General features: G+C 30.9%; 2 protein-coding genes and 1 pseudogene across 3 annotated transcripts; all 3 read left to right on the top strand.

Moving 5' to 3' along the window:
• The first annotated feature begins 287 nt into the window (after window positions 1-287).
• Window positions 288-2,671, top strand: LOC121113877 (dnaJ homolog subfamily B member 4-like; annotated as a pseudogene).
• A 9,866-nt stretch (window positions 2,672-12,537) lies between these two features.
• Window positions 12,538-14,553, top strand: LOC121132171 (uncharacterized). The gene is made up of 3 exons (XM_040727576.2): window positions 12,538-12,704; window positions 12,756-13,329; window positions 13,394-14,553. Exons 1-3 carry the CDS (start codon window positions 12,636-12,638, stop codon window positions 13,840-13,842), a joined length of 1,092 nt encoding a protein of 363 aa, XP_040583510.1. The 5' UTR covers window positions 12,538-12,635; the 3' UTR covers window positions 13,843-14,553.
• A 40,113-nt stretch (window positions 14,554-54,666) lies between these two features.
• LOC121132429 (uncharacterized) lies at window positions 54,667-126,688 on the top strand. Of its 2 annotated transcripts, XR_005869333.2 has the most exons (8): window positions 54,998-55,398; window positions 117,658-117,855; window positions 117,924-118,202; window positions 122,293-122,480; window positions 122,547-122,878; window positions 122,942-123,177; window positions 123,701-123,981; window positions 125,100-126,688. XR_005869333.2 is itself a non-coding variant. In XM_040727826.2 (7 exons), the coding sequence occupies exons 1-7, from the start codon at window positions 55,347-55,349 to the stop codon at window positions 125,180-125,182; spliced, it is 1,368 nt and encodes a 455-aa protein (XP_040583760.1). In that variant the 5' UTR covers window positions 54,667-55,346; the 3' UTR covers window positions 125,183-126,688. The 2 variants fall into 2 exon arrangements, 1 of the variants encoding a protein (XP_040583760.1); XM_040727826.2 differs by lacking the exon at window positions 123,701-123,981 and having other exon boundaries at window positions 54,667-55,398.
• Window positions 126,689-140,131: the final 13,443 nt, after the last annotated feature.

Here is a 140,131-nt window from a genome sequence, read left to right as displayed (position 1 = left end):
ACTGAAGGCTCTTATAAATGAAATATTTTTTCTTGGAGTAAGAGACGAAGCAGAGTTGACTTAAGAATATAAGAATTACAATCAAGGAGCAATGGATAGAGGATGAAAACTCTTTCTGTTCCTCACTTGGGCTTTCAGTGGATCATTCTGTCATTATTTGGAACTCATTAATTCTTATATCAGTATAATATTATTATGTAGATTTATGTATTTTTAAGTTTATAAGCAATTATTCACGATGTTAGAAGTAACTATCACAGGCCTTTATGGGAAGGGGCATCTACACAATGAACGATCCTTCCATTAAAGAAAGAATGAGATCCACCGAGTAAGGCACACAGAGATGAGATTCATTTGCCAGAACAGGAAGAGAGGATCAGAAAGATAGGATATCTAAATGGAAAATATGAACTCCTAGGGAAAATGAATAGATGGAGGTCCAATTTAATTCAATCCAGGTGGAGGGAGAACTTTTTTAAAGCATTTGACTTAAAGAAATTAGTTATATTCAATATTGCAATAATGTAAGTGGCAAACTATAATCTTTTTTAGAGGGAGATGTTATGCAATAATTTTTAATCAATAATGATGAAAAAAAGGAGAAAAACGAAACATAGGAACCTTGTTCCTTTTCTAATCTCAAAACAGTAATTAATTTGATAAAACATCCCATCTTTACTCATTGATATCTTATAAATTTCATAATTCTTGAGCAATTTCAGTGTATATGAAGATTTGAATTAAATATAAACGCTGGTATGTTTAACAGAATTTTGTTCGTTTTTATTTGAGAGCCATATAAAGACTAAAAAGTCATCCCAACATATTAATTTTTTTTTCTAAACACTTATTATCAATTTTAAAATTTAAGGAATATGATATATTGATATTGTTGACTTATTGATTATTGTTGACGAACTGATTTTGGGCCTTTTCCTGTTTCTTTTTTGATGGAGGTTGCAAATACCTAAATGGTATGACGTGCTATGATCCTGATACTTTTTTCTCTTCCATACACTTACATTTGTACATAATTTGACCTACATACATACTCTCCTTATTTTTCCAGTGTAACCATACTCTAGTCTAGAGGTTCCCAAATTTTTTTGATTTCGACCATTAAAATAGGTGGCTAGACAATATACAACCCGTACACCTCTCATTGAGGGATGAATATAATATTTGGAGTGTATTTTATGTAAATATATTACTTAAAGGTCATAAAACTCCAATAAAGTTCAATCATAGGCCAATAATTTAAGTTATTCGACAATATTGATCAAAAATAAAAATAAAATCAATCTACACATATTGAGAAAAATAAGAAATACACGAAAAATAATATAAAATCAGCGATATATGTACTTCTATGAATAATTTATATACTATTAATTCTCTTTTTTGAGGTAAATAAAGTCAAAATCGAGACTCAAAAACAAATAACAAGACAGGCTGTGGATGTGCAAATATATTCATAAACGAATCAAGTACTTTATTTGACGGATATGCACTGTGACTGAGCAAAAAGGTCTATTGTGCGCTGTATGTTGGACACAGCAACTCAAAGATCATACTCCACACTATTTATTTTGGATGTAAGTTAACATGGAAAAGTTCTTCTCATATAAATAAGTTGACCCACACTGAGTAAAGTGGAGCATTTGAATTTATAAATTTATAATAATGAAGGCAGGGACTACTATCAAGTATTGGGAGTCCCTTGTAGTTCAAGTGATGAGGAGCTAAAAAAGCGTATCGTCAATTGGCAGTGAAGTTCCATCCACACAGGAACAAGTCACCAGGGACTGAAGAGCGATTTAAGGAAATTGCGAAGGCCTAAGTAGTCCTCCCAAAACCCAAAAAATGGCGTATTTACGACCAGTATGGTGTAAAATCCAACAGTGGCTATCAATGCATTGGTCATTGCTACTTTTTTTTGCCTAATTTTTCGGAATGCACGATCTATTCAGTAATATTATTGGCTCTGGCGTCTATGGAGTCTCTTTGGAAGATATGGATATCGAAATTTCTAGACTTTGCTGACGTCACAGCCGTCTTCTGTAATAGGAGCCAACGATTGAGAGACCTATTCCTATTTCACTCGAAGAAATTGCCTCTGGAACACAGAAAAAGGTAAAAATTTCTTGCTTCGTTTCTCACAGGACGGATCCTATTGCATGTAGAACAAGGTCGTCGCAATCAACCTAAAACCTTGCCGGAAAGCCGAAACCAAATTCACATTTGGAGGGGAAGGGGGACAATTACCCTGGGAAGATCCTGCCAGACATTACTTTTATCATCCAAGATGCCCCTCACCCTGGTTTCACAAGAGACAGTCAAAATATCATTTAAAATCTAAATTAACACTCTGAGCCCCACTCGATGGATCTATCATTCAAATTCCAACTCTATCAGGACAAAAAAAACAATAATAGGAATTAATTTAATGAATACCATAATTAAACCTGGACATACTCAGAGTTGTAGTGGCTACGGACTTCCTAATGTCAAAGATAAATCCAAAAAAGAAGATCTAGGTGAGCAATTTGATAATGTTTTTCCAAACAGATTAGAAAAGGATTCCCGGGACAATTTACTAATTTTAATAAATAGGGAATTTTTTTATATTATTTTTAATGACAAACATGCAAAGGAAAATAAAATAAAATAATGAAAATCCAAGAAAATAAATATTTATTTTATAAAATGAATAATTTATTTACTTAAATCCATTTTGAGTTTAATATTTTAATGAATCGTAGGAATTCGGGATATGATATTTTATATGAAGAAATTAAACTAGGTAAAACTAATTCCAGAATTAATTGTTTCATTTTTGTTTTGATACAATAATACGAAATTTTTAATGCGTAAGCTTATGTTAATCATATAAAATACTATATTTAGTTGTGATTAATAATAAACCAAACATTAATTAAAAATTTTTTTTTTTTTCTTTGTTGTTAAATTTATGTGTATTTTTTTTTATGATCCAAGAATATAAAGAAATATGAATAAATTATGCTTATTGAGTTTTTAATGTAGGTCAATTTAGTTTTATAAATAAAAGATGATAAAAACTTTAATTATAGTGTCATACTAAAAAATATATTTGGAAATTTCATACATTAATTTTCTAATAGTTCATAAGATATAATTTGTAAATTTAAACCTAACATGCTAAATATTTAATTAATATGAAAATATCTAATCACGTCTAATGGCGTGAAATTCATTTCAACTAATTAATCAATTTGAGCAATAACCATCATCTTTGGCAAGCAACCATAAAGATTAATTAAAACTGGATAACAGTATAACATCCATAAAAGTATATCAGAATATATTAAATTATTATATGTTCTGACTTTATAATGCATGTTTAAGTAATAATATTACTTAAGCAGGTTAGTAAATTTTATTTTAAAAACTAGCAATATAACATGAAATATAAACTAATCATGTCCATCCGTCAGATATAGACAGAGGGGTGGGAGAATTCATATTCTACAATAGGCAGCATTCATACCTGTTTGTACAAAACTTAAATATTCGATGAAAAGATAATAATTAATAAATCAAATAATTGAACTCAGAGAGTTAAGTATATATTTTAATTGTAATATAATTCAAGCTTGATATAGTACATAAAATGATATTATATAAAAAAGTAAACATTTAAAATTCCATAGGAGTAGTTACAAATATTAGTTCATATCCCTTTGATACATTATAGGAATTCTATTATTCTTAAAAATTTCTCTAAAGATAAAGATAAAAATAAGGTATCATAATCTTGGGATAGAGGAGGATCAGACGACGATATACATAAGGTCTTTGCAGTTCGGAATATGGATTATTTTAGTCAAAAGCATATAACAAAAGCCATTAGCCATATTAAATAACTCTGAAAAACTTGGAAACAAATTTTGGACCAGATAATAGATACTCTCTGTGCAAGGCACATCCATATTCTATATATATATATTTTAATCGTCATTCATTATAATCAAATATCAATAGTATACAGTTATAAAGAAAATGTAAAAAAAGAAGAATGATTATTACAAACAACAACATTAAAGTTAGTTGAAATAAATAGAATATACATACAATAAATCGTTATATATAATAAAGCCATGGCTTTACGTTTGTTCAAGTCCTTGCAAAAGTTTGTGGCTTATAGACTCTGAAACCAGCAGATGTACAGCTATAACTTAGTATAGGATGTATATTAAAAGCAGATACAAGATTTTACCAGATTACCAAGATTAGAGGTTGTGTTGATTTTTAAACTTGTTCCGAAAGACATTCATGTCGTTATCTGTATTGTATCACGCAACTTTTACTCCAAAAAGAAACCGAAAAAAGGCCCAAAATCATCTGGTAGTTAGCTAAATAAGTTACTAAATACTAACCGTTATTTATATCTTATATACTCACAAACTGTCAATGTTATATGATCTCTTCATCACTTTTAAAATATATTACATATTATTAAAATCTACAGAGTATTTTATTAGATACTGTATTATAATATTGCTTAGTAATATTTGCTTAAAAGTGTAGTTATAATAAGTTATTATATTATTTCTATGAAGAAATAGCCAAAATTTCTTCATAGAAATAATAAAATGGCCAATATATACATATATATTATAAACGATGAGGGATCAACAAGAAATTGTATTCCTGTTCCTTTGGAAACGGATCATATGTATAGAATAACTAAATAGTTTGTGTATTTATGGAAAAGAATAAATTATGATATAGCCATGAAGTATCAAGGGAGAAGAGGGATCGACAGCTAACACCAAAATACATCGGTTATTTTGGTGTTAGCGAGATAATGCCGTGTATTATGTTTATACATGAATATAAAGGACGGGTGGAAATATTAAAAGTCAAAGAAACCTCAGAAGCTCGCCTTTTTCTTTGAATAGGACAAATATGTTAACTCTTTGGTAGTCCTTCATAAATACATTGAATGATGACATAACTTAATAGTTGTATTTGAATTTTTAAACAAGGAGTGAGCTACAAGTCTTACATTGGAATATTTTGGATTCAGAAAATTAATGTAAATATTTATAAACAATATAACTGACTATAAGTATCCGTATAATTCTTCTAAATTCACATTATACTAAATTTTATATTAGTATTTTTTATTAAAAAATAATGATGCAATCTACATATAAAGAAGCTTCTTTTCGCCGATTTCCTAGCAAAAATGGAGGGCTTTCAGGAAATGAAAATCTATAGCTCAAAAAAGTATGCTTATTAAGTCTATTTTGATACTTCTCTTAATTTTGTAATAAACAGAATTATACTCAAATATAGAATCGAATTGTACTTAAAAAATTATTTTTTTTCAAATTATAAATTAAGGACATCTTTAAAGGACCAATAAATGGGACTGAATTTACATCCCAAATTAAGGACCGACAGAACCAAAATAAAGAATTTTGTTTTGCAAGAGGAAAATTGGTAAAATATAAAAACATTACACGCAACACGTTTTAGATGTATTAGTTTTCTCTTCAACTATTTCTCATTGTAATTCAAATTATTAATATTTGTTTCTCATAACAACTGGAATAGATCTTAGAGTAAATTAAGTCACCTTCAAAAAATGAGAATCAGTATCGTGAATCGTTTTCACGATAATGGAGAAAGAGGTCACTTTAATAAAAAATTGGTCATTTTCAAAACTTTGAGGTCCTTGAGTTACCTCTAAATTTTGCTCAAACTTTGCTAATTGTATTTTTTAATATAAGGAATAGTTTTTAACCCGGCGGCTACCCGGTCATTTCAACAAAATGAAAAATATTAAACACACTATTTATTACATTATTTATTTCCATTGATAGCAATATTGTTAGTATTATAATTATGTAAATGCTGATCTGTATATATATATGTTTAGTGTTTTATGATTGAAGCAGTCCGTGTATGTATTTGTCCATGTTTGTTTTGTTCTATGTGCTCCCCTCAATGGCCGGGGATTCAAGATATAAAATGTATCTTTTGAAGGAGCGGATGGGATTGATTTTCCGAATCGGTGAGTCTGAAAGGAAGTGAAGCGTGTCTCGAATGGAGCGTACATTGGGATGGGATAGAGATCAAATGCAAATTTCTGTTTTTTAACGTGTTTTTAATTAACGAGTTTCAACTGCTCCTGCACCTAATCAATGAAATATAGTTTCAACTTATTTTATAATACTGGATAGAAGTCAGATAATTTTTTTGTAGTATTGGTAGCATTTTGGTCCTTTGAGAAGTTCTTCTCCTCTGAGTAAAAGATAAGGATATTTGGTGAGGGGGTGTTACGTAAGTTTTCCTCCAAAAAAGGAACTAAAAAGATCCTCAAAACAATTAGTAGTAATCCAAAAAAGTCAGACTATTGTCGTCATGTTATTTATACATAGTTTTTAAAATGAAGTAAGTATAGGTATTTTATAATGTTAAAATTCTATATAGTATTTTATTCGATTCTAAAGGGAGATTCAAAACAAGCGGTTTTTGGATTGTAGAAATAAAACACATAAGATATTATGTTTTAGTCAAAACTTTATTATGAACCAAAAAAGCAATCCTTTACAATTATTTCTAGAAAATAATCCCTTTCATATGTTGGCCGCAATTGGCTTTTAAATGGTCCATTCTTTCGCGCCAATTTTCGATGACAAGTTCGAGCATTGTGCCCGGAATCTCACGAATAACTCGCTCAATATTTGCTTCCAATGCTTCAATCGTCGCTGGTTTATCCACATAGACTTTTGCTTTTACGTAGCCCCAAAGAAAAAAGTCCAAAGGTGTGATATCACACGATCTTGGTGGCCAATTCACCGGGCCAAAACGTGAAATTAATAGCTCACCAAAATGATGTCCCAATAAGTCCATTGTTACGCGCGGTGTGTGGCAAGTGGCACCGTCTTGTTGGAACCAAATATCGTGGAGACCATCTACTTCAATTTGAGGTACCAAAAAAACTGTTAACATCGTGTGATAACTTTCGCCGTTGACGATAACGTATTGGCCGCAATATTTTTTACGCTACAAGCTGTACGTGGCCTACCAGATGACGGGACATCCCAGCAAGTTGCTGCCCCTTCAAATTTTTCGATTATTCTGCGAATTGTGGATTCTGAAAGGAGATTATGTGTACCATAAGTTGGGTGTAATTTGCGAAAAACTTCTTTCACAGTACAATTGAACAATTTGTACACGTTGTTGTGGCGTATATCTTTCCATGAAGAATTGAAAAACAATACTGAGTAAAAATGACGTATGAATTTGACAGAACTCGCGCGCACCTGTCAAAAAATCCCTACTGGAAAAAACCGCTCGTTTTGAATATTACAAAGTGGATTTTCCTTTGTATATTTTATTAAATGTGAAGGTATACATTGATAAATACATCTTAAAAATGGTTTTGAAATCTTTTAACATTAGGCTTGGAAAATGTTCATATAATTTATTGCTATGTTCCTCACTAAGGGTTTAAAAAACTTTAAATCTTATAAATAGCCAAAAATAGCAAAAAAGTATTTTTTTTTATGGCTACAATGAAAATAGAAATAAAATAAGGCCATATTTGGAATCAATAGATTAAAATTTACTAAGTTCATTATATGGTGTTCTAACATTTTTATTTTATAAAATTCTTATATCGCTCAGTAGTGGTATTTAATATTATATTTGATGAAACAATTCTATAACATTGGCTATATAGTTTTGCCCAAAACATGTAGTAATTTGACATATAAACCAAATATTTTACCAATAAATTATTGAAGAAAAATCAGACGTGATTTTTTGAAAGTAGTTTATATCATTTAGTAAAAATAAAAGAACATGACTAGACATAAACACATTTGTGTAATCGCTTGAATGGGTTCAAGTCCGCCCTGAACTTTAATAACGACTCCCGATTTCTACTTGAACTTCAAGACAGAGACCTACTTGAACTTCCAAACTAAGACCCGAGTCTAACGGTAATTTCAATTCCGAGTTCCGAATCAAGTAACTCAAACACTTATATCATCTTGATGAAGACTACGACAAAAGATAAAAAACTCTCTCATATTCGGCAAAGTGATCCATATACAAAAGTATATGAACAATAGAAACGTAAGTAATTTCGTTTTGATTTTCATAAAAACGGAAGATAAAAAACTTGAAAATAAACTTTTTCCTTTCCATTATATATATGTATTTACAACTTATACATTATAAAATTAATTAATAAGTCTATACATTTCCCAATTTGCCATTACGAAAAGGATTGCATTAAGTAGATCCTCCTTTTTTAATGATCTCTGCTCACATAAAATGAATTTCATTGTAGTGAAGAATCGTTCAACACTCACTTGTGATGATGGCCTTGACACCAAAGTTACAAAAGGGAACGAACGTCTGAGGAATACATTGACGTTTCTTTGTTTATTAGGTCAAAGGCTGTCTTTCCTTGGAGTCGAGGTCCATTCTCGACATTGATGATTGCATCATTCAATACTATTTTTCTTGTGCTGGGATTAAATTTTCTTGGAACGTTTCGCGAGCATATTTAATTCTTCTCCACGTCATCCTCTTCTTGCTTGTCACTTATACTGAGTCTAATTCCACCTAACAGCCTATTTCCTCGTTAATGTGAACCATTCATAATGCTGTTTCCATGATAATGTCTCTGTCCAACATTTTATGAGATTATTCCAAGATTTTACCCATTCACTCTTTTTTCGTTCATTTTGTAAAAACTTTCTGTTCGCCGTTCATTCGTTCATTTTTGAATTTTTATCTATTAATTTAATATTTATCATGTATAAAAAGTCCAAGCTAAAAAAATACTCATTAATATATGAAGCCATTTTTGTTTTGTAATACATAAAAATGAGACTCAAGGGCGTAGCTTACTAAAAGCAGAACAGGCAATCCCAGGTTTCCAAAAATGATACTCTAAATTGTTATAGAATGGTTTCCAATTTCTTCAAATTGTTTTTTTTTTACATCCTGAAAATAGAGGCAGTATTTTTATTCAAGGCAATCTCCAATTGATTTTCAACAAACTCCCTCCTTTATAAAATAGCTGATCCGACTTATTTTTTTCTGAGTTACCTTCTTAAATGGAAATGTAGACCCAATATAGGCAAATGCTAAGTGTGCCGTTTATTCAAGGGTGTCATAATGTGTGCAAATAAAAAAAAAGGTGACCCCGAACCTAACCCAACTTTTTGCCCGAGCTTAATTTTTCATCATTATATTTGGGCCAAGTTGCACCCATAAAACTAGGATCTAGTCGTTCTTTAATTAGCAGGCCCAGTCGGATTTCATTTTTTTTTCTGGCTGAATTTTTGTGGAGAGGCCTGTGATTGGTTTTTAATTGATTTTGCTGATTTTTTCAAAAGATTCTAAATTCCCATGTCAAGAGGACTCACCTAGAACAATTTTGTCTTTTACGTGTTTGCCTTGTACGTATTCTACTTATGACACTTTCGCCTTGTGACGTTTTCGCCTTGAGGCGTTTTCGTCATGTACTGTTTTTTCTTGCGACGTTTTCCCCTTCAAAACTTTTTTGCCTTGATTAATAATAGAGGGATTTTTATTTTTTCTTGGTTATACATGTGTTTTGAATTAATACCGTTTTATTCCAGCTTTAAGAAATTAGAAACATAAATGAAATCAAGCAAGTATACATGCATTTGTGAATAGGATATATTTATATTATATTTCAACATACTTCATTAACATTAATCAGTTATCAAAATCATAAATTTTGCTGTGCTTGCTTCGATCCTTCACGTGTGCTTCCCTTCCTGTCTCGGAGTAAATTATCTTACCCTACAAATCCATCGGGCTCTTGTATTTACTATCTACCAACCACTAAAAAGGATGCTTTATATATCAAGGGTCTTGAAACTATGCTTTTTTTCCATTCGTTATGACCCAAATTGTCACATAGAATCACAAAATATCCATAAGATATAAACACACAAGACTACAAGATAATTTACTTCGAGGCACAGGAAGGGAAGAACACGTGAATGGTCGAAGCGAGCACAGCCAAACCTATGATTGGGATAACTGATAAGTTAATGAAGTATGCCGATACATAATATAATATATCATATTCACAAATACATGTAGACTTTCATGGACGAGGTCCCCATCTTGATCTATAACTTCAGTACAATCCTTGATGTAAGTAGAGATTTCAATATCTCTTTATGGCATTTTGATTAAGAAAGGACGGCATATGAATTCTAATGATTCTTTGAAAATGAACGTAGCAGTAGCATACCGTGATTCCTTCCCAATACTTTGGAACCTACGTATTATTTATATATAATTAATTAAGGTTTGAAGAATTTTTATTGTCTACCTTGTTTACATTTTTGTTTCTAATTTCTCAAAGATGGAATACAACGGTAAAAATTCAAAACAAATATATAACTGGAAGAAGTACTGTTCCCTCTGTTATTATCGGAAACAGGCTACCTACCCCGAACAACTACTCCCCGTCCAACTGTTGCAAATGCATGTAAAGCTGATGTTGATCTCGTATTTTAAGTATTCTCTTTTAATGTAGAATACAATTCTATTTTAACCCTTTATCAGAGTATTACTTTCTTTCCTCCCGTCCCCTTCTTCTTGTTCATTCCTCTCTTAAGTTCTCACGGTGCGACCCGAGCTCTTGGCCCCTCATCAATCTGGCGACGATATTAATTATATTATTGTATTGTTATACACAACACCAAGTACTCCTTGTCCTTTAATCCCCAACCAACTACACCCTTGATCCTTTATCCCTTCCATCCTTTGCTATTTTTATTATTGACAAGCACAGATAGTAAATAATAGAGGCCCAAAGTAATAAATGAATGTTATGCTTGTTTGGAGCGGTTGTTGAGCAATAAAACTTTCAAGTTCGAATCGGAAAGTAATTATGAGTTCTATAAATCATCAAAATTTTAATACTAAAATAAATAAAAATTTCAATTGAAATAGTTACTTTATCTTGATTGGTTAACCATAGGTATGATGTATAAGATACAATGAATATTTATAATAATGCCTAATCTAATTTCCTTAATCCCACGACAAAAAGTTGGTAAAACATTGAGTTTTAGTAGGTTTATTATAAGATGAATTTAGGAATTGACTATATTGAACGAGTATACACATGGTGTTATAATAAATGTCTGAGAATGATTTTCCGATAACTCCTTAAATACGGTGAAATAGAGTCATGCCTATCCAAAATAAATAGGTTAAGTATATCTAATTTTTAATTTATGTGTTTCAACATCACAAAAATCAAATAGAATCATCCGAAATCTTCTCAAGTAATATGAACACATATTTGTAATAGAAATATTCAAAATACTGACTCAGATGCATATAATTATTATATCGTATTTGATGAGGTATATTAATTAATAATAAAACGTATCACTAATATTTACGTCATTAACTTAAATCAAGGACTCCTTAGTTAAATTAAGAATTACATTTGTACGGCTGTTCAAAAGGTTGAATGTTTGGTCGTATAGTTGCTATTCATTATAATAGGGGGGTGCTGGTGGTAGATGGTATAGGGGCTGAAAGGCTTGGGGGTAAAAGGAGATAATTGATCGGGGGTTAGATGACAGGGGATAGTTGGTCGGAGTAAGAGCCCTACAACCATTACTATCCAAGGCAAAAAAGTCTTAAGGTGAAAACGTCACAAGACGAAAGTGTGAGACGGCGAAAGCGTCCAAAGGTGAATACGTACAAGGCAAAAATGTTCAATGCGAATCCTCCTAGAACCTGGTTCGTTCTAGATATTAGTAGAACTCATTGGCAGTTCTGCTATTTAAAAAAATATATATTACAGAACTTTTGTATCAAAGCGATCTTTCAACCTATTTTATTGGTATGAATAAATAAGGACATTTTATTTTGTGATAGCAGCAGAAGTGGAATTTAAAATTTGTACAAAGGTGGGGGATCCAATTTTGTGTATCTGCTGTGCTAGATATTTTTATATTTCAAATCTTGAAGGGGGCTGAACAACCCTTCCCATCAAACACTGCTTAGATTTCTTTGATGAGTGTAATTTTTGTCACAATTTTGATATGAAAATCTGTATTCATCAATTTATTTAACAATTCGTTTAAAAATACTTCTTTTCAGTTTCCATTTATGATGATTTCCTATGTAGGTCCCTCATAATACTGGATATTGAGATTAACCTATCAAAATCTTGGAATACTAGAGAAACAAACATTGAGTTCATAAAAAGTTAATAGTCAGTAAAATAATATGGACTTTTCGGCATAATGTCCTTGATGAGAAAGAAAAACTTTTAAGTAGTCATGGAGTATTTTAAAGCCTTAACTTAGTAAAATTCCTCGAATGTACCTGCATTTTGCACTGTTAAAAAATATATAAAATCTTTAATCAAAGTAAAAAGTTATAAAGTTAATTGTTAAATACATTTTACGTCGGTGTTTTGTAAAAGAAACACACTTAACAAAAAAACAATGTACTACTGTAATAAAATGTAACTTAGTTTGAATGAATTTTTATTACCTTCCAAAAAAATATTTATTTAATACTTCAATTTTACTTTTGTTCATGAGTATAAACAAATGATTTGTAACATGAAGGCAAACATCTGGATCTTGCTCATAACTCTAACCAAAATCTCATTGCAAATGGTAAATAAAGCTACATAATTCATTCAATAATTATTTCAACTTTCTCTCCAGGACATCCCACTTAGCTACAAGTCAAGTGCAACTCTTCTCTTTCTCAAGGAAAACTCTACAACTAAAATTTACAATCCAGATGTAAAGAGCTTCAACTGCCATCTTCAAATATTTTGCCCTTATAGTTCATGTATCACCTCACGGATATCGAGTAATGGAATTACATATCATGAGTTTTATGAAGGAACTGGGGACTCGGACCTGTTTATTCGTCATAATATAACAGAAGTATTCATTCAATCGTCTGTGAATCCTTGTGTTCTTCATTATAATTGTCACAAAAGTGGTAAGTCTAGGGAGAATGAAAAAGGAATACCCTCAGATTCAAATGTGAATCCTTATTGGGATCAAGGAAACTCTCTTCGATCCAGTCAACTGAGATTGAATTCAAAGCTAGCTGCCTGTGAGACAAATACTGGGAAACGATGTGTATCTGGTGTCTACAAAGTGGAGTCAAATTCAATGATGTATTTTCATACTCAAAATTGCTTTCCGGGTCTAAGTGCTCAAGGTCGTAATTTGAATCCATATTCGACTCAAAAAGAGTACTATTGCCCAACAGAATTGCATCACGGTAAGTAAAGTTGTGGATGGGACAAAGTTAAAGAATATGATTCCGGACTTTTTATTTTATACAGATAATACTCTCTATAGATCAATGCCCAAGTTTTGGAAGTCATTAGCAAAATGTACAGATCCGAATCCTGCATGTTACTCTGACTATCCCTTAGAAATTCTAGAAGGGATTTCCTTAAAAAAAACCTGTAACACTAAAAGCGGGATCGCTTGCTTTGATAAACCCTGGATGGATCAAAATGGGTATTGGCATTTGGGTTGCACTTTCATGCTTCGTTACAATAAGTGGAAATGCCCTTCAAGGGTTGGAAATACGGGAATTGCTCTACAACTGGAAGAATGTCTATTAAGTGAGCCTGAATGTTTAAATAGTGATCATCATATGATTCCAAAGGGATTTATGGATGATCAATGGATGAAAAACCATGGATGCGGATTTATCCAAAGGATTTCCATCCGACTACTTCTAAGGAATAAATTAATGTACTTTGCATTAACTTGTCAGAATTGATTCCCTTTCATATGAGTCATTACTCATTAGATTATTTGAAGATATAAATTAATGTGATCATGGGTTATTTTAGCCATCTATCATAAGTCAAATTATATTCCTATATAATTTTTAGGACAATTTTCAACAAAAAAAAATGTATAATAAATATAAAAACGGAACATTTATGTATTTAACTCTTGAAACCTCTCTTCATCTCTTTTCAATTTCCTTTCTTGAAGTTATTAATTAAATTTGATTGAGAGGTGTGATTTGGTACATAGTTATATTATTGTTAATAATTCGATGATGTCAAAACACTCGAAGGATGAAGGAGAGGGCGGAGGGATCCCTTTCATGTCCACCTTTACATAGGAGTATCATCATTACCTATCATAATTTTATTCAATATTCAACCTACATTTATTACTTTTTCTACATTAATTAAGACACTTTTATTAAGACGAAAAAGATGAAATTACTTCTCCAAATATTTCCTTGGAATTACATCATTAAAAAGGATATCTTATTTCCTTTCTACTTATAGACTCTATTAATGTTTTAACTCGTTAAAAAAATTGTTAAATGCTAAAAGTTTTTATTTGAGCATAAGCTCTATTCAATATAATATGAATATTAAAGATTTAAATTTTCGTTTATAAGTTAATGAGGCTGTCAATTATCAAACAGTGTTGTAAAATTGATTTGGGGAAAAAATATGAATGTATTGAATCCAATGTTAAAAAACAATTCATCAAGACAATTAATTATCTGTACAGAGTGTAATAAAATGTCGATCTCATCAATTCCTGACTCTTTTCTCTCAATTCATAAGCATTTTCATAATTTTGTGAAGAAGTTAGTATTTATTAATAACAAATATACTAAGAAACCGGCCTCCATCATGGTTTTTTTTTTTTTTTTTTTTTAATATTGATGTATGATACGAAACTACTATGAAATATAAACTTTGAAATACTCATTTTAACGGATTCTAAAGGTAGCCAAGATGTTGTTGGCTTCAGAAGCAATCATTAGGGTCGTATATGAAATACATTAACTAGGAATTAAACAGCAAAAATAAACAAATATATTAGTCATCAATAGAAACATCACTACACGTAGTAAATAAATCCTTTAAATTATTTTAAAATTTGGATATTTTGAACATTTTTCCAGAATTTAGAAAAATAATAAGGTAAATAATGATGTTAATGAAAAAAATATATATAAGTGGAGGGAAAAAGTAATTTTGTATTTTTCGCTTTATTTGAATCCTTTATAAGAAGTGTTACAATCATCTGATTCAAGCCAAGTATGTCCCTTTCTGTTTGATAACTTGTTGCCAACAAGAAATCTTGTAATGCCGTTCTCGTAGAAGCCCTTGCTCCTATTAGCAAAAACCTCGTACAACCAAGTTACTTGGGCCTTTATTGAAACTAAATTTGTTCCCCAAGGCTCATTGGGCATGGTCAGATACAGGTGATAGTCCTTTAGTACCAAATTCGTAATGTAGGTTGGATGCATATGAACTTCCCATCCGAGCTCCCGTAGCTTCTCGCACGTCATCAAAGAAACACGATTTCTCTCATATTTGAGTTGTTGTTTTTTTTTGTTTTTTTTTAATCCAGCCTTCAGCAAATGGTTCAAAACGGTTTTCTGATTGATTTTCAGATCCTGGATGATGCCACGACTGGTCTATCTCGACATGTTCTATGATTTTATCAACATTTTTGACGACAGGCCTGACAGTGTGTGGTACATCATTCACCTCCAATACACCAGAAAGAAGTCATCCAAACCACTATTGTGCAACACGAACCCAAAAATATCTGCCCCGTATATACCGAAAAGTTTTTCGTCGCTTTTGACGAACTTTCCCCTTACAGGTAGTAAAAAATGTAAAATATGGAAAATTTCTTCCTTTGAGACCTCCATACTCAACTCACGATAATTAATGACTGAACCGGCGAAGCACAATACTAAGTTTGAAATATACAGTCACTCCTTTAGAGAGCCTTAATTTATGATCCAATGTGACCAATAATGAATAGGATATACTTAATTAAAAACAGGCTATGAAATACAAAATTACTTCTTCCCCAAGCTATTATCAATAATTGAAAGAAAAAAACCCAGTTAAAACAGCACTGATGGAAAATATTTCATTAAATAATATTGAGCTTAACTTTAATATACTAAAAAATATTTATAATGGGGTATTCAATTTTATATGTTTCTTTGATTAGTGCTTTTTTACGAAAACTATGAGCAAATCTGCGTTCTTCCTTGATACTATATAATTACTATTATTCCAACCTCCATTTGCTGAGTAGTGTCTGCAGTAAATAAAGATTATTTATTTTCCGAATAAAATAATTAATTTTCGGTGGATTCGGTTTTTCCAAATGTCATCATAGAACTTGCATGCAAATAAAACTTGATATTATATACGTATAATATTTCTGATAGTGCAGAGACCACCCAACTCTAATACATATTTTAAGGAATTCAACATGTGAAATTTCTCGTTATTTGAAGGATAAGTCTATTCTGTCTTTTTTTTGTCGGCCTTTATCTATTTCGTTCTCCATGAGATTCGAGGGAAACTTATGTCACCATAATATATTCCTTCATTTTTTGTTGACATGGGTGACCAGTTTTAGATACGAGGGTTATAATTTATAAACAATCTGACATTCTCACAAAAATTAAAGTTTTTCTAAATTTTAAGAGTGAAACAACTCTTAAAAATAATATATTCACTTATCAACTCATATTACATTCAACTAATGGGAGTATGTATATCAAACTATAAGAAAAGAATGTTATGACGACTAGTGTATGGTACCCAGATAAATATTTTATCTTGTGTCATCCATGATTACAATAATATCTTAAAAACTTTTTTTAAGTATTCATTGATGGTTACTACTTCTTCCATTCGAATTACTGTCGTGTTTGTTTCTTTTCTTTAATCAAATGTATCTGGTTCGAACACATTACATAAGTGAAATTATTATTTATATTAAATAAAAGAGGTAAGTCTTCACCCGGCGAGCTTTATCCTGTACGAATTTTCCAAGTTCGAGTAATCCCAGTACAAACTTTTCATATACAAATTTTCCGTATGCAAGCTCTCCTGACATCGATATGAATTACTATCAATCATTGATTTCGTAGTTAATCAAAGGAATGAAAACATGGGGATTCATTTATAACTTTTTAACAGATTAAGGAACCTACACGTTCATTTTTCATTATATTTTATGAGTAAGAAGCAGTAGGTCCAAAAGAGCCACCTCCAAATAAAGGAATTTTTGATTCTTAATAGAAAATTTAATAAAGTAATTTCCATCAATTTTTTCTGCATTAAATTAAAAAATATCAAAAAATGTTATTTTTTTTTAATAATTTTAGAAATTTTTTCCAAAAAAAATTATTTTTGAGAACAGCTCTGGATTTTTTTATCCCAAAAAATTTAACTTTTCTCGAATAGCTATAGATTTCTGAAATTTTTCTCCGAAAATTTAATTTTAGAATTTTTTTTTAAATTTTATATTTATGATTTTATTTTAGAATTTTTTGAATAGCTCAAATATTTTCCTAAAAATTAATTTTTTATGAATAGCTGTGGATTTTTGAAATTTTTTTCCAAAAAAAAAAATAATTTTAAAATTTTATTTTCAAAAAATTGTAATTTTTGATATATTTTTTTTTAAATTCCAACATCCAAGCCTCCTAAAATATATCAAATATAAACGTCACATACTGCATTTTGATATATAGTTAATAGTTATCTTTATATTTTATCTTATACAATTATGGGTGTAAAAATGTTCTCTTTAAATAGAAATGACATCACCAATCATTACATAACAACAATGTATTGAATCAGATATAAAGAAATAAAACTTTTCTAGATTCTTTAATCGTAAGCCTACTCCTTCATCATTATGAATGGTTTATTTACGTATGTAGGTATTATTTTTTTTAGCCAAGATGGATTGGAATCAAATGAAATTTGTGAGACATGTGATGGAAGTATTTGCATTCTAAATAGTGGCAGTACTTGGCTAGTCCGACTACTTTAGCTCGTTATTAAACCTCATCTAAAGTCAGATAAATTTTATATAACATACTTCACTTTTTTTTTCTTTTTGAATATAAGTTGCACTAAAGGCCACCGAGATTTTATTCATTTTTACAAACTAGCGTTTAATATTATTTGGACTCTTAACAAGTACTGTTAATATATGTGCGGCGATAACATAAAGCAAGCTGGGATACTTTTTCTCAATACTGCGAAAGTATGATAAACATATCCGTTGATATGAGTACTATAATTTATATTAATTTAAAAAATTGATAAAGTCCTTAGGAGCCAAGGTTTTTAAGGTTAACTGAACCAGATAAAAATCGGTTATTTGGTAACACTGATCATAAAAGATACTGAGACGTCATCACGTAAAAATTATTTTTAAAGAAGAGGGTATAAAAGTATTCACGTTGCGAGAATAACGAAAAGTAGATAGAGATTAGCTGGTTAAGAACTAGCCTCACCAACGAAAATTTGATTTAAAGTTCAAATACCGTACGATCAAATTAGCTGAACTTGTATAAAATATCTTCATGTAAAAATTAAAACAAATATCCATAATATTAATAACTTTTTGGACGGCTTCTCAGTGGTTTAATATTGTATTTGACTCTTAAAAAAATCCTCTTTGGATTTTCATCGAAGTAAAAAACTTATATTGCGTTTCTCTCTGTTTCATAAAAAAAAATCCCAGTTTGAATTTAAGTTATCGCAGCACATATACAAGTTGTGATATACATCAGAGAGCAATGCTATACAGTGCTTCGTGTATAGTATACTCCCTTTTTTTCTAATGTAAAGGTATATGATATACATCAAGGAGCATAATATATTGGACTCAAAAATTAGAACCCTCTTCGAGGCCGCCTAGCCTCAGTTCTAAAATCCTGACATTTTTTACAGTACGCCATTTAAAAGAACTGACGACAAAAAGGTACAATTTGATGTTTGTTTTGTTTTTTCTGCGATCAAAAATGTCGGAGCAACAAGGAAAACGGCAGAGAATGTGAGATCTCCTCCGCTGACAATTCGATCTCCGACATGAAGATATTCAAAGTGGACGCTGAATAGGAGAAAGGATCATTTTAGGCTTAATCAAGAGTTGATGTCAAGGTAACCTTCCGGACCAAGTATTCAGCTCAGGTCAAGGCGTCTGACGGCCTTCCTACTTCTTCAAGGCAACGAGAAAGTCAGCACGGAAGTCTACTACTAGGTTCTTGAGTACCATGTATTTCCATGATTGTAGAGGGCGTTCCCCGGAGGCAACCTGATGGGGTCCCAACTATATTTCTGGATTCTCCTGCATAATTATCCGTCTTACTACACCCACAAGGTCGACTTCACCATCAACTGCTAAAGTTAGATAAGCTCATTATTAAATAATGTTTAGAATGTCAATTTAATTCAACAATTTTATTAACAATTATGTAGTTTTCAGAGTCGGAACTGAGCGGAACTAACTTGACTTAAAGATTGAATCATTTATGAAGGATGATGAAATATCTTTGTTCGAAAAAATTAAGGATAAAATTGATAGGACATGTTTGCCTGAACATACTCATGAAATCTACGAGGGAGACTTTGTGATATTTTTTTCCCATTTCGAGATGGAGAAGAAATCAATTTTTTTAGATTATTTTCTTCTTGGTTACAGAAATGGGAATTATCAAGAAATGAGTGAGGTTGGATAGGATTTAACCCTGAAACATTTTACGCTTCATATCAGACATCGATTCGACTAAATGAACTTTCGGAAAATCTTTTGCATGAAAAAAATACACAATTTTGTTCTTCTGAGGAAAATTAACTCTCGTCCCATCAAGAGGATATTTGTATTTGTACAATTAGGAGAAGGCAATTATTTTATGAGTAGTTGTCAATTTTTGGAAGCGGGGAAAAAAGTTGGCATATCCTTGTAACTGAAATCACAAATTAAGTCATTTAAAAATCCGAAGACAAATTTTACCATCAAAAGGATCAAAATATAATATCTAAAGAAGTATAATTAAATATTATCATTGATCCCTTCAGACTGTTTTTTGGATTTACAATCTTGTGCTGGACATGAAGGAATAATATATATTCTCAGTGGATATTGCACCTATTCTCTCCTTAAAAACTTGAAAAAGGATTTTTATTCAACATTAATGGAGTGTTGAATTTGAAGATTATGGACCTGAACAAGAAGAATATAAAAAGTTTTTTAACAGCATCAATAAAGGTGGACTCTGTAAGCCCAGTGATGTAATGTACATACTTATTATGTAGTCATATATAGGTTTTATTGACATATGTTCTTGGAAGTGAAGAAACATTCAATTCTTTACTATATTTGCCGGACACAAAATCTGTGTTTTTAGAGGTTGATAAAGCATTGTTTTTTTCTTCCCAAGATATGGTTTTGCTAAGTATCTAAGGTATGCTGTCATCATAGCCATTCCATTGGAACTTTTTTTTACTCGAGCATGTTCCATTTTTCCAATCTTTTTGCAAAGAACTTTGTTGCAGAGTGTAATAATAAAATCTACGAAAACTGAAGAAGGAAATCTCAATCCGTATCCTCTTCAAAAAAAAACTTATGGCTCAGTTTTGATATTTATTTAGTTTTTTATATGTAATTAATTATATTTGTATTATAAATAGTTATTATAATTACTTTGTGTATTGATTAATATTTATATAGGTAACTAATAATAAATATATTTATTTAAATATTCCACAATGATTATTTATTTCATTTAATAGTGATTTCAGTGATATTATTATATTATGCTGCTGCTGATCTAATAAAACGTTAGCTACTCTTTTTGTCCAAAATTCCTTGATTTGTTGCAAAGTTGTATTTGTAAGTCCTTGCTGTACTCAGAGTACAATGGAGATACTCTTACCTATGATGTCTTTGTTTATTTCCTTTTCCCCTACCTCTCTTGTCATCTTCAAATTGTCAGGGTTACCATGTTAATTTTAGGTTTCTTTTTTTGAACATCCCATTCTACACTGGATTTTCGTCACTTATTACTTACATCTTTGCGAATTTGTGTTCTGACTTTTTATCTACTAAATGTGTGTATAACTTTGTTGAGCAGTAAGCATGTCCCATGTTTATTATTATAATAATAAAGTAGAGGAAAGGTTCGATGGTGCAATATACAAATGGCTGCCCTAAAGTTTAAACTATTAATAAACTCGACATCTTTGACATCAAAATTACCGGGAAATAAACAATAAAACCAGGGTTGCTCGTTATTGATGTAGTATTGGCTACACTATCAGTAACCATAAACATTATTCACATTTTTAGCCGCCAGGGTTGTACTTTCTACTATAAAAACTATAAAACATGGAGGTTTTTCTATTTCTTGTTGCCTTATTTGACGACCGTTTAAACAATACTGAGTCAAACAGTCACAAAATTCTCTTGAAAGTTTTTCTAAGTATGAAATCTTATCTTTATAACACCATCTAGCATAAACCGATCGCACTTATACAACGCAAAATATGCATTACTAAAGCCATCTATTGGAGAAATAATTGATTGTTTTTACCATATCTACCGTATGGGGGAAAAAATAAGTAAGAATTGATCCTTTTTTCGGTTTTTGTGCAAGATTATCTTCGTGGATAGCTTAATTTCGGCTCATTTTATCTTTCCCTTTTTTAAAGGTTGAGAGGTGACCAGAGGATTTATCAAACTTAATCAATAAATAATACTGGTGTTTGGATCACTGATAAAGACCATGAATAATATCATTAAAGAAAGAATCACAGCTGGCAAAACAAATCAAAAAAGAATATTTTGTTTTTGTTACCCTTGTGTTTTTGTATCTATTGATGGTTAACCAACCACATTTTATGACGTCATAATCATTATCCCTCCCCTCTAAATAGTAGTTGTATATCAATCCACAATATCCTTCAGAACCACACTTCACACTCACATGCAACCTGCAAATCAATAAACTCAATTAAAAGGAATCATAAAAAAGTTTTGTATATGTAATAAGGATAACTAATTTTTGGAGTATGAAGAAGTATTTTTTTCCTTTCGTTTTCCAAGTCTTTACTTTTATTATATAATGCAACCTTTCTACCAAAAAGAAACAGGAAAAAAGTCCCAAGATCAGTTGGGAGTATGCAGAGGTAAGCATTCCATTAATTCTCTAATTAATGGACTAAAAAAAATTCAGCAGATTAGCAGTTTGACAAATTGGAATAGTAAAACTCTAGGAAGGTTAATCCGATATTTATTTCTTACTTACTTTGAAATCTACTGGTTTTTGAAGAATTGCTATTTGAGCCTATAGTTTCAGTAACGGATTGAATTTGTTCGTAATAGGCTCAGCAAAATACAATTTTCAAATGGATATATTTATAAGCCTGTTACCTTGGTCATGTCACACTGTTAAAACCACTTCCACAAGGTCAAGAGAGAGAAAAAATCTCAAGGAGATAGTCACCCGACCAAAACAATATGATTCCGATCCTTTACCACATGGGTATCTAGGATTATTCATCATTCCTCCCTTGTTGAAAAACTCTGACAGATTGCTTGATAATCTGTGGGTCATTTCAGATACATTTGTATTAAAATAATTTAATTCGTTGGTTAACGTCAGCGGAACCATGAAAATGCAAAATAAGCAGAACAGCCAAGAAGATTAGGGGATTAGTGTTTAGTGGACTAACGAAAAATTTGCCAGTACCCACAGAACTACCTTTTATGCAATTCTTCATTCCAAATATGAAATTATTACTAAATTATTGTCGAGAATTGTTCACAGCTTAACATATTTGCTGATTCAAATTCAAACAATCTCCGATCAGAACACTAATAGGGGGGGGGGAGGAAGTAGAAAAATCGACGGTTAACAACCAAATACATTGTATATTTTTATGTATATTAGATATTTAATTTATGTGCTATACAATTAAATTAGAGATTAGACAGGGTTCATAAGGAAGTCAATCACTCAAGGGGGTGGTCTAGTATTCAAGGGTTTCAGATCTGGAAAGCTAGAAACCACATGTGTATTCATTTTCATATATCATTGAGGTCTAAGCTTGTTCTTGTATATTATAATTTTTGACTTGAAATGAGCTAAAAAAAGTCTCAAGTTTCGAACTGGACTCGATTAAAATATTCATACATTGTACTTGTAGTATACGGGCTTGGCGTTTACCCCATCTCTGACTCTACGTGACACATTATGAAATAGAGTCTTCAAAGAATGGATAATAATAATTCATTAATTCACAGTAAATAGAAATTATCTCATTAATATTTATTATAATAAATCTTGAAAAATAAACTCACTGTTAAAATGAATCGAATATTTTCTTTGTTGAAGCTATTATTATTATTTTTCTTTTATGTGCAGGTGAAAGAAAAGACAAAGTAATAACAAAACATGGAGAAAACATCTGGAGGTACTTGAACATATGTAAAGACGAAAAATAACAATTGATGTCGACTCAGAGGAAGCAAAATTACTTATTTCCTGCAAATAAACTCTATCCAACAAAATTTAAACTTATTTTTTTAATTCCTGAATTGTAATGGTTACTATTTATTATTTGCTTTTATTTCAACAACATAACAAGGAAAAATTTGTTTTTGTGGTCTATAAATTGATTTATACATTATAAAATCAAAAAAGAACATTTCTCAGTTTAAAAAAAAATGTCTTGAACATTTGGTAGCTATAGGATAAAAACTGTAATCTGTTTATTATCACAAGGATTGAGATATCACAACATTCTTCCTATTCAGCTTATTCTGAACCGTATTTAAAAAGAATGTTTTCATCACTCTTATTAGAGTGGTTTATAACAATTCTATAAATTTCCTATCTAATTAATCTTTTATTTATTAGGAGAAGACCGTAGTCCCGTACAGTTTAGTCTAGCCCCGCCCTAGTCCTCCATATCAGTCCGCATACTGATAAAGTTCGGTCTCTGTTGACGTCACTAAACTTTATTTCTTCTTTATTTTAATAGTTTCCATAAACACAGTCCGAAGGACAGAGACTCTTTAGGAACGGTCCGAAGACTAGACTGGACCGAATAAATAAGAAATGATACAACACAAATCATGTATAACACATATATATAATTACATTGTCTCTCCTCAACAATTATGAAATGTCCAGATTAGTGTTGTCACGATATATGTATTTTTGTACCGGTTCCGCAAAAAATATAGGTATCGGTATTTCGATACTTATCCGACAGTCTGTAACAATATATAAGGATCAACACAACACTACTGATTGGTCGTCTGCCTATTAACATCAGAGTAAATTTAGTAATATCAAATTTCGATAATAAAGAATTGATTTAATACAAAATTTATATACTATTATGGGACTAAAGACACATTTTTTTCAATCCCTCGCCCCCGTTTCTTATTTTCCTATTTTCATAGCCTCTCAAATCCTCCTAGGCGTAGCTTCCCAGTAAAAATAAACACAGTAAACACTAATAGTTTTCGAACCTGGAGAGTATAACTATTCAAATTACAAAAATGCAGATTTTATATGTGTCCAAGACACCCAAATTTGTCCCTAACCTTTCAATGTATACAAATAAATAACGAAGGGTAAAGCAGGTTTAAGGCTATGATTTTTTTAAGGTCACGGCTTTAAATATATACCATACATATACATACATAAGAATACATTAGTATTTTTTTTTAAAAGCAATCCCCACAAATCCACTTAGATATTTCGTCCCTCTTTCGGTATTATAACTCAATAATTTTTATACTTTTGTGGAAAACAAACAAATCTTATATATTGACTTCGAACTACCCCACGACATATATATAATGGGAAATTATTCATATCGAGGAAATTCCTGACTTTACATTATTACATTTGAACTTGTATGTAAAATAAAATATGAACTTAACCCAGTAAACTTGTGTTGCCATATTACCACCTACATATATATGTATGTATATGCAGCTCGAATGCAACGCAATGTCGGATATGCACTCGCATGTTTGATTACATTTTTACAGCTATATATATGCTTTATTTAGCTTTGGGTAGATTTTTATATGTCCAATTATTTTTTATATGAGCTATATTCAATTAATAGCTTATTTGGTGAGTCAACTTAAATAGAATCTGAAACAAAAATCAAGAAAAACAGAAAATACCAATTAATTAATTATCAGATGGTTTGAGGCTTATACCCTAGACAAGTAACCCAGGTCAATCCTCACGACATTTTTGATGTTCCTTTTGCTCATGTTGCGGTTCTCGGCGAGCCTAGCAATTGTCGTGTTTAGATGAGTGGCAATTGATCGGGTCAAGCCAGCTAAGAATCTTTTAGTTCGGATTTTATCAGATCTTGTTGAATGCTTTTTCATTCATTTTCTTCCCATCAAAGGCCTTAATCACGTCATAAACTGTTAATTTGGATATTTGATGAATTAAATTATTCCCTGTGCTGAGTGTACTGCGCATGACCTTTGATGATAGAAATTATCCTGACTTTTTCTATGCATGGACGACTAGATCATAAGAAAACTATAAATAATTCGACAGCTAACATATTTAATTTGTCGAAATTCTTAAAACTTTTATCACATAACCTCTACAAGTTTCATAATTAATATTGAAAGTTATTTCAGATTTAACTTGTCCACTCAGTATATTTGAGTCAATTATAGACTTTCCTCAATTTTTAGAATAATCGTTCTAGCTTGCTTTTTATAGACGCGTGAATTATTGTGTAAACTCCATTTTGGGGAAGTGATTAAATAGAATTTTTTAACTGATATCACAATTTATATCATAAATGAACCTAACGACATCTTGGGTAACATATTTAATATTTTATTAAATAAAAATGCAAAAATTATTGACGGCCACATATAATGTTTTTAAGTAACAGCATTTGAATTCAGTCATATAGTTACTATAATTACATATAATTTTTTGCCTAGAGTTTTAACAATAGCAAGTGAATTTCAATAAAGTAATTTACAAAAACTCGGTGTTGAAATCTTTCCACGGTACGTTCAAATTATTTAACTCTTGTGAGCTATTAATTCTAAAGCATGATCTATCTAGTTAATATTATACCAGAGGTGTCCACAGGGCTAGAGGGGCTGTAGTACGTCCCCCCCAAAAAAAAAAAAAAAATAAGGGAATTTTTGCTTTTTTCCATAAAAAATAATTTTTGAAATCTTTTTCCAAAATTTAATTTTGTGTGAATAGCTCTGGGGTTTCGAAATTTTTTTCCGAAAAAATATAATATTTGAAATTTTTTTTCGAAAAATTTAATTTTTCTGAATAGCTGTGAATTTTCGATTTTTATTCAAAAAATTGTTTTTCCCAATTTATATGCAAAAAAGTAATTTTCTGTGAATAACTGGATTTTTGAAATTTGTATCCAAAAATTTAATTTTCCGTGAATAGTTATGAATTTTTGATTTTTTTTTCTAAAAATTTAATACTTTAAATTTAATATTTGAAATTTCGTTCCAAAAAATTTAATTTTTTGTAAATAATTATGGATTTTGAATTTATTGTTTTTAAATTTTATTTTTCGTTTCTTTTTAAAAAATTTCTAAGCCCCCACACACAAAAAAAAAATCCTGCGAACTCATTTATTAATAGATATGAGAACCCAAGAGTCATAAATTAAAATATTTTTCTTGTAAAAATTTTATGAGTTGATATTTTAAAGAAATAATATATTTTTATTATTTTATTTTTCGGAATGGATGATTTAATAAAATAAAATATTATATTAGGAAAATAATTTATTCACAATTATTTAACGATACTTAATAATTTTAAACATATTTGGTTTACATTGTATTTAAAACAACCAACCGATGAGGGATGATGTTTCTTCTCAACAAATTTATGTATTCTTCTGACTCCTCATAAACCATGTAGTTGATTTATTAGGCCATAAACCTTTGCATTTTGTTTTTGTATACGTAATATGAAGAAGTTCAATAACTTGAATATGTAGTTATATAATAATATCTACAAACTCCTGATAACAGGGACTAATAAAATTGGCAATAAATCTTTTCTGGATATGCATATTTAAACGGGCTGAGTCTTTTGTTTGTTAATGCAATAAAAAACAACTGGCCATGGTCATATTTGTTCGAGTAGCTATAAATTGTTTTTGGTCATTTTGACGCAAATATTTTCGTCTTTAGTAATTTTGTCTTTGGAAGTTTTTATGTTTTTATATATTGTTTTTTTAAGGACCAAAAATACAAGACTATAGCTATAGAGAATAATTCAAAAGCTTAAATTTAGCATTAATAAATGGGAAATAAATGAAATTTACTCGTTTCAGACCAAAATTTTGGACGTAGTTTTTATGTTTTATTACGGGACGCTACTTTTTCTTGTATATTTTTTTATTCAAAAGAGCTAACATCTTGAAATTTGGTATCCATCTATTTTGAAGTTTGATGATTCCAAAAATGAAGTCAAAAGTAGAATATTTATATTATGAACACAGCAATATTATTACTTATATAAATATGTTTATTTATAAATATATATATGATTTTTGGGGGCGGAGGAGGGATTTAGAAACACTTGGAATTTTTAAATCCCTAAAAGGTATCGACGCCATTGTGATAACAGCAGCATTAAGAGCAAAAGGACGGCGGCACTTCCAAGTCTAAAAAAAGAATGAACAAACTATTTTAAAGTTATGTCCAACTTTATAAACAAGTGATATGGACTCATATATATATTTTTTTAATTTGTTAACTTTTAGTCAATATTATTAATTAGTGTAGTTCAGTTTTCTTTTGTCAGACTATCATAAAATAAGTTTAAGATTTAAAAAACATAAGTAAATTGAGCAATTGTTTGGAGAAAAGTCACATAACTTTGAGATACCGCCCTGGAAGCTGTGATAATAAGCCAACATAACTTTTAGCACAGTCATAGTCCTACAGTAGCTTCATATTCAAAATAGTTGTACAATTTTTTTTTGTTCTTGATCAAGTACTTGCTAGTGTATTTCAGATTTTTTTTAATTCAAAATTGATGTCATAAGAAATTTAAATATTCTACTTTTTACTTCCTTTTGGGAATTATCACACTTCAAAATATTTTAGTATCAAATTTAAAGAGATTAGCTCTTTTTGATAAATCAAATGTGAGAGGCTCGGGTGATATGGCCTGATATATTTGACATGGAATTACTCCATAACAAATCCTCACTATAACTCTCCGTCATTCATGAGCTAAACACACACACTTTATACTTGAATAATTCTCTCCTCAAGAATTTAAGTATTTTAATAGCAGACTTAGAAATTAAATAGACTGTTGCAACTACAAAGAGTCATGTACTCGTTTTAGCATACATATTTTTTCAACTCTAAGTATTGTTTATTTTTGCTCTTAATTAAAATAGCTTCAAACTTTATAAAGAAAAATATTATATGACACTTACCCGATTTCCAATATTTTTTATATTTAACTCTTCTCTGGAAAAATACTTTTTATAGCTTTACAAGCACACTCGAAAACATTGCAAAAAAGGAAGAAAGTACTTTATTGGAAGAATGTATGGTTAACAACATACATTTGTGCAAATATTTGTACTTGGATTATTTTATTAATTGTGTAACCTTTTTTAACAGTGCATTTACAGTGTGTGAAGTTTTCATGGAAGAATCAGTCTTTTCTATCTTTCAAATCTTGAAACTCCATTGTTGGCACATTCTCAAATGGAACAAAAAAAATAAGCTATAAAATAGCTAAAGGTCAAAAAATTACAATATTGGAGGGAAAATGGTTTTTCTATACATATTATTACTAGTGGTAATAACTAGGATTGTCCGGAGTTATTAGGGGTTGAAGAACAGACAAAGTTTGTTTGAATAATATGAAAGAGAACGGCAACAGAATTCATTCGTTTTTCATGAGCACACTCATACATAGTTACTCAATACTTTGATTTTCTCTCCTCAAAGAGGGAAAAATAATAATAATGGCTGGACAAACAAAAAATAATATGATGCGATGAGCTAAGGAGTACTTTAGTCTCTAGAGTGCACCTTGACTAATCTTTAGCTACACATGTTCGTTGCTAAACCTCATTTAATGTTACATTAATTATTTTTTATTTTATATAATTTACTTTTTTTTCTTTTTTAATATGAAGGAATACCGAACATTATGCTTAAAGAAGGTATGCGCCTATAGAAAAAACTAAGTATGCTGATTAGAAAAGGAAAAAAAAAATGATGTGTGTGCTCTTTGATTCATTATTTAGTACACATCTACCTCTAAAAGAAGAATTCTCGCCTATCTTGCTTGTAAATTGATTTAAAGATGTATAAAATTGTATATATATATATATATGAATTTAAATGTTATTGCAATATCTTTCCTGCACAAATGCTATTTTAAATGTAGAACAGTATTCTCTTTATGGTAGTAATTCAGTTTCTACCTCCAAAATCATATAACAGGGAACTGATATTAGCATAGGCCTTACTTCCGCCTTCTACTCGCTCCCTTACAAAAAAAAACAAAAACATCTCTAATTATGCAACATGCCTGTGAGACTTCAGTAATAGGATATGTGAGTGTGTATGGGATTTGTTCTAGGTATTTTAAGTTTATGACAATAGCCAATTAAAAATCAAGCAAATTTTAACAGTAAAAATGGATGTTACATGTCCGTATTCAATGTTTTACTACCTTTTTGTTGAGAGGGTAAAAATTATTGAGACATGACAAATAATTTTTTGTAAGTCTTGATTTTCAATTTAGTTTTCCCTTTTAAAATTATTCTGCGGTACAACAGAGACTAGTTCCTCACGGCACTGTAGTGCTCTCTGAAGAAAAACATTATTAACTTACAAACATTGATTAATCATCAGGCGTATAAAATATTAATAAAAAAATTGTTAAATTAAGTGAAACAATATCGATAATAATTTGCAAACTTTGATCGAGTACCCTTTATTGAATCCTCAACGCACTTCTTAAAGCCTAAACCTCACACTTCAACGTATAAAATAGGGGCATGCACAATTTTTTTTAAATCAAAACGTAAAAAAAATAAGTTGGTCAATTTAAGTTTTTGAAAATTATAAAAGAATCTAATCTAAAAAAACATTTATTTACATAATTTAAAAAAAAAGAGAGAGAGAGTGACAGTAATTAAGTCTGCTGATAAGTGATCGGGAATTGGCACCACGGACTTAGAGAACTAAATTCAGTCAGCACAGGAGCATCTGGACAACACCATCTACTACAAAAAGATTAATGAAAAAGAACTGAGAAACATTCAGTCAATGATCTCTCAAAGCGTAAAGGAAATTAGAGTCACTAATTGTATTTTCAAAGAAGATATCAAGACTTTGTATCCAAAAGAAAATAACCAATGCAGTTTTTAACTTTTCTATAAGGTTCAACAAGCAGTAAAGACAAAATCTCCACCTATAATACCAATTTTTAGTGGGTACAACATAAGAGAAGGAGGATTTTTATATTAGAAGTAACGCACTAAGTAGTATGTTTTTCTTAAAGTCGAAACGTGTGATTCATTTGAAAACTAACTCCATGAAATAAGATTACGTACACGTTTTATAAAAAAATTACTGCTTTGATTATATGTATATATAATTAACCATAAATCTAATTCAATCTTCCGTAAAATTGTTTGAGTTTTCATTCAGTTTCCCTTTACAATGGTACATAAATTTCTTAATTCATAAGGAAGATATAATTTATTTTTAAAGAAAATGATTTAAGACATGTTTTTACTCGGATTTGACGAATAAATTGATTCGATTAGGTGAATATTCTAAGCAGTTCGATCAAGGGCAGTTTTACTGTGAGTGGGGCTTGAGGCAAATAGATAGAACCAGACTCTTTTAGTTACATGAAGGAATACACAATCTGACAATTAAATAGTTTAATTTAAAAAAAAGGAAACTGGGATACAGTATTTGACATAGTTCCTTATGATTTCCTATTTAGTCCTGCTCTCTTTGTGTTGAATTTCCAAATCCTTCTCTCCTGTATTTGGGGTCACTTTTTCAATCATTGGTACTTCCATATAATGCATCTTGTGGGCACCGATGAAATGTTGTCTAGCAGTTTCTTCTCCTTTATCGATGTTATCTAAACATTCTCTCACTCTGTCTTTTAATCTTCTTCCAGTTGGGTCTACATATTGGGCTCCAAAGTAGGGGATATAGTTGTAAATTTCAAAAATCCGCAGCTATTCACAAAAAATTCCAAAATCCACCGTTGTTCAGATAAAATTTATTTTTTTGGAAAAGTTTCTAAAATCCACAACTATTCACAAAAAGTGATTATTTTCTTTATTTTTTTACCTTTAGTGTTATATTTCTGCTATAAATCCGAAGAAGAAGAAAATAGGAAGTTAGTGACGAAATAGAGAAGGAATAAGATTTATATGACCGAAGGAGGTAATGTAAAGTAAAGTTAAAGTGAAGGTAAAGTTCGAAATTATAATATAAAAACATAGAAAGGTGGGCAATATGTCGTGCGGCAATTATCAGAAGCCAAAATATTTCTGGTGAAATTGCCGAAAATACTGTACTTTGTTGTTAGCTATCGATGTTTCTACTTCTTTTCCCCCATATCAATGTTCTAAACGTTGGTTGTTTGAATTAAAACTATCTTTAGTTCAACTGTGAATGATTCCCAACAATTTTTGAACAATAATTCCATAGTTGGGGAGAATTGGCTAACTACCAAATGTTTTCGGGCCATATTTTCTGTTTCTTTTTGGAATAAAGATTGTGAGATATAATATACCGTCCTGTCGGAAAGTCTTGGAACATAATGAACGTTGAACAATTAATTACACCTAGCGACTTTCAATGAAATTCTAGATATTTTTTTTTAAATTTGAACATGTTTATAATTCATTCGAGAAGATTATAAATGAATTTGAACACCTTCAGCCTCAATCACGCTCTCCATGCGATCCTAGAACGCTTTGCACACGTTGACCACGTAGTGCTTCAACCTTGATCGCCACTCTTTCTCAACCAATTGTCTTAGGGACTCAATACTGCTGTCTACAAGCTTTGTTTTCAACTTCCCACCAGATGCAGTATTTGAGAGGATTCATGCCAAGGCTCTTCCCTTAATCTTAATGATAAAAGGATTGAAAATGTCATTGTGTATGCAACTTTCGAGATGCCCGACATTAAATAATGCTGATGTCATATGAAAATTCTATATTTTTCAAAAAAAAATCCTCCCCCCCCCTAATGAATTAAGAATCAGTGACAGTTATAAGATATTTTTTTACAAAATACCACCTACTATTTCTTTCATGAATTAGGAAAACAATTATGGAGCAATCATTAGAAAACAATGTTTTCTTAGAGCCACCCCAAACCCCTTTTCCTGCAAAGGAAAATCACCCAAATTAGTGGATATGATATTTTGATAAACACACAGCATCTATTGGCTCGTTCCCTCTCCCTTTCTCACTTCTTGGACGGATCTATATGTATGATTACCCATTTCCTGTAGGGATAAATATGGGCCAATTTGAACATAACATATAAAAATACATAGATGGATATTCAAATAACAAAACAAAAATTAGACGGATGTGACTCCCATTCCAGAAATTGTTTGATGTAATTAATCTCATTATTTTCCCTTTTAATATCATATTTGAACCCTCATTTTGTAAGTGGCTTAATTACCTTCCACGAAATGGTAAAAATGATATTCATTAGTTCACAATTTAGGAACCAATGTTGTATGGGTACATACAACATTGGTAATGTAACAAACGGCAAAAAAATAGACTGTTCCACATACTATAAACTCAATTATTTGATTTCCTGAGTTCCATACATGAAGATGATTGATCTTGCAAAAATGTCATAAATTCTTGTGTCATTTTCCCAATAAAATAAAAGTTTTTCCCAGTAGTGGGTAACGTATTTTCATACTCGCGAGTAATTTGTAGCTATATAGCTTAGTTCATACGCCCTGGAATGTACTTGGATGGAGGGCTCAAATTATATAATGGTGAGCTGCTAGTCACCTAACCTTACATTTGTGTCACCTTCTATATTAATCAAGCAAAGTTTGTACTGAATATATAAAAACGAATCAACAAGTACACTTCAGTTAGTGTTCTATGATGTATATAATAAACATATTTTGATTTAAGAAATAAGAAGTAGACGTATTAACCAAGGTTAATAGAGATACAAGGTTACGCCATCATATAATCCGGCTTGCTATAATTTTTAATTTGATGTATCGTAACGAGTGCTGGGCAAGACAGACAGATGTTGAGGTCATAGAACATAACTGCATTATTTTAATAGTAACAGTAAAGGTGGAGACGATATATGGCTACTCTTACTAACAGTTATACTCTTTGACGTCACTATTAAAAAGCGTGGTGGAAATCAAAAATCAGTTGGAAAATCGTTATAGGTACACCTTGCATGCCTATTAACTTTGGTATTATTTTGTACTCTGCAGCAACATATGGTGTTGTTGCATTGAAAATACCAAGGATGGGTAGTGATTTCTGGGACAATGCTATTGACATTGTTAAATATAAATTGTCAGATTCAACTAGATATAGAACTACTGTAAAGGCAATAGCCTGGAGGTAATAACGCTTTGATCGAGGGGGACCAATGGATTGACTTTTATGTTTTATTTTATGCAGTGTGTGAATGTTTTTATGAATATTTGATTGCCCGAATGTTTAACTGTTTTTAGGTGTAGATCTTTGCTAGGAGTACTCATTTTAAGTTATAAATCCGTATCTCCCTCTTCAAAAGACTAGAGTGTCTTCACCTCAACAAAATCACAATTGAGGACGACTTTATGGAGCAGTTCCCCTTGCTCTTTTCTTCCGTTGATTCTCACACACCTGTTCTGCACTCAGTGAAACACCATAGTTTTTTTTACTTGGGCTCAGAGACCTCAGTGGACCCTAATTGGCTTTTCTGAAGAAAGAAGTGGGCAAGGTTCTGGAGCTTGGAGTTCTGTGAGTGTCCTTATCCTCCTTCTCATCGGCAATGCACATCGTACAGAAGCCAAGTGGAGGATTCCGCCTCTATGGGGACTTTTGTCGCTGAATTTCAAGTCTGAGCTGGATCGCTCTCCCCTTCCAATATGAGGGACTTTTCTCAAGGCTTGGGGATCCAAAGTGTTCAATCAGCTAGATTTATGCAAGGCATGCTATCAGTTCCCTGTAGAGGATCAAGACTCTCACAAGACGGCAATCATTAATCTAGTTGGCCTCTTCGAGTACACTCGCATGCCTTTTGGGCTCAAAAATACAGGAAAGTCCAACGTTCATGGATTCCTTATTCAGAAATGTACCAGGAGTTTTTGTTTATTTAGACGATATCCATATCGCATCCTAGTCCAGAGAGGAACATCGAGATTTAATCTTTAATGTGCTGTCGAAGCTCCAAGCAGCAGGTCCCCGTCTCTCAAGAGATAAATGTAAATAGGCAGTACACTCTTTAGATATCCTGGGCCACCACGTCTCAGCAGAGGGAATTAAAACTCTTTCATATAGAGTAAAGGCTAGTTCCATCTTAGCTCCTCCCAAGTTCGTAAGAACTTTTGGCCTTTCTGGGGATATTTCAATATTATGCAACGTTCATACCAGGCCTCTCTAACTATACGGAAACCATGCATCCCTTACTGCAAAAGCATGCCGAGTTTGAATAGGAAGAAAAGCTGCAGGAAGCCGTTCAAAAAACTAAAAAGGCTCTGAACGTACTCTCTTGGCTCTCGAAAGTACAGACCCCCTTTGGCACGTACAAAAGACGCGTCGTTGATTGGGATGGGAGCTCCTTTTGAGCAATGGACAGGAAGTACATGGACACCATTGGCTTTTTGGTCCAAATCGTTGGCTCCTGCTCAGCAAGACAGTTTAGATGTTTCTCCTTTAGATCTGAGTTTCATTGTCAGATTAAACACAAATCGGGAAAAGAGAAGGTCGTGGCTAACACCTTGTCGATACCGATAACTTCAGTCGGATCTGAAATGTTTGCCCTTCTTGAAGAGGTGTTAAAGGACCATTTTTCATACAACCCACGTAGTTTGGATTTTATAGCAAGGTTTTTGTCACTAGGAAGTTTGGAAGTGGTGTTCTGGTCGGTTTTGGGACGGATAGAAATTTCAGCTCTATACTGTCATCAAACAAGTTGCGTAAAAAAATATTTTATTTAGCTCACATTTGCGTGACCTAATTTGACCTAATTTGAGAGAAACGGTCAAAAAATAGATACCCAGGATTATCTATTTTGTCAGAAGAACAAAGCAGTCACTCTCCCAAGGCCGTCTGGTCCTACTCCGTTTTCTTCTGATCCTCTAAGATTTCATAGAACTCTTAAGGTAGCCTTGGCTGCAAGGATGGACCAGGAGGGTGAGTCGTTGTTTAAGGCGCTTCCGTTTGTGCTCATGGGGATTAGGGCATCCATCCTATCTTTACAAGGAGCCTCACCAATGCACCATTTGTTGGGATCAGCTCCCCGCTCACGGATGTCATTGGCTGATTCCTGTGATGCTCCGAAGGACAGAAACCTTTTCAACAAAGTTAGAAATATGAAACATATTCTGCCAAGAATTATTTATCAACCTTCAAGCCGAGTCCAGACTTCTCTAGATGCACTCAAAAAGGCGAGTCACGTGTTTATTAAAAACAGGCCGATCAAGCCAGCTTTATCTCATACGTACCTTGGTCCATTCAAAGTATTGTCTAAATTCGACGGGAGTTTCAAAATATACCTGGGTCATCGGTGCGACATTGTATCAGTCGACCTTTTGTAGTCTACCTTTTGTGTTCAAGACATTCTCCCTGCTTTTAAAAACTTATTTCAGATCCTCCATTATTCATTTTACACTTTTATTTCAATTTTCTCATGTTATGTTTTTATTTGAATGCTATCATTTATCATTCTTTTTTTATTTACATGTTCTCATATATTTATGTTTTTAATTGATTGGTTGATTTAAACTAGGCGTAGAATCTAGGGGGAGCACTAAATGACCTCTTAGAGCTCTTCTTGTTTATACAAATAATATTTCTCATAGAAGGAATATTAATAAAGTCAGTTGAAGTAAGATAACCAACCTGTGTAGACTTCTTCATTTATATATGATATGAATAACGATAATATTATATATATGTATAGCAGGTGTGTGCATTTAGCATCGAACGTGTATATAGGGTGCACTGTATATAGTGCTCCCTGATGTAAATAATATAATTTTTTTTGATACCGGAAATAATTAGGTAGTCGTATTGATAAAATATTGCATTCATGTTCGTATAACAAGAGCCCTGTTTCTGATCACACTGTTATTTGTCTTTTATGTCAATGAATATTAATTTATTTGCTTATATGATAAGTTTTGAATGAAATATAAACACTGGTTTATTAAAATGAATTTTCTTTGTTATTTTTTGTGAGTGCTCCAAAGATTAATGAACTCATCAGTCATCTCAACATACTCTTTTTTCTCAAACTATTATTAATTATTATTCCTTCATTCATGAGGAGAGAACATACCATATGAATTGATATAAGTATTGAGTAGTTACGTATGAGTGAGCTCATAAAAAACGGAGATTAACACTAAGGATTTCATGGGGACTTATTTGCAATATTATTAAAATAAATTTTGTCATATAGCCGTCTTCTAGTTACTCCGAGCAATGCCAGGTACTAACGCAAGTAAAACTTGGTCGAATAACTGGGGATCAATGTTCCCTTGGCCCCTATGGTTCCGGTGCACTAATTTAACTAAGTTACTGATCAGCTAGGTTAATAGAAATACAAGGTTAGACCATCATGTAATCGGGCTTGCTAGAATTTTCAATTTAATGTACCGTACCGACTGATGGGCAAGACCCACAGATTTTGATTAAACACGCAACCAATTTATACATAATGACGTCTGGATTAAAAAGAGTGGTGAAAGTCAAACATCAGCCGTAAGCGTGTTATGGTATAACCTTGTATTTCTATTAACCTTACTGCTCAGTAAACTTAGGATTTGTGAGCTATCGTTCAATGGCTCAAAAAATAGTTCATTTAAAAAGCCATCTCTCTCTTTTAGGAGGGAAAACTGTGTATATGACACAATCAGGTTTATAATTATAGGATCAGATATGTGAGGAAGCCAGATTCTGACAACATCTATTGAGAAAAAGGGGGAATTTTTGCGCAAAATTACTATTGAATAATTCCCCTTCAACCTTGCAACAAAGGCAAAATACTTTTGCGCTAATTTTTTCCTAAATCTGATTGAATATTGTACAATTTAACTTTAATCTGTTAGGAGTTATGGCTCAAGGCTACCATCTACTACACAACCTATTTTGAGCAGTAAAAGAAAATTACATGTGAATTGAATCAAAAAGATGAGCTCGCCATTGAAACTTGCCAGCAAGTTCTTCAAGATTCAGGCCTTGGAAGCCTTTCATTAATACTAATTTGTCATTTTTACCGGAAACTAATACAAATATTGAAAGAGAAGGAAGCTTAAGTGTGATTCTCTTAATATACTTTCTTAAGCCGAAAAAGGGATTAAAACAGTTAATGAAAAAAATGGAAAATTCTTCGGAGAAAAATAACTTCCGAATACGAGTATTACCAGGAGCTATCCTTAACTATCTATATATGTGGTCAATTGGAAAATTTAATACCTGATACAGTAATTCAATAATTGAAAGAATTTATATTTGTGATATAATGACGTTTGTTTGAAAATTAGACCTTTTTCATGTCATTTATTAAATTCATTAAATATTTTGTCCATTCGAAATGTAACTTTTTTTTGTTTTGTTTTTTATTCATAATTTCTTATTTAGGGCATGACAACAAAATATGATACATATACCATAGGTAGACAACAAACAAAAATTACACTTTTGTGTAAAATGTATGTAGCCCATCAACACAAAAGTAAGCTATAATGATTATTCTCAAAAATTGATTTTGGATACCCTATACACGGGCGTCCTTAGGATAAAATTTGAGGAGGGACGTGTTTTTGAAAAAAAAAAACTCACAAAATTAAAATTTTTAGGAAATAAATTATTTTTGGAACAATAATTTAAAAATTGGACTTCAAATATACATTTTTTTTGGGAAATAAATTTGGAAAATCCACGGCTATTCACGAAAAAAATTTCAAATATTAAATTTTAGAAAAAAATTAAAAATCCATAGCCTTTCTCAAATATTACATTTTTTTGAAAAAAGTTTCAAAAATCTACAGCTGTGCACAAAACAACTAAATTTCTTGGGAAAAAATTTCAAATATAAAACTTAAAATTAAATATATTTAATTTCCTGGGAAAAAATTTCAAAAATCCATGGCTATTCTCAAAAAATATTTTTTTAGGGAACAAAATTTCAAAAAGCCAAATCCATTCTCAAAAAACTAATTTTTTTTGGGAAAAAAGTTTTAAAAATCCACAGTTCATAAAAAAAAAATTTAATTAAAAAATTTCAAATATTAAATCTTTCGGAGAAATAATTGAAAAATCAATAGCTATTCACATAAAATTAAGTTTGTTGGAAAAAAATTTAAATGTTAAATTTTTTAGTGAAAAAAAAACTTAAATGGTGAGGGTTTTGCAGGTCCTCCAGCGCATCCCATGCAGAAGCTTCTGATTAGTATTGTTCGACAGATTATATTTATGGTCAATGTGTATCAATAAATTATTATTTTTCCCTCTTTAAAGGCGCTGGAAATTGTACTCAAAGTAGCCAAAATTGATTTACAAAATAAAAAAATAAGAAATGGATATATTTTACATTTAAGGGCCCATCTTGGGTTCTATTATAAGTCCCTTTAATCAATAAAAGATTATAAACTGTAGTTAAATTTTGCAGGTATCTTTACTTAAAATACAAAGCCTCTAATTGACTCAAATATGACAATGAAAGATATGTTTATATGAACTAAAAATAGGTAAGTTGAGGAATTACCCTTTTTTTTATTTTTGTTAAAGATTGTTTTTATGTTGACGCAGCAAATATATGTAAAAGATTTGATTTTTCGTAAAATTATTTATCTTTCTTCATATATTTCCACGATTCAAGTTTTCAATGTTTGCTTTTTGAGTGTTTACCTTGCGTGGCCATACATATGACAAGTCTACTTTTTATCTATGAAGATTTGATTAACTACGTATGTATATTAGGGTGAGGCAGTTGCCACAACAGTATCAGAACCAGTGGACCCTAATTTTGGTACTATACCTGAGTAAGCAGAACATAAATACAAAAATTTACAAATTTGATTTGTCTTTACAAACTTGTAGAAGACCGACCGGTTGTCCTTTCCTTATATTATGTACTGAAGTTCAATAATATCCATTTTATTTAATACACACTCTTAATGCTCTCTACAATCATGGAAATGAGAGTCGCAAAAAATATTTTAAAATATCAGAATCCTTTTTTATTCATAGAAATATCTTATTTAAAAGCATGGTTTTAAAATAACGCACAGTAAAAAAGTTTAGCTATATACGTGTTTAGAAATTACGATTATGCACGTTAACCAAAATTTGCTCAAATTTTGTTTTTGTGTTCTATTTACTTAGCTGCAGTACCAGAGTTAGGATCCCCTGATTCAGAGAAGGGTTTCTAGTTCAGGGCATCTGCATCACCCTAATATAAATATTAAAGGCATACAACTCACATGCAAACGGACTTGCACTTATGTAGACTACAGATTTAATATGTAGTGGATTAATTATTTTTATTTATTATTAAGGTATATAGTATAGCTATTTGTGCGGCGTACAGTTGTCATCCTTCTATAAAGCAATTAATTACATAAGCAATAATAAAAATTTCAAGACCCTCTGGGCTTATGACTAGTTTGTAAATCATAAGGATTTCTGGTATCTCAAAAAAAAAAAAAAGTATCCAAAAATTAGTAGAGTATGTTGAAGATGTTTGAGAGCAACTTAGCTGTCATTAAATAAGCAAAGCCCAACTCGGTATTAAGCCAGGACATAGGCAGGAATGACTCAATTTTCAATCCTCAATTCTACTCTGATTTTAACAGAGGTAATTAATTACCTTTATAACAGAGGCGTCCACCGAGGATGGGCTGAAGGGAATTTATATTTGAAATTTAATTTAATTTTTCAATTTTTTTTCCCAAAAAATTATTTTCTCAAATATTTTTCTCTCAATAGGCATATATATTTTTTAATTATTGATTCAAAAAATTATGTTTCAAATTTAATTTAATTTTTTTGGAAAAAAAAATTAATTTTTTTGAGCAGCTCTGGATTTTTGAGTTTTTTTTTTTTTTCGAAAAAATCTAATATTATACATTTTTTTCCAAAAAATATCCTAAAACCAACACCGCCTCCCCCAATATATATATGCGCATATAATCTTGCAGACGGCCCAGCCCAAATAGGAACTGTTTAATGTCCAGAAATGTTTTTCAGCTGATACGAGACATTAATAGTATAGCGGCAAAAACTCATATGATATTAAATAGGTTTATGTCGGTCCTTATTTGGAACCAAGGACTCAAGTCCATTCTTTCAGGTCTCATCCATTTACAATTATCGGTACATAAAGAAGGTACAATCGATTTCTCGTCACGTCATAAATGGTATTTTCACTAAGACGCCTCGTTTTTTCATTAATTCCCTCATCTCCCTCAAAGACTATAGCCCTATTTGATTTATTAAAAATATTTATCGTCAAGTCTAAATAATATTGTCAGAAAGCCACAGGTATTTGAAAAAAGATGCCGTCCCTTCAAAGTGGCCGAATCTGATGAGCTACCTCTCCTGCATTGCTAGTTTTCATCATTTGGGAGGCTAAACCCCAAAAATTATCAATAATATAATAAAATTACGTGTATAAGTTGTTTTATTGTATAAATATATCTATACAAAATTTGGGGAACTTGAGAAAGCCCGACTAACAACCGCGCTGATAAACGGTAGTACCCGACTTTCCCAATAATATTAGCCAAACACAAGGAAATAGAATGGTCTGGCTGAAAGTTGGTATATTTTTCGTCCAAGAGATGCTACTAACTAAACATAACCTCGATACGCGCCAGTTGTCCCATTTCTTAGACTTTGCACGTACTTTTCAAACGACCCTCATATTTCACCATTAACAAAATGATTCTAGTTAGTGCGGGAAAAAAAAGAAGAAGCTAAAAGTGATTTTTTTGTCGTCTTATCAATCAATGATGCCCATAGTAACAATGGGAAATTAGTGAATGTACTCAGTTTGTCTAACAGAGAAAAACCTTTGTATTTAACTTTCAAAAAAATATTTCCCTTATTCGAGACAATTCACCTCTTCAAGTCCATCTATGCAATAAAGACCATTACTTTTTGTACAAAAAGGAAATTGCTTTTATCTTTTATACTTAAAAATGTTTATTGCTTTTCCAGAAAAAGTAGTATAAATAAATACTCAAATACGGTTAGTTATCAAAAGCTATCCATACTACTTTCAACTAAAAATGCAATACTTAATTCCATGTATAAAATAAACTTATGAGGAAGTGAGATACAATCAAGTCTTTAGCAATTATCAGGGATTCTTATTAAGACAAACTACCTATTTAGACTACATGGAGTAATATTCTGGAATTACTTCTTATTTAAGTTGATGGTATTATGATAGCTTTTAATAGGTAACAGTAATTGAGTATGTTGTCCAATATCTCGTGAAATATTTCTAACAACTTGCAAATCTAGTTTTTGTTTCTCTAGTATTATTTTCATCCCATTGTGATGAAGAATTTTACGTTGCTTAGAAAATAAATAATATTTCCCATCACTAATGCAACAAAAGAAACGTTTGCAATAATTGCAAAAATAAGAAATATATTATCTTGTAAAAAAATTCGTTCTACTAAAAATGAACATAACTCTTTACTAGAAAGGTCTTTTATTATTTTATTGGAAAAGATCAAAGGGCCCCTTTATATATTTTGAAAGTATTACCTCATACTAGAGTCATACAAATGTCATTTGTCAAATTTGACCCCCCTTCCAAAAAATAAAATAATAATAATAATCCTAACACCAAACCTGAATACAACACCAAAAAAATTAGACCCAGTTTGTTTACAATTTAAATTAAATCGTCGAATCACTAATCATTGGGCACTTATATTTTCCGCAGGGTGGAATGAGAGTATGTAGTTTGGAGGGCCTACAAGAATAATAGAAAAAAAGTCATTCCTTTTAATTTATTTTTATTGCCCTCTAAATTAAAATTTAGAATTTTAATTTAACATAAGAAAATATATTAAATAATATTATGATTCAGGGAGTTTCATTGCTTTCCAGCGTTTTGTAAACAAATGAACATAAGTAAATAACAATCAAACCGCGGCCATTGTAATCTTTATTGTTGCCAAGGGTCTTACAAACATTAAAATCGGTTTCTCTGCCCCTTCCAAAATTTAAAATAAATAATAAGGGTAATTAGAATTTGCTGTCGCCTCTTATCGGTAGCATTTTCCAAAAGCCATTCAAAAATTTATTTTATTATTGTTGTTTCATAATAAAATGTTGTTTGCTGCATTTCAAACTAATCATTTTTTTGTCAAAAAGCAAGCTAGAATGATTGTATTAAATTTTACTCTGTATTATATTATTATTGTCAATTTCTATAAACAAAATATTCTTATTTGCCCTTTGGATGTGCTGCAAATGGCACTTCTAGTTGCCAATAGTGATCATACAAAAGTTACATTAAAAGAAAAAGAAATAGACAGATTTTATTTGAAAGACCATATGGGGTCAATAGAACTAAAAATCTTGGATGTCTTAATTCATCCCATACAAAGCCTATAATTGACTCAAATATGTCGATAAAGTATTTGACTGTTTGCATATATAAAGTAAAAAAAAATCATTGGGATTGTCTCTGCTTCATGATTTTTGCTCAAGATTAATTTTAGATTGACTATTTAGATTTAGATTCACGACACGTACAGAAACATTACTTTTAAAAGTGTGTTAATCAAATATGGTTTGAAAATGTAAGGCTTTCAGTCACATCTACAAAACAAAACTTTCAATCAAAAATGAAATATTGGCCTCCATATTACATATACAAATATTTTTCTATAAGATTGTTTAGTGTTAACTTACCTCATATACTATTATATAAATAACTTTGATTTTAGTTTCTAAATAAACAAAGCAGAGACTTTAAAATTAAGGAATATTCATTCATTTGGATTTAGACAGAATATTGAACCCAGGAGTACTTGGAACGCCTATTCTATTTCCATTTTTTTTAAACCAAATAAATCCCATTTTTATATGTAAAATTAAGATTATGATGGGTGTTTTCTTGTAAAATAAATCACTTTTAAATAAAAGTCTTGAGTTTAATTTGCTTTGTGTCATTTTTGACACTTTGTCCATTGAAGATATGAGAAGATTACAAACTTTTCTAGTCTTAAGATATTCATTTCACGATTGTTTTAATTCAATTGCTGTTTTAATTGAAAACTACGTTACTCTTCAGAAATATCGCTTAGTTAGTCAAAATATAAAAAAGGAAAAAAAGAGTTGTGTACTCCATATATATAAATTCAGTGATGAAACTCATGTTGACAGTCTAAGGACTCAACAATTAGAAAATTTTATAAGTCTTTTTTACTTCTACATATTTTAATTTTGTGCCATTTTTATGGAAAACTTTTGAACTGAACCAAAAGTTGGTAATTCAACAATGCTCTACACTTTTTATTCAATATGTCTCCCTCCATTCGGAATTATGGCTTCAATACAGGGACGAACAGAAGCAAGGTTGGCATTGATAAAGTCCGAGGAGAAGTTGTTCCACTCCTCCGAAATCAGAGCATCGACATTTGGGCGAGAACTCTTGTTCGTCTTGCCCTCCAATTTGCACGAAACACCAAAATCCAGGGGTTCACGTCGGGTGAGGACGAAGCCAGAAGGCAGCCATGTGCTCCCAGCAGAAATGCTGCACCTTCTTGACGTATGTGCAAGGGCGCCGTCTTGGCCAAACACATAGTTGTGCCTGGGGAACGTGTTCTTCTACCATGGTAAGACATTGTACCTGAGGACCTTGTAGTAGAAGTCGGTGTTGACTTTCTCGTTGATCTTGAAATATTAGGGAGAAATCTTGCTGCAGTCCAACGCCATGACACCGAGGACCATGATCTGAGCTGGATGTTTGGTCCTGAAGGTTAAATCGACCTGAGCTCTTGATTCAGCCAAGAAGCAATCAGTTTTCCTGTTTTTGAACAACGTACACTTTTGGTTTTTTCCGCAGAGGAGATCGCACACCCTCTGCCGTTTTGCTTGTTGCTCGGACATTTTTGAATGTTTTGGAGGAGATCAGCTATAATCAGCTGTGACAAGGGAGGAGGGGAAAAAGAAAATGTACAAGGACATTGGCAAGAATTATTCTATGGCGACCCCCAATTCTTCTCTGAGTTCATCAAGGGCTTAAAATTATAACTCTCTCACAAATCCCAATGGTTACGCTCTGTCTTTTATGAGCACACTCGTAGGCTCCATCAGGTTTTTAATATAATTGAATTTATTGAGGAAAGTATGTTCACTACTCAAGAATGAAATAACAATGATAACTGCAATGGAAAAGATCATTCATTCTTCAGATTACCTATTACAAAAAACAGGGCAGCTAAAAAAATCACAGGATTTACATAACTATATATAATATGACTGATTGTACATAATCCCCAATTTTCGAGTAATCATCTACCAAGACAAGCTTAATGTCAAAGCTAATGATCTTCCAGCCAAATGAATACATAAACATGTATTGTCTCATTAAGGAGTATGTGATCATTATAGCAAAAAAACATTTTTAAAATAATAATTTGAATTTCTGACGTTATGAAATAGCTTCATTTTATATTGAATGCCTAACCTCAAATGATTTTTGAATCAAAAAATTTACTTCATGGGCTCTAAAATGATGTCCCTTTTGAAAATGAATGATCAATTATGTATGCTTCAAATGAGTTATTTTTCCTTCTAAAAAGATTAAAAAACTAGACGTTTTTCATCTTCAACTAAAAACCTTTTAAAAAAGAAGATTGTTTGACATTCACATGATTTATCCTATGGTTTGATATTTTTTGATTTAATACAAATAAAAAAACATTAAATTTAAAAGAAATTAAGCATATTTGCTTGTGTATTTCTAACTTTTTTTGTTACTCAAAAGTTGACCCAAAGATTAGAAATTAATAATACTTCAAAAATTTAAAACTGATTTAAAGAATAAATAAACACAATTAATAACATATTGGTAATCAATAAATAAATTAGCCAATTTTTTAGAGGAATTTCGGCTATTTCATTTTTTAAAGAAAATAAACATATGATTTTCTTTCAATTAGGCATCCCTTAGATCATACAGTTCTTTTCAGTATATATTTTGAGGCCTCATTAAATAAAACAATTTAAGGTCGTTGAGATTAATTAGTCATTACACAAAGTTGCAAAGTAATACTGATATATTATTAACCAAGAAAACAAAATGCTATTTTTAAAAAAAATAGCTATTGAAAATTCAAATATGGTAATTTCATAAAGATCTCTTTAATAATACCTTAGAACTATGTAATCCATAATTTTTAACTTTTATTTATTGTTCAACAGTTAATTTTTTTGAAAATAAGGCCTATATGTAACTTCACTGACAATGAATAAAATAAAACTAAGACCACATAATATATATATACTCAGAATGTAATTTATAAAAATCTTAACAATTCTGCTTTGTTACGGTGATGAGAAAAATTATTGTACAGTAGCTAAAATGGCCGCTATTTGATAAATTTTTTTTATTTGGATATCAAACATTAATTTGATAGTTTATTTCACTGATTAATCAGCTTCCTCCCTTTATTGATCAGATATAATTTCAGAATTTGGGTATAAGTCGACATTGTTGTATTACAATTAATCCATCTGACTTGGAAAATGTACATACCAAATAAAGATTTCTAGAGTTAAATAAAATATGACTTGCCGGTATTTAAAAAGAAAAACAACGAAAAATGACAAGGTAATTGGTAACCCTGAATATTCCATGCATGCTTGAAAAAGAACAGCTTAACTATTAGGACATTTTATTGAATAAGCTGTGACCAACTATGAGAGTAAGAAAATAAAGACAAATCCCTCTCCGTATTTAGCATGAAAATGTTTATGTCGATCATCTATTAGACTGAGTCTAAAAATGACTCGCACCTTTAAGTCCCCAACCAATTTACTCATTGTTACTCTTTGTTGTTCATGAGCACAACCACTTTATACTTAGATGTTTTCTCTCTCTGATAATTATGCTTACGATTTACAACCCTAGTCATATTATATAACTCCAAGCCTTTTCTTCTTTAGAGCGATGGAATAACTTCTTCCGAGTGTCTTGTCCACTCTTCCCGAAAATATCAGTATCAACCCTTAAAAAATCCGTATGGATAGAGCCCAAATATGGCCATCTGATAATAATTAATAACTTAATTAATGAACTCAAATAATAATTGCATATAGAAAAGAATCATTAGAGTATAAGTCCTACATATCACTTTGTAATTTATTGAACAAATTTTTAGACTCATGATTCAATGATAAATTGAAGTGTAAACTCATAAATTACATATAAACATTTTGCATTTTTTTTATTTTCATTAAAATATTAATTTATTATCCCATGACGTCTAATATTTCCTCGCATTAGTTCAATCCTTAAAAAGAAGTGTTAGAATCAGCAATTTAAGCCAAGTATGACCTGGCTTAAAATAACTTGTTGCCAACGAGAATCCAAATTCATAATACTTTTTTTGAAAAACCCCTTCTCGACCAAATTTGTACAACAAAGTGCGTTGTACATATACCGAAACAGGTGCGTGTAGCTTGGTTCCAGGTCCGTACTGATGGGCGAATGCACAAGAACTTCCCATCTGAGCTCCAGGAGTTTCTGGCGCGTCATCAAATATGTGTCTTGATGATGTCTAGTTCTATCCTATTCGTCAATGCTGACCACTTCTGTTCGATCCCCAGCTTCAAAAAGTCTAACTGTTTACAGTAGAGGATAGAATATTGAACAGAGCCACTGTTATGCAACACGGATTGAAAGAGTATCGGCCTTATATAAATTGCAAATTTTCATGGTCGCCTTTGACGCGTTTTTACCTATTAGGTAGTAAAAATGTAAAATATACCGAATTTCTTCCTTTAAAACCTCCATTCTCGACGCACGATAATTCACAACTGAACCGGTCAATAGCAATACTGTCCAAAAGTGTTTGTAGTATACACTTATAAGTATAGATATACTTAGTTTTTAAAAAAGGCGGGAAATACAAAATTACTTTTTCCCGAAATTAATGTATAGAATGTCAATTTATCTGCACAAATACATTTTAGAACTAACTGAAAATATAACATTATAATGGATAAGTCAAAGAGGCGGGGGTATTGTTTTCTTCTTCCATAGAGAATTCAGTTTGAGAAACTGCATTGTTTTAATAAAGGGTAATCCTATTTCCTACATAAATTACTCAATCCTATTCAAGATATTTCTTGTACATGTATAATATATGTAAGTTTCACTTTTGTATCAAAGGGATTGAATAAATTAAAAACCTCATTATTTGAAAATAAGTTTTTTAGTTATGAATTACTTCTTATTTTTTTCAAATATATGTATAGAGAGATAAAACGATGCTACCGACAATTTTCAGGGTAACTTAGTAATTTTATAAGAAAAAATACTTTTAATATAAAAATGAGTCCTTTTTGGGTTGAAAAAAAGTTTTTATTCTTGGAATTTGGAGGACAGGCAGTGGGCGTAAGAAAAAGTGTCAGTAAGGAATTTCAAAAGAAAAAATTATCTCCATACAAATATTCTAACCACTTTAATGACGAGTCCTACTTCTGTCCTTTTTATGGCGTTTTTTCCTTGGAAATAAGGAAATGTTAGCAAGAAATCCAATATATGGGGTATCCTTAGCATAAGGGCCGACAAATTTAAGTGAAAATTGAATAGAGGTACATTTGGCTTATTTTCAAACAAAAAGATTAACCATTTATTTTCTTGGGTTTCTCGGAGTAATCTTCAATTCGGGCCCACATTTTTCTGGCATCCCATTCTTCCATGGAGACCGTGTCCACCCCTTTTCACGGGTTTGCAAATTTTAGTGAGTATTAAATTGCAAAATGTATTTTCTAAAAAAAACATACTCATTTTTTTATGTTAAATTTTGTGTTTGTGAAAAGATAACAGTGCATAACAGGGGAAAAATATATTTATGCCTTCCTCCTGATACACTCATAATAACAGTGAAATTTATTGGAAAATTATCCTCCACATTATGAAAGCATATTTGCCTTTTAGCCGCCGATTAATGACTCCGGGCAATGCCGTATACTACATCACAACTGAAAAACTTTTTTTTCTTGTTTTCTCTTGACGTGATAATTATTAATTAACTATATTATTAGGGGAAATGTTACAATATTGATACTTTTTGAAGGACAGATATTGGGGGTCCCATTTTTTTGACCGATATAACCACACAAAATAGACTCAAACAATAAATTTTACTACATGATACATATTAAATATTTATAGCGGAGGAAGAAAAAAAACCGAGTTCACGTAGATTACAAAACTCAATAAGATGGAATAAATATGTATTATAGTGTAGTATCCTTCCATTCTTCAGAATTAGATATAAGGGTACCTACTACTTTTATTTCATATAATAATACTATTATAGAATCATTTGAAGCCCACCCTCTAGTCAAATATTTACTCACTCAATGACTATTGAAATTCAATAACGATCAGGAAAACTACGAAATGGGAGGGACGGAGGGCTTTATATGGGCTCATTATCCACATTTATATATATATATATATATACGTAGAAAATAATTCCACATTGATTATATATTCCATTCCAATGTTTTACTCCTTAGCAGTCGATCACCCATAGAGTTCTTAATGATTATTCAAAAATAAGAATAAAACATTAAATTTTGACATTACAAAAAAGAAAAGAAAATAAAAAATAGGTATTGACTAATTTTCAAATTAAAGTTGTGTTGTTTCGACTTGAGTTGAGTTGAGTAATTATGGATCCACTCGAGTTGATAAATTAGAAAATGAATCACTACTCATGCCTAGAGAGGCGCCATTTAAATGGGGGGGAATATTAACTTGAATACTGATTAGATATAATATTGTCTACTTGCGCTATTCTTATCTTTTGTGTCGTTTTATTAGTAGGAGGGATGGGATTTTGTTAGATGAATACTACAGTTTTATTCTCTTTGCATTCTACAGATATGTCAAGTGATAAAAATGTGATGTATATCTAAAGAATGAATATTCTTTTCTTCCGCTGTTGTCGTCATTGTTACTTAACTCCTGAGTAGTGAATTTTCTTTTCTATTACATTCAATTATGTAAAAAACCACATTGATTATTCGTGTGCTCATTCAAGACGGACTAACCTTCGGGATTATTTGCAAGGTTAAAATTGTTAGCCATTACTGGACTCAGAGTAAAATTGAGTATCGATATCAGAGTAATTCTTGCCAATGTCCATTATTTATTCCTTCTCCCTTATCACAGCTGATTTAATGAAGCGTCATGACAGCTAAGCTCCTCTTTCAAATTGTCAGAGTGATCATGTTGATTTTCGGTTTCTTTTTTTTTTTTCATGCCCAAAATACACACGAGTTTCATCCCTAGATATATTTTATCCCCTATTCATTTTTAGATTGAGGGTGTGTGTATGAGTGAACATATTTGAGGTACATGTTTTTTGGATTAATTATTACTTTAACGGGCATATAAACAAGAAATTAAATTTTTTGTAAAAAATTTTTAAAAATTAAATTTGATACAATTAATTTTTAGAAAAAAAATTCAAAAGCTAAAGCTGTTTACAGAAAGTTAAATATTTAAGATTTTTTTTTGGGAAAAAAAATTGAAATAACCACTTTTTGAAATTTTTTTCATAATTCTACAGATGTTTTGAAAAAAAAAAAATCAATTATTGTAAAAAAAAAAAAAAAAAAATCCACTACTATTAACAAAAAATTAAATTTTGGAAAAAAATATCAAAACTCCATAGCTATTCACAAAAAAAATAAATTTACCCATAATTTCGCTTATAAAATTTTCATCCTGATCAAAAAAATTTCCCATAAACAGCAAAAATTCCTTTATTTATTTTATAAATATTTTTTTTTTTTTTTTTTTTGGGGGTTTACAATCCCCTGTTCCCTTGACCACTGGATTAAAATACATCTTAGGGATGACAGTACCACGACACTGAAAACATGTTTTTGGTTTTTTTCAAATTTGAAAATCGACTCATTTTATTAGTCGAGTCGACTCAACACCAATTAAAGTAACTCCATTCTTCTATTCAATTCTACCCTATTTAGTATTTACTCAATAGATATTATTTAATTAATATTATGCCTGCCAAGGTCACAACGCTTCATCACTAAGATAATCAATCATCCATAAAGTTACAATGACCTGTGACTTACCCATGGGATGAAGGGAAATCTAAACTCTTTGTAACAAATACTATTAAAATACTAGCTCCTTCATTTTAATCTTATTATAAAGAAAGAAAGAGAACACCAAAGAATGACAAATTCTTGGTGCATACATCAACATCTTATTATTGGTAATAACATTTAAAATATTATAAAATATTTATAATTTGGTAAAATGTTTTCTTAATTTATCTTCTGCATTTTGAAAAATCGCCATATTTATTGTATTTAATAAATCAATTCCAGTTTTAAAATAAAAGAATATATATTTATCCATTTGTAAAAATGTCTTCTTCTCCAGAGAACAAAAATATTAAATATATTTTATCTCATATCAAATAAGGAATTTTTGCATTATATTAGGAGAAAAACTTTATATATATTGTGTACAAGTTGCAACTTGTATTAGCAAATTGTACAAGTGGCAATTTCTTCGTCTTAAAAAGCATGATTTTACTACAATATTGGTCATTATAATGACCAACTATTAATTCAAACAAGCATTTCATTTTTGATCTATAAAAATTATGCACTCATTATCTATTTATAAGTTATATAACTTTGGGGATTTGAACTCAATAATGTTCAACAGAATACTTATATTTTAGTAATTTGTATTAAAATAACCTTTCCTTTTCACGAAATAAACAATCATGTGGTTCATTCATTCAAGGTTTAGTCAAACTATATATTAGATCAGGGGTCGGCAACCTATGGCACGCACAAATTAGAACATATTTCCGAAGTTTGTGTGTTTTTTACCATTATTGTTGATAGTGGCATAACTACTACTCCAAAACTCAAATGACTCCGATTCTAGGTCCATATGACCCGAGTCCAATTCATCTTCGACTCACTATGATCCTGAGTCTAAGTCAAGTTCGACTGCTTAATATAACAAACCATGGCAAGTTCGATTCCCTTAAAAAATGACTCAAGTCCGGTCTTGAGTACCACAGCTATTATTAGGGATATTCTTACTGCTTAGCAAGATATAATTAGAGATCAACAACTTAAGGTTAAAGCACTCATAACACATAGTAATCTTTATTGCATCTCCGTACGTTTAATCCAAGAAAAGAAAGATAAGGCGTAAAATCAGTTGGTACTCTTTTCAACAGTTAAACTAGTAGGGAATTGTTCACAGCTAAAATTATCAAAGTCCTTGTGTTTCATAGAAAAGGTCAATGATTTTTTAAAAAAAACATACTTTAAGAAATTTCATTTAAGTATAAGATTTGAATTCAGGCAAAACTTTTACAACAGCCAGCTTTTTTAATCGTGTCACCGCACTAAATGCCTATATCCAGTATTCAAATTTAAAATTGTTACAAAATGAGAAACTTGGCTTAAAAGGTCACCTGCAATGAGTTGTTCCTTACTCAGTTTTCCTTAACTGATGACTTAATACGGCTTGTAATAATTTTAATTTAAGAAAAAGTTTGGCTCCAGTCAATAGGAAGTCCTGGGTTAAGTGCCCCCCAAATTCGGTCCTCTCTCACAAATCGATGCACTAGCAAAAAACAGGCAGTTTTTAGGTTATAACAGTTATTTACCAACTGCAAATTTCCTTAATGCAATTATATTTAGATCATGTATTGTTTTTATACACATATATTAAAATCAATGTAATATATAAAATATAAATTATATGTTGATGCATTATAACCCCCCTCTCCATCATCCTTCACAAAATCACTCATACTCAAACATACGTCATAGAATAATCGAAATACAGTCTAAAAATCTGCATCTGTCTTTTACAAACACACAACACTTATTTACAAAGGTTGTTGGTTGAAGGAATTACTTATTATAATAATCGATGTAACATAGTATTTATGGACACACATACATAATTATTGTCAATTATTATGATAAATAAATATTCTCATTTGTTGTTTATTGTAATATATATTTACAATGAAGAAAAACGATAATGAAGTAACTCAATATCCTTTTAAGTACAATATAGAGTAGGTACATGTAGAGAGATTATAAAACAACTGCTTAGGAGGTATTAGTATTTTAAATATTAGCAAGTTTGAATATTGAGCACAAATGAATATCGTTCCTGCTCTCAGTTAATTTTTGAGTGCCTTAACGGGAAAACATATTATTTGACCGGCGTTATTGAATTATTAGAAAAAAAGATCCAGAAACATTGACAAATGACAACAGAAACCACCTTATATTTTTCTGCTAGCGAGGTAAAGACTATAAGAGCTTAAACATATAATATATTTTCTCCAATGATATGCCCAGTTCAACAGTTCTATCGTCCCCGGTTCTTTCTTTTCAACGGGTTCGGTTCTTTTTTATATAGGCTCAATTTGGTAAGTCACTTAAAACAAGGGGCTTCGCTAGAAAATTTGTGCCCATGAAATGATATTAGACACAAACAGGGCACAAACCTGATATGCAGATAAATATACCAAATAATACATACATCAAACGAAAATAAGCACAAGAACCGAGACTGAAAATAAGTGAATGATTGCAGTCTCAATTTATCTTTGCCAGTTCCGGTTCTAGTGGTTCAAAAACCGGAACCACTAGACCAAGAAGGTCACAACCTTTATTTTGGCCTCAAGAATACGTTTTTGTCCACTTAAGGAGCTGAAGATAGCATGAAGTACTCTATAATACGGCATCACCTCACTACACAAAAATGTACACGCTATTTTTTTTGTCAGCTGTCGATTTTTCTTCTTTTTTTTTTATCCTTATCAGTGTTCTGGATGTTGATTGATTGAGTTTGAATGAGCTCTTGTTCAGCTGTGAATAATGTTCAACAACTATTGAATAATATTTCCATGTATGGGAAGAATTTGCTTACTACCATCTACGGATTATTAAACTTTTTTCTGTTTCTTTTTGGATAGAAGGTATTAAGATACAATAAAGGTAACCGCATGATATCCGCATAACTACAAAACCTCTATGAATTTCATTAAATGAATTATGTGGTGGACGAAAAACTGTATGCGTCACGAGCGAAAATGATTAGGTGACTTCATCTATGGTACCTCAAAAAACAAAATGAACCCTTCCCAAAGAAAAAGTTTTTCCGTAGCCAATTAAATTTAGACTAGAATAGATCATAGTTTGGTCGTTTCATCTAAGAAAAAAATGAACACAAAAAAATTAACGGCTGAGTGCCTGAATGGAAATTTAAAAAAAAATAACGAATGAGGGAGTCCAAGCCTGTGTATTAGTAATATGAAAGGACGTAACACATAGTTTATAATCAATAAATCAAGTTATTTACATGGTTGAATACGTAAATTATTATTATTATTGGGAAGGCTTTATCGAGTCAGGTAAAAGGTCAGGATAAGAACTGATATGAGGGTTTATTGTTAAATATATAAATGTTACATTAAGTAAAAGGTATAATCTATAATAAGCATACGTTCAATTTTCTAAATAAAATCGAGCATAATAATAGGTGCATGCCCAGGAATGGACATAATATGTAATGAAAGACTCTAGAGATTGGGCTTAGTGATGCAGTTTGTTATAATAAAAATAGTTACGACCACCTCTTCAACCACTTCTATAAAATCCATCAAGAATGAATATCATGCCGTGGCTCTAAAAAGACAAGAAGAATATTATAAAGGAAATGAATGAGGGAGAACAATTTGCAAAAACTTACTTCCTCACTTACATTTAGTAGGACTAAAAGACTCCTTCTTCCTGAACAACAACACGAGAGCAAAGAGAGTGCTGAGTGAAGGGGGAAACAGAAATAATCATTTGTTCTTCGAAGTATGCCATCGTCTCAGAGTCTCATATAAAATTTATATACATACAAAGGCTCTATGAATGTATCATAATAGTAGTAAACCTCTCTCTTTTCACAGCGCCCCACTGAACACAATACAAAATAAAACCATGAGCCCTCCCGCTTCAATGATTCAAAATTATGTATTATAATGATCCTTATCAAAATACTATATTTGCCTTCTCGAAATCAATGCAAAGGAGTTCCTATCGCTATCAGACACATTCTAAATAGTAATAATATGGAGTCAACCCACGAGGATTCTTTTTTTTGCAAACTCTCATTTTCCCAATTTTTCATTACTTTTTAGAATCGTAAGAAAATTATTGTTATAATAGTAACTAGTAGTAGTACTACTACTATGCAGTAACAAACGGTAAAACATTTTCAAAAATATAGGGCGGTTTTTCCCTTTGGCAGTATGTGGCAACGCAAGTCAAGCCATGAAACTAATGATAAAACAAGGTATGCCGCTCAGTTCTCTGACGTGGAACCGGGCGCGCGTCACACGCTTGAGTAAAGCTTTTCATAACTATTTAAATTCCTAATGTAGTTAAATAAGTAGTAAAATAGATGAATATATATGAACTTGTGTGTGTGTTGTGAAGGAAAGAAGTGCGCGCATCCCACTTTTTTTTCTTTTTCTATTAAACGATCCTTAAAAAAAATAAGGAATATACAACATAGTCGAGTCAAGACAAATTCTTCCGAATCAGTGTGTTTTTACGAATGCGCCGGTGCTGTCGTCTCTGTTGGCGGTCCATTACATATATTCATATCTAATATAAAACAAGATTTTTGACAAAATAATATTAAAAGCGGCGTAAATTGTGAGATGATGAAAGTGTCTTTTATTATATTTTTCATATAAATGAGAATATGGAGTGAAATTAGCTCTAAAAAGAGCGAAAAAAAATGTGAAAGACGTTATAAAATTAATACTAAGAGCAGTTAAAACACCTTCTCATCTTTATATATATTAAAAAATAATTCGTCAACTCATAAGTCTTAATTCAAAAAAGCATGATGATGCCATTTGGAAAGTTGCCGTTAGTTGTTATCGTATGTTTTATAGGTAAGAAAAAATAAGTTCATATAAAAAGTGGGAAACTAGAGACGCCGGAGAAAGGAGGTTCATTTCCCCCTTTTTCCTTCTCTTTTCTTCCCTTTTCCTCTCTTCTCTCTCTCTCTCTCCTTTTCTATTCTTCTGCACACCAAAGATCCCCTTCTTCCTTTTCTGCCCCCCCCATAAATTCCCCCATTCGAAGCCTTCTTCCTAGTAACATATCCAAGAGTTCCTTCCATATCATTACTCGAACCCCCCCTCCACACCATCCTCCATCTATTTGAATCCGCCTTTCATTTTTGTGAGTAATCCCTTCGTGGAATCCTCATAGCAACCACTTTTTGCAAAAAAAGAAAAAAAATATTTCTCTTCTCCTCTTGATGTTTTTATTTTTTATCTCTATCCTAGAAGTGCAATTTTCTACAAATACCAGTACATACACTCATAAAGAGGCGCCTTATCCATGGGCCTCAAAAGACGTGTGTTTGCTTGTATGTTGGGAGTAAAAAGAATCCTCGAGAAGAAGAGGAGGATAAATTGTCTCAAAAAGAGGGTTTATTTATATATATTATTAATAATGCCGTTTAAAAAAATGGATGTTTCTTGGATACATCAAAATACTACATAGGAGATTAAAATGATCCTGTTTCATGAGCTTATTTTTTATTTTTAAGTTTGGAAAAGTTAAATTGTTATGAATTGCGTATTTAAAGAGGATTAGGATATGCCCTGTTGCTGCTCAGGTCCCTATTAAAGCCAATAATCATGGCATTTAATATGTTAATCTGCTATTCATTATCTGTTTTCTTTACTAGTATGAATTATGCAAAAAGTGTGCAATATGTACTTTTTTTTAAAGCCTCTGCCTTGTTTTATTTGAATATCATAAAAAAACAAGCCTCCTCATTACTTGAATAGGGATTTGAGACTCTGTCCAAGATCGATCTAGTATTTCCAGAATCGAACCCCAACAATAGTCTACTAAATAAGACATTTTCTTTTCTTCAAGTAGCTTTGTACTTAAATCGATGCTACATGAATCCTTCTCTCAACAAAAAAAACAGTCATTCATTGTTTTTGACTCATAATATGAATAGATGTATTTATTTACAAATTGAAATGTGTCGTTTCAATTTATGTTATCAGTATATATTATTTATATTTTATGATCTGTATACACTATAGCCAGATATATAAAAATACAATTTCCCATCAATCGCCCGTGAAATAATATAATATTGAGTTATATTATGTTTCACTACGGGAGAGTTGGTTAAGGAGAGGGGGGGAAAATCATTCATAATAGCTCACAAAAGCAACAGCGCCTATCAAGGAATGCGGTTTTGTTTTTCTAAATCCTTTTTATTTTTTGTTAAATTGAATGCAGAATGAAAACCTTGGTTTTTTATTCATTTATTATTCTGCCTAACACGCAATATGTTACACCTTTTGTGATAATTATCTTTTAATCAATGGATTGTGGGAAATACATATTATATTTTAGGAATTATTTTGTCCATATCTTTCTTTTTCAAGTAGTTGGGAACTGTGTGCTTAGTTTGTATTTTACATTTGTTCAAATGATGGAATAAGGATCGACTGTAGATCAGTTTTACTTGGAGTTGAGCCATATAAGATATGATATGAAATTTGTCGTACCTATGTTTGTTGAGTAATGAAATGTTTCATCTTTACTTGTTTTTTGCACATTTCTTATAATGCGATCCCATTTGTTCAAAAGCCTACCCCCATTGTATAACTGGGTAGGAGGGGGGCTGTTTCTAAGGGGACCAATAAAAGGGGGGGGCTCTTTCCTTTGTTTTTTTATTCTTTACTATGTTGTCTCACTATTTTTAATATGTACATACATTAGGACTGAGACGGTGGTTCGTAAATTCTACGGTACTGCACTAATCGCAGTTCGTCACTGACAATTAACAGTGCATTATATATACATGATTTTCAAATTGGTGGTCGTTATTAAAATAACTAAAGCTTTTGATATGTTGGTAACTTGAAATAATATGTCCCTAGTCTGAATTTTCTTCTCCATATAGTAAAATTTTGTTATCTACAAAAAGAAAAATATTCCTCATATATTATATTTAAAAAAAATAAGGGCCTTTTTGACTAATACGTAATTAAATTTGAAATGTATCTGTAAAAAAGATCAGCGTATCTATATTTTCTCCTAATTGAAATAATCTATTTGTGGTAATATTATGGATATCTGTCTAAAATATTATTTCATATGGTGGATTAATGTTATTCGGCGTACTGACCCATTTAAAACGATACTAAATATATATTAGAACCTGTACTTGTAGTGTTGATACTTCCATAAAAAACAATGATTCGTCTATGACAAAGCACCAAAAAAAATAGGCTTCACAAAAGTCCTGCAGACACCCTTGCAAATCAGTGGCGTAGGAACCACAGGGTTGCTTCAATACTAAAAGTCCAGGGCCCTAATATATTTTGCTCCCTTCAAAAGGTTTTAACGTCCCTGTAAGTGCTCGTGAATGGTCTTATTAAAGGCATTGTCATTTTATTTTAAGTATTAAATTATCAAAATACCATGAACAATTTTGGTATTGGAACCCAGTACGAAAATATGTTGTTTCCTGACAAATCTACTTGGTATAGGTATTTTATTATAAAAAATATCATTTCGGACATTAGCACTATTTGATATTGCATTTTACAAACGGATTTCTTTCATATATGTATTTATTTGTAATGTCGTAAAAGCTCTTTCCTAAGACACTAACCAATTAGGGATACATATTTATATGAATGGGTTACTCAAAACTTCCTGTTTAAGGAATGGCAATGTCATAAAGGAGCAATCAAAAATAATAGGCATATATATCCAATTTGAATGAATCATCTCTCCGTCAAACAAAGCCTAACCAACTACCATTCTCATTTTAGAACGACATGAACAAAATACTAACAAGGATGGATTCCACCTGATGTTTGTACGTTGTATACTGCTACCTTATCTTGCACGTCAAGTGATTAGTATTATACATATATATATATACTTTTTGCAAGCTAACTTGTGACCTTGTCTTGAAATGCTGTGTCTGCCGGCTTAGTTTTATATCTATCTTTAAAGGTCGCTGTACTCTTCTTGATATGTTATGTCCATCTATTTTTAGATAATGTACTAATCATTATAACTTTTCAATACGAAGAGAACGCGCGTTGCATCAACCATCATATTTGTGTGTTTTCAAATGTTGTACTTGCATTTTAAAAATATCTGTTTTTATTTTAAAGGTAAGGACGTGGGAGTCATTTAAAAGATATAGGCACGTTATTTAAAATATAAGAAAAAGCAATAAAAGGTACATGTTGTTTATTTTTTAAGATATGATTTATAGTTGATTTTCTTGAACTGATCATCATGCATACATTCATAAATGTAGAAAACATGCACCATTTAAAACACTAATCAATGGCACGCCTCGTTTAAATATAAGACTATATATTTATTTATAAATATTAGGGTTGTATCATCTGTAGAGTTGTAGAAAATATGATCTGACGGTATACTATTAAAAATACCCCGAAAAATGTCATGGTAACTCTGACAATTTGAAGAATATTTGGGAGAAGAAATAAATATACATCCCACTCAGTATCTAGATGATATAAGTAGGCATTACAATTAAAATGAGACGATCAATCGGAATTGGAGAATTGATTGTTTAATTTGCGATTACGATTCTAATTAATTACTGGTATTTAACTATTTATTACTTTTCCAAGTCATAAAATAATTCCTTAATTGGGGGGGGGGGACAATTAAGGAATTTTTGCTTTTTACTAGAAAATTTAATTGAATTTTTCAACTTTTTTTGATAACTATGTGTTTCAAATTTTTCTCCAAAAAATTCAATTTTTGAATTTTTTTCAAGAGCATTTATGTTAAAAGTTTTATTTTTGAATTTCTTTTTGTATGCAGCTGTGGATTTTGGAAATCCAGGAAAAATTTAAGTTCTTGTGAATAATTTGTGGATTTTGAAAAATAACTTAAATATCCAATTGGATATTTGAATTTTTTTTCTTTTTCTAATTTAATATTTGATAGAAAATCCAAAAAAAACTAACTATCCCCCCTCCCCCTCCCCTTCCACTCGAAATATAATCTTGTGAACGACCCTGATAGCAAAATTGTATTTTCTGACTATTATTCAAAATATTAAAGAATTGGCTTGGGGAATTTTTACTAGAATCACATCGGAATCTGTATTAGGATTTTTTTTTTTTAATCGTCTCATTTGTAATTACTATGATGTATATCCTCCATTTAACTTCGACAAAGACATAAACTTATAGCTCCCCAACAAATCATCAATGTTACTCTCCGTCATTTATGAGCCCATACACTTAATACTTGAATGTTCACTCCTCGAATAAAAGAAAATGTTAACAGCTGGTGAAATTAATTTTCAGGTCTTGGATCATATATTTACAATATTATAGGACTTAAAGTCGATATCTTCCCTTGAAAAACGTAAAAGGTTAACAAACACCTCTTATAATGTATCATATTTGCTTTTCTTAAAAAGAGTAGAGGGACCTTGTGTTTCCAATAGAAGGTGTACTGCGGAGTTTCGCATTTGTATTCTTCTTAAGGAGTTGGAGTAGAAATACAGTTAAGCTACTAATCATTTTTCATTCAAAAATGATTTCCAATGACTTAAATATGGATATATATATATATGTTTAAACTGATGAAATATAATATATAAACTTATCTTAATTGGAATGATTTCTTTTGTATTTTAAGTTGATGGATAGATTCGTAAATAATAGTAAATACATTATTATTCATTAATTGATCAATATAAACTATTCCCAAGATCATTCTTTATTATGTTTAATCTTGAATCCAAGAATGCCAATATATAGTCGAGTTAACACAAAATGTTCAATAAATTTTTGTATATCATATGATCATACAGCCCAAAGGCATATTTAGGTCAATTGTAGGCTTTGCACGCAAAGTTGACTTTAGTTAAGAACCTTTATTTGATTTATGTAGCCCCTTTCAAATATAATCTATTAATTATTTCATGGTTGCATTGGATTTGTGCTCATTTCAGTGCAATTTGCTGCACCTCCTAAGGATTCATCACAATATTAGTTTGGGGGTGTAAATTGTCTCAATTTTGAGTAAAATCATTCAAGGTTGCCTTTCTGTTAACGGGTCAAAATGTACGATGACATTAAGTAATTGTGTATGATGTTGTCATTGAGTTAAGTTTGTTCCATTCTGTGTCCCCGGTTTGTACAGATTGATGATGTCAAAAGTCTTAAACCGATACATTCCTAATAACTAAATATTCTTCTATCCCAACATATTTGATTCAATAACATCGTTTTATTAATATTTTTCAAGTATGTAGACACATTATCAAAAGGTTTTATCTTACTATTGAGTATAACATACATACATGTCTTGCCTACAGAAAAAGTAGAAGAATACTCTTGTATGTATTTGATAAATGTAAAAAGTAAATAAAAATTTGCAAAATATTTACTTAAAAAAATAAGTACGTAATGATTTATTGTTATTTTGCAGAGTTAAAAGGGTTTGATAGGAGGGAACCATCAACCAAATGCTGGATTTAAAAAATCAATTCAATTAATGCGATGACTACAAAAATGTGTTCTCTTTTTTAAATTCTTATCAATTTTATAACCCCTCGGCCTACATAGATATCCTCTCAAAATTCGTTAAGAGATTGTTTTTGCAAGCTGATAAATATTTGCATGAATTGTTAATTTAATGAAAACTTAGAAGTGATTATGTATCTTTAAAGGTCCCATTAAAGGTTACGTATGTATATGCGCATTAGGATAATGCTGATGCTCGGACTTCGTCCATACATTTGTGTATATAATATTTCGTTGAAATATTTACCGTGAACATAAGGCCTATTCAATTTTTGAAAAATTGGCAAAACTTTAAAATCCCATTTTTGGGTAGTATGAATATACAGCGTGTGGACGATATTTAACAACAAACTCTGAGCGACAGCTGTGCACGCAGTTATTAGTTGTTTTGGTGGCTAGCCTGAAGTAGTGGTGTGTCATTTCAGTCCTAGAAGCGGCCCGGCCCTTAAGATTGTCTGTCCTTTGAAAAAGAACTCGAGTGGCGACATAAAGGACCGAACTTTAGAAGTTTTAGGAATGAACTGGACTGCACCGAAGCTAAACTGGACTGTATTATAGTCTTTGTTCCTAAATAAGGACTGAAACAACACTAGACAGAAGTGTTTGACCTCACTTAAAAAATCGATCAACAAAGTATTAGTTCCATAATCCCGGAAAAGGCAGTGTCCTCGCTGGAAGAGATAATGTTGATATTGCAAATATCTTAAGCTTGGATTACAGGTCTTTTGTCTGGAGAGTCAGGAAGGAACTGCGAGAGTCTGGAGGTGACTATGAATAAACGTTGTCGTGATTGTCAGATTTTTTATTAATTTATTTGGAACCATTGTTTGACATCCAAGGACCTCAGCCCTGTTTACTTCTGTGTGTGGGGTTCAGTTGAGCGACACACCAACAGATCCTACTGCATCACAATTTCCTAGCTGATGTCCATGATCAAGGAAGAACTTTGGAATCTGACAAAAAAGACAAAAAAAAAACTGAAATTCAACATTCATGTAACGTTTGTTTTTATTTAAATCGGATGAAACGCGTTTAGGAGAAAATCTTTTAAAAAAATGTGTGTAGCTTCTTGACTAGATTTTGTACCCTGTATATAATAGTTTTGTTTATAAATATATATTTTCGATTAATATATACTGGTTTAATATTATTAGGACTTTTTCTTCGAGTAATTAGTATTTATTACTAAAAAATGGAAGAGAGTTTAAAAAATGTCAATATTTACTTCATCCTTCATTACTTGCTTTGTCCATTGTATATATAGTGTTTTTTTTCTCTTCATATATTTATAGAAGCACTATTTCAGGAGTGTATATTTAGCGGTAAAATCGTTCCTATTAAAATCAGTTCATATCTATTCAAAAATTTCAAGTCTCACATAATGGATGAGGAAAGTTCACGCATTCTGTGGTATAATCAAATTATACCCTATTCACAGTCCTCACCCTAATGTACATACAGGCTTATTTTATTCATTGCTTTTTTTGCATTAATTTTTACTCACTTTACATATTATTCATAAGTATGCAATATGCACGCATCTGTTTTATATCAATTTCACCTTCTTGTTTTCCGTTTTTCTTCTTCTTCGTACTCGATCAAGTATTTATTTATGTTTCATGTATTATGGATAAAATTGAATTGCAGTATATTTTTAAATCTATTAGTGCTGATGTTCGGTCTTATCAGAGGTGTCCGTAAGGGCTGTATCCCCCTCAAATTAAGACATTTTTGCTTTTTAATAAAAAAGAATCCAAAAAAATTTAATTTTTTCTGAATAGGTAAAAAAAAAATTAATATTCCACTATTTGAATACTTGTGGATTTTTTAAATTTTATTTTATTTGAAATTGGGAAACAAAATTCTGAAAAATTTACTTTTCTGTCTACTCTTATGGATTAAAAAAATTAATATTTGAAATTGAATTTTGATATTTTTTGAATTTTTTTTTGTTTATAGCAATGGATTTTTGTAACTTTAAAAAAAAAATAATCTAAAACCTGGGCCCCCTCCCCCCAAATAATATAATATATATAATCCTGAAGACGCCCCTGTGTCTAATATTTTTATGATTTTTGTTGGACATTAATAATTCGGTCCTTAATGAAATGGACATCTTTAAAAGGAAAATTCAGTTTGAATCTGTCTCTTTGAAAATTTCCTATAGAAAAAAATTACAATAGACCTAACAGGGAGGCGAGAAATGATATAAAGAAGGACATAGGCAAAAATAACTCTAATGGTACTCCTCAATTATACACTGAGTCCAAGAAGGACGTACAATTAACACTCTTCAACAAATCTTAAGGTCTTTTTTGAGCGCAGACGAATATTCAATCAGGTTTCTAGTATAATTGAATAAGGTAGACAAGAAAGCTCAGGATAAGAAAATTGACTCTTCAATTTACCAACTCCGTTAAATGGGCAAGCTAAGAAGACTCGCGCTTCTCATTACTAAACATTAGGATGTCTTTCAATTACACAGAGGGACGAAAAATCAAAGAGGAAGAAGTTTTATCCTCATCGGTTAACTGTTCCATTGGATCAAAAGACAATCCAGTATTTAGGGTTACCGATAAATCAATAACCTTCAAAGCCTTGCATTCATACATCATATTAATGAAATTGTTCCTGACAAAGCCTTTCGCTTCTTAATGAACCCCACAACTGGACATAATAAGTAAAAATAAAGGAAACCCGTATTTGTAAAGTGTTTTTTTAACATATTTAAACTTTATTTGTATTCTTTGGCCAATTACCTACTCTTCTTGTAGTGAGAAAATAAGTTAGTAAAGTGAAGAAAAAAAAATTATTTTTCTGAAATGCCTGAATCTCTCGTTATCCTCCTGTATTTGTGTTGGAGGTGTGATATTTTAAGAAGAGGAGTTCATGAATGTATGAGAACAAACGTCTGTTATGGTCTGTCTATATGAAACACCGTTATGTTCACACATAATTCAATTTGAATATTATCTAGGGATTATTATTTTTTCTTTTTTAAACATTGCTATTTCGAAATTTATTCTGAGAATGATAGAGCATTTTCATGTGACGTCAACATTGTTTATGTCATCCATTCGGGGGGGCTCATAAATAACCACCAAGTTTGATAAGAAAAGAAACCCTTTTTTTATTAATATTAAGGAAAATAGTGAAATTTTGCTCTGTATTCGTGCTTAAAATGCTACCAATAAATCCAAGGACACCTCACCTCACTGTCTATCAAAAATATATCCCTCTTACTATTTAGTTTTATTATATATCAGAATGTTGTTACAGCGTTTTAAATCTTATTTATATAGTATAGATAATAAATTAACTATTACTGTGGAAAGAATAATATTTTTTTATCTAGTTATCTTACTTTTGTCGTCCCTAATCTATCAACAACAAAAAATAATTGTTCAAATCATTTTGTAGGGATTTTTATTACATATTACTTTTATCTAATTCAGAAAACACTGTTTATCATAGGCATCAATTAGGATTGAATGCTGGTGTGTTTTATTCTTATTGTTTTATTAAGATTAACTGAACTTATTTTTTTCATTTTATTTATTAAAAATATCGACTATGAGCCACTAAGATGACGTTGCCTTTCATGATGATGAAATTTATGACATCAGGGACGTGAGCAAAATTATATACATATATATATATTATTATTATTATTTTTTTTTTTTTGGGGGTCATTTTTTATGAAAAAAATTGAAAAAAAAATTAAAAAAATATCAACTATTCTATTTTTTCGAAAAAAAATTGAAAAAACAACTCTTATTCTCCAAAAAATAAATTCAAAAATCGATAGCTATTCTTAAATATTAAATTTATTCAAAAATCTACAGATGTTCACAATAAAATTAAATTATTCAGAAAGAAAAAATCAAAATTCCTCTGCTATTCTCAAAAGATTAAAGTTTTAGGAAAAAAATATCAAAATCCACAGCTGTTCACAAAAATTAATTTTTTAGGAATAAAAATTTCAAAAATTATATTACATGTATAATATTTTGAGGAAAAAAATTTCAAAAATCACCAGCTCTTCAGAATAAATTGTATTTTTTGAAGAAAAAAATTGATTGATTAAATTAAATTACAAATATTAAATTTTCTAGTAAAAATCCATTTTTTGGTTGGGGAGAGGGCTACGGCCCCTCTAGCCCACCCCCTGTGGAGGCCCCTGATCATTGAAAATGCACACTATTAAATTTTTTTATATTCTTCAAGAATATTGTCTTCATATTTTTATTAAAGAATATATTCCTTGTTCTTTCGAAATGTATGCACACAATAATATCATGGTTTTTGAATCATGACGTAACGATGACGCAATAAACTAACTTCTACGTACATTATTATAAAATTAATATAATTGACGTTATTTCTCATCTTGTATGTAAATTATGCATATAATGTGTAAGCATGTAGTTTTGACAAGTTGTTTTGATAGGTGGAAGATGATGACGAAGATAACAGGTTCTTCTTCCTCTTCTTCAAATTGTTGCATTTAATGATAAAAAATTGTAATTATCAATAACTGACTAGTCTTCAGACTCTGTCGAAGACTGATTTTTTTATTTTTGTACGGATATTTCTGTAGACCGAAGTTAAATTATTTTCAATTCGTGAACCGATTTTTTCAGTCACAATCAATGCTCAATTTTTGATACATTTGAGAGTGATCTTAAATCTTTGAACCATTCTATTGACCTTTAATCCTTTCAAGGTCATTTGAAAAAGTACTTTAGCATTTATTGCGTCCTTAAAGTCTTTGTGATTCAGCTGGTAGCGGTCTGTTGAGGGGACAACATGTGCTTTACCAATAACTCAACCTCTTTGACTTTGGGAAAGTCATGTAAAGGATTGAGGAGGAAATTATAGTTGTAAAAATAGGATTAAGGTGAGAAAGTATTATATAGGAATCAACCTTTGATTGTTGAAGAATAAATCGCAGCAAGAAATAGTTTGAAAAACAATTATTGAAGCAGTTACAATTTAAATGAGAAGGATAAAAAAGCCCAGAGAACGGAGGTCTCTTGGATCCGTAAGGATCTCTATTTTTTTTATCCTTCTCAAATATAGCACGCTGTATTTGAAATTTACTTCAATGATATGTTATAAGTTTGAGTTCCTCCATGATCCTGATTTATGGGTTGTGTAACACACAATATTACCTCATCAGCAATTCATCTAGAGCTGGGGTAACCAAACGTGTTTGACTGGAGGCCCCATAATTATTCTGTTCAATACTTGCAATACAAAACTAAAGTGCTCTACTGACTACTTAAAATACAATTATCGCTCCCTCCAAAGGGTTAATAAGATCGATTAGTTAATAGAAATTGAAGCATAAAAGTATAGTCCACACGCAATTTTGAGAAAAATTAGTATGGTTTTCTTTTTTTGTTGACGGGATACTATATATAGTTCATGAATTATTATACTGTATACTTAATTGCATTTCTTCTTGTTACTTAAGAGTTTTTGTTCCATCTCATTCCATTGCATTAGTCATGATTATCCAAGTGTTGCTATTTTTAACAACATCAAAATGTTTTTTATTGTTACATATATATACGTTAGATTGGTTCTTAAATTTCTTTTTTTCTCTAAGTGTGAGCGAGACATAAGGTCCAAAATGTTTCTTTTGGTAAAAATTAATATAAAGTTGTTAATTTGACAGAAATTCATGAAAAATAAAGCAATTTGTAATAAATAACTATTTCAAATGAATAAACAACAGTCTTTCTAACAAGTTTTTTATAAATGAAAAAGTGTATACTCGCCAAGGTCATAATCACCGGAGGTGATTTTCCGTAGTAGGATTTGTCGGCTGATTAATATAATTAATAACTATTATTTCTGCTACTCTTTTAATAACGAGATGAAGTGTTACCTTTTAATTTCCAATATATATATATATATATTTTCAAGGAAAGTAAAATTGGCCCACAAAGAAACAGAAACAGGTCGAAATCTGCTAGTTAGCCAAATAAGTATCTCATAACATCTGCTACTTATCTCGTTAGAAACTATCATTGTTAATTATCATTTATCCACAATTTTTTAGAAAGAATTACATTTATACGTTTATTTCATAATATTAAAATCCTACATAGTATTTCATTCGATACTGTATTAATATTTATAATATTGCTTAGTAATACTTTATTAAAAGCGTAGTTGTATTTCTAAATGATGGCCAACCTATTACTTTGTTTTATATCAAAAATAATAAATTATGAAATAGCCATGACGTATCAAAGTAGACGAGGGATAATCGACAGCTGGCTACAAAATAAATAGGTTTTTTAAAGGCCCTACGCAACCTCTATACATTCATTAGTATAGCGTCAAGATTTGATTTAGCTTCTCCAAATTTACGATCCAGTCTAATATAGATAGTTAATATATCTTCTACGTAGAGATTTAAAGAAAGAGTTGTTTACGATTCCTTCGCTTTAAAAATGTATAAAAAACTTAAACATTTAAAATATGAGTGAGGTTTTTTTTTTCTTCTTCTTCTTCATTCCTTGCTTTCTTTACTTTATAAACAAATGTCTATTTTGTGTGTATTTTTTGTTAAGTGTTTTCATAAAGGTACGTCAAAACGTAGAACATACTTCGGCTTTACAATTTTATCTTTTTTTTTTCTCAAAGTATTAGGGGTGTATGTTGTTTACTATTGAAAATACTTGTACTTTTCTTCAGGCCATTCACAAGTTACAAATCATTCGGTAAAGAAGGAAAACATGAGTTGGGCGTGGAGGATGTCTTCAAACATTTCTTCACTTATCTAATGAAGTCGTAGATTTAAAATGTAGTGTATTTAAAAAGATAATATGTACAATGGAATGGGGTTTGATTTAAAGTGTGTTTAACACGTCAAGCCTTCTGTAATTGACTGGTAGTTTGTTTACTCATTTTAGTCGAAAACAGTGATTCCCCCCAACCTTTGATTCACTGCGTAATCCATAGGCACATGGTTACCAACACGTACGTCTCGACCCGAATGGGGTCGTTAATTGATTTTGATATGAATGGGAATATTATATAAAACACGGTTATAAACATATTAAGACAACCATACCAAGGTGGTCTGAAAAGTCCAAAAATCTAACTTCTTAGATACAAATCATTTTTTCTGAATTTTTATTTTTCATCAAAGTTTCCTTGTAACTCTAGAGACTTGTTGCAGCGATGCCCCCAAATAGTACTCGGCGTTTTTCGCTGCAAAATAATTGTTCATAAAACACTTATTATTTTTGGCTTCATTACTCTGAGTTGGGTTGACTTATACGCGTCAAATCTGCCTTTCTTACCTAACAGTCTGTACGATACATCAAATTGAAAATTCTAGCATGCCTGATTAATTGATGGTAAAACCTTTTATTTCTATTAACCCTGGGAATACCTCATTTGACCGGCATATTTGGGTCTAGGATTAAAAAAATAAAATAATTATGATCTATTTGGAAAATTAGAATTTTCTTAGGAATTCTTGTTGACCTTTTTTTATACATTTCTTGATCATCTTGATAACCTTGCTGAGCCTCGGTTGGGGGATAATACCTGATCGAGAGATTAGGATGATATTCAAATTTTTTAGTCGGCTCACTTTTTCCTTAACCCTATTAAGTCATACATAGTGTTGTGTCGGTACATCTAGTCCAGTCCGACTTTTCGGTCCTTAAAGAAAGGAAAATCGAACCCTGTGACTACAATCAGGGGCTTTTTCCTTGTTTTAATTATTCTGTTATAGAACAAATTAAGTAACAATGTAATAAGTTCGTATTATAATGGAAAAATAATATTTTTTTTGTAAGATATGTGCAATAATCTAATTACATATTTCATATATCTTATTTAGCTTAATAATCCATTGATATTTTTATGAAATATTTTCAGGACCTGTCCTATGATCGACAGTCCTAAGGACTGATTGGACCGGTCCTAAGACTGGAATGGACCGAATAAATTAGGACCGACACTAATAGTTATACGTATCATATTTGATATATGAGTTTTGAAATCCTCTATTTGAGCAGTTTGTCATTTTTTTTACTAAAAACTTCAGGGATGTAATTGCAAATATATGTAATTTATCAATGGAGTATGAAACCGATAAAAATGCGATTCTTTTAATTTATGACCTTAGTTAGTGTTGCTAACGTATTATATCGACGAAAAAGTGTTAGAACACCTTGTTTTTCAATATTGCAAATCTAATTTTGGAGGTGTTTATGTGGAAAATCATTTTATTATTATATATATAAACGTCAGTTAGTTGCATTTAATTTTTTTTTAAATGTAGATTTCTAACCAAAAATTTAAAAATCTCGATTTAAAAGAGGTTTAATTCTTCGATTGTTACCTATTTTTGAAAAATAAATTATTTTTATTCTTAGAAATGCACAAAATTGGACAATTTAAAAAAAAAAAACCGAAAAATTATTATAACTTATAGTGACAGTTATGGGTTTAATTATCTTCGAGTTCATGGTAGTCAATATATCATTATCTCAGATCCTAGTATTTATTGTGTCAGGTTGTATCTTAAACTCTACTTTAGTCACTCTTATAAAAAGTCAAACCATTAACTACATTAAGAAATTGTTAAATATTGATCATAGTCATCATATTATCCTTAATTTAGTTTTAATAAGCAAGTTCCAGATAAGCTTTGATTTACGGGTATATGGTAGTACTTATCATGTATATGGATTATAGACTCATAAAAGGAAGTACAATGATGCAAGCATAGTAGAGATTTAGTATTAGTTTTTTCTTTTTGTTTATTTGAGAATCATTGTGTGTAGGGACTTTGTGTATTTCCACCATGATATCTTCTTTATCATAGTGGGAATGAATTGTTTGTCGTCTCTATTTATTAGAAATTACTTATATATGAATGTGTGAAGGTACTATATGGGAAGTGGGACAATGTTATCAATTCAGGGCCTTTGAATTAATCTATGATGTACTACTTAAAGAGATATATATTAGTGTTGAGTTTCGGCCTGGAAATATTAGACTGGTTTGCTACTCGGTACAAGTTTCCTATGGATCAATCTTGAGTAAAATTTGGTCTATACCCGTTTTTTCATAATACTAATATTCTTGTATCGATTCCGGTATGAAAGTAGGTATTTTAAACCTTTTTGTACAAAAAAAATATTTTAAAACTAGAATGTACACTCGACAGAGCACAATTTCCCTATAGCCATTTTTCCTCAATTTGATTTTTTTTTGCTATTGAAGCATATTTATTAACCTATATGAGGACACCCATTTGAGCTCTATACCACAAAATATAATATAACAAATTACTTTTTTTAATATATGAAAATTCTTGCATTTTTCATAGTTGACAACGTCATTGGGGGGCTGATTTTTTTTATGGTGTACTTGTTCAAATATCAGTTTAGATAAGGCTAATAGAAAGACAAGGATATACCATAACGCAAGTATGACTGATGTTTGATATCAACCACGCTTTTTAATATTGACGTCATAGTGTATGAATGGTTGCGTGTTTTGTCAAAAACAGTCTGTTTTTCCAAGCAGTCGCTCGGTGCGATACATCAAATTGAAAATTCTAACATTCCCAATGACATGATGGTCTAACCATGTATTTCTATTAACCTTGAGTTTAGCTTAGTATCGTTTTAAATGCATCAGTACTAGAATTCTAGTGGTATATTGAAAAAACACTACTCTACACAAAAAAAAATAGATCTTGATCGTTCATAATAGTAAGATCTTACACATTTCCCCCAGTTCACAGTTTACACCACGGCCTGAGCCAAAATATGGGGTTTATAATAAATCTCCTAAGATCGAACCTGGGGAATGTTCTATATCGGACGGAGTACCAACACTATTAAATATGAATCAAACGAATAATAGGTAGCTTGACAAGTCCTCTTGATAGTGTAGCATGTACATATAATTTGATAAATATCCAGAGGATTCATGAATACAAAAAATTGAATTATGCGTGCTCGGAAGTAATGTTGTTCTTACATTCAAAGGTACGTCGCACATTTGAATATATGTATGTACATTTATAAAATCCCTTAGGTAAATTTATTTGATGTTTAATAATATACTGCAGAGTATGATATATTCAGAAGTGAGTCACTCATGCCAGAGCTTGAGGTGAGACAGTCATGTTGTTTTCTAACTTAAAAGAAATTTGCTTTGTGTAATGTGTACATACATAACTTTGTATTCATATTTGATACAGGTGTACCTTTGATTAGTTTTCTTTGATGATTTATGTATGAGTTATTATTCTCACTATCAAACTCTCGGGGATATCTTTCATTAATAGATTCAATACCTACATACTTAATATGTAGAGGTGTACTGTTTGTGCAGTTTTGAATTAAAGAAGCGATAATAAAGAATATTTGTGCAAATGGTGTTAATTATATATGAAATATAAACGCCTACCTGTTTTTTTCTTTCTTTATTCTTTTAATGATTACTCATTTGCTGTTAAAGGTTTGACTCTTTGTCCTCTCAAACATATATCTAAATACGTAAACAAAACCAGATCTGTAATTAATGTCGTTGATAAATGTATCTAGGTAGTTTGATAGGTAAGATCAGGGACGGTTGCAAATGACTGTAAGATTTGGATCAAAAGAGCCAGTAACTACTTGTGTTACAATAGTGTCTTTATTTTGTTTATTCTGCATGACGCATAATAGTTCGATCAGAGGCCTAGCCTCGCTATAATGAGAGTGAAACCTACAAAAAAAAAAACAATTTTTTAATCATACTCCAATTTGTATATTTTTCTCTGCCTGGCCAAGCCGACACTTGCTGTATTAGACGATCCCTCCATACAAATTTAATTTGTGAAAATACAATTTATATGTAAAGTCAATAATAGATAAATGTAACGATTAGTATTGGGTTTCGGTCTAAAATTCCTGGACCTATACAAGTGGTACCGTTATCATTTTAACTAATTCGGTCTACAAAAAAAGTCGATCCTGATAAATACAAAAGTTGACTTTTTTATAAAAGAAATTATGTTCCACAGTTTCAAACCGTGTTCTGGATCAAAATGTTGTCTACAAGAAAACCGGATGGAACGGCATCAAAAATTTGGTCTCGAGTCGAATTTCAATATTAGTATGTTGTATTAAATTTTGGCATTTCGAGGTCAAACTAACTCGTAGCTACTAAGGTAAAAGCAAAAAAGTATAGTTACTGTCCTTAGGGTTGTAAGGTCCCTAATTTATTCGGCGCAGTCCAATATTAGAACCAATCCTCACAACTTGAACTTTTCCTTAAAATGCCAATGGTTTATATGGTCAAATAAGATATATATATGATATTTATTAAGAGCATTGAATCTATTTTGCAAGAAATATTCCTATATTCATCATAATACAAACATATTATATTTTTACTTAACTAAATAATTTATTCTATTAGTAGCGGTAGTCTCCAGCATTGCTCTGAGTAATTAAGGGTTTTCTACAAAACAAATTTTGCTTTAATAATAAAGAAGATAACTAACTCCCCAAGAAATCCTTAGTTTTATTCTTCTGTTTTCATGAGCACACTCACACGTAACCATTCCATATTTATATCATTTCATATGACGTGTTCTGTCCTCAAGAATGAATGAATAATAATAAGAGTTTGAGAAAAAGTTGGGGTGACTGATCCGTATTTTAATCTCTAGAGCGCTCACTAATAAAAACAAACAACATTTATTTTGTCATTTCAACTCTGAATATATACTGAAAATGCTCATGATTTATGATATACATAAGAGAGCAATAAAAAAAAAGTAGAGACCCTGCTCTTGTTATACGCTCACCCCTGCAATATTTCATTGTTATATCTTTGATCAAAATATGTTACTGATATATATCATGGAGCCCTACAAGAGTATACAGTGTACCCAGTGACTAGTTGTCATATATTTATACATATGAGGTGTGTTCAAAAAGTAACTGTATTATTAATTTATTTATCAATATTTATATTGTCCCTTTCAAACTATTCCCCCTCAAATACAATACACTTGTGCCAACGATTTTTCCAATTATCGAAAACCTTTTTGGTATAGCCTTGAACTCTTCCAGCGATAAGGTCTTTATCTCCTCAATGGCTGCAAATACCCATCATTTTATGGGTATCTTCAGTTTTGTGAACAAGAAAAAGTCACATAGTCCAATCCGGTGAATATGGGGGCTGAGGCATGATTGTGGTGTAGTTTTGGTACAAAAAATGCGAAGATTCTTTTGATCAAAATTAAGCATTTTCGGAACAAACTTTGCAAAACAAACGTCTCATACCCAAAATGTTCGAGAAAAAAAATTATGGCACGAGCAAAACCGATATGTCCATATCTTGAGCAACTTTTCTGATAATGATTCGATGGTTTTCAAAAATAATTTTCTTCACTGCTTCAACATTTTAATCCATTGTCGACGTGCTTGGGCTTCCTGAACGAGACTGGTATTTGGCATATTCACGGCCATCTTGGAAGAGTTTGTACAACTTGTGAACATTTTTTATTCACTCAGACCAGTTTCACCGTATGCCTACTGTCAACATTTCAAAGGTTTTGGAGCACAATATTCCATTTTCTATACAAAATTTGATGCAAATTCATGATCCATGTTTTTCGATAGCAAAAAATCATGGAGCACGCAAAATACTTCAAACAGTTTTGCCTCCTGCAAACAAACGTAATATTATATAGCTAAAGCAGTAAATATATGATGGTGGCGAGCATAACAAATAAACCTCGCCTGCAAAATTTGAAAAATCTTCTTATTTTTTAAACACACCTCGTACATAAAGACAAACTTTGCTTTATTAATAAAGAAAACATAATTTTAAAACAGAACGACACGCGTAATTACGTCACGATGGATCAGTTCTATCTTTTTTAAGGATCTACAAGTGGGACGGGTTTTATGACAGACTCTCTTCCAAAATAAAGACCGGCACAGCACTAACTATTCCTCTTCTTCCCCCTATATACTTTTTTTTAAAATTTCTATTCATGTCTGCTCCAGAGGAGAAGATTTTTAAAATGTCATAGACATTTTCTTATTCATACATCATATAATTTTCTGACTATTTATAAATTTGTTTGATCACTATTCTCGTAGTTTTGTGCTTATATGTGTAAAAGTAGAAAAAAAATCACTTCCGACATTTCGTCATAAAGTTTCTGACAAGTAAGGGTTCTTGACTTATTATATTGTATTTTATATGCAGTGGTGTACGTTTAAAAAAAAAAAATATATATTTTTTGGTAATTGGTTTTAAGCAAATTTAAAAAAATTAAATTAAATTTAGCAAAAAAAAAAAAAAATCAAAAATCTATTGTTAATCCCAAAAATTAAATTTTTTGGAAAAAAATTTGAAAAATCCTGAGCTGTTCACAAAAAATAAAACTTTTTGGAAATAATTTATAAATTTATAATTATAATTTTTTGAATTTTTTTTTCAAAAAGCCGGAAAAATTAAATTTTCCGAGTAAAATGACAAAAATCTATATTAATTTTCAAAATTTAATTTTTATTGAAAAAATTCCAAAAATCCATAGCTATTCACAGACAATTAAATCTTTTCGAGAAAAAAAATCAAATACAATTTTTTTTTGATAAAGAATCTAAAATTTCTTTATTTTTTTGGGAGGGGAGGGGGGCTTTCCACCCCTCCCCCTACGGACGCCGCTGACATGTGTATTCAAACCCTTGCATTACTACATATTCGTCGCCGCTTGATTGGGTAAGGGAAATGTCCTCAATTCGTCATGAAAATAATAAATTACAGGGTAGTTCAGAATTAGTGTCCCATTAGCTTTAACGTCGTTCAATTAAGAGTAATGATTGTAGATACTTTGTAAGACAATTTTAACCACTTTTTGGGCTTTCCTCCTTCACCAGATCTTAACTTCCTTGACTTTTGAATATGGAGTATTGTCGAGGGGTGGCCAATGTTATTTCCAGCAAATACTTTTTGACGACAGCTGTGTAGGGAAAATATTCCAGAATATGTTCTTAGTGTTGTGCCAGTCTTTATTTATTCAGTCCAGTCCAACTCTCGGTCCTTTGAATTTACCTAAAAATTTCGATTGTTTATTAAGGCAAATAAGATGTTTATTTATATAATAATTTATTATATAAATAACGAATTGATACCCTCACTGATGTCACGCGGGGTCAATTTTACCTTCTTTAAGGCCCAAAATGGTCATCACAATACTAGTTGTGCGTACTATCTGCAATTTAGTTCGTAGGCGTCTACGCTAGAAAGTTGTTTTCAAACAAGGGCTTGGAAGTGGAATCTGATGTTGGTAGCTACGAAAATGGGTAGTTTCTTTTTAGCTCTCCGATTTTTGGAATTGGAAAACTAAAGAGTACATTTTCTTATCTTAGCTGTTGTCATTATTATTTAATTTCTGAGTAGTTATTTATTTTTCTACTACATTCAATTATAGTCAAAGCCTGATAGAGCATGCGGTTGTACTCATAAAAGACGGAGAGTAATCTTGAAATTTGTTGAGGAGTTATAATTGTAAGTCCTTTGTTGGACTCAAATTGGAATTGGAGATCAACATGGGAATAATTTTTGCACATGTCCTTGTTGATTTCCTTCTCCCTCTCGTCACTGCTGCTTGTAACTAATTTAATGAAACGTCATGACAGCTAAGCTGCTGCTCTCCTCTAAAACATTCTTCAAGTCGTCAGGATTACTGTTTAGATTTTCGGGTTTTTTTTTTGTGCATCCCCAATATGCACCTGATTTTCATCACTAGATATTTTTCAATTGTGTAGAACAGTATAGAACCTGTAAAAAAGTAGTTCAAACATATTCCAATACATCCCATACTCTGCGAGTAATTTAATTTTTGGGATGGGATGTCATTCCCTGTACCACCCTGTACGTATGATTTGTTTCTTTGCAGGGACTCAGGACCCCTCTAGTTTTTTTATTTACACGTTATTATTCCCACCTATTTTTATTATTATTCTCATAAAATAAGCACTAACTTCAATATGCTACCCACCTTTCTCTAAAGAAGTTTCCCCTCCAAATTGCATATTACGTATATATAATTTAATGATATCCGGTGCTAGATGACATAAAGGGTCATTGGTCCACTATGTTACAATTTATTAAAAGATTTCAGTCCTTTTCTATGGAGGGAAAGCTTTTGATTAGGTTATGATCATTCACTTACTAATTAGCCCTAATTAGTGTGTCTTTCGTATACATACATAGATAATCAAAATCCTTCAATATTTTGTGTAATTGATTAATTACGCTTCAGGGGCTAATTTATGATGAAGGGGATGTTATTCTATGGTTCTTGAGATGAGAGTAGGTTGATCGAGTATATCATTGGATGAAATATTATAGTGCATAGATTAGTATATTTGGTACGTTAACACTCAAACAAGCTAGAATTATATAGCTATACAAGCTGCATTTTGGAGTCATTCGAACTTATCCGCTGACAAATAAATCCAGCGAGTTCAACCAATCAGCTAAATGTAGAAATTATTATGACCCGATATATGTACTAGTACTTCACATTTAAAACGCTATTGTATTGGAACCAGACCCTCATGTGCATTACGTTGTATTAGAAAAAAAAAAGTCAGTAGAATAGGAAAATGACAAACATATAATAGTCGTTTAAATGCCTATAATGATTTGCTTACAGTTAGCACTCGTAAATAGTCTTTTAGTTATGAGTGCTATAAAAATGATAGTGCTTGTTTTCAATAATGTTTTCTTTTATTTTTTCCCACCAAAAATTGTGTGCATTGGGAAAACTTGTATCATTTTGATATCGGAACTTGTATGATAATCTCAGTATTGCAATTACGTTTTTTTATGGGGGGTTGATTGGAGTGACTGAATGACACAGCACTTAGAGGGTTTATAAATACTACTACTACAAAAAATTATTTTTAAGGGCACTCTCCTGCCCCTCCGGTGATTATGGTCCTACGTAGCGAGAATATTACCAATTCTAAGTTATCAAAGTAGTGTTGGATCTATATGAAATAAATTAAAAATTCTGTAGTCCTATCTGTCCGGTCCTAATATAATTTGTCAGTTCCCCGACCAGCCCTTATCCAACTTTTATTGTAACTACAAGAGCTGAAATGAGGCAGTTTCTTACTATGGTATTTCAGCTCTTGAAGTTTTATCATAGCCTCTTTCAAAGAGACAAGAAACTGAAGTTTCATGTGATACTCAAGTAGTATACACTCTAACTATCATTCATTATTCTCTTCAATCCTTGTTTGGAGTAAAGAAAATTAAAATATAGTTAGGACCGTTGAATGGTAAAAAAAGATTGTACCGATATAAAAAGACTGTTTAGGAAATCAGCCCAAGGACAAAATCTGCATTATCTCGGAGTGGATTTAACTTAAGAGAACTGAACATGACCATCTTTTTAGATAAATTTATTAATTACCCATTTATGGGTAAACGGAAATTTTCAGCTCCTCACTTTATGCTACATTATATTTTTGGAAGGATGAGTGGAGATGTTTGTGAGATAAGATATCTGGTAAAAAAACTTGGCTGCCAATTGACCGAATAGAGATAGTTTAAAGTTAAATTAGTGACCATTTTTGGGTAAATTTATGTATTACGCATTTAAGGGCAAAATGAAACTGTTAGCTGCCCACTGTATCTTACATTATATTTTTAGAAAAATGGGCCCATGAGATAAAATACCACTGCTGCCAATTGACGGAATATAAATGGTTTTAGAGTCAGGTCTCATTGGCCTTTTAAATCTGTGTTTGTTATTCGTGGATCAATTTTGCTTTCATAAAAATCTTTGATGAATGATTTAGTTTGCTGAGTAGTAGTTATTGAAATAATTAGAGTGTCCCGGATACTCTGAACATATTGCTGCTTTTTTTTTTATGTAAACAAAAGAGACAGGGGACTTCGAAATCAATACTCTTGAATTTTTAATACATTTTCAAGATATTCCATTCTGTGTATTAGGTGTTGCGTGTGTTTCACTTAGAACTCTCCAAAAAAAAAAAAAAATTCTGTATATCCCCTCCTTTATTTCTTTTTTTTAAACAAGGGGAAAAAGTTTTTCGTTATTTTTTTTGTATGTATGAATGTTTGCTAACTGTAGAGGAGAGAGAGAACAAAATTCAAATCTCTCGTTTACTTTTTATTTCATTATCATAAAGTTCTTATCTAACGGGAGCAGGAACGATGGTGATGCACAAAGAAAATAGATACAAAAAACCATAACCGTCATGGTTACAGTAGGAGTTGCTTCTTTGTTTGTTTTTTAGTACATACATATTTTATTGTGTCATACCAACTAAATTATTTTTTTTTCTTTTATGCTTCTAGGTAAGGATCACGATATATATTATGACATCTTATATAGGTTTGAGTTCCTCTTCGTGGATTTTGTATATTATACATTATTGCGGTAAAACTATCAAAGAATAAAGTCTTAAGGAATTCTACTTACAAATATATATATATAATTATAATAATAAGTGTAGTAAAAATAAATCCATTTTCAAATAGATGCCTTTAGTAATATGTATCTCCCGTTGTTTAAGTACGATTTGTGTACGCTCAATAGTATGAGAAAGATAAATTTTGTACTCAAATTTACTTTTGAGACAGTTTTGTGATTGTTTGACTCATTATTGTTTGAGCTCGCGTCAAAGGTTATCACCAACAAAGAGAAAACCCGCCATATTTGACAGTTTTTCTGCGAACAAGACAAAAACACAACCCAGGCGGCTGACAAAGGGAATTGTGTTTATTGTCCTGATACTGTAATAGATAATCTTGCCCAAATTTGGTTTCGTGTATTCTGTTTTGGTACTTTTGATGTTTAAGATGCACGACTCTCTGGAAGGTCAACTGTCTAAAATATTGATGCAATAATAGAAATGGTTGAGTCTGACCGACCGTCATATAAGCACTGTTTTGATGGTCTATGAGATCAACACTGATTGAAAAAAAATGGATTTATTTGTACTACACCTATTATTATTATACCTGTCACCAACTTAATTTGATGATTATTCTCCCAAAATAAGCCTTGATTACATAATGTATTCTTTAATGGCTTATCATCCATTTTTGTTGTAATAAATAAAGTTGCAAAAATTCCTTGATATAATAAAAGATAAAGAATAGGGTAGGTTTTACGTATATTTGAAAGGATATATCGGAGCTGAATATAGCCGATTTAATCAAATGAAGTCTCTAACATATGGATAGCTAACATTCCTGGGCGTAAAACTCTAAATGTAGAGTCCATAATTGCCTCAAATATGTCAGTAAATATTGAGGTATTTTTGGATTTCCTTGATTTTTTGTCTGTTTACTTATGTTTATGCAACTAATGTGTAACGCTTTATTTGGTAGATGGATCAAATACTATCCTTGATTTTCAAACCATATCATTATAAAATACTTTTAAAAGGGATGTTTATTTACGTGTGATGCGTCAACATAAAAATAATATTGAACAAAAATCACAAAATGGAGAAAATCTCGATTAATTTCTTACTTTATATATGCATACAGCCTAATATTTCATAAACATATTTGAGTCAATTATAGTCATTGTATTCAGATCTAGGCTGTGACTTATAACTTTTATTTGATTTAAAAGACTTATATCGACCCCAATTTATCATAACTTTATTGTGAAGATTAATTTTGGTATACTTTAAGTACAATTTACACTACCTCCAATGGGGTAATAATAATAGTTCATTGATGAAAATTGAACCATAAGTTCTCGAAGAATACAAATGTAATTCACACTCTATTCTGAGAAAAGTCATTTTTTGGTCGCCTATGTGTAAAGGTAGCAAGCACACTTTTAAAAGTATTAGAATAACTTTTAAAGCTCTGTAAAATCACGAGTCTAATAAACAGCTTTATGTTCATAATTGAAGTATAACAAACTCTGATTATAAGGCTCTATGGCCTGAATTATAGCTGCATTCATATAAAACCCCTCCGTTACTAACATTTTTATTTGTCAGATTTCTTATAAATATTTTAGCTATTTACATTTGTGACCTTATTACGTTATAAAAGACATTTGTTGTTGACTCTCTGGAATGCAAACTATGAGATATATGGTCCCCTATTTGAAAAAGGAAAAGAAAAAAAGATAATTTTTTACACATCTTCACGGGGGAAGGATGCAGAAATGACAAGTTCAAAGAACAATGCTTATTGTCTGGTGATAAACTTAATTTTTTTTAAATTTTTCTTTATCGTGGTTTCTTTGTTCCCTCTACGCTTTCAACTCTACAAACTTGCTCTTTTCATGGATACAAGGCATTAATATCCTTCTTTTAAAAATGAAGAAAGGGAATATGTACTTGATTTTTCTTTTGAACGCTATTTTAACGAACAATTAATTCATTTTCTTCAAATAATGTCTTTGTCATCCTTAGAATATTGTTTCTTTCTTTTCATGTGTACCACCAATATAATGGCATGGATCTTATTATTAGAGAAAGAAAAATATGTATACAGGTTACAAGGGTTTTTACTTGGCCGATTGGCTTATTCATGCAGACAGAGAATACAAACTCTGTAGTGTTGGGTCTTCAATGACACTGTTTGGTAAAAAAAAATTAAAAATACAATTTTTTTGGAGAAAAATTTAAAAATCCCTAGTTATTCATAGAAAATTAAATTTCAAATATTACATTAGTACAGCTACAACACCTCTTGCACACCCCCAGCGGAAACCCCTGAGTTATATACAAATGGTAAAATATTCTTTCAAAATCTCTAGTAACCCCTGGAGTGCATCCAAGTATCTCAAAGGGTACGCGTACCCCTATTTGAGCACCACTGGCCCAGAGCTATGTAAATGGCTGCATGGAGTGCAGTCAGCCTTAGTTAATGGGCAAATTCTATCTTTTTTAGCTTGTTTCATAGATATTTATGAATAAATTAAGCAGGAGTTAATGGTCATTGTATTTAAGCATACAATTAAATTCAACTTTTCACAAAGTTTGTATAATTAGCTAGCTATAAAGCTTTAAATTTTGTGAAGCTTTAAGCATCTCACCATTTAAACCGAATCTATTTAGAATTTTTATAACCGAATTAATTTGGTCAAACAAAACCCAAACGGAACCATGGGGACCATTCCCTCCCCTCCCCCACTTTAGTAGAATTTTTATAGATAATATAATAAAAAAAATTCCTCTTGTCTTAAAAAAAAATTAACTCGCATATTTTTTGATGAAAAAAAAAAGTTTTTAACTTCAAACACTTGCAGTTGAAATAGTCAAAAAAGCCCAAAGGCCCAGCCCCCGATAAAGTCACTTTTTTATAATTTGCTGCCCTCTTCCCCCCTTGAAAATACCTACTGGGTATTTTAACCCGTCTAGGATTTTTGTTGAGAAACCTTACACTAACTGTTTTCATTGTGCCATGATTCTTCTCTTTCCTTTATATGTACATAGTTGTTAAATGGGCTACTTACCTACCCACCTTCTACCCTATAAGAGACGATACGATAAAAATGTATGCCATATATCAAAGTCTACTTTGTGTTAAATAAGTACAAAAACGTAGATGTGAAAATGGGTTTATTCTGGTTGGGGAAACTCACATAAATCAATATCGGTCTTATGATTTATATCTACTATATATATATATATAATTTAAAGTTCCTTGTCTTTCCGTGTGGATTAGCCGTTCGTTTCAATGAGAGGGGGATTTTAGGGGAGTCAGGCTTTTAACGAGTTGTATAGGTGTGCATACTTTATTGTTATTTCATTTAAAGAGTTTTATTATAGATAGATATAGCCAATGCTTTGATTATTTTAAAATAGTCTTATATGCTATGGGAAATATGGAGTTGCAAAAAACAATATTCGCAAAGTAATTGTCCTACTTTTATTATTATCTATCACTTTGTTCCTTAGTACACTGTAGCATTTTGTTCAAATAATGCTACAGGTATTTTGTTTTTGATCAAATGAGGTGCCGTCTCTAAAGCAATCAACCAAGTGGCGAAATGAAGATCACGTGATCAATATTTGCACAAATATAATTGATTACTAGAATGAAAATGGGTAGATTTTGGGCATGTTAAAAAAAGTTAAGCGAAAATTAAAAAAGTAACCCTGACGTTTTGGAAGAGATCAGCTAGGCTGTCATGACGTTTGATTAGATCAACTACAATCAGCTGTGACGAAGAAGGACAACCTCTATGAATTCTCCTGATCAATTTAATAAACTAAGGAAATTCTGCAAAGGAATAAAAAATTGCAAACCTCAAAAGAGAAAATGAAAAGAGACACATAGTATTTGGGGAAGAGTTTTTAGGTAGCTTTGAAAATCTCTTTAACCATACGAACGCGTTTACCCAATTTGTTTTATATTTTTGGCCAATCTAGATATACAGTCAAATGTGTAACTCGTGCCATGATCAGAAATGTTAATTATTTCATCATTAATAGATCCAAACAAATTTTCCTCGGTGAATTCCCACCCCCAACATTACAGATACATCTGTTGGCATAAATGAGAAATAATCGACTGGAGTCGTTGATTTTTATAGTTGACTCAAATTGTGAGTCGATTTTTTATTTGAAAAAACTACCAAAGACTGTAATTGTGATCAAAAATTTAAATACTGTTGACAAATTGTTATATTACACAACAGATCTTAAAACAATGTTTGTTTAAACATACAAACATGTTTAAACATACAAATTTTAAAAATGTCAAAAAGTGATTTTCTTTTTGACAAAAAAAAGTCATTGATATATTTATATGTAAACATCATCATCCTATTTGCATGACATGCCATTAAAAATGTCATAGTCCCAAGATTCTTGCTTCGAAGTCCTATCAATGTGCTATTGTTTGATTCTTCTAAAAATTATTTATAGTTAAGATTGGGCCTTATACTCGTCTTAACAAATAATTGTGAATATTTCCATTTGTGTTTTTTCTTTCATTTATTAGATGTAAATGCTTATTCTATAATGTGATAATTGATCATGTACAATATCAATAGGATATTATTTAGGTACTATTAAGGGTAAGCTTTTGGCACCATTATCCTTGCATGTTATATTTAATTGACAACAGATTCAAAACTATGAAGGTAATAGTTGAATGATCTTATTCAAATCTTTAACATGCACGTAATACGTGTACTAACATTTTATTTCAAAAGTCTTTACATGTTAAAATTCTCAAAACCTAAGGATTTATCCTTTTCGAAATGAAGAGGTTTTGTGATTTAAAATGTGGGTTGTTTGTAGGATTGAAAATGCTATGATCAATTAAATGTTGGAATAACGAAAATGACTAACTCGGCATTTTCTCTCCCCCAAACAAAAAAATGATTTTATTACAGAGCCTCTTTTTTATATAGCGAGAATTGTGAGGTTCTCAAGATTAAAATACTAAAATAACTTATGTTTAATTAAATAAAGCGTAATGGGACGTAGAAATTATCAATGTTGTTTTAAGAAAAATATTAACTACTCATAAAATCTCGAAAATTCTCAAAAATTCAAAGATAAAAAAATAAAAATATTTGTTGAATTCCCTCTGTCCTCCTTTCCACGCTTCATTTGGCCATCTTTTTTATTTGGAGCCATTATTTCCTACTTACCTTTATTCGAGCTATTCACCATAAGCCCTTCAAGCAAACAAACAAAAATAAAAATACTATCTTTAACACCACATGTCTTTTAAGTGCGAGCTCACTTAAATGGTACATGAGGTAGACCCCTGAGGTAGGGGGAATAATATTTGGCGTAGAAGACAGTAGTTGTAACAATATGGAATTATCAAGTTGAAAAACTAGAGGCCTCAGATGAACGGGTAAAAAGGGGAAATACATTTCCCCTTTTTGCTTGTATTCTCCAATCTACCGCTTGTTTGTTTAGTACATGGGTACTTAATTAAAAGACACTGTTCCTGTAATCAGATACTTTTCTATATACAACATATTTTTGTACTACAAGGGTTGTCTCAACTACAGGCTAGATTAGAAAAGTTTTTGGTTATTTTAAACACCCATTTAAAACAACGCATATATGAAATAGTGAAGAAGAAAAATAATTTCTCTCGATACGAGATCAACGAGTCCACGGGATTGATGGCATCCCACGTTTCTTTGGGGATGATGGACCTAATTCTATATCCCCGGAACGGATCATGTATCCAGTCTTTTGTTCTAAGAATATTTTTTTAGCTAAGAATTATAGATGAGAAAATGTTAATTTATTTCAAAAATTGTCCAGATTACTTTTTGACTTTCTATTATATAAAAATTATACTTTATCCAAAGATTGATTTGATGCTTTGTAGAGAAATTAAGCCCTCCTGTCTATGTACATATTTTTATATTCTTTAGAGGAAGTAAAAATGTATTCGAATATTGAAAAATATCTACTTATATAAAATTAGAAAAAACAAAAGAGCTTAGTTTTACCATAATTTTCTCTATTTAAAACTTTTTTATAAGCTGGTAATGATATTTAATGAAAGGTTTTTTCTTCTTTTTATTATTTATTTAAGCTCTTATTCATTCCCCGACTTTCATTAAAATATAATATGATTCCATTCAAGAGCCTTCCTCACACACAAATATATATTTACCACTTAAAAATATTTCTATCTAAAAACTATTCTGAGATCCCGCAAATCGCACTTCTATTTTATCTTCTTGAAGGAGACCAAAAAGAGGTATGGGACTGAAACTTTTTCTTAAATAAGGACTAGCACAACATCAGCTGTATGTCCCATCTACCTAGCTGTAGACCCAAGGGGGGAGTCCTTCTCTTTGATGTATATATGATGTAAAAAAAGTTAATTGTACATTTATTTTATTCTTCATTTTTGTTAAGATTGTTTTTCTATTCAATTTCCAAATATAATGGTATTTTTTGGCGTCTTTCAAAAAAATATATTATTTTTGCAAGATTCGTATCACACATTCCGAATTAAATTGTTCTATTGGTCGTATTAAAAAATTAATAACGGACTTCCTTTTATAATCTTACGTTGGTAGATCGGTATATATATATATTATTTTCTGTCAAAAGAAACACTTTAAATAAGTTAGTGACTGAATTATAAAATTAATGTTGGATTCGAGTTAAAATTTTGAGATCGGCGTCGAGTCGAGTTCGTATTGAGTCATTTTACCAATTTTCAAAATATTATGTAATGTGAAGAATATTTTGGTTTTAGTTGACTTTTTACTGGACCGATCGGGACTGATATTTTGGTCCAGACCACGACTTAAAACAGCAGACTGATATATTTCCCTACCTTGTGGTATAGGGGGGGGGGGCAAACTAAAAATACTGTCATATTTTTAGTGGAGATCACCAATACCGATTTTTTACTTCTAAGCCGGCTCAGACCGAACTTGGACCCAATTATAACGGTCTTTGACTGGTCAAGAATTTCCATGCAGAAACCCAACACACTACATCGTGTTGTCTTTCTTTTTCTCCATTAACTCTTCTTTTAAGAAGAACGGATCATCTGTAGCAAGATTAATAGAAATACAAGGTGTTACCATAACGCTTTTCCGATTGATATTTGACTTCCACCACGCTTTTTAATAGTAACGACATTGAGTATAACTGTTACCAAGAGTAGCTATATATCCCCTTCCTTGACTGTTACTGTTAGAGTACCTCTGTTATTCTCTATGACGTCATATTTGCCTGTCTTGCCATACAGTAGGTACGATACATCAAATTGAAAATTTTTGCAAATTAATTGATGGTCTAACCTTGTATGTCTATTAACCTTGTTGGGTATTAATTTTTTACGGTCCTTTTGAGTTATTTTAGAAATTTGACTACTCATTATTAGAATGTATTGGTTTTCGGTTTACCAGTAGTGTAGTTGTACCGGGGTATTGACTCAATGTTGATATTGGAACTGGTACTTGCAGCCCTATTACATCATAAAAGTATACCTGTCGATGATATAAAACTCAAATTTCGGAGCTAGCAAAGGAAAAGTCTTACTAATTTTAATAAAAGAATGAAACTAGAATGGACACACAGTAGGGCACACACCCTAAATCAAATTGAGTTATGTTCCTCAATTGGTTCCAAAGTTATGGTCGATTATTCATTTTTAATTAACTTTTTTGTTACCTTGACCTCTCCAAATTGAATGGCCACTTACTGTCACTATATATATTCTTCGTAACAAGTTGGATATAAATCTATCTCCAAAATTTGTCTTCATCCTCTTGACTAACAAACAAACAAAGAGAATCAAAAAACATTCGTTGAGATATCTTTATATATATATATATCATCCCTTAAAGAAACAATCAAGTCGAAAAAGTATCCATAATTATTGAAGTAACGATATCAATTTTGACGTCATTACTAAAATGTTTAAGTTTTGATAATAATTTCGAGTGAGTTCGATATCTTTGAAAAATGAAGTTTTTTTTAAAGATCATTGTTGAGAAGAGACTGTTCTTTTTTAATGTGTCATTTCTCTTTTCAAATTAATTAACAAGTACATACTTAGAAGGGGAAATAATAATAACTAAAAACTTTTCTTAGAAAAGTTATAAACTTTTAAGGAAAAATGAAAACTTGAAAATAAAATAGCTAGTAGCTTTGAGTATATTTTTATAAATGGAATTAGATCATGAAACTTGGGAAATAAAGTGACTTCTTTTTTTTTCTTTTTGTACTATTTCTATTATTATAAAAAATACATATAATAAAATTGTTAAATAAGTGAATTGTTGCAGTATCATCCAGGTAATTTATATATTTTTAAAATATTATTTCAAAATAATCAAACAAACTATTTACTCCTATTTTAGAAAGTTTTCTTCCCTCATATTCATTAAATCAGATTAGATTAGATTCGTCTATGGAAAAAATAATATATTATTATTTAATAATATTTCTCAATGAAGATTTTTGAGCAAATAGTTGCTGAATTATTTAACTCAGTATATGGATATGACTGTCCTGTTCTCAGGATAATAATTTTTCCACTGCAATAAGACTTTTCTGTTAAGGACAATTAAATAACTGTTTTTGTCCAAATTTTAAGGCTATTTAAAGAAAAAATATCCGTATTCTACATAGGAGCTACTGGGAATCGAACCTACGCAGATTGAGTTCAAGAGAATAATTTCTCACGAGTGAGTTGTCCCCTGAGCTACGTCACTCAGGTCACTGCTTGTCTAAAGCATGTCTTTGTAGTGCTTTGGCAGTCCTTATTAGGACTTAAGATTGCAGTCCCGTCCATTTCAGACGAGCATATCAGCTCTTAAAACTTATAAAGTTCGGTTCTTGATGACATCATTCAACTTTTATCTTCATTTTTTATATCAGAACTAGTACGGAAGTCCGACAATCTCAAGGACCGTTCCTAAGACTGGACTGAATAAATATGGACATACACAAGACTAGGTTCTTTGAAAAATATTAACACATAATGGGAATGTCTCATTTTTTTTTAGCAAATATTGTAAAATTTCTCTTTGTAGATGCTTTATGTATTTTATAGTAATTGTATTAATACGCCCTACGACGCAGTTTCACATATGAGGAAGGGCCTACTCCCATCATAAAAAGAACATACATAGACCTCTTTTCTTTTCTCTTTTTTTTTTGCAACTTTTGTTTGACAAAAAAACAATTGTTTTAGGAGAAGCTAGTTTATTGACTTTGTAAAATAAAACACGTGATTATTTTACATATGGATATTAATGTACGATCGTATTGAGGATATAAATGGCTATGATCTCAGACCATTTATGTTATTGAAGAGTGGCTTTTATATACATAGTGCCTAACAAATTATGTACTCCAGAATAAATTGAAATTGTAAGTTTTATGGTTTGAGTGTGGTCAAGTGCGGCGGGGGGTGGGGGGGGGATAATAATCATATATAGGATGAGGAATGTGTATCTTTCAGCAGATAACTGAATTTGATGGGCATTTTTTCCTCAGAATAAGTTTTCTTTAAATCAATTATGCCAATCTGATATTGTGAATCGCTCAGTAGAAATACAATTAACAATAAATGAAGAAGTAAAAGTTCTTCTTTTATGCATAATGCGCCAGAAAAGAGCGTCATCCCTTCATGATTTTATTTCAATGATGCATTTTTAGAAAACAGTCTATATAACATGCTTACTACATGATTATTGCAGTTTGCATATCAGTAAAACTGTAAAAGATTCATATTAATGATTTTGTTATCTTTAAAGCGCCGGCAGAAAAACACATTTTTAATCAGCTATATTTTCACATAAATAATTTAATAGATAAAAAGCCAAAATAATATATTTAAAAGTAGAAAAAAAAGAAGCAATTGATTTTTATACAAGAATATTCACAAATCATCAACAACTCCTATATTTGTTTTTGGGATTTTCTATTTTCGAATTGATTATTTGTACAGTTAGAATTTCCCCCCGATTTGGTCATAAAGTGATTTTTCTAGACCGATTCGCACCACTATTTTGGTCCAAACCGAGATCTCATACTGAAATTAATTGTTTACAAATCGTGGACCTCTTTTTTTTCTTTCTTTTTTTTCCCCCCTATCAATCTATGAACCGATATTCTCTTCATATGACGTTATGGTAGGACAATGTTCACAATTGTCAAAAAAATTGACAATTGAGTATCGGTCTATACTTAATTTTTAAATGGAAATCGAATCAATCCGATATTTTATTTGTGACTGATCTAGACATAATTTTCAAACCGTAACTCAACACTAATTATTACTTATCTTTTAGTGAAGAATAATATCATAGTCGGGAGAAATTTTTTTGTCTAACCATCAAATAATTACAAGTTATTTGTTTTTTTATTAAAGAAAGGTTGAGAGATAAACTTTTTGTTTTAGTAATAAATTATCATTTTGAAATGATTTAAAATTAGAAATCTGAATCACATTAATATCTCGCTTCATATAAGCTTGTTGATGATCCATATAATTTTATTCCCACACATGCATAAAAGGGACAATAGCCAACTTGTTAGGCATAAAAATATATCGAGAGAAAGTGCTTTGTGTATTATTTTGGAATATATTTGGAAAAAAGTGTGCCCTTTTGAACCCTTTCAATGAACTTTTTCGTCTATAAATAAATATTTTTGTCTGTCTCCCATATTGTAAATGTGTGTTTATTTTCTTCAATATTGCGTTTGTCAAAATGGCAGTACTACATACTCAGAGAGTTCCTTCTTTTTTTTTGACATAACATGTTATGGATGTCATGTGAACATTATCAAAAAAAAAAAAAAAAATGTTTGATCGATACGTGTTCCTTGTAAATTATTTTTGTTTGCATTCATTTGAACGAGTTCAATTACATTTGTTGTGAGAAGAAATTTGTGCATTTTTGTCTTTATAGGGCATCATAGATATCAGCCAGTGACACCTTTTTGACCACTGATGGCATTGAGTATACTTGAATATTCCTCTATAACAAACTTCACAACCTCAATCAATTCACCCTTTTAATAGAATTAACAAGAGGGATTCTGCAGGGAGTGAAGATGTTCAAATGACGTCATCTGTGGTATCTTAAAAAGTATATGTATTAGTGCTTAAGAAGCGTCCAGTCGCTATCCTTCGATAAATACATCTCCTAGGTCATTATAAGAATTGTAGATGCCTATAGGTTATGGTTATATTGTATTAAATGATTATCTAAAACAGACAGATAATGTTAAAAAGGTTATTACTTATTAATTTAAGTACCAACAGAGTTACCACCAATATAAAAGTCTGCATGTCTGCTGTTTGGTTGACTTTGAATTAGCTCTTGTTAAGTAGTGAACAATTGCTATCAGTAAAAAAATAATTAATAAAGCAACGTGTATCTTTATGTATGAATGTATGAAAAAACAGACAGCTGGTGCACTGTATATAGTGCTCTCTGATGTATATGGTATTCCAATAAAGCATAATTTAAAAAAAATGCGAGTATAACATACAGGGAGCACTGTATAAAATTAGTCAAATCTTACAGACAATTAGTTCAACTTGTATTTAAAAAAAAAGAAAAGAAGTACTTTATATAAAAATTTTATAAAAATGAATGTGACTTTAGATAAGGTTAAGTAGCACTCATAGAGTCATCAAATCATTTATTTGTTTCCTTTTTCACAAGCTGCTATTCTTTATATTCTTGAAGAGAGAACGTCTTAGTATTGAGTGAGCAGTCGCTACGTGTGAGTGTACGTTCGTTGACGCCATATAACTCTGGACAATGTTACCGCCAGTTGAAAATAATTCAAAAAATGGGAAGATCAAGCTAACAAAAGATATACTTTCCACAAGGTGTTGTGACAGTCTGTAGATTGTTTAGAAAAATAGTGCATGCTCAGAAATTTTTTCACATGGCTCTCTATGGGAGTATGTGATGTTATTTTCTATTAAATAATATTATCGTTCTGGGAGCTTTAATTTTTTTTGCCACAAGACCGCGCTTTCTCCTTGTTTATAAACGAATGTAAGTAAACAACGCCCATTGGCTAATCACTAATTTTGGGTATTTTTTTCTGTTTCTTTTTAGAGAAAAGGCTGTGAGGTTGATGTAGTCGACTCTGAAGTACCTAAACCACTACTTTTTTCATGCTGATTTTCGGGACAAATCTCCATACTTTTAAATGTAAAATTTCTGATAATGTTGCTATGTACATAGAGGGTGTTTTAGAATAGTATGGGACGTTTTGAAGGACCGATAAAGCCATATTTATTTCGATCGTTTTGTTTATTTAGAAAAAAAATAAATATTTTTGTATTTTATTGTGCATAGCTAAACTGATGCACTTTTGTTGTGAAACAATTATTCAACAGCATGTATTTATGTGCATAGATATTAAAGGATTTTGAAATTTATTGCAAAATGTTATGGTGTAGTATATATTTAGTGATGTCAACTCAACTCATATTTTCTTCTTAGTCTAAGCATACTGATGTTTTAATAATAAAATTACTCAATTACATTATTCACAGAGGAGGGAAAAAAATATAAATTATTATATTTATTTTTTTATTATTGCTGTTGAATTAATTAAAATATCATTTGCAATTTGAGTGTATGACGTAATGTTATATTCATATGAGCTTATCTTGTATATGTATTCGCGATCACATTTCTATTGTGATCATCATGTTTGTATTTTTAGATGAGATGATGACTAATTCTTCGACTATAAAGACACTTGTTTACTTGTCTAGTTACTTTTAATAATTTAAGATTCACTTACAGTACATCAGTGTAGAAAATATTCCTGTGAATCAAACATATTTTTTGTAAATAATAATCGATCGCCTATATATTAAAAGGGGTTGTCAATTATATTGATTTTGAGAAGTTGCTATCGATTTTATTTATGAATAAAAAAATGGATATTTACCTTCTAATTCACCCTTGAAAATCTCATCAATTCATCAGCCACTAAATAACTTTCCTTATTACAAAAGTAAAGATTTTGAAAGAAAAAAAAATCTTATAATTTTTGAACTATGAATTCATTATAATATTAAACAAGAGTTATCAAATTGTCTTGTGATCCATTTTTCATAGCTTACTAAAATATTAACTCAGCCTATTTTCTATATTAATAATACAAAGTTTATCTGTATGAATCTTTGAACCAAATGACGGCATTTTTTATCTAAGTTATAACGCTATAGTCAACCTCGCAGATGTTTAGCATCCAGAAAGTATTCAGAGTGCACTATATATAGGGTTCCCTGATATATATCATATACCAATAAAGTATAATGAAGTAAGGGAGCATTGTACCCGGTGGTCGATTAAAATCTGAACACTTACTAATTCAATTATAAATGATGGCTGTATGACTGAAATGAATTCATATTTCCATATAATAAAGCATTAACAATTAGCTACTAAACAAAACAAAGCTAAGCTCTCTAGCTTAGGTTAAAGTCGTGAAAATGACACTTGAACGTGATTGACAAATTTCCATTTCCGCACTCAAGGAGTTAGCCCGTCCCTAGGACCACCGTCTGCACCATCGTCAAGTTTGAAACGTTGGAGGAGAAGAAGGGCTCAGTCAAAATGTCAAACTGGATCTGGAGGAGTAAAAGAAAAAAGCCCAGGCGTCATGCAAAAGATCTCTGGCTTTCACAGCAGACTGTCCAGAGAGCTATCATAAAAGTGGGTGGAGGAGTCTTGACAGGGTGGAGAGACCATTTTTGACACCAACAATGAAAAAACCCCATCTCTTCTGTGTCGAGACTCTTTCGAATGAGTCTCCAGAGTTCTATTGACATTTTTGGCCCCTTCACAGCAATGACGTCAACCCCCTCTACTTCGTTTTTTGGGTGCATATCGAGGGAAAGGCCTTGATAAATCCATAATCCAAACCCAAAGGACCTCAAAGCCTCTGTCGGCGAGCATTGGAACGCCATGACAGAGGGCTACCTTCTTTATCTTCTATATTATGTTTGTCGACGCTTAATGACTGGCCAATGCTGGGTACTACCGCTAGTCATCTAATATTTCAAACATTACGACTACATGGAATGGTTGGTTAATGATAGCACGTGATACAGATATAATATGAAACAAGGACAAGATATTAGAGTTGTATAATAATTGATTCAAAATTAATAGTCAAAAATGATATTTTTTTATATTATCCGGCCATATTTTGATATAAGAATCTACTGGTTTCTTTATTCCACATCACATCATATTTTCTGGTAGTTGAACCTTTTGTATAATAAGGATATACAGACATTGATCTCTGAATAAATAGAAAGTGATAATTCACCCTTATTTTCTTCCACCCCATGATTATTGGTGATGATCGTGTATTTTACTTATTGGGGGGAGGGATTCCCTAAATAATTGCTTCATATATACGATGTATATATTGTACTATATGTATGCTGTATTTATTTAGTAGTACAGAGTGCGGACAAAAGAAAATATGTCTTAAAATGACGTATTTCATCGATTTTCATTCAGAGGACGAACCCCTCCCATTAAAAAAATATATATTTTTTTTAATTCTCTCTAATGTGAGGCGTTCTTAAATCATTTTTCTTCCCTCTCTATCGATCTCTTTTTTCTTTTACAATATAATATGGTATTAGTGATGAATGGCTCTGCTCTGTTCATTACTATTATTAGTTACAGTTACCATGATGTTCCATTATATTATGTTAAATTGTATTTGTGGAGGGAGGCTGAAAGGTGCAGTCTGAAGAAACGGTCTTAATTTATCGAGGTTGCTTATTTTTCCCACTGTTCTATGTGTGTTGTTAGTCCCATTTAGGACCACTAAAGCGTTCAAACAGAGTAGCGAAGACGAATGATCAATAATTGTACAAGTTAGTGGTAGTGGCTACACTTTGTTTTTTTGTCCGCTAAGAGCCTTCAATATTACTCTATAACTAACTATGCAGCAGCCTCTCTCCTTTTCACTGAATGTATATGGTACACTCTGCGAAGGGATAAAATCGTTGCCTATGTCATCTGGAGTATCATATATACTAGCAACATCTTGCCTCACAAAAAAGATATATCTACAACCATGTATCTCCTCAATTTAAAAGGCGCGTTTGCCTACTTTTTTAAAAAGCTTCAGTCGTCTTTAATGTATTAAGCAACACACATGGAATAAAATGGCAGTAATTTTGACTCCTTAACAATTTAACACTCTTTAAACATATATATATATATATAATTGGGGGATTTTTGTAGCAATATTGGAAATATAGACTGGTAGGACATCTTGCCGCCACGCAATAATAGCATGTTTTTACAATAATCGTAGATACCAATTAAAAATTTATTAAAATAACCCAATCACAACTTAATAAGGACTAATTAACCTAGGGGATATTTTTAAAGCAAACATTGCATATGGATTAGATTGAAAGGTTTTTGGTATCGATTTCCCCTTCCCTACAAAAAATATTGCTGAGTGTATACAAAGCATTGTGTGATTATTTAAATGTCTATAAACCCTCGAGAGAATATTCATAAGCATGTTGAAACATTTTTTTACCCAAGCATTTATTATTCTCATGACAAAAGACATCGTCACAAGTTTTGTATATCGGTCTTAAACTCTTAGATTGGTCTGGCATCGTTATAATTTTAATTATTTCGCTCTGCACTAGCCTTGTAGTAGAATTCGAAAATCGGGTATAATCAGTCCCATATAAAAATAAGGATTTTTCTTAAAGAAAAGTTATATTTTTTATGTGTGACCTTTTTTTTTTTTTTTACAAAAGTAAAGTCCTGACCAAAAATCGATTAAGAAAAAAATCACTTTAAGACCGAACCAAAAAAGAATCCGGTCATGTTCTGTGTCTCAAAACTACATTTTTTATATATAACAATATTTCCTCCAAAAAGAAACAGAAACAATACCCAAAATCAGTTGGTAGTTACTAGTTAGCCAATTCTTCTCAACTATGTAATGATTTTTCAACATAATTATGAGGAATTATTCACAGTCTAACATAGGAGCTAATTCAAATTCAACATATCAACGTTCAGAGCATTGATAATGGAAAAAGAAGCAGAAAAATCTACAGCTGACAAAAATAAATAGGGTGTAAATTTATATATTATTGAAGTAACGTTGGATAACATTTATTTAACACTTAAAAGGTGTACCATGAGGGTTGTTAGTCCTTAATTAATCAACAGGGGCGTCAGCATGGGGTTGCCTCGGGGGGCTTAAAGGAATATACTAGAAAATTTATTTTTTGGGACGAGCTATGGATCTTTTTTTTTATCAAGAAAAAGGTTTTTGTGAACAGCAGTGAATTTTGAATTTTTTTGAAAAGTGCTTTCGATTTTTTACCCCCCCTCAATATATATATATATATAATAATCATTAGAACTCCTTGAAATAGCGTATCTTGGATACTAGTTTTAAATCTCATTCTATTGTGTGGATTAAAACAGAGATCTTCACTAAAAGGGGCGAATGAAGTAATAGAGGTACTCTTATTATCCTCAATTATTACCTGGAGATCTTTCTTGATGCAAGGAGGAAAATAAGGTTAGAGAACCCCTGGACAGAGTGTTATTTATTAATACTGTATAAAAGTAGAAAACTGGGAGCATTTATTAATTTAATTATTTTCTACTATGTATTTTATCTTTCGAATGCTGCTCTCTCATATAAGGAAGGTTCAATTCTTACTTTGTATAGAGTAACAACTTAGTATATGGTTTTAAATAATAAATAGGCTTTTATTAAGTAGTGTGCATATGTATTTATATATCAATATTTGAACTTTTTTTCAAGTATTTGAGCATTAAACTTTTTACTTAAAAATGACTACTCTCATCAATAATAATTACCAATTTACTTATATATATATTAAATAATTGTTCAATGAATATCCTTCATAACTCAAGTAGAGAAATTTATAGAGGGTATATTTCTAGTAAATTGTCCCAATCATGGGTTTTTATTAACTTAATTTATATCCCTAGAATAAGAAGTGTTCATTCCACACTCTTAGTTTTTGTTTTGTTTTTTGAGGGGGGGAGCCAGAGCTGTATTGTAGTCCATTGAGAATAAATCAGGTCTGAACCAAGATTAGAGTAATAAAACTATGCAACACAAAATCTGAGTTAAGTTCAGGATCTGGGAGGAATTATAAAATCTACCAAAGGAGACTGTCAACAAGACCTGCTCCCATTTCCGAGGACGAGTTGAGGGCGTTATTGATGCCAAAGGTGATTATATTGAATAATAATATTCCCAAAATCATTTATCCAGCATTCATTTGGCATTTGTTTTTATTAAAATCGGATAATTAGTTAAGGAGAAAATTCATATTTTTTTTAAATCGGGTCGGTTGTTAAATAGAGAGCGCACACTGTTTATTAAATATAAACTTACCTTATTTTTCCTACACCAATGCTAATTTATATGTTGAATGTTCTATTTCTTATAGCAGTAAACCCTCTTAAATCGTATAACAGACAGCTGATGTTAACAAAGGTAAAAGTGCCATAAGTCTTACTCTCGCCTTCTCCTCACGCTCTACCAAATGCCCTTCCATATATATTGCTAATATAACCCTGTCATTTCGAAAGGTTGACATCCCCAGACCTTAAATGATTTTATCAAGCTTGAAAAGTAATCACATAGTATAATTAATACATCCTGATTAGAAAAAAATATGTCTTAAAACTCAGTCTGAATCTTGGGTACATTTAAAGTTGTATAAAATATGTCTTCACTGGTATGTAAAAATAAAAGAAACTGAAGATCAACAGAATAATAATCCTGATAATTTGAATAATGTTTAAGTGGACAATAGCTTAGCTGAATTACTCCGATATCGATCTTTTATTCTAGTCTGAGTCTAATAATTAACTTAAGCTTTATCCCCAACAAATTACTCTCCATTATCTTTGCACTTACAGGGGCGTCCGCAAGATTATATTTGGGGGGCTTTGTTTGAGGGTTTTTTTACTAGAAAATAATTTCAAATATCATTTTTTTTTCTAAATTCGAAAAAAAAAAATTACTTTTTGTTAAAAAATCCAAATATTAAATTTTTTTGGAAAAAATTACATTAAATTTTCTGGGGAAAAATAGAATGATAAATTTTCTTGTAGAAAAAGAATTTTATTTGGGGGTGAAGCTACAATCCCTGCAGACTTCACTTACTTAATACTTAAATGTTTCCTCTACAAGAATTAAAGAATAATGATAAAAGTTTTGGAAAACTTGAAACACTGAATTCCCAATTTGAACAAATTCTCGCACGGGATAGGTCATATTTTATACAACTCCATGGGTATTATATACTAACGTGATAAGCATTTATAGTGATATGTTCATATATCAACCAACCACTCTTTGGTCAGGTATGCTGTTGGATACTCACATCTGTACATACTTCATGCTTCTGACACCTCAATTACTTTTTAAAGTTATGCTTATCATCTACATATGTACCTATGATGTATGTATGAAGAACCTATTCCTTACTTATTTTTATGTAAATGGTGTCGTTTTCCAAGAGCGAGAGATCCATCATCTAATGTAAGTGGAAAAATGTGAACATATCTCCCATATTATATCAATGTATATAATTTTTGTACCTATCTCCTCCTTATTATAATGACTCAGCATCAATATGGATGGATGGATCTTCAACTATTTTCTCAGAAGGAATTATGACTATAATAATAATATGTAGAATAGGGTGTTTTTTTTCAACTTCTTTCGAATTTCGATTGCGGTTTGTGCGGAGAAGTTGCCATGGAACAAGAAAATAATCTATGTCATCTTAAGGTAGCACATCTCCTTCAAGGTTAGAAAGGAGACAAAAGTTCTTTATTTAGTCAATAAAGGTAGCAATAATCATTATTTTACATTTAATAACTATGATAGACATTGTTATATATATATATATGTATGTGGTGTTTCAGGGCCTTGGTAATTGTCTTACTCTCTATGAAGCTATGTGATGGCCCGCCTCGTGTTCATGATGTCATCCTTAGAGGCTCAAGAACACATTTTAGAAAAAAGGTTTTTTAAAACAAATAAGGATGGAGTTCGTGTGAATCATATGCAAAAAGCAGAATTAAAAAATATGCACCTGTCTTGGAGAAATATTAAGTTGAAGTTGATGTCCTAAGACTTATGGGTCACCCTGTAAATACAACTGCTTCTAGTTAAATTACAGATTGACAAAATTTGTTGTTCCTTATCAAGTATATACATGTTCGGTAGAATCCTGGAACTTGACGATAATTTGTTCGAAAGAATCGAGTTCTAAATCAGTTTTCCTCATAAGAAATAACTAAAAAACTCTTTAAACCCTCAAACGCCGCTGTTTTTTTATATATATATATATATAAGAATTTCATATTAATGTGTACATAATTTTTTTTTTAATTAGAAAGGATCTGCTGATCCATGGGCTTGTACTAGGCTGCTAACTCAAATTCCATGTTTGGGGTATTATCTAAAATGAGAACTCCCTTGAGTGGGAAATAATTTTCAACTACCAAACAAACAAAGTCAATTAGCAACATGCCATTAATGTACAAACTCTGTGTGTTTACAAAAATAACGTGCGTAGGGTAAGATTCCAAAGTTATGCATCGTATAAATTGGCTTAAGGGTTTAATGTTTTCTACCATGAAAAAAAAAAGAAAAAAGAAGTTGGAAGAAAGGACTTTCCTAATGCTTAATACAAAGATTTCGTGTGTATCAATGTACAAAAAAATATGAAGTTAGGATGGTTGTAACTAGTTATTTTGCAAATTACTATTACGAAATGATGAATGGTCTAAAAAAGAAAGCTTTTCCCTTGATGAGGAAGGGGAGTTGGTTTATATTATTATTAATGGGTAAAGTCAATGACTATTAATAATATACCTCAAGATACAAACATATTATGTGGCCTCTCAACACAGAAGCAAGCTAAAAGGATTTTTTCTAATAAATTGAGTCCGGATTATATATTTTTTTTATTCTACAAATGATTATTATCATATATTTACATCAAGAAATCATTCTAGGGAACACCGTCAATTGAACTTAAATTATCAAAAATTCATCACCACAATAAAAGAATTAAAAAGGGATAGATTTTATTTGAATGGTCATATCCGTAACAAATTAAGTCTTATAAATAAATTGAAGGCTTTAAAGTGAGATCATAGAGATAAAAATAACGATGACAGATCAAAATTGTAGACACCCCGTCACTTTAAATGAGTCCCAAAATCATTTGGTAGATAGTCAATTATTACCATCTTGATTCTTATATCTCAATAATTAATTCATATAATATATAGTTCAACTCCACATTAGTCCAACGATGATTTTTGACGTCAACAATTCGCCTACACTCCACCTTAAAAGAAGGTCATTGTCATGCGCCAACCAAGGCCACCCCTCCTACTGTATCACACTTTTACCTTTCCTGTATAACACAGCCTTTCCATCAAAAGAATCCGAAGGCACAAACTCAGTTGTTTACCAGTTCTTCCCAAATTATAAAATTATTATTTAATAATAATGATTGGATATAGTTATCAGATAATAAGAGCTAATTCAACCAATCAGCGTATGCCTGCTATTGTTTGAATCTATTTAAAGGTTACACTTATAAATATATATATATATATTTCATGACAGTTCGATACTCGGTTTTGTCCATTTTTTTAAGAGATCATCAAATTTTGCCTGAAAACTTTAAAAAAAGAAAAGAAAAAAAAATTCTTGGGAATTATTGTGACCTTCTTTTTTTTACGCCATAGTTGTATTTATAACTTTATAGAGCCCCAGTCGGGAAAAAGCAGACAAATATACAGCTGACAACAACATACAGGGTGCATTTGTATAATAGTACTGTAAGGCTGTGTAGAACAGTAGGGACACTTGTATGTACTGAGTTTAATTACTGAGAGCCTTTGTTAATGGATTGAGTTTGGTGGGAAAGGGGGAAGGCGAAATCGATTCTATTATGATCAAAATAATTTTTAAAGTCTAAAGTTTTTAAAGAAATTGACACACAGAGAAGGAACTCACATATTATATTATTATTAATGACATTAAATGGGAAAGGAACAACTATCTTAATGTTATACAGGAATCACAATACATTTATATATTTGTTGTTGTTAGTGAAGAATTTCCATACTGAGGCGGGGAATATAATGATGTGTAAAAACTGTGGTTTGTGCAGTGGTTTCACAACAATATTCAGAATGATATTTGTTATTGCTCCCTTTAGAAATGGAAAACCAAGCTTCAATACTTGTTTATTTGTCCTCATTCATTCATATTACTATGTTACAAACATACATATATTTAATATCCCTACATAAATCCTCGATGATTTCACTTCCGTTTTTTAATTAATCCATAATGAGCCTTCGGATTTTTATTACTTACTATTAGTATTGAAACTCGGATAGAGACCGATGTTTTCTCCCGTTCCGGTCTTAAGTGATTTTTTCTGCACTGTATACAGAAATAATTTTTTTCTAAAAAAAAATTATTTCTCTTTCTTCTAAGAGAAAAAAAACACTTCATTTACTCCTCTAAAATTTCGGAAATTTATATGTTATGAACAAGTTGTAACTTGTATTAGCAAATTGTATTGTAGAAATTGCAACCAAAAAATATGAGATGAATATTTTTAAGCCTTATGTGGTCTCTATTTTTTACACATAGATAAATTATATTTTTAAGGTGAATCAACAATATAATAACTTTTTTTTTTATTAAACATGAATTAATTCTATAGGAACAATTTCTATAAAAAACTCAGGTATAAATAATTCCAAGTCGCATAAAATGTTTCCTATATGTCTTTAATTTATTAATAAGCAATATGAAAATGATCAATTTTAAATATACAACTAAACTATAAAGTGCTTGAACATGTTGGCCAATATAAAAATCCATCTTAGTTTTGGTTGTAGAGATGTATTTTTGTACATGAATAAAATGATTTAAAGTTCTTTTTGGTGGTGCAAAATTGATATGATTTAGTATGTCCGGAAGTTTTTCAACGGATTTGTACCCCTAAAAATTGCCCTACTACTCTCTGCATCCTATATCTAGAAGTAGCTTCTCCACCTACCAATGTCAATAACCCTGCCTATATTAGCTTCATGGTCAATCTTATCAAGGGTTGTTCAATTCTCGTCATATCTTGTAAATTAGTCATTTTCAATATTTTGAGTGATGAATTTGCAAAATGTTAGATGTCCTTCGACATATAATATATCTAGTTGGCCCAGGAGTCATTGTTATAATCTTATGAGTATTGGTTTCTATTTTTTGCCAATAAGGACCATTATATTTTACCATTTTTTGAATAGAAAATATCACATTAGGAATAATAAACTCTCTTCTTTATATGAGAATGAGTCAAATATTCATTCACATCCTCTTCAAACTCTGGATCTTACAATTCTTCATCATCAAGCACCTTTTAATAAGTTACTTTTGAGTAGCGTTCATGTAGATAAATATCTTTGTTACTCTTAAGCTATTGATTCTACAATTAGAATACTGGGTCTCTGCCCAGAATTTGGGTCTCTCCAAGAATATGTATTAATATTTCTTTGGGGTTTCCAACATATGTAAATGATTTTATAAAATAGTGTATAATATAAAATATCCTAAAAAAATATATAATTTCTTTTTTTTAGTATTTGGTGTATGTTTAAGAACATAAAACCTCTCCTTTAATCATTTAAAGGGTCTATGACTTTCACAAATATTTGCAGTTTCCCTGTTTTAACAAAGATATGTTCCACCTTTATTTGTTTACCAACTATTACTTCAACTAGGGTTAAATTTCGCTATATTGATTCTTTTTATCTTTGATAAAACAGGGAAATTGAAAAAATGCCCAACTTAGACTAAAAAAGATAACATTTTTTCAAATTAAAATGGGCTGAGAGGATTTCAACTTTAACTATATTTTAAATGCTTTTGTATCTTAACCCATCTCACAAATTTGAGTACAAAGCCTAAAATTGACTCTAATGTATCCTATAAAATGTTGTGATGTATCTATAAATGGAATTGTCTACTTTTCTTGGTCTATATTCAAGATTGATTTTATGTTGACGGGCCTCATATGTTTAATCATCTCTACAGTTTGTAAGTGATTCAACAAAAAACATTGGACTTTCACTTCCGCTTTCTCACCAGCACATCAATTAACAGGGTTTCCTAATCTCTCTTCTTTAAAAGAAAAATAAATATATCAATAGAGCAGTCTTTTATTTAAAACGGCCCCTTAAAACTATTCTGTCTACCCTATTTTTCTATCTTAAGTATGTAAGTACTCGATTTTTTCTTCTCATTTTTTGCTCATTAAATATTCCATTAAAGTTGATTTATAACCAATCATTCAAAGCCTTTATTACACACGAGTTACTCTTCCTTTTGTAGATTTTATTTGTTTATACTTTTATATATTATTCTCATATCTAAAACGGATTATTCTGGGTTGTGAAGAGCACTTAATATTTAAAGCATATTTCGATGTTCCTTCAATAAATGTATTTACAAAGAGTAGAAGTTGGATAACAATATTAACTTGAGGATATAAATAGTGTTGCTTCGTTCCCAGAACTGTCGATAGATGGAGTGAATTAAGCTGCAGAAAAAGTATAATAAATGAATTAGGAAGCATATCTTGCAAAAAAAAATTCCTGTTTTCATCATTTGTAATGCATTCATTCCAAGGACACATTATATTATTGATTAAATATGAAATATTTACGTATCTTGGAACAAAAATATCCATCCTATTTATTGAATATCTGTTTGTAGATATCAGTAATAGGATATTTCTGAATGTGCACAGTTTGGGAAACATTGTTTAAAAAACGTTGCTATCTCTCTTTGATTTAACAGTTTTACACTTTGTGGGTCTTATTCAAATTTTCTGCTGCTAAACGGTACATATATATAGAATTGTGAAAAATATGATCGTCATACTATTTGAAGTAGTTTTTTTTTGTTTTTTTTCACATAGAATATAATTATTCTTTCATACTTGAGGAGGTAGCTTACAAGTATAAAGTAACTACATGTAAAGGTAATCATTAAATACGGAGAGTAACACCACTGATGATTTATTGGGAAGTCCTTGCCGGGTCGTTGGTAGGATTTTTTTTCAATGACGCTTTTGGAAAATATGGGCCTCTCCATTTATTCCAAAAAAGACAAGTCATTTCTTAATAAAAAAAGTTCTTCATTTTTAATCAAGCGAACAAAAAAAAAAGTTCAACCCTTTTTGGTGTCCCTTATCCCAGACTGCATAAACATTAAAATTAAATGAATTTTATTTTTAGTCATCTATTTCAAAACAGTCCTTTTTTATAGAAAAATGTATATTTATTTTTTTGCGAAAAGGACTTTACAATTTATAATCACATTTTTAAAGTTGATGATTGGTTTATAATTGAGGATTAACATTTGAGTAATTCCTATCTACTCATTTACTAGATATGGAGTGAGAATTGTTCTTCCATGCCGTCTCAATGTTGCTTGCAGCTAATCTAATGAAACGTCATGAATCTGCTCTTCTTCCGAACAAATTGTCAGGATGACTATTTTAATTTTCGGGTTCTTTATTTGCTTAGCAAACAAACATATTTTTTATAGTTCATTGTACATATATTTATCTCGAGGCCTTACTACTTGTAATCAAAAATATTACCCATAAATGGGGAAGGATATGCTGTACTAATATCGTTCTTTCGATGGTAATTGAAAATTCTCAACATGGATTCAGCACAAACCAATTAATTCTATGTTGTTGTTTGTGCAATGTTTTTGTTATTATTGATGAAAGTATAATTACTATGTACATATGTATACCTATGTTGTACTTCATAGCCTCTGTTGAGTATTTTAGTATAAGAGATAAATATCCAAGAAGAATATGATGTTTGTAATTACTTCTACTCGTAATTGAATTTGATATCGATCGGTTATGTTATTTTTCACTTTTTATCTAATATGTACTACTTCGATAAGAAATTGATGGATAGATCGACGTATGCTACATAGAATACTAGTCATTAGTGATGGATTCAGTCTAAAATTTCAAGTCTCTTCGAGTTTTTGAATTCTGAAATAAGTCGAATTCAAGTTAGGACAAAATGTCACCATCAAACACCATTGCAAGATTCAATAATTTATCTCCGAATTAAGAAGTCTGGATTACCTTTATATTTTTCAACGAATTATACTCAATTTCTATTTACGAAATATTCTTATTAACCATTTAGGTGTGCCCCAAATTGCAAATAAAAGTAGCCAAAATACATCGTCAAAAATAATGGTAAATTGATGGACCATATCCGAGCTAAATTAAATGAAATTAAATTTCTAAGCTAAAGTTAATATTCTTGGATATCTTTTCTCATCCCAGAAATTTGAATACAGAGCATATTTTTGGAGGAAAATATCTTATTGAAATATTGTATAATGAGAAACAAAAGTTGGAAATTTTCACTCTTCTTGAATTTTGTTCAATATTATTTTTGTGTTAGCTCGTCACATGTACCAATTTTCGAAGTTTGGTCAAGGTGTGAGTTTTTGAGAATTATATACTTGATGTATACATAAAAGGAACAAATTTCCAATAAACTTTAATAAAACTTCATTAAAGTGCTTTATTCCTATGAGAAGCAGTGTTATCTTAATTAAATCAAAGTAATATCGACTAAAAAGAGATGGATTGGTACTTTTTTTTATCGATTAGGGAAGATAAAGGTAGATAGCATGAGAAAAATATCTAATTATTTCCATTAATATGGTTAACTGTTAATCTAGATTTTAGAAATAATATTGTCTAACGATGTAATAACATATTTTTAATACATTTTAGTGTCAGATATAACACAAAACAAGGCTACAGTCACGATAAAATTTTGATAGACAATAAGGTTCAAATCCTTTTATTTCTTATCCCCATTTTGACATTCAATAGTTTGCTATTTTCCTAAGTAGTAATGAAAAAGAGGTTTTCATTGTTATAAAACTTCATCATTAATCGAGCGTTTCCATTTGTTATGATGATAATTTCGAGTTTTCTGGTTAAAAAAATATGTTGTTGTATTTTCAGAAATAAATGTACACTTTAGTAAATACGAGTTTTGTGTGGAGTTCGAGTACTACTCAACTCCAACACTACAATACGGGTTACAGCATGGTACAATATTTTTCCGTACAGGCTGATATCCACATTTATTATTGTTATTAAAGCCGTAGAACATGAAAATGACCATTAAAACTTTCAAACTCTACAGGTCTGGCCTTTGAAGTCTTTTTGAAAAATCAAGTTGTTAGGGCATAGCTACGATTTAGGGACATCTTTTGACATGAAAGAACTACCTATATAGATGAAAATCAAGGTAAATAACAAATTGATACAAACATTCAGCTTTTGAAAAATGAATTATTTATTTATTTATTTTGATTACAATTAATCAAAAATGTATGAAGTATCTTGCGAATATCTTTTATATTATTTCTTCTTGTGATTCATTTCCTAGCTGAAGTCAGAGAATAGACCTTACATTTTAGATTGCGAGCGCTCCAAGATCTTCATTTTGTTGCATATTGAATAATTATATTTTACATTGATGTATTAATATATGGACGTGCTCATTTACTTACATAATAAGAATTCAAATTGAATGTCACTTTTATTTGAATTGAAAACTTGTTTGAGTACGATGTACATTTTCCACTAATCAGTGAGAGGCCTGAAAATGTAGAGTTAAAGTCCGTCGTACACTGTTACTATCATTAAATAATCAAGTGATTTTGATTCTAAAGAGCAAATGTACACATACATACAAAATAATGAATATTCTATAAAAGCAAATTCATTTTGAGCATATGAGGATGTGTGCCTTGCTTTGCTTTAAATCCATGTTTCTTTTTTAGAGAAGTATCTAATAGTGCTGGATTTCGGTCCGAAAATAAATGACGCTTTTTAGAAAAAAAGTTTGATACAAATTAAAATTACCTTTTTTATTATTTAGAGAAAACATTTATTAAAAGGGATTTCAAATTTTGCATATCTCATTAGGTAGAGTATTTATTATCAATCCAGAGACCACGGTCTGGACTAGAATTGTTTCGTTTCTTCACTGTCTAGCCCCACTTAGACAGATAAATCAATCTTTTTAGACGTCATTCAGAGGTGTTTTTTTTTTTTTTAAATTATTCATTTATAATATCAATTTCCATTATTTTATCGACATTTTCGATGATTGTCCTCCCAGAGCTTGCCTCATATTATTAGAACGGAATTGCTGCAAGCACCGTTTTACTGTTGCATTCGATACTGTATGTATATAAACAGCACACTTTTTTTTTTTTTTTTTTTTGCAGCTTTTTCACCTTGTTCGTAGTGATTCTGAAGAATGTATCGACTTTTCGCTTTTTTTTACTTCCATTTTGTAACGCTGTAATATACAACTGGCTTCGCCAAACACAAGACTGTAAATTAACTTTTTTAAAGAGTACACTTAACCTTTAAGCTTTTTTTATGCAATGTATTAATTGTGAGAATTAGCTCACTAAAAACACGAAAAACGCTCAGATTTTTTTTTTTTTTTAAACCTAATAAAATAAAATAAATTATGTAACTAAGTAGAAACATAATATGTTTGTTTAAAAAAAATAATAATAATAATTTATCATTATGGACTAACACAACACTAGTTTTAATATTTTTTCAAATTTTCGGGCTTATTTATAACAATACTTTTTTGTTTAATTTTCCCCATAAATAATAAAAGACTTTTCTTAATAAATAATTTGGTTCATTTTATTTCGAATGCTTGTTTTACAAACGAATATTTTCTTTTTTTATGACATTCATTTAGGACTTTTTTGCTAACAGGTCCTGCAATTTCTTCAAATGATTTTTTTTTATTTGTAGAAAGACGAATGTTTTTATAAATTTCGAACGAATCATTTTTCTACTCTTATTTTATTTTTCAAAAGGGCATTCAAAATTAGTTCACAGCTTTTTGTAAAGTCATTACATAACTAATCCAAAAATAACCCATTTAATCAACGGCCATGCTCGTCATTCAAATATGCAATTTTATTCAAAGTAAATGCTCTCATAATAACGCCGGAAAAACGTGACGCTCTTGTTATCCTCAAAACAACTTAATTCATAATGAATGCATTTACCTGATAAGCACACTGGTAGGTACATATTATATAGACTAAATGAGAGTGTATTAAAAGTTTACTTAGTTGCATTGGAAGCAGCTGTTGTTTTTGAGACATTCCTTATTAGGCAACTCATTTTGTGACTTGTTTATAATGTATGTTTTTTTGTTTTTCCACTGAGGGAGTTGAGAGTAAAAATATAATTAGGTTTTTAGATGTACATAAATTACTAGGGTTGAGACTCGGTTCAAGACCTGATTCCTCCCCCCTTTTTGCCTTAGTAAATATGTATGTAGGTAGTAGTGGGGGGGGGCTTTTAATTGCGAAAAAATGCCAAAAAATTGTGTACATATTTTGTATAACGCTCCTTACGTAATTTTTTCGGACAGATCTGAACAGATATTTCGGTATACACCACGATTTAAAACCTTGGACCGATGGTATGAGGTCATTCAGAACAAATTGTATCTCTTTTCTATAAAAGAAAAAATATTAATGATTTTTTTTTTTTTTTTGTGATCAATCTCGACGAAGATTCTTGACCATATTTGTTTGATTGAGTTTCAGTAGACGTTATAGTAGAACGTAGAGGATAGTTAAAAAAGTATAGCTACGCTTTTAATAAAATATGATGTTAATAATTCAGGAGAATAACTTTTCCACAGCGCGTTGTCCATTATGATATCTAGTTATGAAAACCGTGTGTATTTTGGGCATGTTGCAAAAAAAAAAAAACGAAAATCAACATAACTCTGACAATTTGAAGAATGTTTTTGAGGAGAGGAGCTTAGTTGTCTTGACGTTTCATTAGATCAGCTACTGTCAGCTGTGACAAGGAAAAGGAAATAAACAAGAACATTGGCAAAAATCACTCCGATGTGGATCCTTAATTCCACTCATGAGTCCAACAGTTATAACTAATTTTCAAGGTTACTCCGTCTTTTATGAGCACACACGAATATTCTATCAGGTTTTGAATGTATTAGAAAAGAAGTTCACTACTTAGGAGTTAATGACAACAGCTTAAGAGAAGAAAATACATTCTTCAGATGACCAATTATAGCAAAAAAAGAAGAAAAAACGGACTAACTAAAAAATAAAAAAATACTTATATGAGTGGCTTCATCCTAGACTGATGCTTATTGATCGAGTTTGGACCGTTATAATAAATCACATCAGTCACAGATCGGTCCAGCTCGAACCCAACACTAATTAATATAATATCGAAGACAATATATTGTGTATTTGATTTCTAATTCATTTCACTCACCCAAAGGGGAAGAGGGTTTATGTATCATCGTACATATATTTATGTACATAAATCGTATTGCGCACGTGATATGTGATAATGCTTTGAATGCGATGCATTGTGAAGACGAGGGATTGATTAATGATTGGAAATGAGTTTTGGGTATACTCCGTACTCTTTATTTCGATTTTCATTGAATCCATAAAGGATGGAATTACTCATCACGTCTTGTGTATGTGTATTGATAAATAATTCTTAGTAATACGTTGATGAAATTTTTTTACATTAAATATAATGGGGAATTAGAAGCGAAAAAAGATCCCAGAGGGACCCCACTTAGGAATTTACTTACAATTGTTCTAGAATTTGTTCTATTGATAAAGTTAGATAATATTCAATATACATGCAAGATGTTTCTTTTTCTCCTAGAGTTGTTACTTTTATCTTATCCCAATGATTACCAACTTTTTCATCAATGCAGAGACCTTTAGCACTGATATATATCTTGGTGGTTATTATGGGTTACCATTTTTTGATTTCCAAAATAGAGGATACTTGGTTTAAAGTGAAGAGGGTTATCATTATCAAATAAATCAATTTTAGAATATTATTCTCCCGCTTTTTTACAAAATATATTTTTGTTTATATATTTAATATTGTATTTAAGTTGATTTTTAACATGCCCCATTTGTCCTGTTGAATTTATTTGAAAAAAAGTCCCTGGACACCCCGAGGAGGGTATAACAAGAGGACAGTTAGTCACTCTAGTATATAAAATATTTATTAATATAATCGTCCTTGACGATCCATCGAACTGGATGAGAACCTCTGTTTTTGAGTCTTCCTGCTGATTAAAAAGCTGGAACCCATGACCTCTAACTGATTAATCTTGTATACATTCCTAAATACAACAAAATAATCTTCATTTTATTATTGTTTAGATGGACTTCCGTAAAAGTTTGACTTAAAATTTCTACTTTTTATTGTTCTCTCCATTTGCTTTCATTCTTTGTATGTGTGTGTTTTAGCTCTAACTGAAATACTTCAACCACATACACAAACTACAACATTTAATGAACCATTCAACTAAATAATATGTTTGTGGAATATCAAAATTATAATTAAATGAAATTTATTCACGTCAGATTTAATTAATCCCTCTCTTTGTGACTTTAACTAGGTCACTACTCCCAATGATTAATTTATTCATCAAAGGACTCCTTTCCATTGAGTTAGGACTAACTCAGAGCCATGATTGGGTAAAGGAGGGGCCCCTCTTACGTTATTTTTTTTTTGTTTACATACATAATGAATTAGCATACATTTTATGTATGTCGAGTTGCAACCAAAAATGAGATGAATAATTTTAAAAGAAGAAATTAGAGCCTACTTGGAATGAGAATAATTTAATTATGAAATGTGAATGATTTATTCTTGACTTATGAAATTGTAATTACTAATTGATGAGTACATATTCTGTGGGGGGTGCATGATAAAGTTCAAATGTCCAAGAGTCATATTTATCGTAAATATGCGTAATTTAAAAAGAACCTAAATTAAATCATAGGGTCCACTAATGGCTAGTAATTAGTACAGGGGAGAAAAAGTCATTACATATTCATAACTAGTCCAGTTCAAGCCCTTAGATTTATTTTTCAAGCTCATAATTAGAATATAGTGTTAAAGCTCTTCTTTAGTTAGTTATAAACTAACTGTGGAGTCCATGTCGAGTTGTGTGGCTTTGATTGTGCAGAGTCACAAGTCTTTATAATAATGACTTAAATCCAAGTGCCCGCCTCTGGTAATTAGAATGAGAAATGTTAGTGCAATAAGAAATACAAATTCTAACTTGTACAAATCTTAACATAAAAATAAAGTTAGCTAAGTGATTTCATTCCCAGTAAATTAATCCCCTGTAAAATTAATTACTGGACTTTTTATTCCTACTTTAAATATGATATAATACGGTTTCTATCCAGAAATTAACTTAAAGTAGTTGGGTGTAAGTGCTTCTGGAGAAGGGTGCGAGGGGCCCAAATAAACTTACTCATTATTTACGTAGATCTGAGCTGCGAGAAGAGAAATAGGGATAATAAAATTGATGTGAGGCGGGTATTGGTAATTATTGACGATCGTAGGGAAGAGTAATGGCGTCATTTATTTCTACTTTCTTAGGCTTGAACAATATCCACGGATCGGGATTCCAGTCCTACTCACTATTTAAGACTTATGTTATGATGACGTCATTTCTAATTCATAAACACTATAAATCATTAATATCCCTATGTTAAGTCATCAGTCTTCTCCGGTACCGACTCCCTAGGCCTCCCTACATACTTAAAAACTACCAACTGGTAGTATATATATATAAATAATTTTCGATAAAAAGCTACGGATTTTTTTTTTTTCTTTGCAAAAATTTAATAGTTAAAATTATTTTAAAAACATCATTTTTCAAATTTTGTTCGACAAAATTTAATTTGTTGCCTTGTAAGTTAGGCCTTTAATTCCATTGTATACATAGATACATCATTCATCACTTTATTAGAGGGGCAATGATTCAATTGGAAAATACGCCTATTAATGTGACAGAATATCTTGACTCGCATAAACGAAATATTGTCTTCCTATCTTTTAAACTCATATACAACAACAATAATCTAGTTTTTTTTTTTTTTTTTAAAGCATTGTATGCAAATAATTTGATAAAGTCATCATAAACAATTATTATTTTGCACAATACATGAAATTCAAGTACATACATATGTACATGGGTACTCATATATCCACGCAAAGATGATATCTTTTGAGACTTGAGTGACGTGTGTGTGTGTGTCTAATTGAATCATTATTACATCATGCAGTTTATTTTGTCGTTATAATGGAATCAATTGTATAGGGACATGTAAATAGTTGTATAAAATATGACATAAACGCGTGCGACATTTTTTTTAGTTGGTGATCTAAACAGTTTTTCTATATTTTCCAAAGCTGTCCTCAATATTTGTTCATCTTTGAAGACAAAATATCCAACTATAAAGTTATCACTAGTTCGAGTCTTCATGTGATGGAGTGTGCTGAGTTTCTTCCTTTCATGGCTGCTCGCAGCTAATCTAATAAAACGTCATGACAGCTAAGCTGCTCTTCCTTCCCAAACATTCTTCCCATTATCAGGATTATCATGTTAATTGTCGGTTTCTTTCATTTTTACATACCGACAGTTTATATATTAAGGATTTATGTACTAACTCTTAATATTGATCGGCGTTGAAGTAAACATGTTGGTACGTTCGTTTTCCTAGCGCCAATCCTTATGGCCAGGTGTTGAGTCTTGTTGCCAAAAGTAATCCCCTTTAGGTATTTGACATCCAATCAGGGCTTCATTACCTCCTGGTCCTACTTGGCCCCCAACCTTAGCCACACCAGTTAAGAAGTCTTCAATGACAATCTCCTTGTATTTTCCACTTCCTGGAGAAGCTCTCTCCACTGTTAATAAGCATCCTTACCTTACAAACAAGCTCATCAGAGCAATTCAAAGGTCCGCCACCTCCTTTACAGTGTGATGTGTGCGGAGAAGATCGGTCATCTGTTGCCTTTTTGCCTCAACCATCGTTTTTGTCGACATATTACCACCAATAATAGAGCTTATAAAAGCTGATAAATAAATTTTAATAAGTAATAATGGCTTTATGGAGCTCTAATTTCCCCGGTACGATCTGCATACCCACACTGGCATACATATTTAGGTATCCAATTAAGTTCGGATGAAAATATATTGTGGTAATAGTGACTCATAGCGTATAATTCTATGTTTGCCCCTCTCCCCTCCTTACTTCCTCCTTCAAGGAAAGCAACCAAGAACCAGGTATGTTGGTACATACATATTATGTATATTATGTCTAATTTCATATTTTCTATGAGGAAGGAAATAGAAGTGCTTGCTTGCCCTACTACAATTTACAATGTACATAAATGTTTAAACTTCAGGAAACACAACAACTAATCCATAAAACAACATGCGGGGTATGTCTTTCTTTCAACAAAGGGTGCTACTAGTTTGAGATGACGTCATGGTATAGCAGCTATACAGGGTGGGCCATGAACTTTAATCGAAATTAAATTTGGGTGTAAAGATTTCGTTAGCCAAGTGAGAAATATTACAATAGCACTCACTGCAAATGGAATACAAGCAGAATCGGTAGCATAGATGTGGGGAACAGTCCCAATGAGTATTAGAATAAGAAAAAATGGGATGTCAGTCGTAATTTGATCATTATTTACGAAGTGACTTTTGGTCTTATGAAAAAATCAATAATACCTTCTTCTATTTAAAAAAAAAAAGCACTTTAAAAAACTGCATTCTATTAAATATCGACATTGTCTAGGAAAAGGGACTTTAATTTAAACAAGGTCATTCATATAGATAAAATCAAATCTAATTCGATTAAAAAGGAACCAAATTATTTATTATGAAAGGTTTTTTTGTTTATTTTTGGGGAAAGTATAAAAGCCTATATTTTATAATGTAAAAAAATCACATATTAAACGAAGTGTCAGTCCAAAAATTAGGAATATAATATTAACCAAAGAAAAATCCTAGCGCCGGCCCTGAGCCGGCTGAGCACCATTTTGTCCACTTTTGGGATCTTCATCTAATCTTAACATTCTGGACTTTTTATTTGTAGGGTATAGTCAAGGGGGAGGCCAATGTAGGTTCACGACTCAGCAAGGACTCCCTCATGGCGATTGGGTGAGCATAATATTTCCCGAATGATGTTGTGCGTACCAACTGAAAGTCAGGGGCATTGAGTCTGTTATAAAGAGTACTTAAACATAGTCCAATACAGCCCATAATCTGTGTGTGTGTGTGTTTTATTTATTTATAAATGTTCCTTTAATTGGTCAGATAAAATTCGGTGATTAAGTATAAGTAAACATTATAGTAAGTCCATATACATATATAATCTATTTCCTTCTCAAGGAATGACTGGGGCGCAGACCATAGAACATTGGAGTTCAAGAGAATAATATCTCTCGCGAATGTTGTCTATTAAGCTACGTCGTTCGATTCATTTTTGAAATGGTACTCTTAATTCCCGGTAGTACTCTGTATACATATTTGTGAGAACTATGATTACAAAATCTGCTGTTAGCTGTGCATCACGTATATTTGAGTATGTTGATTTACATCAGTTGTTTTCAAGGCAATGTTTTTCTTGAACTAACTACATACGTAACTAGGAGAAGATGCATTTGTAAATTATAAATATTAAACTAGCTTCAAGTATATAGTGATATGAAACTCAATGTGATAAGCAGTCTCATTCCTTGAGTTTCTTTGCCTTCATTGCATACGTAATTATACTTTGCAATCATTCCTATATTTTAATGAGAAAATAAAAGTTTTCCTTTTTTTAAAAAGTAAATGTGGTTTATGATGGATGACGGCAATTATGGGTGGTTTGTGTTATGTATCGTGTAGGGGTTACGTAAATATTTATAGGTATACTTAATTAATTCTATTTCTACATAGGTATATGTTTGGTATATCGTCGTTCTTATTTATGATATTCAATATATATTAGTTTTGGGTTTCTAGACCGATGTGAGGCCGTTATAATTTTTGTAGTACCTAACTAATTCACTCTTGAATCGTCCCTCAAAAAAAAAAAAAAAAAAAAAAACTTTTTAAGAAAAGGAATTTCATATAATTATTTTTCTTTAGAAAAGGAGTTTATTTTTTTCTTCCTGTATCTTTGGGTACTTTGTTCACGATTTACTAGGATTTTTCTTTGAGGCTTTTTTATATTATTATTTTATTTTTTTCCCAACAATTTGATAGTAACATATTTTAGAAAAATAGCCTTAATATGGTCAGAAGAAGGGGGGAAGGGGGGATATGCGTGCTCCTTGTATTATGAAATCATTAAATCTATGATTTCCTGGGAATTTCTCGTAGGTGTAAAAAAACCCTAGTACTTGCTATATAGTTCAACATTAGTCTAATAATGCATTTTGACTCATTTAATTCGCCTACACTCTATCCAAAAAAAAGGGATTGGTCATGCTCCTATCAATGCCAGCACCTCCTACTCTATCATGTTGTTACCTTTACTGTATCTCGTAACCTCTACATAAAAAAGAAACAGAGGAAAATGCCCAAAATTAATTGGTAGGCAATACTTACCAACTGCATAATATATAATTAAATGCCTCGATTTAAACAAATATTTTTTAGGGTATAGAGAAGTAGTATAATTAGAGAAAAATGTATTTTCAATCCATTGTAATAGTTGATTTTTATCTACAATAGGTAAATAAGATTGTTTAATAATCTAATAACATTTTTTTCTTGGCTTTTATTTGAAGCATTAATTTAATTACATTAAACTAATCAATAAATACATTAAAACACAATTATATAAAAAATTAGTTATGGTATTAAAAATTCTTTACAAAAATACACCATAACATAATCCTAAAGGAAATACCTTTAAATACTTAATAAAACACGAATATAATGTTTATCTAGTTTACATTCGATGGTATTCTCTAGCAAAATTTTAACTCTCAAATATACGTAAATTAAAGTCAGACATTCTCAGAAAAAAATAGTTCAATTTGATTAGTAAGAGTTGGGGACATTGCAGCATCAGCAGCGATGTCCAAACCTTTACTCTTCACATCCAGTAGATAAATACATTCCATTATTGGCATCTCCCACTTCAAATATTTATCAAGTTTTTGATGACTTATTTCGAGCCTTCAGAAGATAAATTTATTCTTGATGAATACATACTTAGTTTCTTCATGAGTCCCACATATTTTAATACATTTTAGTTTCTGACATTTAATATTTTCATAAATATAAGTGAAAATTGAGTTTTTATTGTTACAAAGTGCTTAGGCCTCCAAAATGTCCGACATTACATGAAAATGATTTATCACATAACATTACTTTGATTTATTTCAAATATCACGGTTTATCATTGACATAAAATAGTATTCAATGGAGTTTAATCAATATTTATATGAAATTCGTATACTTTTTATAAATAAAACTATCAACTATGAGCCCCTAAGATGTCGTCTTCTTCAATTATGATGCAATATATGACCTCTGTGAAAACACTTTACATAAACATCAAAAAAAGCTTTTTATGGGTAAACCTCAGCAAGAGATTCCCTTAAAATAGAATGAATCTCCATACCTTACCTATGTTAAATAATTTGAAAGTACGCGTGCTTTGAATCGACATACATACATTTGTATTAGTGTTGAGACTCGGTCACAGACCGAATTTTTTTTTTTTCGGGTTTGGTATAAAGTTATTTATTCTAGACCCCGATATTTATGTTCAGACGGAAGAACGAAAAAATTGCTCCACTTTTTGAAAAGATTTTGAAAATTTTGTTATCAATCAATAGGCCGATTTTCATTATTTAAAAAAAAACAAAAACAATACTGACGTCATAGAATCGCTGCAGACTGAACTTCAAATTAAATTGATTCAGACGAATTTCTATAAAGAACACAATAGAGCATTTCCACAAACGTCATAAATTGCTAAATAATTGAAGGAGACGCCATTTTGGGGACTTAACGATGATATGTTTACTGAATAAATATGACTCGTTAAACTCGATCAAATCGTTGTAAGACTAGCATTGAATACCAATTAATGACCATTATAAGCAGTCATATTTGAATATAATCAAAGTATTATCGACTTAAACTCCCTAAAAAGGGTTAGTAGTAGATTTGTTCTTTTGATCGATTATGGACGTGGAAAGTAGGAAAAAAGAAAAATATCTTATTTTTTCAATTATAATAGTTAATTTGTATCTACAACACGGAAAAAAGACATTACAGGATGTAATAACATATTTTTATACATTTTAGGATCATATATACAGTACAAAAAGGGAATTGAATTTTGATTGACAGTAAGGTTAAAATCCTTCTATTTGTTGGCCCCATTTTGGCATCCAATAGTTGACCATTTCACTTAATATTAATTGAAAAAAGGTTTTCATTGCATAGGGTGGCCTGTACGAACTTTAGCCCCACAAAAATAAATTCCACTAAATATCTAAATTTTTTTTCCAAAAATTTGATTTTTTGAAATAGCTGTGGATTTTTTTAATTTTTTTGTGAACATTGTGGATTTAGATTTCTTGTCAATATCTTTGAATTTTTTTTATATTTAATAAAAATTGAATTTTTTTTTTCAAAAAAATGTAATTTTATGTGAACAGTTGTAGATTTTTGAAATTTAATTTTTTCAATTTAGAATTTTGTTTTTCTAAAGAATTAATTTTGAAATTTATTATGAATATCCACAAATTTTCAAAAGTCAAGATCCCCTCCCCCTAAAAAAACCAAAAACCCTGCAAACGCCCCTGCATTGTTATCAAAACTAGTTTTTTAGGTCCAGAAAATGGACGTCATCAAAATTAAAACGTGGCCTGACAATGCGTTATTGTTCGATTCATTAAAAAACATCTCAAATCGGTTTGGATTTTCAGACCGAAGCCCAACACTAATATGATATTACTGATATAAGCCTTTTATTTTATTTTTCGTACATAGGCTCTGATGATGGTTTTATGTATGGTAGTTGCTGTTTTTTCATATACATTAAAGTAATGACAAATATAAAATAAGCAAAATGAAAGAGGGGAGGAGCCCTTTTTGCTTATTTTATGAATGCTACTTTTAGATTTGAGAACATACATATATATACTATATACATACATTTAAATATATGTAATAGCTATAAGTTTTAAGTATAATAATCACGTACGCAGCTTGACAAAAATAGTAATACAAATTAACTATCAAGCCATAATTAAGTCACCTGTATAATTCACCTCATCTCATCCATGTTGGCCCTTAACACAAAAGTAACCTAAGAAGGATTTTTATCCAAAATTAAATCTGAATTACATTGATACACTTTTCAACCAAAATGTATCGTTCATCTCTATGAACAAGGATTATTCTGATTCCTCCTTTGGAGGCGTCACAAATTGAATTACTTCACAATAATATAATTAGAAAATGATCGATTTTATTTGGAAATGGCCATGTGGGAGCCAAATTAAGTCTCACAAATCAAATACAGGCTTTATACTATATTTAAAATTCTTGGATATCTTCATTCATTCTATAAATTTGAATACAATTGATACAATCAACGGAAATATGAAATTTGGCTGTATATATATATATTATGTTAAAAAAAATGAATTTGGATATTATACTTTTTTTTTGTTCAAGATTGGTTTTATGTTAACACTGGTATATTTTGGGGGCTTGGTAGTTGGAACTTTTTCAAACAAAAATTGAATTTTTTTCAGAAATCCATAGCTGTTCACGAAAAATGAAATTTTTTGGAAAAAAAATTCAAAAATTAAATTTCTAAAATCCACAGGTGTTCACAAAAATTGAAAATATTAAATTTTCTATTAAAAAACAAAAATTCCTTAATGGGGGGGGGGGGGCTACAGCCTGAATATGCCCCTAATACAAATTATTAATTTTTCATACACTGATGAACTTATCTTTTTTTATAGGATACATATCATGGGTCAGAGGAGAATGTCAAATTGAATCCCAGCCGTGTGACTTCCCTTTCACATATGAAGGCAAAAAATTCAGCTACTGTACAGAGCACAACGCCACAGAAGGGAAATTTGTTTGCGTGTCTAGTCATGGTGAAGATCGATGGAGTTGGGGTATCTGTAATGAGGGTTGTTTGGATGAGGAGGATGGTGAGAATTTGAGGATTTGACCTTTTTTATACTACTTCCCATATAATAATTTATATTTATCTCTGTAGGATCTCCCTTAGATTTTGGAGGGGAAACAATGGGCCAGGCCGTAGATTGTAAAAATGAACCTTTATCATGTGTCTTTCCTTTTATTTATAATGGAGTTGAACATAACGAGTGTACTGAGGAAGATGCGGACTTTTTTTGGTGTGCCACTCATGTGGATGAACATGGTATCCTCATTGATAATATGTGGGGAAAATGTGATGTTGCATCCTGTACTGAGGATCCCAGTACGGAATCACCAGAGGGCGTTGATCCAGAAACAGAGGAGGAAGGCCCTAAAAGTAAGATTATTTAAATAAAATATATATGTGGTCTACAAGTTTAGAGTAGATTTGTGATGTGGATAATGCAATAATTAATTATTATTTGGATAGTCAATATTATTAATGGCGTCATATTAGTTTTCTGTGGAACATTATAAATGTTAAAATCATGCCCACAGTTATATTAATCCTAATTACATAACAAAGTAATTTTGATATATCCGAATGAAATGTTAATCAAGATTCGATAATTAGAATATTTGGAATTCTGATAATATATTATTTAAAGATTAATAAATTGCAATTTGTACAATATGCTAGGATAAGATACAACTTGTACAAATTAAATCTTCTACACTACATATATAGATATTAGTTTTGGGGTTCGCTCTAGAAAAAAATTTCCCAGTATTTTATTTTTTTTAAGAAAATAGAAAGATTTGTCCTTTTTTATTTAATAAGAAACATAATTCTGCGGTTTGATACTGTGATCTGGACTGAAATATCGATCCAGATCTGTCCTTATAAAATTCGGAACGTGTCTCAAAACTAATAAATATGTATATTCACAGCTATGATTACGATCCTTTCCTTGCGTAATTGAGGGACATTAAATGACAAGCTGGCTGGTTTTTAAACTTGTCAAGGTGATTACAATCGCTACCTAATCCCTTCTTACTACACTTTCAAGCTTGTGATAAGTTCTCAATTAGGGGAGCTAAAAATACATACTTACTGAGTTATTATGTCATTGTTACGAATCTCAGTGTCCAACTTCAATTATTTCAAAACAATGATGTAATATTTTTGTACATTTCCTGTTCGTGACTCATTTTCAGATCAAATTGCAACAAATTGCAACTTTGCATTATTTTTACTTCAAGAATACAAAATGTTTAACAATTTCAAATCACACAACAACAACAACAACAAATACTGAATGCTGGGGTTGAATTGGTCCTTACTATGGGAATTAAAATCCATTTATATTACAGTACAGTACCTCAGTTTGTCAATTGAATTAGTTTTGCAAAACTTAAAACTATCTTTCATGCACGAATGTAGTTTTCCATTATTCTAAATTTTGGACTAATTGAAGTATTTATTATTATAAAGATTGATTCATTATGACGTCATTGAAACTGGGTCTCTATTATGTTTTTTAGTAGAATTATAAATAGGTGCTATTCATAGTGATTAGTGTTGGATCGGTCTCAGCTGAAATGACGTACTTAGTAACTACGCCATTTCAGTACTATAAGTTTCATTATGACCTGTTTCAAAGAGACAAGATACGTGGAGTTTAAAATAGAAGGTGTGTGGCTAAAACTTATTATTTACGTTCTAGCTATAACTAATTATTTGTTTCGTTTTTATATCCTTCAATCCTAGGTTGGAGTGAAGAAAATAAAAAGATAGAGTAAGACTGAGGATCGTTGACACGGCAGTATCTCGCTAACACAAAAATATACAGCGTATTTTTGTTGTAAGCTGTCGAGGTTTCTGTTTTTGTTTATGTTTTTTTTTTAAATCGGTGTTCTGAATGTTGATTGATTTAATTAATTATAATTAGCTTCTTGTAAGCTTGAATAATTTCCAACAATTAATTATTGAACAATATTTCATAGGGAAGAGGTGGCTAAATAACAACCAATTTACAGACTTCGGGGGTTCGTTTTGGATGAAAGGCTGCGTGTTGTAATAAAGGTTACGACGTGTTGCATGTTAAAAAAGACTGAAAGGGAGGAGACAGATTAGGAAATCAGTCCTATCCTAAACTAATGGTGAGTTATCCATAATCACTCCTATCAACCTGACAAAACTGTGATTACGGAATTTTTTATCTTCAGTGTTAAAAGGAAATGTTTTCCAATCTGGAAAATTAAGGAGTGCCTTTTTGGTTTTATAGGCGCTATAAGCGCTTTTATCATTTACTGAAACATCTTCAATGGATATTATATTCGTACATATGAATATTCAAGGATTAAAACTTGTTTCATTAGAATTCGGCTTGAAATAAGTTGCATTATGATGTATATAAGTCATTTAGTAAAAGTGCATTTGTCATCTTTTTGCAAATAAAATAATGAAAAATTATAATTGAAATCTGAAAAAAAGAACTTCAGATTGACATTCACTTTGTTTTTAACATCTACATATTATATGTACAATATATATACTGTTAGTTTTTAATGAAAGTGCATGATGGTCTCTAGTGTTGTATCAATCCTAGGACTGCCTTCCTATCCAGTCTTTTTTTTCCCCTTCCCCTTTCAGTCTTTTGTATATTCGGTCCGGTCTTTTTACCATTTCACTCCTAGCTAGGATCGAAGAAAAGAATGAATGATAGAATGAACGTATAATACTTAAATTAGTAACTACGTCATTTCAACTGTTGCAGTTACCATATAAGACAAATAAGGACATCAGTCCTAGGACAAGGCGTTACCGATCGAACACTATTGCTCACAGTTAAATATTAGAGAAGAAAAATTAGAACTGTATATATGGCTCGTCCCATCAACACAAAAACAAGTTAGGATGATTTTTCTCGAAAATGACTAACATTTTTATATAGGGATTGATTTTTTGTAGAGATAAACACGGTATCGCTATTAGAAAAGGATACACGCCTGGTATCACAAATTGCACATAAAGGTTACAAAAATTACCAGTTACTATTGAAGAAAAATAATATGTGACCCGTGAACACAAAACCAAACTGGAATTATTTTTATCAAAAATCTGGATTACATTATTTTTTATAAAAGAATTATTCAGATTAATCCTTTTAAAGACGTCTAAAATTGCACTGGAAGTAGTAAAAATCAATTGTCACTTTGAAAGAATTAGAAATTGAAAGATGCCATAAGGGAGCCAATTAATCTCTCATAAATCAAATGAAAGTTTTTAAACTTTAATTAAAATTCTTAAAATCTCCACAGATTCCAAAAATTTGAATAATAAGACCATAACTGATTGAAATATTGGGATGTATGTATATAGGATGCAAAGAAATAGATTAGACTTTTCTGATTGACGAGTGTTTAGATTTTTTTGGTTAACTCGCCACATAATATAGATTGTACATATCTGAAAGACATATCAGTGAAAAATTAAATATTTACACTATTCACAGCGTTACCCCACTGATACAAAAATATACAGTATATTTTGATATTAGCTGTCGATGTATCTGTTTCTTTTCCCTTAATCAGTGCTCTGAACGTTGATTGGTTGAATTGGAATTAACTCTTATTAGGGTGTGAATACTTATTAAGTGAATAATAATTCCGTAGAATTGGCTCATTACCAAGTGGTTTTGGGATTCTTTTTTCTCCCCCCTTGTTTCTTTTTGCATAAAAGGTTGCTTGATACAATAGAGTAACGACGTATCATGGATATCACAAAAATATATAGCTGACTGAAATATGTAAATGAAATATTGGATCTTAATCTTTTTATGTAGTAAAAATAAATTGGGAAATTTCTTGATTTTATTCAAGATATTAAGATGATTAAGACTCTTTTTGATACTGTAATTAGTAATTAGCATTTTATTCTCGTTGTTGTTGTTTCTTGTTTACTTTCCTAGTACACAAATCTACCTTGAGAAATGGTGATGTCATTCATTAGCAATTTTGTGATGTACTTGCTTTAATTCTCCTAATTGTAACAGCATCTCTAAGTAACGTAGAAGAATATCAAGGTTATTTCTCTTACCTAAGAAGAACGTAATGAGTATTGTGTCAAATGTATGGAAATATATATTTTAACTTTTTCCTTTTAAGCAGTAGCTGCTTAATATGCATGAATAATTTATATGGAGTACACATGTATGTACATATTACCCTCAATAAGTTTACCTACTCAAATGTCTTGCTATAATTTAACATTTATAAAATATTTTACATATTTTTTAATTTTTTGGAATGTCAAATACTTTAGGGTTAAAGTCCATTCATTGTCGTCCTTAAACATTGACTTACCTTGAAGAGAACGTATTTGATGAAATGTATTACTTAGTTTATGGCAAAATATTCTATATTTACTGACTTATATAGTTATATTACATATTTTCATTATGTTCTTCTTTTCTTTTTTGTAGACGCTAAGGTCTTGATCGATGTGAATGAAATTATAGTGGATTTAACATTTCATCAAGATGATTCCGAATCCCAATTAAATATCTATGGTACTATAAGTGGATTAGAGCCAGGACTGCATGGACTTGCTATCCATGCTGAAAACAGTGATAATTGTAGCAATGTTGGACCGCATTTCAATCCATTGGAAGTAAGTTATAACAAATCCTTCTGTTCAACAAAAAGGGTTTCTTCATGTATCTTTCATTCATTTTAGACTACCCATGGAAGTCACTCCTCAGAGGATCGGCATGCTGGAGATTTGGGGAACGTTGAAGTAGATGAAAATGGATTGGGAGAGATAAATATTACATTGCCCATAGAGACGACACTTTTTGGGCCGGATAGTGTTTTGGGTAAAGCGTTAGTTATCTATTCAGAAGAAGATACTTTTGAAACTGAGGAGTTACTACTTACCCCTTTGGCGTGTGGGGTTATTTACGAAGAAGACGAATGGCCCTTAATACTCATACTTATTATCGCATTATCCGTAGCCATTGTTTTATTACTCATTCTTATCACAATTCTCATTTGTTGTTGTATGCGGAGGTAAGGATCGACATTTGCAATATTCTTGTTCATAGTAATGACATCGTATATGCTCTTATTTAGGAAAAAGCCCAAGAAGAAGAAGGCACTCGATAAAATCCCTGAAGACGAAATATTACCCCTTCACAACGGAAACGGATCGTATAATAAGAAAACGCCATTGTACGATGAACTCTCCATACCTTTTATCGACGCAACTCCTGCTCCAACTCCAAAACTTGGAAGGAGTATCGATCGTCTATCCTCCTTTTTTACTCGCAATCCCAGTGTTGGAAGATCGCGTGGATCTTTAGCTAGCAGTAAGATCTTTTCATAGGCACCTTATTATCAGATCAGGGCTCTAAAATCAGTCTCACATAATTCCACCCAATGTGACAATCTCACACCACACATGGTATTTCTCACGCATTTATATAATCGATCATGAAACTATAAATGTCTAATTTAGTATCACAATATTTCGAACGGGAGTTCCCTAAGCCCATTGTCTTAAAGGGGTCAAAATATCTCAGAATTCCGTCAATTAATAATTTTAATTATATGTATTATCCTTTATTTGTCGGAACTTAAGATCTTAAGATTTAAAAACTTGAGATTCCGGTTGAACACCCAATTAATTTCTAACTTGAGAGCCCTGATATGCTATTTATATTGCATATAGGATTTTTTTTTTTTTTTTTGCATGTTGAATCATTTCGTAGGAGCATGTGTAACCTTTTTCAGTTGAATTTGATTTTTACGAATTAAATATTATTAAACTTATTTATTTCAGAATTGATTTTGATTTATATTATACGTCCTATTCTCTTTTTTTATTTTCAGACGATGAGTTCGATAGTTCAGTTGTTTATTAAATGTGTTCATTATTTTCATTATAATGTGGATGTACATTTTGTCTATTTAAAAACAAACAAATATCCCGTCCATCACTCTTTAGTTTTTTTTTTCTCTCTCTCACTCTTGCTGTTAAAACCATTGTTTTAGAAATATGAATATATAGATCTATTTAATATATATATAATCATTATTTATAAAATTACCCTATCTATGAATAAAAAGAATCAAATGTGATTTAGGCACCTTTCATCTTCCAAAATCCATACGTAATTATTACTTTTACTCAATATATAACTAATAGCTTGGGAATTGGCTTTATTTTTCAATTTATATACTGGTGATGGCGCTTTTTCTGAGTTGTTCTTTAGGCTTTATTTACATATATACGTACATCAAAGTATAGAGGTAAGAAGCTTCTAATTAAGCTACATGCGTGCATATTTTTTTAAAAGCTTATAATAACAAAATGGGGCATGGGCAAGACAAAACTGCAGAAGCGAAACATGGACCACGGGACCAATATTTTTCCAATATAGTTGGCTACGCGGTAACTTTTTCCCCGTTAGGATATATTACTCTATAACTAAATTTGCAACATTCAGGAATTGAACCCTTTTTGCAACAATTAACAAGTTAATTAATGCAAAGGGAAGATATATCCGTGGTATCATAAAAAGGACATCTTACAGTGGAAAAGTACAAAGATGACAAAGAATATCCTCAAACTAATAAGCGCGTATCGCTACTTTATTTTATAGCTTTGGAGCGTGCCAAAGTGGCGAAACGTGCCTGTTAGCTCTAGGAAATTTCCTTGGAATTGTGACAACTTTTCCTCCCGGAAGGTTTGGCTTTTGAAATACCACAGATGTCGCTACTTAATCATTTTTCCTTGTGAAGTATACAATTTTTTCTTTCCTATGCGGAATTTATCTTGTTAAATTAAATAAAAGAATGAAGTAATGGAGGCTCCGTTGTTCAGTATAAAGTAATATCCATGGAACTCAAAAAAGTATTATTATAACCAACATAATTTGGAGGGAAATTGATCGAGTGGTCAACTTTAATAGTCTTGGATCAAACTAACCAAACAGCCGCAAGATAATGACGCAGAGATCCTGAGTGTAATAAAAAAAAGCTTAACTGTACAACGCTCATACCCTATTAAAAATCTTTTCAATAATAACAACTCAGATATTTATATTAATACGCTATTAACTAACAACTCATACTAATCCACATATAATGATTTAATTACATGTCAGGCTTTTCGCATGCATTCATCATATTCTTTTTGTCTTCTTCTTATTTGATGTGTTCCTTTGTGCTTTAATTAATCATTCTTATTTAAGTGTGTACTCATATCCCCTTATTCTTATTTTTGCAGTACCAGCTCCAACGTATCCTCCACCTGAAGTACCAGCTAATGACACACCATGGAAGGGAAGTCGAAGACTCCGCCGGAAATAAAGGAATTATATGAAATATACCTTAACAAATAAATATTTAGATGTATTGGACATAGATAATTATGGAACAGAGATTACTTATAATTAACGCGTATATAAAATAAAAGTTGTAGTTGTGACAGCCTCTCGGTTCCCGTATCCGAACAATTAATACATGAACCCTACTACTACTATTACGTGCAAGGAAAAAGGATTTGAATCAAAAGAAGACGCAGAGGGATAATCCGTACAGACATTCAATTAGTTAGATTGTGCCATAATAACTCTTCTATTATTTTCCAAAGAAAATGTCTCGTCTTAATTTTGATTGTATTATTCTACTTACATAGTAGTTTACCACCTCCTTTGTTCTTGGGTTATAATATTATTTATCAGTTCTCATAATTATTTTTTAAGATGTTCTAAGCTGATACTGCTGCTGATTCCCTCACCCTCAAAAATATTGTGTAGATGTAGCTTTTCTATTATTATTATTATTTTTTTTTTTTTTTTTAGCAAATCCCATAATGTGTATTTTCCTTGTGTCCTAACAAAGAAACAAGCGTTTTATGTTATTAATTCATTGAGATATGTCCAGTATTCTCTTAAAGGGCGGTTATGAGAAACTTTGCATATGCTAATGACACTTATTGATTTTGTAAAGCAGATTAAATACACAAAATCTAGCCCCCTCCTCCCCATTCTCCTCTGCTTAAATGTACACACTTTAGAAATGAAGAATAGTTTTTCTCATATGGTTTTATTCGTTATGATTACCTCTTTAAGTATCCTAGGAGAGAGAGGTTTAAACCTGTGAATACGATGAGGCCTTAACCACTCTGTAAGCAAAAAACAAAAAAGTTATCCTAATCATTATTTTTGTAAATGTTTTTATGCTAAGCTTGGATTATCATGAGGTGGGTAGTTGGTTAAGTGTCTTTGTATGGTCATAGCTTTAATTTGTTGGTGTTTTTTTTTTTTTTTTTTTGAGGGAGTTGTAATAGACATATTAATTGAGCTTGTTTTACTTTAAAAAAAAAAAAAAAAAAAAAAGAGCTAGGGATTCTTTTGCAAAGGAAATACGTATTTTTGTAAATTTCTTACTTGTAATTGGGAAAGGGATGATTTTTGGTGCTCCTTTGCTCTATTTTATTTTTTGCAGGAGACCATCATCACCTCATGTGTGTCCTTGCTTATCCAAAATAATACTGCTACTTGTAACCATCTCTTCTAGTCAAAGAGATTTATGTGTATATTTAAATAAAACAAAATATCTATATCTAATGTAATGATAAACCCTCAATTAGATATGTTAATCTAATTTAGATGATAATATGTCAAAAATATTTTTGGATTATATTGTGTTATTTCTTTTATTTTTCACGTCGTTATTGTATTACATTCAACATCACAGTTCTTAATTCTTATTTTTTCCTCATCTCGTATACATTTTATTTAAAAAAAAAAGTATATTTATTTAAAATGTTCAAATATAAGACGTTGTAAAATAAAATAATAAGAGACAGTACATTCTTTGTAGATTATTTTTATTTGATACTTTTTTGTTTTGAAAATGAATGTACGAGTACATTGAAAAATATATCAGTTCTTACTTTTGTGTCTGCAAATTCATCTATTAAATGAAAGTAGTGAAATTTTCAATGTTGATAATATTATTCATGAAAATTCTGCTTAAAAAAGAGATTCATATTCGAGATAGTAACCGATCCAGATCAACTGTTTAGAATGTTATCCAATCAGAGGGAATGATAATCTATTTAAAATAATTGATTAGTCCATCAGCAGTATGTCTGACAAGGCGTTCTCTGACTAACAATCAATGTTCTGAGCGTTTATTGGTTGAATTAAACGTTGCACTTGTTAAGCTCCAAATAGTTAACCAACAATTATTAAATAATAATTCCATGTTTGGAAAGAATTGCCTAACTAGTAACTGATTTTGGACATTCTTCTGTGCATTTTCAGATGAGAGGTTAACAATGTGCTGAATATACTTAATCAAATTGTTTAGTAGGTAGCTCTTATTTCCAATATGGTGTCCTTTTTTAATTTTAAGAAATTAACCGATCTGAAATAGTTATATTAAATCCTAACCAATGGGAGGGAATTATAATTAATTTAATCGGTCCATTGACAAAATGGCTGAATACACTTGAACAAACTCATTTGATAGCTAGTGAAAGCTTTGTATTAATTCATTTTAAAGATAATAACTGATCCTGAACAGCGACATTTAGTCATAACCAATCAGAGGATAAAGTTATTTATTTGTAGTAATTTAATTGGTTAATAAACAATATAGTTGAATATGTATGTACACGATGCTTTCTTACTCATATAAATATATTTATTATGGATGAAGGCATTATTGTTAGCCTAGTCCCTTATAAATATTGTACTAATAAGTATGTTGAGCCATAAAAAATTAGAATGACATCTATTATGTGTAATTGTGAGTGGCACATAAGTTTTTGGGATGACTGACATAGTGAATATATTCTATCTATTAGACTCAAATATGTTTTTAAGGTATAAATCTAGAGAAGACTATTGTTTTTAAATTGTTTGTTAGGGGGTTTCATAGATAAACGTAAATGTATAAAAAACATAAGTACAAATGAATATCTTATTCCTCTCCTACACACTTAAGGACTATAAATTATGTTGATGAGTCATTCATGTTCAGAATTATGTAATTATAGAAGCTGTACCTTCTATTCCATTATTATGAGACATGCTAAAAGCTCGTAGCTTTCTAAAAAGGAGGGGATGTATAAATTCTTATAATATGTATGTACATAATATGAACTCAACTTACAACATAATCAATACTTTTTGTTTTCCCTTGCTCTAGATTCAGATAAATAAATAAAAAATCCAAATCATTTTTGTAAAAATACATATATTTTTTCTTTAAAATATTAAAAGTAATTGATCGATATTATTGGACAAATGGTTCAGTGGAGTCCTCCTAAACACTGACTTGACAGTTTGAAAAGCAAATGTAGATTATGTGTAGGTGTTATGTACAATTTTTAACTTGTATAAGTAGATTTCTACAGGATGCAATTTATACGTCTCATTGCGCTCTATGTAAATAAAAAATCCGTCAATTTAATTACCACTCACTAATTGAGGCTATATTATATATTTGATATATTGAAATTACTTAATATTGACGAATAGAGTAAGCTGAGGTCCAAATCGAGTGATAGTTAGTGCATATTTTATATTATTCCAAAGAATATAGCGTTTTTACCTCACGTCAGCATTGTTACCGGTCGGTCATTTAGATGACCTAAGCCACTTAGTTTTATAAGAATGAAAACCCTTTTATCATTAATATTAAAGAAAATAGTGAGCTGATGAATGTCAAAGTAGAACCAACTAGTAAAAAACAATGAAACTTTACGGTCTATCAAAAATCCATCCCTCTAATGCAGAGATTGGGTAACTTCTTATCGCAAAAAAGAATTTTTAGTGATGTTAATTTACCCCATACTAGCGCTGTAATGTTTGTTTTATTTAACGCTAGGAAGTAAAGTTCCTTTTTTATGTCCCTTTAAGTCAATCACCCATTACCCCCAAAAATTATATTAATTTTATCGTACATAATCGATCAAAAAAAATATATTATTTTTAACATATTACTTAGATTTAATTCAAACATCCGTGTTTATCAATTATATGCAGTAGTATTCAATGAGTTTTTTTTTTTAATCTGAAAGCCACTTGATGAATTTTCATTAGGATTTATTGTAAATCTGTTCATTTTAAGTAATAAAATTTTTGAACTTTGAACCCAAAAAATTGTGTTTTCCTCAATTATGATGGAATTTATGACGTCAATTAATAATTTTCATAGAAAAAGTCAAAAATAACCCAATTAGTATATGGACAATCCAAGGAATTTTCATTAATTGCGCTATTCAAATCACAAGTTATCTTCATTTAAAATTATATATCTCAATTTTTATAAGCAAATTTTACAATTTGCTTATAAAAATTATAATTTATACACGACATAGAAATGTAGTTAATTGACTCTTAAACCCTCTTTTCTGGTTCATTTAGAATCATCATATCGTTATTTTCACATTAGTTTTTTAGCCTGGTAATAAGGATAAGGTCCGTTTATACATAACATTTTACAATGGAACATAATAAGAGTATTTTTACCCACAAAATGAGGAGAAATTGGATATGCATATGTTCACACATGGTTAGATAAACTGCAAGAAAAAAAAAACTTTGTTAAGGGACCCTGAATGTTCATAATATGTATGTATGCCAGTCGGTAAAATCAGTAGAGATATGGAGAAAATAACCTTTAATTTATTTAGTTATTGTAGTAATAGAAGCTTATGAGAGATTCTGTGTATATAAACACTTGTTAAATAAATTATAAGGAGGATATTGTTGTATCATTAATGTTGTTTTTAGTACGGGAAGCATGCCAATACATAGAGTCCTACATACAGGAAATCTACTTAATAATATATGTTTTGAAAAAAACGAAAAATAGAGAGAAGTTGTGAAAAAGGACTACCTGTTAATCACAGTTGTTGTGTCGGTCTATATTTAGGACTGCGGTCCATATCAGTCCAGTCCTTTATTTCAGTCCTAAAAACTAATAAACTTCGATCATTGATGACGTCAGTCAACTTTATTTCTTCTTTTTTGAATCAGTTCTACCACCAAGAGTACCAACAGCCTTAAGGTGTGGTAGCAAGGACAAATAGGACCAATCCAGAGATTGGACTGGACGCTACCTATAATCGAGTGATTTAATCATTTGTATATATGTTTAGAAGGCCAAATGGTAATTATCTTTGTGCATATGTTTACATTAGTCAAAGTGAGTTCATTCACTTTAATCTGATTTAGTTATATATTTTTTTCATTCCTCTATCAAACAATGTTTGTAGCAAATCCTTACATTTGCAATTGATTTCTGATTCTCCAAATTAATTCAGAATAAAAATCTTTTTGAATTCCATCTGATAAAGGAACTTTGTTCTGATAATTTTATGTAACCCAAAATGTCCTCCACCAACTCTACAACTTTTATGTTGTAAAATAATTAATACCTTTTAAAAAACCTAGCTGTGCCCCTGGTTAAGAGTAAAATGATTTTTAAGGATGGGTTTATATATTACAGGGTTAGTTATACGGGAAGAGATAAGGATTTCAGATTCAAAAGTTAATTTGTAGGAGTTAAATATTGTTTTTTCTTAAATCTTCGTCCATACTATTAAGTTTCTGGGAACATAGAAAAACAACCTGTTAGAACTGCTAAATCTAGATGGAAAAAAAGTTGTTAGCAGGGGCTTTTTGGAGTTACTGTAAATATCTTCGGCTCATGTTTCTGCAACTGCACTCATGATCGTTATAATTAAGAACATAAACTCGGATTATCTTGTGAATACGGCAAAAAAATGTACTCATGAGGAGTGGTTAATCAAGGTTCCATCAATTAGACAAACCCCCTCAAATAAATTTAATTGAGGATTAATAACAAAAAAAATCTTTGTTAGATAATCTTTGAGGTATTGCATATAATTTTTGGCCTTAAATACATATTCAATCTAATAATAGATTTCTCTTTAAATTATTGTTCTTAAATATTTACCAATGATGCTATTATTTATTGCCTAAGAATATGTGTGCATAAATACGAACTTTTATGAAAGAAAAGTTAAAAAACAAAACATTTATACCAAAGAAAACCCTGTTAGATCAGCGGTCCTTAACCGGGAATGGATAAATATACGAGTATAACGGTGTCTCTATATAAAAAAAAAGATACTAATATTTTTTCATAATAATTTATTTTATGAAATTATATAAATTACATACATATAATGAAGGTAAAAAAAAAAAATCATCTTATTAATTGACTTTTCAAAAATCTAGGGGGTGGAGAATTGCCTGAATGAAATTCTCCAAAATGAGGTATTTTGGATAAAAATGTTCAGAATCATTGATTTATGTAGCAGTGGCGTCTTCAGCCCCTTTTTGTACTTCCGAAACCATCAAATTTTTATCTCATCTTACTTTTATGAATTTATAAGTCTGTTTCTTGGTATTATCACACATACAAACCCAAAACAGTCAAATATATAAGTCTAAAATTTAGCTAGTAGAAGTATAAAATAATTAAACATGTTTGTTGCATATGCATGTGCAAATCTGATGTTGATCTATTATTTTAAGTATTCTCTTTTAATGTAGAATATTTTATTATTAGAATACTTTTAAGCCTTTATCAGAGTATTACTTTCTTTCCTCCCGTCCCCTTCTTCTTGTTTCTTCCTCTCTTAAGTTCCTCACGGTGCGTCCCGTGATCCTGGCCCCCTCATCACTTTGGCGACGAGTATACGATATTAATTACATCTATTTATCCAGGTATTGTGATACACAACAATGTTCTTCTGATATTTGTTTGGGCCTCCGAGGCTATTAAGAGGCTGTTTTTGATCGAAATAAAACCTATGTCCCCTTCTCTTTCCATATGAAATATGATATCTCTTCTATTTTAGCTGTCTCTTCCATTTTATCTTCTCCCTCTGTTTCTTTTTCTCTTTTTATTTTATCCTGCCTTCCTTCTTAGTATACATTCCCATCTATTCAGCATCCCAATGAAGGCGCCCTCTGTTAGTACAAATATACAACTAATAAACATGTTTATATAAGTAATTATATAACGGGTTTGATAACTTTTGGCAGAAAGCTTCTCAAAATATGAAAGCTTGCGACACCCTGGTATTTAGTATTTCAGCATGAAATGAAACAAAAATTTCTTGAAGTTCTCCTATGAAAATAACTCCTACTTTGAGTTTCTTATAATTAAAAAATATGCATATAACTTTGAATTTTTATAGTCGTCATGAATAATTTTTTAATAGAGCGTATCTACACATAAAATATATTAGTAGAGATGAAATGATTCTCAAATAGCAATAAATAGAAATTTAAGGAGATGTTAGAAAAATTAAACAAAAATTTGACTTCATTCGAGACTTTTGATAAAAGAGTTCAAAGTTCACTTATGAACGGAACGCCAAAATTAAACGGTGTTCAATGAACTGAATGGACTTTTTTTTTAATACTCAAAAATGATATTTTAGGGTTTCGTTCCAGTAGTACTTACAAAAATTCAAGAAATCAAAGTTTTTATTCTATTTACTTTTTTCAAATATGATTTAAATGGCTGAAAAAGCAAATACGAACGCTTGGGACACCTAGTTTGTGGCAGTAGCACAGGGGGGCTAAGGAGACAGTTTTTGAAGGATCTTAATGAACATGAAAGTTCTAGTACTCTACATTAACTCTAATATATGAACTTGACCAGTTCAATAATTCTGAGTAATGTGGCCGAGGCTCATCATTTGACCGTAAATATAAGCAAAGGGCTCATTAAAAATAATAAATTCTGCTCTCGTGTGTTTTGAAAGTCGGAGTATAGTTTCCCTCGAAAAATCGACTTCATCAATAAAAAACATTGTGATGAACGAGTGGGCTATATATTATTCAAAACAACAATAATTACAAAGTTATTTCTCAAAATGGCCGCCCTCTGCTGCCATCATGGTTTCTAGTATAGGCCTGAAGACTGTGCATACCTTGGCCCTCGGACATGGCCGCCCACTGCTTCTCGGTAGAGGTCTTTAGCGTGTTGACGTCGGATGAGAGACGGCACAGGCGGGCCTGAAGACTGTGCATATCTTGAGGACGTGGCCCTCGGACATGGCCGCCCACTGGTTCTCGGCAGAGGTCTTTAGCGCGTTGACATCGGATGAGGGACGGCACAGGGCCTACTTTTGACATAATCCCAGATACCATAGTCGAGAGGACTCATGTCGGGCGAGAAGGGAGGCCACAAATAGTATTTCCCCAAATCGGGAAAATTCTAATCGAGCAATTGCTGCGTGGTCCTATCCTTGTGCCCCGGGGAGGAGTCCTGCTGGAACTCGTAGTCTTCATCCACTGCAAAACTACCTCCTTCAAGACGTCCTGATACTCAATGGCACCGATTTTCAGGCCTTTAGGAAACCAATAATGGGATATCCTCTTCCAGTCTGTGTTATGTATTGTCTTTTATTTACTTTTAGATCGTGACGTAGGGATTTATTTTAAATAGATAGGTAGGTACCTTGTGTTTTTACGAGTTTGTATATTTTAATAGTCATAGTATGTACATCCTTTTAAATGTAATCCCTTACAGAATATATGTCTTAGTGTATGATTGTACCCCCAATCCAAAGGTGTTCTTATTGACTTTACTCCGGTCCGTTGCTTCCGTCTGTTGGTGGTGTTCGTAGAACATTACAGTCTGCTGCTACGATTCCCAGCATTATTACAGAGGCTGGGAAATTGGTCTGCTTGATCAGTAGAACGTCATGAACCGCGTAGGCAAGGTAGCAGTACTTCTTGGCTTTCTTGACTAGTCGACGGTCCCGTTTTTTCCCCGTACAGTGTATATGGTACTACCTTGAGATTGGAATGTAGAACGGAACCGAAATTATGGCTGAACACTTAATGCTCAAGTGAAAAAAAAAATGAACGGAACGCTTATAAGCCTCTTAATGGTTATAAGCAATGTAACTTAATTACTTTTCCACGGAGTACTATGCAAAAATGTAACTTATTACTTAAACAAGTAATATTATCCAACACTGGTATAAAGCTTCAAATCATATAATATATATATATAAATCTATATAAAATATTTAAGAGACTGTAAATGTATTTATTTTTTTTATCAGATGGCAGACTCAATATTCTTGAAATATAATGACTAGTCGCTTTTTAATTAAAATTTTCAATTGTTTCGGATTTTTTAAGAATGCTCTTTTTTTTATTTCAAATTGACAACGAGTTTATTCCACAAGTGGAAAATTAAGTCCGAAAAAAAGTTTTATTTTTCAACTTAGCATCTCTTTGTCTCAGGATTGTTTAATCCCACACATCTCAGTTAAATTTACATATGTACATAAAATTTGACGTCTGCATCAAATTACTAACTACATAAATCTTTTATTATGATAAACATCTATTATGAATGCATTTTCCTTTCAACCCCACACCTCAATTGTTCAAAATAGATTTCTTTTAAAATTCTTAATCAAAAGATTTGCAAAAACCTTACCTGATACGGAAATATTATACTTCTGTTGCTAATCTACAATTTACATTTAAAGCAAAGTTAGTCTTTTTGTTTGTATGATTGTCTGTGGAGTACTCATCATGTTAAAAATTTAAAAAAAATGGGAGTACATTGTAATGTTCCGCGAACACCACTTACAGACGGAAGCAACGGACCGGAGTAAAGTTACTAAGAACACCTTTGGATTGGGGGTACTATCATACACTAAAACATATATTCTGTAAGGGATTACATTTAAAAGGATGTACATACATTTGAGTATTAAAATATACAAACTCGTAAAACACAAGGTACCTACCTATCTATTTAAAACAAATCCCTACGTCATGATTTAAAACTAAATAACATACATAAAAAGAATAATTCATGTGACTTAGATAAAGTGTAGCAACGAGCACGTCCTGCTAAAGATCTGGCTGTCAGTTTAAAAAAAGAAAGTAAAAAGGAGCAGATATGTTTAGGGTTGAATATCGTAAACATTTTTTAACGTGCGAGTTTTTTTTTGTGCTGGGTAACCTGAAAAAAATGATTTTTTTTAAAACTTTATAAAGCACTTATCTTCTATTGTTTAGAAGAGAACGTCTAAGTATTGAGTGACTTGAGTAAATCCTAGCCGCAAGCAATTCATTGACATTCAAAAAGTAAAACTAATAGAGATTTATAAGTTGTGCCTTGTTGCATTAAATAATATAATTCAAATAAAATTACATCAGCTACATTCAACTATGACTAGGGAGTTGGTACATCAATTAACACAAAGAAAACGCGTAGATATAAATCGCTTTAATACATAAAAGGAAAATTTGGCTCATGGGATTTTTTTTTTTTTTACTAATAAAGTGATTTTTATGTTGCAAAATTTTATGGACTCAACTTACTAAGGCTCGTTATATTATGTTCTTCAAATTTAAGTAATTATTATCCTTTTCAAAATAAGAAGATGCCATAATAATAATTATTGTTATAAGATATACGTCCTATCTCCAAAACTTCAATCATTGTTTATCTCAGAGGTCCCAGTACCGCATTACAAACCATTAGGTACCTGCTCTTGAAGGCCTAAAGGCCCAGGTTAAAGGCCATGGTAGCTTAGATTTTAATTTAGAAAAGATTATTTGGTTGTTAGGTGTTTAGTTCAGCCGCAATATTGACTTTATTTTTTAGTATAAATTTTTCGAGATTAAGTGCAAAAACTTTTAAAATTCCGTAATAATTAATTATATTACATAAATAAGAAATAAATTAATCAAAATATAAGTAAGTAAACAATTGAGTTTTATGAGTATAGTCTTATTTACTATTTCTTTGAAAAAATTAAAAACGAATCAATAATCTTGCTGAATTGGATCATTAAGAACCAAATTATCAATTGTAAATGAAACCATATTTATTTATGTTTTCTTAATGAATTCATCCAAGAAAAGTCTTAATGTTCTTTATTTCCTTGACTTTGAGATCCCAAAGTGCTCAAAAGGATTAAAAATATCCTAATCCACTACGAATACCTCTAATCAATTTTTGCAATTAAATAAAAGTTTCCGGAAATTAAAAATAAGGGAGTTATCTTTCCCACTTATCTCTGCATCTTCAGATACTTCTGTATGTAATATAGTCTTAATCTTATGAATTGCCAAAGTATTACAAAAATTAAAGTTCATTGTTTGGAATGAAAAGGGGCATCTTCATGTGTTGACTCGTGAAATTAGATATAAATGATGACACTCTCATACGAACATGGTCAACTCTTTGCAGGATGCTCACGCCTTGGAATTCCAAATAATGTATTCACCTCATTAACCAGCATTAACTGGCACTAACCGGAGTTATTAAGCACCGCTGAACAAACAAAATTTGCTGTAAAAATATAGAAAATGACTTACCAAGAAATCCTCAGTGTTATTCATAGTTTTTTATATGTACAATCGCACGTAGTTACTCAATATATACATGATATATGTTCTCTCCTCAAGAATTAAAGAATAATAATAACAGCTTGTGAAAAAAATAGTAATATGACGTTATGTCTAATAACGAGCAAGGGAATTCTTAGTTTCTAAAGTGCTACGTGGCTGAGCCTATGCTACATACACTCAATATGACTAAATTTTTATTTCTTAGATAAAAAAATATATATATAATGTACATCAAGAAGTATTATATAAAGTGCACCCTATATACAAGCTCGATACTGCAAGCAAAACTCCGATATCATATCAATATGACTATATTGATATTTCTTAGATCAAAAAGGACTGTAATTTTAAAATATTAATATGTTTTGTAATAACTTTCATTGTTAATTAAACAAATATTATTATATAGGTACTTTTTATTATCATTTTTTGTTTTATGTCTAAACTCCCGGACATTCCCGGATCAACTAATATTGAATAAAGCCTTTAATTTTACTTAAAAATAATGGATTTTAATTTACTATACCTAATATTATACAGTTAATATTGACCTGATTAGCACAGTTTCTTTTAATTAAATAAACAAGTTCATTTAGAGTAGAATTACATTCTACAAAATTAATTAGCATTGCAATTTTATTATTGTTATGATTATATTGCAAAAAAAAAAGCTATACAATTGTATTTCATTATAACTTTAAAGGTACCCGAATTACGCATTAGGTAACATTCCGTTACTTTATAAAATATATTCATATACATAGGTATACAATGCAATTTAATTCCATCGTTTGATTCTTTTATGACAAGAATGTATGTATTACAATAAATAGGCAAATATTAATGATATATCATATATATTCCTCCCAAAAAAGATTAATTCCAATTTTTTTAGGGGATTTAATAGTTAGTTATATATACTCACAAATGGAAATTAATTTATGAAGCAAACCAATGCAAAAAAACAAATGAATCGTAACAAAGCCTGTCTCATCACGCGACTTATCTAGTTATTAATGTCGTTAATCCAAGCTATATCAATCTATTTTTAATGCATTATTAATATTGATTTGTTTGGACAAAATGTGCAATGCATATTAAATTCTTACAACTCTTATATTGAATAGTTGATGAAGTTGACATAGGCACATGTACTCAATAATACATTTAATAATTCCGGAGAAACCCTCTTTTGCCAAGAAAACAAAATAAATAAATTGATTTACCTATCACGGCTAGTGTTGTGTCTGTCCTGATTTATTCGTTTCAGTTCAGTCCAATCATAAGACCGATCCTATCGGCCTTTGGGACCATAATACTATCGGTCCTGAGGACTGTCAGTACTAGAACCCATTAAACAAATAAGAAATATGGTTAAGTTAAAGCATTAGTGAGCCCCGCTCAAAATTCCTTAGCAAGAGTGCGATTGCCATTTTAGAATAGTGATACAATTGCTCAAATTTTTGCTTATTGCAAGAAACGTCAGTTAAAGTTATGCCTCAAGATCAGCTAGAATATTTTTTCCAATTCGATATATGTGGCTCTCTCCTGTCTTCGTTGACGAGTTTGCCTCTAATTTAGCTGTTCACTTTAGGAAGACTCAGTCATCAGTTTCCTCCTTCGTGTGTAGAGATTGGAAGAAAAATCTTTCTTTTTTGTAAACGAACTTTCCGAAATAAAATACGATTTTTGTATATTTTTATGTAGTAAATTGACATAAGATTTCAAAATCTCACGCACACATAAATTCAAAACTTGACAACACTGTGCTTAACCTCAAACTAATTATAAGGCTTAACTAGATGATGGTGCACGAAACTTCGTAATTACAAATCCCCTAAGACAATGGTTCCCAAGCAACTTTATGTGCCCAAGGCACACCAAAAGATAAATTTAAATTTCTTCACACAACTATTTTAATTAAGCCAATTATTTGGATTAATTATTATAAGTTATTGCAAATAATGTATAGTTGTCACAAATTGTACGACACATTAGAAATTTCCTCAAGATTTACTGTTTGGGAACCATCCGCCATTATCACTTAATATTATCTGATTTGCATGTGGCAATGTGAATTCTATTAATTTAATTATTGTTATTAAAAATTATTTGAATATTTATTAGAATTGCTCTTAGATCTTATAAAGCACAAATGTTATCTTTTGATTTATGAACAGCTGTCCTCAGCTACCGTTGAGAGAGTATTTACTAAAGATTTTCAATTATTTTAGGATAGATTGATTATATTGTATAAAAGATTAAAACTTGTGTAATTGAGCAGGAGCGTGCTAATTGTCTTAAATAACGAGCGGGCACGCACAAAATTAGTAATTGAGGGGGAGAAGGAGCGAGCGTAGGATTTTATGAGCGGAATGAACACAGTAGAGGAACATGCACGAAAAAATCAACAGGTGAAAAATGTCTTGGTAGGAATTTACTTTTTTTATTCGCCAGGGGTATTATTTGGCTGTTATTTCAATAATAACAGCTCTATGTATAAACTAGAATGTATTGGTGCATTAATAAAACCGGTTAGATTTGAGTCACAAGTGTAGAAAGTAGAGTACAGAATATACATACTCTAATTCTATTATTAATAAATAACTATTGACTATAGTTTAGTTACTTTAGTAATACATTATTTGAGATGATTAGATGAATGTATGGGAGTCTTCCAAGAATGGTAAGCTTTGCCAGCTCTGCAACTTGTTCTTCAGGTGAGGGAATGAGCTTTTACACCATATCAAGAGTAATTTTAGGGAATAACTCTGCTAGTCAATTGACCCCTACAAGTACTGTATGGCTTTGCTTCCCACTGTTAGATGATACCTACTGGAACATTAGTATAATTGTCTCCATGTTTTGGAGTAGTTCAATTCTAAAATTCACCAGGAGGTTTCTCAGACAAGCCTCGAAAATTCAAGGCTCTATCTTTAAATCTTTCATGCAATAATTTGTAGGGGTCTCTGGTGGAGAAATTGATCGAAACTCATGAGGGTAAATAGGAAGTTGGGACAGCTCAATACTGGTCTGTAAAGGGAATGCTCGTTTCTTTAGACGGAAAAGAGGGCAAATAGACCCCGGACTACATGTGACAAATATTGATGGAACCTTGAAGACGAAGCTACAGAAAAGGCCGTTATTGAATTCGTAATATATTCAAATTTTAGAGTATACCTCAAATGAAGGATATATACTCCATAATAAATGAAAAGACATAAAGGTTATAAATTATGCTTGATTTGAGTTCCTTCTTTTTAACTTGTTTGCTGTAAAACTTTTATTTCCTCTTTAGATCCATTTATGGAAAGATACTCACTTCACAGATGTATCGCCATCGGAGAGGATCTTCTTATGAAGATGTAAAACTATTTAATCTCTAATGATAATTCAAATAATTGAAACAAATTATCGACAATTGACGATTTTAGTGTTAGCGGGAGCAATTACTATACTTCTCACTGATCGAAATTTAAATACAACTTTTTTTGACCCTAGAGGAGGGGGATCCTATTTTATACCAGCATTTGTTTTGATTTTTCGGACACCCTGAAGTTTATATCCTAATTCTTCCAGGATTTGGGTTAATCTCTCAGATCATTACTCAAGAAACTTGTAAAGATGAGGCTTTTGGTTCACTTGGAATAATTTATGCAATAGTAGCAATTGGAGTATTAGGATTTATTGTTTGAGCTCATCATATGTTTACAGTTGGGCTAGACTCAGACACCCGAGCATATTTTACGGCGGCGACTATAGTAATTGCTATTCCTACAGGGATTAAAGTATTTAGTTGATTAGGGACTTTATATGGAAGTAAGATTATTTACACCCCTTCAATTTATTGGGTAGTAGGGTTCCTATT

This window comes from Lepeophtheirus salmonis, chromosome 2 (assembly GCF_016086655.4).
Source record: "Lepeophtheirus salmonis chromosome 2, UVic_Lsal_1.4, whole genome shotgun sequence".
In the NCBI taxonomy this organism is placed as follows: domain Eukaryota; kingdom Metazoa; phylum Arthropoda; class Copepoda; order Siphonostomatoida; family Caligidae; genus Lepeophtheirus; species Lepeophtheirus salmonis.
Note: the sequence above shows the minus strand (reverse complement) of the source record. Positions and strands in the feature narration are given on the sequence as shown.

What these genes read in the sequence shown, in the direction of transcription:
- LOC121132171 (XM_040727576.2), top strand. Translation starts at nt 12,636, where the DNA reads ATGATTTGTAACATGAAGGCAAACATCTGGATCTTGCTCATAACTCTA. An exon ending in CCAAAATCTCATTGCAAATG is followed by an intron (nt 12,705 to 12,755) that starts GTAAATAAAGCT and finishes CTTTCTCTCCAG; the next exon opens with GACATCCCACTTAGCTACAA. An exon ending in CCCAACAGAATTGCATCACG is followed by an intron (nt 13,330 to 13,393) that starts GTAAGTAAAGTT and finishes TATTTTATACAG; the next exon opens with ATAATACTCTCTATAGATCA.
- LOC121132429 (XM_040727826.2), top strand. Translation starts at nt 55,347, where the DNA reads ATGATGATGCCATTTGGAAAGTTGCCGTTAGTTGTTATCGTATGTTTT. An exon ending in TGTTATCGTATGTTTTATAG is followed by an intron (nt 55,399 to 117,657) that starts GTAAGAAAAAAT and finishes CTTTTTTTATAG; the next exon opens with GATACATATCATGGGTCAGA. An exon ending in CGCATTTCAATCCATTGGAA is followed by an intron (nt 122,481 to 122,546) that starts GTAAGTTATAAC and finishes CATTCATTTTAG; the next exon opens with ACTACCCATGGAAGTCACTC.